The sequence below is a fragment of the Prinia subflava genome, chromosome 3 (genome assembly GCF_021018805.1).
Source record: "Prinia subflava isolate CZ2003 ecotype Zambia chromosome 3, Cam_Psub_1.2, whole genome shotgun sequence".
NCBI classification, from domain to species: domain Eukaryota; kingdom Metazoa; phylum Chordata; class Aves; order Passeriformes; family Cisticolidae; genus Prinia; species Prinia subflava.
Window position 1 is genome coordinate 20612287 of NC_086249.1, and position 104938 is coordinate 20717224.

The window sequence follows — 104938 nt, forward strand, 5'->3', positions numbered from 1 at the left end:
ATGTGCGGACTTAAAATGTCATGCTTTGTTTGGAAAGGCCTAAGAGTGGAACTATGAGAGGAGTTGGCATAGGTAGCAGGAACTGCCCTGGAAAAGATTCTGTACCCAGGAGGATCAGATGTGGCTGGGATGGACAGGTGGACAGGAGGCAGTGATACACAGAATGGAGGTGATTTAAAAGGTTTTTACTCCAAGCTTGGAGTAATGACTGGATGAGAGGAAGATCACTAATGTTGTTTTTTAAAGGCTGAAGATGCTTTTTACAAGCTGAGGACAGTAGCTGATGTGCAGACTTGCCTCTCATCAGATACTGCAGCCAGGATCCAGACCAACCACAGATGAGATGAGACTCTCCTAAGTCCCCTTCAGCCTAGTCAGTATTTCCACATATCCTTTCTCAGTGCCCTGTCACCCACAGCCTGGAATACCACCTGAATGTAAATGTGGATGGAGAGCTGTGCCGTGTGACCTTCACTCTGCTGTTGGTGGGAGAAAGTAAATATTAGCTAGTGTCATTAGCCTAGAGAAGATATTATCTCCATATATTACCTCTCCTACTCTTTGAACCTACGAGTATCTGAGGGGGTATTTCGGATTGCTCCAACCCATCAGTACGTGCAGTTCTCTCCTCCAGTGTGGATCCTTTCAGCTGTCTATCCCAGCCCAAGCAATGGGAGCACCACTGCTCCTCGTAGCCCTGACCCTATTCCCAGTTGCAGCTGCAGCAAGCCTGGAACCGTGAGACTCTCTCCTTTTGATTTTGGGGGACTTGGTGGAAGGGCCTGTGGTTGAAGGGTGGTGCTGAGGGGCTGCACTCTTTGGCATCACAGAACTGGAAGGTGGGGCCTGGCAGAAGCAGCTCCTGCAGAGTCCCAGCATCGAGCAGTGCTGCAGGGCAGCCCCCGGTGCTGGCTTGTGCAGGAACTGCACTGCACACACCACAAAGCTGCAGAGGCCACAGAGGTTTTGCCTCTGATCATGCTGTGCTGGTGGGGGTGAAGTTCAGGTGTGAGGACACAAGCTTTATGCCTTAGCCACTGAGGTTTGGCTTCTTTGGCTTTCTTGCTCTGTATACTCACAACTGGGAGCATCGTGGACTGGGCAGCCTTGTCCTGGCTGGTGGCAGGGTGGTGACACAGAGAAACTGGGATTTCTCTGTACTCGGCATATGCCTCCTTTCTCATTTGGAAAGGAGCTTAAAATCGCTAAACTTCCTTCAATGCAGTCCTCCAGACATTTGTCACCCTTGGTCTACCTCTTCATGAAAGCAGCAGAGATGGATTCTGGCTTGTCCACCCCAGCCTCTGACTTGTTTTTGAACATGTGCTGCTCTCTTCTAGTCACTATATGGTGGTGTTCCCTGCTGTCATTCAGCAGTCCCACGAGGAGAAGCTCTACATTCACTTCAGCTCCCTAACTGAGGCTGTCCACCTGGCTGTCACCTTGCAGACAAAAACCCAGAATCACACCCTGGTGGAGCAGGATGTGGAGAAGCCAGGCACTTTTCAGAGCATCACCTTCCAGGTGAGTGTACATGTGGCTACTGATTTGACAGTGGGTGCTTTCACGTTCACACAAGAGCATGGCACTTCTTGAGGTACACTGTCCTTTGCCATAACTTCCAAGCAGGTTAAGTATATTTCCCTACCAGTACTAGGCAAAATACAACAATGTTCTGGAGTCTAAGATAGTAGGGAATCTTTCCCATGTAGAAAAACATCTGCTCTTTTGATTCTATATCAGCATATTTCAACCTACTTAAAGCATGGTGCTAAACATTTATTTTCATTTTACTCAGTGTTTTATTCCTAAAATTGCTTGTATGTCACAGCAAAAGTCAATGCATTGGGAATGCATTCTTTTCATCCTTGTTCTCTCAGGAGCCTGCCCCTTCAGCTCCAGGAGGACCATTCTGCTCTAAAGCTGCATCTACATTGCCAGATGTAGCTGCAGCCTGCATAGACATTGAGCTTGCTTTGATTCAGCTGTGGTGGCCCTGGAGCCACCACATGAACTGAATTTCACCAAGGCAATCTGGATATTTCTGGAGTGGCTTGAATTTCCTGTCATTGCTCACTGCTGTAGTTAGCTTATCTGGACACACTGACTACAGAACCTTCAGCTGTGTTTCTGGAGAGCCATGGAGATGTGTGTGGTGCTGAGGGTCTACAAACTGCCCCCGTCTTCCTCAGCACTGCACAAAGTCACTGTGCCTATGCCGTGATTGCCCTGCAGACTCAGCAGAATTCAAGGAGGGGCTGTAGTCACTTTTGGTTTTTACATCAACAAGACAATGATTAACTAGGAGTTTGGTGCCAGCCCTTAGGAGAGAGCAAGTCCTGGTTCTGGAAAACCAAGGAAGTCTGCTGTTAGCAAGAAATAAAAACCACCACCAAAAACAAACAAACAAACAAAACCAACAACAAACAAACAACAAAAAAAAACGCAACAAAAAACCAAACCAAACCAAAAAAACCAAAAAAACCTTTCTCCTGCTGAGCTTGGTCTTCCTGATGCTGATATGTCCTGTGTTTGCCTCATCAGTATCCCATCCCATCACTGACCTTGTAACTTTGCTATGGTTTTACTTAGTTCCATAATACTCTCACATTTATGTGAAGTGGGAGAATGACATGTTGGTCAGTTCACTATTAAGTTCATGAAAAAGGCAGTGACTGCTTCTCCCTAGAATCACAAGTGGGTTACAGAGTGATACAGAAGAATCTGGACTCTGAGGTTCAGGGAGTTTTTAACAGTGAGATGATGTCTTATATCTGTGATAAGATGCAAAGTTTCTGATGATTTTTTTCCTTGTGTCAATCAACCTAGGTGCCAGACCTCATGTTAATTCCCAAGAAAACAGATGATCCCGAGACACAGGTAGGATATGTCTCTTTTCTGCCTCTCCTCTTACAAACTCAAGGGCTTCAGCTTCCCCTGTGCCTGAGCCATGTTAATGTTGGAGATGAAGGGTGGGAAAGGTAGTAAAGAGGAAAAATAAATGTGCAAAGAGGCAAACATGACAAGCAGAAAGGCAAAGAAAAGAGAATGAAGAAGCTGGACAACAAAAAGAAGACTATGACTAGGGAAAGGAGAGACTTAAATCATAGGAGACAAAAGGAGAAAGGGGACATTGGACATTGTGGAAGGACAAGTGCCTCTGGTTCTCTTTCAAGCTCTTTGTAGTCTGAAGTAATTTTTTTTTTAACCTGACAGTCAGAGGAGGTGGCTTTTCTGCATGTCCTGATCCACAGTGGAGACAATGTGCTCCTTGAGGGCCACAAGAAAATTCTGGTCAAGCCCCAGAAGAATATAATTCTGATACAGACAGACAAGGGCTTATACAAACCTGGAGAAACAGGTAAGGCAAGAAGGTGGCATATGGCAATGGGGAAGGAAGATTTCATCAGGTGCAGCAAGATAAGGTTGTTGGAGATGGAAGGAAGTAGATCTCTATTATCCAGTGTTTCTAGGAACAGTCTGAGTCAGGACTAGGTGTGCTACACCCAATTCCCAGCCTGCTGCTCCTGGGTGTTGTTTTGGTGTCATATCTCTAGTGGGACCTAAAGGGAAGGACAGGACTCTCCAGACACTGGACAGTCTTGAAGACTGTTGTTCATGTTTGAGTAAAACTTAGAGTGTCAGTTCTATACTGTAGAATTACAGAGTCCCCACAGTCTTCACAATATGAATGGACTGCAGACAGACCCCACTATAGACAAACCCACTGTTTACCCCAACTTTGTAATCTTTCCAGGTAAAGGCAGTGGGTTTCTGCAGCACACAGCTGTGTATAAGGCTCCCAGACAAAGCCCTCTGGGCTGGGAGATGCTGGGGAGGGCTCTTTGGGAAAAGACCTGAGTATCTCTGAGGTAAACAGAGAGACATGAATACTGGAGCATAGAAAAAGAGAAGCAGGTTTGTGCAAGGATATGTTGCAGCCAGAATGCTTTACTATGTTTATCTTTATATCTACAGTGAAATTTCGAATTGTGAACCTTGATGAGAACCTTAAGGTCATTAATAATGAGGTGAGTATCACCTTGTGCCTTTCTAGAAGCAGGAGCTTTGGCGTGAGGCACATTGAGAGGCTCATGAAAGAGATATCTCCCTTCATGCCTGTTACACCATAAGAATGAATTATCTTAGGGGGAAACCACTCATGCACTGGTCCCTTGGAGAATGACCAGTGTAAGCTGGCACAGTGGGAGGAGGAGATGTACTGTGGGGTCTGGATGGGGCAGAAATTTCTGCTCAGGGACCCATGTCAGGCAGAGTTCTTTATTCTGGTTCACATGGATGCAGTTTTACAAAACAGATTGTGTTTCTCTTGTTTTTACAGTATTCCCAGATATGGCTGCAGGTAAGTGGCAAAGAAGTGACCAGAGGATTTATTTCTCTCTCTTCTGCTGTGATCTTTCGCTCCCAGAGTTGTGCCACAAATGGAACTTCAAGAAGTTATGGTTATAGTTCAGGTTCAGCTGAAGGTTTGTCTGTGTGGTCAGCCTGGGTTCTTCTCAGATCAGTACCTCTGTGGTGCACACAGCTCAGCAAAAGACAGGGCAGTACCAAACCTTTGCCCAACACCCTGGCTGCACAGAGCACAGGGACAGGTGCTCAGAAGATGCAGCACAGCTGCTTCTCCTTCCCATGGTGTTATGATGTTGCCACTTCCCAATAGCTTTACTGCCCTTGGCAGCCTCTGTAATTCCAAAGTTTACTAAGACAATACTGGAGGGAAGCAAAGGTATCTCTCCTTGGGATCTGGAGCCCTCCCACTGGGTGAAGTTTAAGCCTTGTAGTGCCTTCTTGTGCCTGAGTGTGGCTGGGCCTCCCAGGTACATGTGCTCCTAATGTGACTGGTGGCTCTGCGTGTCCTTTCCCAAATAGGATCCTGAATACAACCGTATTGCTGAGTGGCTGAATGTAAAGTCAAATCATGGCATTGTGGATCTGTCCTTCCCCCTGGCATCTGAAGCATCCCTTGGGGGATATACCATCTCAGTGCAGCAGGATATGGCTCAAAAAACCTTCAGAGTTGAGGAATATGGTGAGACTCCAACATCTGAGAGGAGGGGAAGGCAGTGTGGGTAGCTGGAGGAGAGAGCAGGGTGATACAACTGTGTTCATCCCACCTTCTGCCTTGGGAGAACAACAGAATGGGGACAAGGATGGATGGGTCTGTGTGCACACCCCACATGGGGCTGGAGGTTCTGCAGCTGCATAGGGTACAAAGCAGAGGCCATGGGCTGACAGCTCACTCTATCTGCATCTGGGCCCACGTTTTGCTGCTCATTGTCACCCTTTTCTGGGCTAGGTTTGTCATTCACTCCAGTCAGCTGCTGTAATGGGAAGTGGAATCATGCCTTGGTCCCATTAATTGGCATTGGTAAAGACAAAACCCTGTGCCATGCAAGTGCATTTAAGCTTGACTGAGATGGAATAGAAAGCAGTCCCACGTGCAATTGCAGCAGCAAATACAGGGTGGTGTGGCTGGAGGGAGTACCTCCATTGCAGCAGGGTGATGAAGAACTGGGGACATCACTGGGGACATCTTTCCCTCATCTGGGCTGCAGCTACAACACAGCTTCTGTCACTGTGTGTACTCATCCATACCATCCATTGTTTTTTTTTCCTCCATCGTTATCTTACTCTCTTCCATACAGTTCTAGAAAAATTTGAGATAAAAATTGAGCACCCTCCACATATCACAACAGCAGATGAGGAATTTCAGCTGAGTGTCTGTGGCAAGTGAGTACATGCTACCATTGTGATCTCTGCCCTTTGGCTCCCCTGTCATATTTCTCATAAAAAAGAAGTGGTCTTCCACTTGTCAGTATGAAATTTTTGCATTACCCTGTGTCTTGGGGAGACAGATCACTCTCTGGAATGGGCTCCTTCTCACACCTGGTCACTTACTGTGAAGCTGAAGGCCACTGAAGATGCTGGGTTTAGTGGGTGGAGAGGGATGCAAAGTGATTTAAAAGTTCCCGAGCGAACAAGGTACAAAGCAAAGCTCTCCGGGCTCCACTTCTCCTGATGAGGCTGGGAGATGTCCTGTATCAGTCAGCAGGCTGTCTTTTGGTGAATGTTTCTCTCTTTTGACATAGGTATACCTATGGGAAGCCTGTTCAAGGGAAAGTGGAAATTACTGTTGGGCCATTCTCCCAGGCCATGGAAGACAATATTACAAGTTTGTTGAGTCAGAAGCAAAGCAGCTGGGTAGGTGAACAAATAGGAGATCAAAAAGTATCACGTGCTGGAAATGTGTTTCTGCCCCCTTAACCTGCCTCAATGCACCTCAGATGGGCACCAGCCTGTTCAGTGTGGTGTCTTCCCAGTTGCTGGACATGATCAGACCATTGATTCCTCTTCCCATAACCCTGTTACTTGAATTACTGCTCTAGCTGTGCATGTCTGAACCCATGCTTCGGGAGAAGATGTAAGCTATGGGGAGCAGTGGTGCCTCAGACCTTTCCCAAGGGTCTGTACCTTATTGTGTGCAATCAGATCACCCCATCAGTTGGGGCTATTCAGATCACCAGCCTGTTCAGCCCTGGGACCACTCCCACCAATCAGCAGCTATCAGAGCACCACATAGATGGTGGATCCATTCCCTGTTTCTTGCTCTATCCCTGCACAATGGGTCATCTTAAGCTTGCTAGTGTCTGATCTGAAATTATGTCCACTGCTCGTTACACTTCCTTCTTATCTGTGCCCATTATTTTTTGTGGTTATGCTTCACATTTGTTTTTTTCCCACGGGTTTCAGATGCAACTCTTTTGGCCTGAGAGCCACAGGAAAATATTTCTAAATGTCAGACCAGCCAGCAATGAGCCAGAATACAAAAATCTAGCTGGATCTCTGCATCTTGTAAATGCACTCCAGCTGGAATGCTGTGCAGTCTTAGCTGTGCAAAACATCAGCTGAATGCCAGCTCCACATGGCATGTAAGAGACCCTGAAAGGTTCTGAGGAACCTTTCACAGGCATGGCTAGAAACACTGGCTATACCCAGGCTGTGCCTCAATGATTGGCAAAGCTCTTGCCATCTGTACCTGGCAGGGTGCCTGTGTTTTATATGGCCATGTCACAGGAATGGTCATGTCTGGAAAGCCACACTGTCAGGCTTTATTCATCAGGGCCATAGCATTGCAGGGAGACCTTTAACTCATGAAGTTCACGCTCTCTCAGCTACAGAATTTGGGCTGAATCCAGTATCCTGAGTTTCTGAGTTTCTCTGTGACATAATTAACTATTATGTGATTTGCCTACTTTTTTTTTTTTTTTTTTTTTTTTTTTTTTTTTTTTTTTTTTTTTTTTTGGTGACTGTTTAATCCAAGCATATTGCTTTTCTTTTCTGCCTAAAGTATCCATCATGGGTTTCTGCATTTAGGATTCGGGAGCTTTCCTCTGTTCCAAAAATATCTAGAAATACTTCTTTAGGATTGCCTGGCATCTGTGGAACAGTTTGTCTTCCTCCATACCACGCTCTTTCTTTCTGCTCTCCTCTCTCTCTGCAGACAAATAAGGATGGCTGTGCTACTTTCACAATAAAGATAGAAGCTCTGGAAATAAGTGAAGCTGTCCACCATTTTGCTTTAATTGCAGAAGGAAAAATTGTGGAAAATGGAACAGGTACTGGATAACACATGGAGCATTCTCTTCTTCACAGGCAACATTTTTGCTTTTGGTCTTTCTGTGGCAGTGGAATTTCTTTTGAAACAGTAATCTGAAGGTTCCCAAATCTTCTGTCATGGTAATAGTCTCTATTCTAGTACCCCTTCCATCTGTTTTCACCAGATTTCCTAATCCTCTCCACCGTTCACCTCCCTTTGCATGTGTATAACTTTTTAGTGATTGCCTGGACACCAAGTGTTCCTCAGCCAGCTGCAAAGTGCTGGACTGTTTATAACTAAACAGTCATCTAGTTTCCCTTTATCTTCAAAAAAACCATAAACAAATAAACATATATAAATACTTATCAGCTATGATGCATCATGTCATGAAGCAGGAAAGCCAGAAAGCTTGAGAGAATCATATCCTAGAAGAATGTATTTTCTCTAAATTTAGAGCTTGTAGATTTTGTAGGTAGTACCGAAGTGAATTTTTTCTTCTGCTTCCCTAAGAGCACTGCTTCAGATTCAATGGATTTTTCATCTCCCCATCCAGGAGCCCATTCTGTGGAAGAGGCTTTTATTCCTGTTGCAACGATAATTAAATTTGTAGAGTTTATCAACCTCCATCCGTTCTACAAACGTGGCATACCGTACACAGGGAAGGTAACATCCATGGATCCCTTCTCTGCTGAGAGTGCATCACAGATATAACCTTTTGTAGGAAGACAGGAACAGTCTCCAGGAAAGTAAATGCTGCTCTGCTGGCACCCAGAAACTCAGAGAGAAACCTCCTGTAGAATAAATTTTTTTCTCTCCATCCTAACATAGTATATTTCCTGGACTGGATTTCTGGGGCCAGCTGCAGTTTCTGGAGGCTTCCCCAGGAGCCCCTCCTGAAACTAATGTGTGCATATGGGATGGGGGTGGCATCAGCAGGCACATGACATTCCCTTTGGACGAAAGCTGATGGTAACTTGGCAGAAATATCTAAAGCCTTGCATATCAGTTTACTGGCACTCATTTCTGACTCAGGTTCCCTGGGTGATGCTGTCCTTGGGGCTAGAAACACTTTCACCAGGGCCAGTACTGACCCCAGCATAGAGGGCAAGGAACAGCAAAAGTTAAGTTGTTGGGGACAAATCTCTTTCTGATCCTCAAAGATCCTGCAGCATTGTCCAAGAAACATCTCAGGATCTGAACAATTCACCTTTTCCCCCAATAAAGGTGCCTCATTTGCCTGTATTACCATTTTGTTACAGTCCTGAACAGCTTCAAACTGTTGGTTTTGTGTATTTATTGGACTTCTATTTGTATCCTTCCAGCTGGTCTGAAAGCTAGAAGGGCTGAGGGAATCCAGTGATAGAAGCAATTAATATAAGCACTGGCAGTGCCTCAGAGTCTGGCATAACAGGGAATTAACTTCCTCCCCTTCCCTACAGATGTTCTGCCACAGTGTACAGTCTCCCCTCAGAAATGAAACAGTCTATCTAATAGTTGATGTCAATGATGAGGAGATACAGCTGCCACTCCTCACAGATGAGAAGGGGGAAGCTCACTTCACCCTGGATACCACCAGCTGGAACAGCACGATGGTTTCTCTGAGGGTGAGTATCAGCCACTGAAAATATTTTGTCTGGTGTGGGGTGTGTCCCATGAAAAGATAAAAGAGGAAAAATGAGATTGTGGTCAAATCTACTTGGCTTAGATTTTTGCTAAAACATTGGAAGAGGAAATCTTGTAAGAGACTTTAAAATGACATTTCAACAAATTATTTTAAGCATACAGATGTGCAGTCTGCCACCAGGTGATAACAGAGTTTCAGCAGGTGTACAAGTTCCCTTGCATCACTTGATATTAATTGTATTGCCACCCTGTGTTTATGTGCTCTGAAGGGAACCTACAAACCTCCAAGTGACGACAGTCCATCTCCTGGTGAAAGTGAACAAGAGGACAGCTTCCACTGGCTGAAACCCTTCTACTCTGAGAGCAACAGCTTCCTTGAGATCAAGGCTAAGAATGATGTGATGGCCTGTGACCAAGAGCAGGAAGTGCAGGTGGATTATATCCTTTCCCAGAATAAACTCAGCTCTGAAGAAGACCACATTGATTTCTACTACTTGGTGAGCAGAAGACAGTTGATTCTCAGAGCAAGGTTATGCTTACTGGCATTTTACCCTTTTCTCACAGCACAGAGATACTCAAAGGGAAGGTAAAGCTACCCCTAGACAATCAGTTTGTGACTTCTGTTCTGCCCAAACCTGAGCCTGCTTTCCAGTTCCTGGACCTGCTCCAAGCCCCCAGCTGTGTTGCTTTGTTATCCATGTCTCAACCTAAGCTTGGGTGATAGATGCCTGCCATTTGCCCTACTTTCTCTTATGTCCACATGGATGGCAGTGGAGGGCTAGCCTGAGCTCTGCCCAGAAGGTGTGCCCCAGATGTCTGTCTGTGTCTGGGGCAATCTCTCTGAGAACTAAGAGGCAATCTCTAGGGCAGCTGACATTCCCTCGCCTGTATCTTTGCAGGGAAAAGCTTGAAAGGCCCTTGCACAGGGCCTTGATGCACACCAGAGGTATGTAATAGTGTTTTGATTAAATCTACTTTTAAGAAAGTGAGTCAAAGCAAGGATGTGACTAAAGCCTAGCCCAGAGATTGTGACTGTCTTGTTACTGAACTGGACTCACTCGTACAATCAAAAAGTACTGTATCTTAGTAACACAAAGATCAGAGTTCACTGGATCTTAAGAGCAGCAGCCCATAGCTTCAGAAGTACCTCTGGCTTTGCAAGCAGCCCACCTTCTCATGGCCTAACTAACACATCTCAAGTCCTACCCAGCTATACCATCAGCATCTCTGCTGCAGAACCCTGGAAATCATGTCCTGCCAGAGGATCTTCTGGGGTAACATTTGTCAGATGTCATTCTCTCTTCTTGTGTTCTTTTCATACACTCCTCATGCTCTCAGACCCTTGACTGGCACTTCTCTTTGTTCTTCAGGTGATAGCAAAAGGCAAGATCCTTTTCAGCAGAGAGAAGAAGGTGCCAATTACCCAGCATGAGAGTGAGTAAAAACATGAGAAGTTAAGTGTCTCATAACACACCCCAGAAAATTGACCACTCTCCAGTGGCTCTGTCTGCAGGTGTTATTCTTATCCAGAGGTGGAAGATATTGAACTGAGTTCTTAGTGGTGATCCTTCTCCTAAGACCTTCACAATCTCCTCTCAATTCAGTGTCTTTCTAGGCCACTGTGCTCCTTTCGTCTTGTCTAATTGATCTAATATCCAATCTTATGACTTTGTACCTTTGGAGAAGACATGAGTCAAAGAAATGGCTGGTATGCTTGTTAATGGCTGGTTTATTGTTAATTTGTGACATTGCCTCCGTGGAATGTTCTTATCTGCAAGGTAGAAATTATTAGGTCCCTCTTTTGATTCTTAATGTGTCCCCCACTCAAATGAGTTGATTTGTTTCTGTGTTGTCCCCCTCTTCCTTGCTGCTGTCTTGTGCAGATCTCCAGGGCTCCTTCTCATTGACTCTGCCTGTTGGCAATGACTTCCTGCCTGACATCAAGCTTCTGGTGTACACGGTCTTCTCGGACGGAGAGGTGGTGGCTGATGTGGAGCAGTTTGAAGTAGAAAAGTGCTTTAGACATAAGGTGAGCAGAAATCACACAAGGAGTGTGAGAGCATCGTTGATGTGCTCTGGTCTGCTGTGGGTCCTGGTCCTGATTTATCCTCATCTGAACGGTGTAAGCTGGATATATGCAAAACAAGATGCCCAGTATTTTTGCCTGGGAAACAAGACAGGTAACCTCCTTCACCCTGAATTCCTAGTCCTGCTCTCCACAACACTAACTGGCAAGCTTTGCTCAAGGAGTCAACCAGGTTGCCTTGAACTCTGTTTTCTCCTCCTGCTCCCCTTTACAGACTTGGGAACACACTGTCCCTCATACGCTCCCTATTGCAGAAGAGAAGCCTGTCTGCTCAGCTCCCTGTGGTAGTTCTGGATCTGAGGGTTGTGGATATGTGGTGGTAGAGGAATTTTGGCTAAGGCTGTGTGCATTGCACCATCTTCAACCTTCCCAAAGGGTTTCTAGGATGGTCTGATTCAGCACCTTATCCCCTTTCTCTACCTCTTTCAAAGGCTTTCACTCTGCTACCCAGACATAGAAGAGTCACAGGGTCCCACTCTCCAAGGCTAAGCCTCCAGACCTTGTCTTCTTTTGCAGGTGGCACTGGAATTCTCACACAAGGAGGAGGTCCCAGGATCAAAAGTCAGGCTGAACCTCAAGGCTGCTCCAGGGTCCTTGTGCTCTGTGCGAGCTGTTGACAAGAGCGTCCTCCTGAAGAAGAACCAAACGCTAACAGCAGACAGTGTGAGTGCCGTGTCCAATCCCCTAACCTCTGCCTGCCTTCTGCCCCCATGCATGGGTGGCAGGAAGCCCACAGTAAATCCCAGGACAGTGCAGTGTTAGGTGGCTGCCCTGCCCTTCCCCTTCCTCAGCCTCTTCTGAGCAGTTACGGCGTGATTGTGCTCCTCATGCTCATCTCTGTGCTGTCAGCCTCTGCCTGAAGGGTGGGGGAATGGCCCTGCAGGGAGAGCTGCTTCAAGGAGATGCTGGTGCTTGCCGCTTGGAGGGAGGGTGCTTAGCAGCCTCCCTCACACCCACATCTCTGCTCTACCATCTTCCAGCAACCAGTGAGGTCAAGCCTTTAAAATGGAACTTTGCCCTGGCAGGGTTCTCCTGTCCCTCTGCCCCAGCCACTGCTGAGCTATAACCATGTGACAGATCAGTGGCTTGGAGCAGTTCTTTAGAAAACAGTAGCTAGATGAGAACACCCAGAGCACACACTGGCTGGTGAAAAGTGGTCAGTATTTTGTCAGAACCCAGGTGGATTCTGAGAATCAGAAGGTTTGGAGGCACCTACCTTAAAGCAGCTGTGTGTCTCAGAGGAATGGATTTAAAACTTGGAGCAAAAATACTGCAAAAATTGAAAATCCTAACATAAATCCACTATGTGTGCCAGAGATAAAACAGGTGTATACCTCATGCAAAGCTGTAAGTTAAACTATAGCAGCACTGTGTGTTGCAAAGAAGCCTCACTGAATCCAGGGGGATGCACTACAACTAAACTACTAGCTGTAGACTACAGCTACACTGTTGACAGGGCCCACAGTGTGATCTGGTGGTCCATTTCATAAGGATACTGTCCTCGTGCAGAGCACTTGCATCATCTACTAACAGGTATTTAAAGTAACAATCTTTAAATGTGTCGGTCAGATGTGCCAATGCCTCGTGTTTCAACTGAGGCATTTTTATCCTCATTTTGCACCCTAGTGTTGAAAACCTTGAACTGTCTTGCAGCCTAAAAGCTGCTTGTCTACACCCACTGCTAGGATTTCTGTCCCTCAGTATATATTATCCTATATATGTCCTTTATATTACGTCCTTTAGTGTAAGCTGGGTCAGCGCCAACTTTCTCAACCGCAAAGCTCTTCAATACATAATAGAGGGCTACATCCCCAAAGTCTGACCCATACATGTGCTTCTTGGCCAGCTCTGGTTGAAGGCCTGTGTTTTTCCACTGCAGCTGTCTGAGGAAATCTTTGAGGACAGCTTCATGGTTGGAAGTCGAGGCTTGCCCTATCGCTTGGAAGACTTTGAGGCGTACCCTTGCCTGCCCCAGCAGCCCAGCCCCCACAAAAAGGCTCGGATGGGTGCACCGTGGTACCAAAGCGAGGGTGATGTCTATAACCTGTTTAAGGTGAGCGCCTACACCTCCTCTAAACTCATCCTGAGCTACTGAGTTCCAGTATGCCATCCTGAATGCCTACAAGGAGTCATCTGTTCCTTGTTGTTCAGTGTAGCCACACTCATTTGGGGTCTATGGGGAAAGCTGATAAGCATAGCACAAACCACCTGATAAGAAAAAGATACTGTAAAAATGAACAAATTTACTTCAGGCTCCCGTAACTATGAATGGGGAGTGGCAAGAATACTGCAGTAATATCTGAGCACCTCACCATATTCTGACCAATCACCACTTGGCTATTATTGTATTTATAATCTACTTCACTCTGTGTTTCATTGAGTGTCTCCTTACTTATCCTCAAATCAGTTTTAATAAAAGGAAGTCTTTCACAGTTTGGCTTTATAGCTAACTGTTGAGACAAACAACGAAACAAACAAATGTGCTAACAAGCATGATAGCCAGAAAAGTGTTAACATGACTGCTAACTGAAATGCAAGAAGTGCTGCTTCTGGCAGGATGCTCTTTAATAAAATATATGCAAGTTGAAGCACCTCAAAATAGGAGAAGAGGGTAACAACACACTGGAAACAACCCAAAATGTTGTCTGAATTGCATGGGTTTCTTAGGTTGACAGAACTCTACCATACAAATACAGATGCTCATTCCCTTCAAAAGGCATGTTACTGTGCTGTCTCCTAGATACTAATCCCTTAAACTATGTGTCATTTCCAGATTGGGCATATGAAGTACACATCTAGTTGAAATCTGCTTGTGTGAGAAGTAATAGTTGGTCCCAGTATTCCTCAGAAACTGGTTTCCATTCCTCATGCACTGTCAGAGACTGAGCCTGTAAGGTTATGCATATAGTTATAAACAAGCAGCATTTAAAAGTGTTTTGTCACTGGTCACCAGCTCCCATTTGATACCCGAGATAGTTTCAACATTCCTTGTTCCCTTTTATTTATAAATTATTTACTGTCTGTACTATTTTCCCAGAAACTGCGCATGAAAATACTTACCAACACTAGAACCAAGAAACCTGTTTCCTGTGCGCTTCCAGACTTTGAAAAAAGGATATATCTAACAAAAGAGTCTCTTATTGGTAAGGAACACACATGTCCAGTTCCTGAGTGCAGAGTCTTTCCTCTCCCAGTTCTGGCCAGCATGCAGCTGAGACAACTGACCCCCATCCTGCCGTGTTTCTTGTTTGTGTATGAGAGCAACAAAGCTTGTGCCCATTTCACTGGACCTGATTTACAAATCACAGTCAGAAGCTCAAATCTCCATGCTTTCTTGGTGTCCCTGTGTTCAGTGTTTCTCATATAAAATGCAGTGTGCTTTCTGCCAGCACTTTCACAGATTATTTAAAGGAGTGTGACTCCATTTTAGCATGCTGTCTCCCCCAGATCCAGACAAAATTTGGATCCATCAGACTGAGCCTTGGGCTAAACTCTGTCCAGCTCTTTCTCCCTAAAGCTCTGTTCCCCAAAGACACCCACACTGTGTCAGATTCTCATTGAAACACCAGCCCTGTCCACTCTTGTTCTGTGTCACAAAACATTTGGGGTTTGTGTTAGATTGCCTGTGAATGAAGAGCTAGTTTCACCTGTAGCTGCATATGCTGTTTTCTGAGGTATTACTTGCTTTCTACCAGATATCCAAGCTCCCCAGGATGATTCTAAACCTCACTCTGATGACAAGGAGAAGCCAAAACCACGGACGCTTTTCCCAGAAACCTGGATTTGGGATTTGGTCTCTGTTGGGTTGGTAACAGCCTCTGCCTTCCTTTCCCAGGGACACTCCTGGAGTATTCTGACTGCTTCTAAGCAAGTCCTCCTCTTGTGCTTCCTGCTGCAGGGGCGATGGACAAGCGTCTCTCCAAGTCTCTGTACCTGACACTATCACAGAATGGAATGCCAACACCTTCTGTGTTGCCGATACTGGCTTCGGTTTCTCACCTCTGACCTCCCTCAGGGTCTTCCAGCCTTTCTTTGTGGATGTTTCATTGCCATACTCTGTGATCCAAGGAGAGACTTTCAAGCTAAAAGCCACTGTCTTCAACTACCTCAAGGACTGTATCCAGGTGAGTTCCCCCAAGCAGGTTTCCCCAATTACATGGCCTCTATCAGAACAAAACCTTGAGCCCAAAGGCAAGCTCAATGCTGGTATCTGGGCCATAAAGCACAACCTTGCAATTTACGACTCAGGGTATTTGCTGTTTGGTGCAGTGCCTGTTGCTAACACTAACCCAATGTGTGCTTGGACATCCAACCATGCTCAGGTCCACACCACCCTCACGGAGACCCCAGAACTGAAGGTGGATGCCTGCCCAAGCTGCCAGTTCACCAGCTGCCTCTGTGCCAACGAAGCAAAAACCTTTGTGTGGAACGTGACAGCCACCAGGCTGGGTGAGGCTGGGCAGAGGGATGTGTGGCAGCTGGTGGGAGAAAGGGTGGGATTTGCCCACATCTGCGTGTCTGCACCTAATGCCTGTACACACAGCTGTCTGCTGCAAGTGCTCAGCAGCCTGTCCCTGTGCTCCCTTGCAGGCAGAGTGAACGTCACCGTGAGCAGCGTGGCGGAAGAGTCACACAGTCTGTGTGGGAACAGGATTGCTGTGACACCTTTGCAGGGAGGGAGAGACACAGTGATAAAATCTCTGCTTGTGAAGGTTGGTCACATCTCGGAGTGGAGAACTCCTGGGGGTTTGTCCCCTGAGGCAGTCAGTAATATGCTAAGAGGAAGTTTAGCCCCTGCTTGGACATCAGACAAACTTGCTAAGGCAGGGTGACTTCCTTTCCTGTCTTCTCTATCTGAACTACTCTTTCTCCATCTGCAGCCAGGAGGTGTCCTGCAAGAGAAGACCCAAAATGCCTTTCTCTGTCCTGCAGGTAGGGGACAAAAATTCCTGACTACCATTGATCATGAGACCAGGATGGAAGAGACAGGGTTACTGCAAATACCCAGAGGCGGGGGGGAATTAATCAGAGAGCAGGCACTGGTGGCACCATCCTGCCTGGGAGATCAGCCACTATGGTTTGTCCATGTCAATCTTTTACCTGGCAAAATTTCCTGTATTGAGACATTTGTTTGCAAGTTCTGGCTCGATGTCACATTAGGCTTCACCTGGGTCTCCTTGGATGTTACACTTGTATGAATGACTTCTCCAGGGGATAAACGTCTGGGTTCTGCCTTCCTCAGATAACACCATCTCTGAAGAGTTCTCCCTGACTGTGCCTGCAGAAGTGCTGGAGGGATCTGCCCGGGTCACGTTCTCTGTGATTGGTGAGAAAGGCTTTCCCTGCTCTTGGGTCTGTAGTGAAAATAATTTGTACAAAGCTTTGGCCTTACTGATGCAGCTCCTCATGAGATCATCTGTAAGGGGTGTGATGTTGGCTTCAGAAATGTGGATGAAGTAATCTTCTCCAATATTTATTCCTCTCATAAGGAATGATTCTAGATGATCCCTAAGTGTCTGGAGGAAAAGGCACAAACCAGCATTATCCTCTCTGACTTCTGTCACTGCCATCCACCTAAGTGAACCAAACCATCCCCATGTTTTTGTATTGTATTTGTATTTCCACCAGCTTTGTCTCTGTAATTCCTTTCCCACCTTGGTACCCGCTCAGGAAAGAGAGCCCTCTTTACCTTCCTTCAGACCCCCTCAAGCTTTCTTTCCTCCTCCCGGAACCATTCTGTTTTCCCTTTCTGTGCTGACCTAATGTAGGAGGGGTCACCAGTAATCTCAATGATGTCTGTTCAATTATGGCTCTTTTCTAGGAGCCCAGCTGGTTCTAGGGAAGGCAGTAGTCCTTTTGTTTCACTGTCTCTGCTTTTCCTCTTTTCTGTCTCTCCTCTCAAATGTAAGGTGACATCATGGGTCCAGCACTTCAAAACTTAGACCAGCTGCTAAGCATGCCCTTTGGCTGTGGTGAACAGAACATGGTCCAGTTTGCACCAAACATCTTCATACTCCAGTACCTGAACAAGACTAAACAACTGAACCCAGAAATTAAGGATAAAGCACTGAGGTTTCTGACAACAGGTAAGCATTGTCCTCCTTTCTGCTGCAAAATGAAGCTGCAATAAATCAAAGAGTGTGGGGCATGGGTCTGGTGGGGAGCTGAAGGGCAGGAGTGGGAGCACTGCCAAAGCTGTGACAAAAGAACATATCACAAAAAAGGGAAATATCTCATGGAAAGAAAAGTTTCTGAAAAAAGCACTGTCTCTGCTGATAATTGAGATACTAAGTCTGCTTTTTTGAGAAAGGTGTAGGTTAGTGATTTCCATCATTAAGTGATGCCTGTTTGTTCTCTTCTCAGTCCAAGGCTGACAGAAGCACCTTGTGAAAAGAGGGCATCGGCTGCTGTTACATGGAATAAAGAATGGCCTTTGCACATAGATAGAAGTTCAGTAGCTTAGTGTTTCTCTATGTTTTAGAAAACATATTTTGGGGTCATGTCAATTCTCTTCAGTATAATCTGAATTTAATATAGTGGCAGTGTCTGTTTCATGTTGTAAAGTGCCTCATATTTCAGCCTGCCAGTCTCTTTGTCTGGATAGGATTTGAGTCCTTTTCTTTCCTCCTTTTTCTCTGGTACTGCAAGCATGATTGAGAACATGTACATGTATCTGGGAGAGGGGGGCCTACCCAAGAGCATGGTGGTGACAGAGAGGAAAGACAAAGGGTAAACAATAAGGCCATGAGGAGAGTGGAGGGAGAGCAAATAGATGCAGACAGCATTCTGCCCTCAGAGCTCAAAGGCATGGCCTTGTTGCTTTGTGTACATCCCATAAAAAAGTGCTTTGTTGAGTCCCAACAGGGCTAGGAGAAGTGCTGAAAAGAATTAGGATTTCATTTGTGTCCCCTCTAGGAAAAGCCTTCTTCCTCCCTCCTACTGCTCTTTTTATTCTCAGCTCCCTGGCACGTGAGGAGCCGTGAGGTGGCTGAGCATGTCACCCTTCTGCAAAACAGCAAGGCAGGAGCCCACAGCTCTTGCTCCCAACAGCTCCAGTAATGCCGAGCAGCTGCATGGCCACTGCAGCAGTGCTGTGGAGCTGCCTTGTGTCACACTGATGCCATGGGATGCAGGGGGGACTGGGCGCGGTGTGCTTGTCTCAGCAGCTCTGACTGTAGGGCCTGGTGAAGCCTCTGGCTGTGAAGCCATCTTCCCACAGCAAGGATGCAGCTTGAGGTGCTCCAGGTGCTCACAGTGAGTCATGTCCTGCTGTCACAGGTTACCAGCGTCAGCTGCTCTACAAACACGATGATGGCTCCTACAGTGCCTTTGGGAAAGGGGACGAGCAGGGCAACACATGGTGAGTGGCCAGAATTCCTATTGTCATCCTGAACCTATCATCCCTGCTGGTTCATCTCCTGGCTGTGACATGGGACTCCCCGTGCTCTGCTCACAGGCTGACAGCTTTTGTAGCCAGGTCCTTCGGCCAGGCCAGCTCTCACATTTACATCGAGAAGGATCACGTGCGCAGCGCTCTGCGCTGGCTGCAGAAGCACCAGCTGCCCACTGGCTGCTTCCAGAGTGTGGGGAAGCTCTTCAATAATGACCTGAAGGTATGGCTGCCAGACACGGGGGTGGGAGCAGGAGGAACCCCATGTGAGGCACAGGCTTGCTTCCTCAGGCTTTTCCACTGTGAACAGTAGCACAAAGCAATGTCCCCACACCCTAGCACAGCTAAGGCATCTGCCCAGAGCAGGATGAAAAAAATGGCCTAAACCAGCAGTCATTTCCTCTGTGTGAGGCTTTAGACTCTGCTAGGCTTTCTTAATTTTCACTCTAGCCAAAAGACAACACAGCTAATTGTGCCAAGGCATTACAAAGGCACAGAAAAATAAGAAATATTTTTATATTGTAGTTCTTGTGTAGAATACCCTGGCTGGATTCTGCCTCTTCTCGTACATTACAGTGCACAGTATTCTATGTGCTCTCATACAGGATTGTCTGAAGACACAGTTGTCCCTCCACTGCCCCAAAAATATGACTAATTCTGGAGCTTGGCATCCCCCAAATGATCTCTGCAGTGTAGCTGGAAATGCTCCAAACTCTTGGTAAACATGCCCTAGAGCTTAGGTACTGAACAGTGCATGTGCATTATGGCAGTACTTGGGTTCATCGCCTTTAGAAAAGTACAAATAATCCACACTGGTCAGATTGAAAAATTGCCCACATTAAATACACGATACATTTATGAAAGAAAATAGGCTGCTACATTATTAAAGCAAAGGATTACTCATTTTTTTCATAAAATTTGGATGCAGTACAAAATAAAAGCAGAGTGTACATGTAGACTGTTCATCCTTGTCTGACTGTCGTTAATTTCCTCCCTTGAGCTTTCTATCAGAACAGAAGTATTTGGAATAAGTTTTACACCTCCACCTGCCTCACAAAATTTCTTCTAGTCAGTGTGAATGATGCTTCTTAGCATCTTAGCCCAATTTCCCCCTCTCATTTTAGATGTATCCTTGTCTCATATCTGAGGACGTAAGCAGAACCTTGCCAAGAATGAATGTCCTCTGAGATGAAAAGCAGCTCCTGAAAGCCTGTTTAACACATATTAACCTATGGTTTCTCCAAGTCAGATGACTTATATGTAAACTTGCATAACTTCTTGTATGCAAATCTTGCATCATAAAAACTTTATTCGAGTGTACAGTGGTAACATATTTAATAAAATAAATTGCTTTAGTTTGCTTCATGCCTTTCCAGGAGAAGGGATGTCTAAGCTGTGTGAACAACATGGCTGAGACTGCCCTCAGCAGCAAACGTTCAGGTTATTCAGCAAGTGAGCCTGGAGGGCTTTCCTGTCCCAGAATGCCTAGAAGCAGATTGCTGTACTCTCTCAGATGCAGATTTTGGGGCCATACAATGACAGGCAAGCAGAGGTTGGTTTTGTCCTTTTCTGATGGCTGTCTGTGTGCCTGCAGGGCGGTGTGGATGACACGATCTCTTTAACAGCCTATATTGCTGCTGCATTGGTGGAACTCCATCTGGAGAGGAATGTAAGTCACACTGAACTCCAGGAGGGCTTGGGAGTGTGTCCATTCAGTCCTCCCCTGGCTGGGGGCTTCAGGGAGTACCCAGCTTGAGCTGGTGAAAGGTTCTGTCATTCCCACCTTGCTACACAATGAGCTGAACAGGAAAATTTTAATTTGGTGAGGAGTTCTTAATAAAAATAGCTTGGTTTGCAGCAAAGCAGAGCACTTGCTTTTCCTAGCTCATCTCAAGTGAAACAATTATGTCTGAAAATAGCAAAGGGTTTGCAGGGAGAGGCATTGGTTTTCATTAAACTGATCAACTGAGCTAAAGGGGAAAAAAAAGACTTTTCAGGTATGCACTGTCCTCCTTACCCCCAAATATAAGCAGTGATCTTCAAGACAAGTGTAGACCATTCTAGAAAAATGGAACTGATACTCCAGGCTTAATGGGTAGCATCCTACCCTTCAGGATCAGACACCCACAGCGTGTGTGTCTGACAATTCTGAGCCAGCATGGCACCAGACACTTCCTACAGCTGGGTTCTCTAGTGTATTAGCAATCCCCTACCCCAATGTTAAGTCCAGCACACCTTGGCTTTCAACCCACAGTCAGTGATGCTTTGAGCACTCTACCTCTACATGCTTCACAGTCCTGGGAGAGATGCTAGCACTAAAATACATCAAGGATGTGTCTGGGCTAGATGTTCACAACAACATGTTGTTTGGTCAGAGGAAACTCACATGGTTTGGATTCCTTTTTCAGGACACCATGTTGGATAATGCCTTGCATTGCCTCAAGAAGGTAACACTTGATGAGACAAGCCTTTATGTCAAGGCTTTGATGGCTTATGTCTTCACGCTGAGTAAGGACATGGAGATGAGAAAGCAGCTCCTGGATATGGTAGAGAAAGAAACTGGTAGGTTGTTGCTTGGGGATCCTAGAGGTCATGACTGTGTTCAAGGTCTGTTATCTGTAGCATTTAATTGCATTATTCTGGGAAATTTAGCCATTCACAAGCACACTTTTGTGTCAGAAAATCATAATTTATTCAAGCTATGAGAATCTCTAGTTTTCTCAGACCAAGGAAACAATTTCTAATCAAAAGCAGCAGAGGTGATCCATGCTTAATTTGTGCAGCTAAAATGCTTATTTGTGTCATGGTGCTCCCGCCATTCTTCAGCAATTCATACATAGTACAAGAGATCTTGCAGAGCAAACTTGTTTCACCATGTCTGTTCAGCTGCTGGTCAGGACATTTACTTGGAAAATTCAAACCTTTTGACTGCTTTCCCATTGCTGCTCTACCCAGCTGAGGGCCCTTGGGTAGGTGGAGCTTTACTGTTGTGCTGCTGAGCTTGGTTCTTCCTTTTGTCTCATTAGCTTGGGGAGAAAAATAGACTTCTGTCCTGAGTGAAGATGCTGGGGTGGGTGTTCAAAGCACCTAAGCCTGTGGTTAAACAGCTGTTAATATTACCTAAGTTGTTTTAAGTAAGTTCTTCCCCACATTTGCTTGTCTGGCAGTGTGGTGAACTACATTGAGGGCTGTAAAGTAACACAAAAAAACCCCAAAAAACAAAGGGAGAGAGGATTTTTCAGCCTAAGCAGCTACCAGTGCTGAGTGTTGCTCACTGCATAGCTGCTCCAGCTGCCAGCTGGAAAAGGCAGGAGTAGAATTGCACACATTCAGTGCAGTATTTGTTCAGAGCTGCCTAGGTGATAGCACAGATGGAAGAAGGAAAATACCTTCCATTGTGATAAACATAATGAAGGTAGAGGACCTTAGCTAAATTCTGAAATCTTGAGGCTGATATTATGCAAACAAGTGATTTGACGATAGTTCTTTCAAATGTGAAGGTTTGTTTTGAGAACTGACTTTGAACTTAAAAGCATATCAGATTTTCACACTTGCACCATTGCAGAAGATTAGTACACAATTAAGCCTGGCACAATTAGGCTAAATTCTTAGCTGAATTTGAGTAGTCCCCTACTACCACTGCAGCAAAATATTCAGCAGGACTCAGATGTATTCAGTGCTGGTGAGCTTGGACCTGCAGTGGGAGCCCAACTCTTGCTTAAATTGCCTTTCACTATGCACTGCATTGTGAGGATGCCAGCAGAGTAAGGTGGGTAGTTTTTCTCCTCCAGCAGCCTGACAGCAATTCACCCTCAAAGACTGAGCAGTTCTTGTACAATAGGTACAAGTGACTGGAAATGAGTCTGAGAGCTTTTCAGCACAGGGGGTCCCATTACACTGAGCTAGGCAAATGCAGAAACAGCAAAACTGCTGAAGCTTGGAGACGTAACTTTGAATATATAGGGATCTACAGTTCTTCTCTTCCACATATTTCTTCTCCCATCAGCACAGCTACTGACATCACAATCTGCTGATGAAAAGTCTTCTTCCACGATTGAGACAGTAGCCTACATCGTCCTGGCTCATGTCTCCAAGCCAGACTTGTCACTCAATGAAGCGTCAGTGAGCAAGCTTGTGCGCTGGCTCAGTGCACAGAGAAATGCCTTTGGAGGATTTGCTTCCACACAGGTAACAAAACATAAATCATCAGGGAAAGAGTGTTGTGCCTGGAGTGATGTGCACATCTCTCATGTGTATCTCACTCTAGACCCATCCTTTGCAGACAAAGGTGTATGAGCCCTGTTTGCTCAGGGAAAGGGAGTGCCATGGGGAAACTCTTCCCTGTGTAGTGTAATTGGGATTACTCAGGGTCTCTGGCACTGCTAAGCCCAGAGCTCACAAGCTGCCTGTTCCAGGTAACAGAAATCATCCTGCTGCCTGTGGCATAGACCTACCTACACTTAGTGGGAAAGAGCCTGCCTGTGTCAGAGTGTGAATCAGGGCCATGAGGACTGTAGTTCTCTCTGCAGTCCGTGAACTGGGTTGCTGGGTCTTTTCCCACAGCAAAGTGACTCTGACTCTCCCTCCAGGACACGGTTGTCAGCCTGCAGGCCCTCGCTCAGTATGCAGCCTTGATTCCTCAGGAGATCAGAGATGTCAAGGTGGCAGTGAAAGGCACGGGGGCTTCTCCACTGGAGTTCCATGTGCACAGGAACAACAAGTTGGTCCTGCATCAGGCATCTGTCCTCGCAGACACAGGGACCTACACAGTGCAAGCCACGGGCAGTGGCTGTGTTTATGTCCAGGTGTGTATGCATAAGGAACAGAACTCTCAGGTTTTGCCTCTGACTGCTGAAGTGAGGTTTGGCTTTAAGCTGGAACTATAGCCTCAAGTTCTGAGCAGATTTTTCCTTCTAGGCAGAATCACGTCAAACTTGAAGGTACTCAGATGTACTTTGTTGACAGAGTTTCATGTAACCATCTCTGGTATCTTCTGAGAAATGTCTCAGCTTTGCTCTCCTTCCTACAGAGGCATGCCATTATTAAGAGACCAGCAGATCTGAAGTCAGGAGTAATGAGACACAGAAGCATACATGCTTCTATTCCGAATGTGTGTTGTTGATGTCACTGCTTCAGGAGCTAGATGCTTTGTATCTTCTGACACAAAATTCTTTGGGTTGTTGTGCAGAGATGAGAAGGAATGTGGTACCAGTCTTCTTATTCCAGTACACCAACACAACTGGTCCATCAGGAGGATACATCTTGTTTTCTGGCAGTTTTGATAGTCATTCACTTGTGAGCCATTCTTGCAGCAAAGAATTCAAGTCATTCCCTGTGAAAACCTTTTTTGCTGGGTCACTTCTGTTCAGATGACGCCCACTGAGAATCTTATGACGCTCACATAGAATCTGCAAGCCGTGTCTAGTCAAGGGGACACAACAATTATTATTTGTAATGCATATAGGAAGTAACTAGAACCATGCTGCTTGGCTACACTTGCATACAGTCAAAGAGCATGACATCTGATGAGCACATGCTGGGGAGGCAGGCAGTCACCAGGCAGGTGGAGGAAGATTGGCCTATGCTGTTGTTTGGATGAGTGTGATCATCCCGCCTGCTGAGTCGTCTTCTTCCAATTTTTTATTCTTCTTTCTTTAGGGATTTGTAATTGTCTTACCAGTATTTTCCCCTTGAGACCTAGAACTACTGACTACTAGCATGTGAAGAGTTAACAGTTACACTTCTTTCTCCTTGTGGGGCAGTGTTTTAGCTAATGTGCTGCCTTGAACCTTAACAACAACGTTTTTTTTTTTGTTTTTGTTTATGAGACTGAATGAGGCCTTGAATCACAGCTAGCTGAGTCTCCAGGTTTGGGGTGGCATTTGGCAGGTGTATTGATGCAATGTGCTAAACAGCACACCTCTGAACAAAAAGTGCATCTAGGTCCCACTGTGTTAGCCATTGGCTGGCAGTCCTCTAAAAGCTGGAGGCACAGGTAGTGTTTTACTCAGGGAAACTCTGGGACATTTCACAGAGATGTTTTCTCCCCCACCAGACTACTTTGTACTATAACATCCCACCGCCAAAAACAGAAGAGGTCTTTGTCCTGGATGTGGAAACAGTACCAAGAGAATGTGATGGCGTCAGGAAGGAGTTTGACATCCATGTGTCTGTCAGGTATGAGATCCCTTGAGGCTTTGTCTTCAGTGGAAAAAAAGTACAAATCCAGTTGTATGACTACAACCTCATGAAAGCCTCCCGCCTGTAGAATCAGAGACACAGGGATGACCCTCTTCTTCTCCGTACATCCCAAAGAGATAGTTGAGTAAGAATTGAGACCTGGAGAAGCATGACAGTGTACTGGCAGTGTCTTGCAGAACCACAGCAACCATCTGAGGCAGCACAGAGCAGCTCAGCCGTCCCCAGAGCACCAGTGGCTGAGCTCCCGTGTTGGGGGACACTTGGCATCCTGGGCTGAACCAGTCCTGAGGTGCATCCCAGGCTGAAACAGCCCTGAGGTGCATCCCCCTACAGTGTGAACCTCTGCTGGAACTAGACAGTAGAAACTCCAGTCCCTATCCACATTTCACTTGCCTGCATCTGTCTAGGATGAGAGACTTGATCCGCATTTTCCATGCCTTACTGTCCCTACTAAAAGAGAACAAAAACAACGTTTCCACTCTCAGTATTTAACAGCAAAGGTATTTCCACCTGTTAGAGAGGGCAACAGAAGCCATATTATTTCCACATTAACATTAACACATTTACTTCACAATCTGTGTCCACATTGAGTGAGTGCATGGAGATCATTTTTTGTTCCTTTTTCCTACCAGTTACACATTCTGCTGAGCTTTCACATCACTGTAGGGCAGAGCAAAATTTGGAAGTGTCCATTAATATCTCCTAGAAATGCTGTGCTGCCTTCCACATCTAATATGCTTCTCTCCTGACCCCCTTCAGTTATGTAGGGGACCGTGGGACGAGTAACATGGCCCTGGTGGAGGTGGAGATGCTGTCAGGGTTCATTCCTGTTCAGAGCTCTGTGAAAGAGGTAAAGTGTTTTCCTTTGGCTTTCCGTGAGGGTACCAAAATCTATTTTCTAGCTGTACCTCAGTCAGAAATATCCAAACATTTAAGAAGTGTCAGAGAACAGTAATTACAATTGCAGATATAACAGGCTATTTCACAGGGCAACTTTCTGCTTGTGTGAAATAAATCCTCCTTTTTAACCCCTCCGAAGTTCCAAGCTAGCTCAGGTCTTTTGAGGCTTTGGAGGAATATTTTAGTTTTTCATGTTCATAGTGAGGATTGCATACACAGGAAGAGGTCAGAGAGAAGATGAAAAAGCACCTAGCTATAATCATCTGGTGTGCATTGGACCCCTTTGCAGTCACCAGTGCTGTTTTTAGGGATATTCCATAAAGTGGTGTTGAATCCCATAGAGCTGCTCAATGACATGCTCCAGTGTTCCACACCATAGCTAGGAAGATCCAATATAGCCTCATGCTAAGCAGTTTTCCCTTTGCTACAAGTGATGAAAGTAGGAACATGGCCCAAGGAGACTTGTAGCCAAAACTGAAAAATATTTTCTAAGGCTTGATGTTCTCCCAACAATCTCAATACTGAGGAAGGCAAACCTGACTAGTTCTCAGGCTAGGCTAAGTGCTCTTGTCAACAGTGGTTCACTGACAAATACCAAACCTGCTGTGAAACAGGGAAGGTCAGTAAGCTGATGTTAACCCAGTTCATCTCTTGTCTTCCTATACAGCTGGAGAAGGTACCCCTTGTGAAAAAGACAGAGATAAAACCAGACAAAATCACAATCTACTTGGAGGAGGTAAGTGGAAGACCACAGGGAACTGCCCATTCAAGTAGTAGCAACTGAAGTACTTTGCATGGGGACTTTTGCAGATTAGAAATACAAATGTCTAGGCTGGTCAAGCAGGCTAAACTTTTCACAGAAGAGGAAGAGGGTGGAAGAACCTGGAAAGATAGAAAAAAACCCCAAACCCATCTGATGCAGAGGGAGTAATGTTAGTATGTAGGTGATTTTGAGATGATCAGTGCATTTCTGCTCACTTCGATTCTTCTCTCCAGCTTGGTGAGAGTTCTCTGAAGCTTAACATCTCAGTGGAACAAGATGTTGAAGTGCAGAATCTGAAAGCTGCCACAGTGCATGTCTATGACTACTATAAGCCAGGTGAGTTTTGGTGTAAAGTAACTTTTGTACTCCCTGCTCAGACACAATTATGTCTGTGACCCTAATTCCCTTTAACTCCCTTATTCCAGTGCATATTCTCCTGCAGCTTCAAACTTGGGTTTCCTCTGCACAAAACTTTAATATTCAAGTAGCCACTTGCTTAGAAAAGTTCTCGAGACAAGGCTGCCTGGCACTATGATTATGTTTTGGGGTGTTATGTGTTCCACGACTGTGCTTGTTTTCTTCCTCTAGCTTCAAGCTAGAAGACTTCTCTGACAATTAGGCATGATTTCTCCAGCTTTTTAGCTCTCTTGAGAATAGTTAGGCATTTATTTAAAATCAGTCTTATACAGTGCTACCCTGATCCACTAGAAGGCAGAATTTAGTTGTATGGATTTCATGTATAGTGTAATAATCCTATCATCCATTGTGTCCTGCCATGTCTTAGAGGATAATAGGAAAATAATTTGTTACCCTTTACAGCTCTAAATTAATTATTAGCACAGAGAAGAGAGATCTTGATGATATTTTGAGTCTCTCTGATTGTTCTGTGCTCAGTATGAGACAAAACAGCAGATGGAACATTAAGATTCTTTTTTTAAAAATTTTGAGAACAAAATGGAAAAACTGCCACTGGAGATTTAGAAAGCAGCACTACATGTCTACATGTCTACATGACTACATATACTAAATTCCATTCTTGCTCCCCCTTCCACACCATGGCAAGAGGACACTTTTTAATCCAGCTATTACAGAACTAAATACTGTCACCTAATATGCTCTCTCTCTGCTCTTGCATCCTGTACAAGAATTTTTGTGCTTAGTACATACAATTTAAAGAGTGTTATCTGACATGAAAATACTAATTATCACTAAATAAGCACAGCTATCAGGCCATGCTGTGGAAAGGTTTTTTATTTACAAAAAATGTCCTTGCATTAGAAGGTATCACAGTGTACAAGGTGATCTTTTACAGCTGTATGGTATACATGTTGTGGGGACAGATTGCCAGCCTGACCCACTACAGACATTTCTTTGTTCCTTCATTCACAGTCTGAGGAGTGCAAAATGAAGGTAGTGGGATGGTTGTGCTAGTGGGAAAGAAGTTTGGCATTACCCTACCATGCAGTCCTGCAGCTCACCACCCTTTCCCTCTTGTTTCCACAGATGACCGCACAGCAAGAGAATATGCTTTGCCTTGCAGCTCCGGTTAGCGTCAACAGGCTTCCCGCTGGAACAGAGCACAGCACTGGTGGTAAGCAGGCAAAGCACCCTACCTCTGCTCTGCATTTAACCCTGTCATGTGATGTAGAGCTTTCTTGGACTGCAGGCTGAACTGAGATCTACTTACTAGTTGTGGGCAGTTTCTAGGCTTCAGCATACCATGGAAGGTTAAAATGATCTCTTTTTATTTCATTTCCATACAGTCCTCACAGCATCCTAAATCTAAGTACAACTGGGAAATGCCTATGTCAATGATAAAAAAGGTGTTGCAGCTCATCCCATAAGATCTCTCAGTCCACAGACACCTTCCTAAAAATTCATCTGACACGTTGCCTTTTGTTTCCTCTTTCTTTCTACAGATGCCTCAAAGCAAGTTTCCTCTGACTCTGCAACCTGAGTTTTCTGCCTCCACAGGGAAAACTTCGATACTCCAGCTCTCCTCTTCCCTGCTGTGTTGGAAACACCCTATTTCCTTTCCCCTATGTTTCTATGTGAAAACTAGCTTAATACACATTAGTTTGGGAGCAAGTGAAATAAAGTATGTGGAACCTGGAAAGAAGGCAGTGACTTGACTGTTGATGAAGATTCCAGTGCATGAAAATCAGGGAAACACTGTGCATGTTATGGTTACGTACTTTGCATTTGATCACCATAGTGGTTTAAATCTCTCTCCTCCCCATCTCTGAGCTCCCTTTTCAATTCAATTAACACAATAGTTGATCTGCAACCAAACTCCAGGCAAAAAAACCCTCTCATTTTTAACCCTGATCTGGTTTACTACCCGACCCTGTGAGTTATTTTTCTGTCACAACTGAAGAGGAAGAACAAGCAAGGGAATGCTAAGGAAGAAATAATTTACCAGCTTATTCAGAGAGAAAAGGACTGTACAGCAAAGCCTTATGAAGGGAGAGCATGAAACCAAAATAACACTCACTCCAAATTCACTACATGTTTAGACACTGACAACTCCTAGTCCCATCCTGTCGAGACATTAACCTAAATGACTAATCCTTACCTCTGGCACTACTTTAAAAAGACAACAATCTGTGGAATTTCAGGATGCAGCACAGCAACAAGAAAACAGAGTTTTCATGCAGATGGCTCAGCAGGATATGCAGTGCCATTAGGAAGACAGCACTCATAAAAAGGAGATACTAGATAAGAAAAAATGGGTACTAGTTTTACAGAGCTGATTGCCAAAAGAGAAATTACCAGGACAGTCATGCCAAAAGGATTGAAGTAAGGTATGAAGTCAACAAGCCCAGAGGCAATGGAAAAGAAGTGAACAAGACAAACTGAGAATTTGGGAAGTGATGATGCTTCTAAACAGGTAGTACTTGGGGAGAAAAAAACGGGGGAAAAGGAACATAAAGTGAAGCAAGTCATGTAACAAGGATTGCTTGGGTTACCCCTGTGTAGTAGTCCTTTGCCTGATCAACACAGCTTGCAAAAGGACAGCAAATATATATTTTTCTCTGACCATTCAGAACAATGGGTCCATAAAGTGGGCAGAACCAGCCCTTCCACACAGGGACAAAAGGAAAAGAAAAGTCTCACAGCAGCGCTTAACAAGCTTTTAGGGGAGGTAGAAAACCTGAGGAAGCAAGTGATACATTCTGTGGACAGCTGATACAAAAGCAGACAGGGTTGAGTTCAAGAAAGCAAAAATATGAAGGGACTGAGCAGGCCTCCAAGGATTGTTCCCCTAGTATTGTCCCTTCCGAGGACATTGTAGGAGTCAACAGAGACTATCCATTGGTGCTCTACAAAGGGGGCAAAAGTGAGACCTGGTGCCTGTCCTGGTTGCCTTCCTGGCAAGTCTCTTCCTCTGGATATTTGGGCTGGACTGGAAGAGCTTTGGGGTCAAAGCCCTCTGATCTGTTGAACATCACAGAGGGAGGTTGTAAATAAAACCTGAAGCCTGTAACCCAGCGTGCTCTTTGTGCCCAAAAGCCAGGCTCTCCCATCTCCAAATGGACATGTGCCAAGGTTCTCTACAGTTCATGGCATCAGATTGCCATGAAATTAGATCTCGATAGACACAGGCCCACCAAGATTCCACTGCTTCCGATGATAGGATGTCTTGGCACCTTGTACCTGTGTGGGGTAGATAAGTGAGAAAAACAAGTGTGTGAAATATGAATACAAGCAGATATTTCCAGGCTCAGCTGCAAATGAGGGCTGAGCAAGCTGGCAAAGCAGAGAGCTGAGAAAAAGATGCTGTGTGGCAAGCTCCCATAAGATAGGAAGTCAATGGGGTCTTTGCCTCTTGAATTAAATATTAGGGAATGCAATAAGTGGCTAGTCTGTGTTGGATGGGCAAGCTGATGCTTGCTCAGTTCTGTGGCTGTTGAAAAGTGCTCCCTGTCCTTGGTGACATTCATAGGAAACACCTTCCAGAGCAAGAAAGGAACCTTTGTAATGTGTAAGCAAAGGTAGGGTTGGTGGCCAGGGGATTTCCTTCCTCACTATAAGCATCTGTGTGGGTCTTGGTTGCTCAAATGCTCTGGAGGCGACTGGGAAATTTCCTGCAAAGTTTTGTTGCTTTAATCTGTAAAAAAAAAAAAAAAAAAAAGATCCAGAAGAGCATAGTACAGGCGGCAGCTAACAGGCAACCTGGTCATCAGCCTCTCAGACAGCAAGGGATTTTTCTGCTAAGAGAAGATCTTGAAAGAAGTGTGAAGTAGGCCCTTTAAAAGGAGGATGACTGTAGGCACACAAGATGGCCCCAAGTGGATTCTGATCTTGTAAGGGCATTATTATAAGAAATAAATGGCATATTTAAAATCTGTACATGAAAAAGGTAGTCTGTACAGTGAACAGTCCACCACAAGAGACAGGGTTTTCCTTCTGGGGGACTTGAAGGTGATGATCTCACTTCCAGGTTGAGGTGAGTAAATGGGTGTGGGAAAGAAGACAAGTGCAGTCACATAGAGTACATGTCTGTTTATATGCCTGTACTATAAGAATCTGCACAGCACAGCATGCAGGCTCATGCTTTTGCTACACGCTGTTTATTCACCTGTGTAAGGTTCATTTACTACCACTGCCTTCCTGACAAAATGGAAAAAAACCCGTGAGTTCGGAAGGTGCACTTTTCGTGCAGGGCCACTGAGTGTCACCATCGCTCCGTGGCTTGCTCTGCGAGATGCCGTTTCTCCGGGGAATAAACCTCCTTTTCTAAAACGGGCTGGAATGGGGGAAAAAAAATCACTGGTATGAAAATGGACTGCTTCTTGCTTCTTCCCGGAGCTGGGAAGAGCTGCACCTAATACGTGAGCTATCTATGAAATGAATTCTGCCTTATATGTAGGCAAAGTGCTGGACAGGTTTCCAGGCAGACCTCTAAGCCAGTCTTACAATTCACAGCATGATCCTCAGTGACAACAATTATGGGACTGAACAAGGGCTTTATCGGGAGATATCAGAAAGTCTGGGATCTCATAATTTGGTGAGCAGAATGAGCAGAATTTGTTGAGGAGATGAAGTATTGATATTTATAAAAATAAAGGAGGTGATGGATAAAGGGAATGGAAAACTGCTCTTCAGCAAATCTTTCCATGGCAGACTGGGCACATGTGATAAACTAGTTGGTAATCAATTTAAAACAAATAAAAAAGGTACCTTACACTCTAAGAACCTACTGCTACAGGAGTCATGGCAGCAGAAAATATCACCAGGTTCAAAAAGCTCATAGACAAACTAACAGAAAGCCAGCCTATACCAAAGGCATCAGGTTGTGGGGTATTCTTCACCATTTCTGTTACCATGCTTGGGTGTGGGAGTGGAACAAGGGGGATGGACTGTAAATATTGGCCAGGTGCTTTCTCTGAAAAATATTAGGGGTGGCTGAACCTGGTGGACTGAAAGGTCCAGTGGCTTTCTTTTTTCCTGGGTCAGTGAAGGTGAGAGTTTACTTGTTTCACACCCCAGCAGTAGCAGAGTGGTGTGCAAGTCCACAAAAGACATGCACACCCAGCTTAATGCTGACAGGAGATAATACTTCAGAGACACCCATATCAGCACAGTGTCAGTGGCCCGATTCTGTTCCTAAGGATCAGTACTCAGAGAAATACTCAGAAAAACGTCTAAGGTTTTTAGCCCTATAAACCTTTCATCCTGCTTGCTGACTAGACAGACCACATGCACACAACAAAGAGCATAATAACACGGGAAACAATTCAAATAATTTATTAAAAATGTAATACAGGCTCTGGTGATCAGATACAAAACTTGTGCAGACAAAGATACTGATTGCATTTGACTGGCTTGGTTTATCCCTACTTTCTCTCCACTTGATCCATCCTGATCGCTCCATTTCCTTGCCTGTGATTTTTATCCCAAGCACATCAGTGCACTTTTGAAAACCCTAAAATTCTCTTTACGGGTTCCAACATTCTCCCACAACTGCTAAGTACTCCTCCCGACAGTCCTAAAGCCTCTTTATTGCAGCTTTTGCCCCTAGTCCTATTGCAGTCACTGCCCTTCGTTTGCATACATTCCAGAGAGTTTCCTCCTTTGAATCCACTTCAGTGGGTTTTGCAATTGGGACAAATGGCTTAGTCGTTCACCCAGTTGTTGGGGCTTTTAGGCGTGGTTGATTCACAGGGATTACTGTTTGCTGGGTTTCCTGCCTTGTCATTGTTTCTTTGTTCACTGTCTGACCTTTTGTTTTGAATAACCTTAAATATCTCCTTGAGAATCAGCCAGACAGTTTTCCATCTGAATTGAAAAAGAACCCTCAGCATTTAGAGCAAGTATGTTTGGTAACAGCCCAAATGCCCTCCTGTGCAGTGTGTTTTGCTGCTTTCAGGCAGCAGCAAATATTATTCTGTGATTCGAAGTCAATGGGAATTGACTGCAATTCATAATAGGAATTTTTTCCTGTGAACTATCATAGCCCAGCACTGTCATTACAGTGTCAGATGCGACTTTCTAGCAACACGAAGCTCAAAGATGCCATTTGCAGGAGTATTTATGCTGCTTATAGCCTCAGTAGCGCTTGAGCTTCTGCACCTTGTACATGTAGACGGAGCGTGACTCATTCCTGTTTGTCTTTTGCTGCATCCCCCTTGTCCTTGATGCACGTGATGGCATTCTGAAGGGAAACTCGCCAGCTCTCATCAAGGTGAGCCACTGGTCTGACCCGATGGGCATTTATTTTCTTAGAAACAAATATGTTGATGATAAAATCATAGAATGCCTTGGGTCGGAAGGGACATTAAAGATCATCTAGTTCCAAAACAGTAGGACATGAGCAAGGACACCTTCCACTAGACCATGCTGATCAAAGTCCCATCCAACCTGGACTTGAACACCTACATGTGTTGTGTGGATGGGGCATGCACGGTTTCTCTGGGCAACTGGAGCCAGGGCCTCACCACTCTCACAGGAAAGAATTTCTTCCTAATACCTAATCTAAATCTGCCCTTCTTCATTTTGGAGCCATTGCCCCTTGTCCTGTCACTACCTGCACACAGACTTCCTCTCCACTTACCATCTAAAGATGACAACATTAAAAATGCTTAAGTTTACCTTCATCAACCACTCATACCCTAAGCCAGGCAATTGACAGGCAAGGTCCAAGTGCCTGCAAAGAGCACCTTCTCAAAAGCTGTCAGCAAGCTCTGGCACTGTGGTGTTTTTATCCCGTTCATGCGGGTTTCCACTGTGCACCTCCACATGTGCTCTAAATACGTAAAAGGCAGCAAACTCCTGCTACGTCCTGTTTGTTCATCAAAGCTTGTTGAAGGTACCAACACAGTTTACAACCTACATTCTTCTCCCAGGCAATTAGCAACAGGATGGGAGGACACAGTGTTTAGCTGCGCCGGGAGAGGGGTAGGCTGTACAGCAGGAGGAATTAATTCATACAAAGGGTGATTAGACACTGGTATGGGCTGCTCAGGGAGGTGGTAGAGTCACTGCTCCTGGAGATGTTTAAGGAAAGACTGGATGTGGCACTCAGTGCCATCGTCTATTGCCATGGTGGTGTTCGGTCACCAGGTTGGGCTCGATGATCTTACAGGGCTTTTCTAACCAAATCGATTCTGTGATACATAAAACGACTCGCGTTTAACAAGGCCGATCAGTCTCCAGAAGGGCGGACGGTAAAGCGAGCCCCAGCACAGGGGACACCCGCTCAGGCTGGCGCAGAGCGCCGTGCGCCCGCCGACCGCCCGGGGCTGTGCCTCTCCCCATCACCGCACCGCCTCGGTGCCCGCGCCGCAGGCACCGCGGGCACAGCGAGGAGCGGGGCCGGCTCGGGGCGGGGCAGAGCCCGGCGCCGCTGCCGCCGCTCCCGGAGCGCGTCCCGCCGGGCTCCCGCTCCCGTCACCCGGGCAACGGGCAAGCGGCGCCCAGGGAAGGCACCACGTGCCCGGAAGCGCCTCCAGGGAGGAAGTGACGGAGCGCCGGGGGAGCCCCAGAGGCCGAGATTTAAAAAAAAAAAAAAAAAAAAAAAAAAAAAAGGAAAAAAGAATAAACCTAACAAAAAGACCCACACAAAAAAAGGAAAAAAAGGATTTAAAAAGGGACGCGGGGAGAGGGGCGGGCGGAGCGGGTGCGGGTCCCGCCCCCCCGGGGCGGCCCCCCCAGACCGCGGCCCCGCCGGAGCCGCCGCCGGGTGCCGCCCCCGGCCCCGCCCGCCCCGACACCGGAGCTGCCGCCCCGCCCCGCCCGCTCGGCCGGGCCCGGCTGCCCGCGCGCGGGGGGCGTGGCGGGCGCGGCGGCGGCGGCGGCGCGGGGGCTCCGGTGCAGCGGCGGCGGCGGCGGCGCGGGTCCCGCGGGCGGGTGGGGGGCGTCGGAGCGGGGCAGAGCAGAGCAGAGCCGAGCAGAGCCGCGGCGGCTGCAGGTGAGGCGGGGCCCGGGGCGCGGGTGGCCGCGGCGGGGAGAGTTCCCCGGGGCCGGCGCGGGATGGAAGTTGACAGCGGCGGCGGAGCAGCCATTGTCTGCCCGGCCCGGCCCCGGGCTGCTCCCCCGCGCAGCCCCGCTCCCGCCCCCGGGCAGCCGCGCCCGGCTTCGGGCATCCTGCGGCGCATCCCGCCTCCCGCCGCGGCGGGGCTGCGGACACGGCATGGGCGGGCAGCGCGCCCGCTCGCCGTGCCGGATGAACTTTGCTGCCGGAGTTGCCGGCGGCCTGGGTGGCTGCCGCCGCGCTGTCCCCTTCCATCCTCCCCTGCCTCCATCCTTCCTTGGCTCCCTCTCTCCCGCCGCCGGCCGGGCGAAGCGCTTGGCGGGGAAAGGCGGGCTGGGTACCGAGGGGTGGGGACCGGGTGCTGGAGCGTCGCACCCGCGGCTGCTTCCAGAGCATCCCGAGCAGAGTCAGCGTGTCCCGGCAGTTCCACACCTGTGCTTGCGTGGATGGAAACTATTGTAGAAACACAGTAACAGCGGCGAGTGTGCTGTAGTCCTGGGTGCTGATTTTTCTTCCCCCAAACCTGTGGTGTAAACCCGTCAAATCGTATGTGTTTCCTAACTTAGTTTCTCAGGGATGAACTGACAAAACCACTTAGAAAATGTTCTGCAGGCAGCAGTCATGTCCCGGTGGGAATGGATTGGGTGCGCAAGTAAAACTTTTCTACCTCCTACCTTGTGCTCAGTGATTAGAGTATTGTTTGCCTTGACTTTTGTCTGCCCTTGTGCTTCAGAAAGGTCAGGAACTTGCAGATGGGCCACCTGTGGTGTTCTCGGTGTGTGCTGAGATCAGCGAGTGTGGGTTAGGCTCTGGAGTGGCCCACGTTCTCACGCTTGTACTGCTGCCCGAGCCAGTTTTCTCCCTTCTCCTTCCCATCTTTCTGCTGTGTGGTCATTCCTCCCATGGTGCTAAAGATTTAGCTTTTGTATCCTTCTGTGTCTGCCTTTTAAGGCTGCAGTTCTAGCTGTTGTTCAAAGGTTAATTTCCAATAATGGCACATTGTAACTGTGGGTTGGATTTTTTGTTTGTTTGTTTGTTTGGAAAATCCATGGTTTAATAATTTTTAGTAGGTTATCCATCTCATGGAGCAGCTAGCTGAGTCAAGTGATGTGACAGCCCAGTGATCACCAGCTTTTGTAAGAGGAATGTGCTTGGAGATGCAGTTGGAGGAGGAGGGGTGAGGGTGTAATTCTCCTATTTTGTGTGGAAATGGCCTGTGTTTGGATCGGATTACACTAACATGGAGCTGCATCCTTGGATGAACTTGCTTGGGGAAATGCTGTGCCTTTTCACTTTTGTGTTTGGAAAGGGTTTTGCTGGATAACTCCTTGCTGTGAGTGACTTTAAATTCTTACTTCCCTTCTGCAAAGGGAGCATATGCTTCTCTATTCACGTCTCCAAAAGGCCTTCTCTCTACACAGAGATCAAAATTTTTCTATGTCTTATACCGGAGATGTTCCAGCAAGATTCTGTTTATGCTAGGACCTGATTTTAATAAGATCTAGATCGATATGGAGCTCTCAAAAATGCTGGAAATCTTAGGAATCGGTGGTGCTGCCTACTGAGGAAACACAGATTGATTGGTGGAGCAGAGCACCAAGGCAGAAGTCTGGTTTCTCCTGGTGAAACTGTTGAGGGCAAGGGTATTTGCTGTAGCTAAGGTGAACATTAGTTTACATCCTTTTCTCTCTCGGGCAACGTCACAAGTAAGGTGATTCAACTCAGCGATCTGGCAGAAAACAGAGTTTTAGGGCACCTTTTCTGCAGTCAGCAAGTTGATCTAATGAGCACCAGAAGTGAAGGTGAATGAGGAGGATCTGCATGGGGAAATTGAGGGTGTGCAAGGGAACATAAATTATCTCCTAATGGCATCTGAGCTACTAGAGAGCTTGGTGTAATGTGTGTAGCTTCATGTGCATTTTAACCCCACTCAAAGTACTTTATTTATCCACCACACTCTCATTCTTGCAAAAAGTCTGTATTCTCTCCCTTTGCAGTGTTTATTTTCAGGCTTCATTTAATTTTTCCCCTCTGGGGAAGATCTTTAAGGCAGTTGCTTCTCCAGGAGCTTTTATATTCTGGGAAGGTTTATTGACCAGGTGTTTCTAGCTGAAATAAGGTTGTGCCTCAACATGACAGTGGCCAGTTAGGAGGAGGTGTGTCTCAGTTGTGGAGAAGGTGGCCACTGCTGAAGCAGTGCAGGAAGCCAGTTTTGGATCAGTAGGGAGATGCCTGGGCAGGGTTTGAGGGCAGAGGTGGAGATGTATTTGGAAGACCAGACTGGAGCAGCAGCACTCTACTTGCCAGTTAAAGAATTTTCCTGGTTTTGAGGAGCAGGTTTGAAGCAGCAGTTCCCTGATTTAGACACCCATCCTCTGCAGTGTTAATGCTGTTGCCCTACTTTAAAGTCATCTGCTGCCCTTAACACCATTTCAGAATTTAAAAAGTTGTCTGGCTGAGACTATTGTTGCACCTCCTTTTCTGCTGCACTGGTCTGTTTGCTTATACACTAGGAGAATGCTTCGTGAAAGCTGTAAAGCTCAGAATCTCTGAATTTAAAAAGGGCTAGATAAAGGGGCTGTGCTGGTGCTCTGACTCTTGGAAGCTAGTTTACAGAGGTCTCAGATACACTACAGAGGAACCAGCTGATACTTTGGAAACAAATAGGCTATCGGTGGTAATAAGACCAGAAATATTTTTTTTTAAATTCTTGCATGGACTTTTAACCTTCTAAAAAGTTAGACTGGTTTTATTTTTTCCTGTGGAGTTCTGTTGAATAATCACTTTTGCTCTCTTTTCTCACTGTAGCCCCTCCTGCTGCTACTCCCTGTGTAGCTCATGTTTCTTGCTGCAGGAAACTCCCTGATCATCTCAATGTGCTACTCTTGTACTAAGCACTCTCTTCGGTTTCACTTCTCTCGCTCTTGGCTGATGAAAGTCTTCTGTCCTTTCTCAGTCCTGCAATTCACTGCAACCCATCTTCCTGCGGCTGGAAGATCTCCCTGGTTCTGCAGGACCTCTTCGGCAGCTTTTGCCTCAGAAGTGTTGCCAGTGAACACTTCATCCACTCTGCTTCTGCCTCTGTTCCTCCTGAAAGGGACTTACCACCACAGATACCAGCTTCTAATCTATATTCAAGTTAAGATCTGTTGGGAGCAACAAGTAGCTGGAAAGTTCGTGTGATCAGAGGAAGAAAGACTCGAGGGCTGGGGGCTAAACTGTGAGGAAGAGGGACTGAGTTGGTATCAGTAGGGCATTGGAGCTGAGGGACTGGAAGAGGAGAGGATCAGAAATTGCCAAAGTGCATTGGAAGACTGGAAGCACAGTGCAGTTTGCCTCAGTTCATTCGCTAGTCTCTCTTGAGAGGAGAGGTGGTCAGGTCTGTAACCAGAATTGTTTCAATGAGCTGCAGCTGCTCCTTCACTCCACTACCTTTTATAGAGCTCAGGATACTGTAGCTTGCAACTATAGCATGGCAATGAAAATATGAGAATATGCACATTATGTTTCTGATAGTGGTAATAAAAGATTTAAACTGTGAGTATGATTTCTGGGTGATTTTAGAGTCCCGGCATCCCTGGTCTCTGCGGTGTATTAGAGCTGTGCAGGGAGCCTGGTATTGAGATATTCTAGTACAAAAGCTGTGTAATGTAGTGAAATACAGTTCGGTTCTTTCTGTAGCCTGACTTAGTTTCCAATTCTTTCAATGTAGATCTGGAGTCCATCTCAGCCTGAGCTCCTGGGATCCTGTCGCCATGGAGACCGAAAGTGAGCAGAACTCCAACTCCACCAGCGGGAGCTCCAGTTCTGGAGGAAGCACCCGTCCTCAGATCTCGCAGATGTCTCTCTATGAGCGACAGGCAGTGCAGGTGAGGCACGGGGATGCTCTGGGATGGCATCACTGGAAGGTGGTGGTGAGCCCTTTTGTGTTCCTCTGCGTTGTTGAGTGTCAAAGTGGAACTGTGCTCAGAGGACTCTCATCTTTTCAGATTTAGAAATTCTTATGTTAGGCCTAATGTTTAGTTCTTGTAGCCTGAGGCTTCATGTTTTATAGGTTACTCCTTTGGTGTCCACCTCCTAGATTTAATCTGTACTGTGATCCAGTAGATTGGTTTTAGCCTGCTGTTCTAGAGCAAATCAGTTTGCCATCCCAGTTCCTCTATGCCCTTCATACACAAAACTACACAGGAACACTTGGCTGCCTGTGTGAGCATGCACACCCCCAGATTCGTGAAGTCTGTTAAAGTCTTGCAAGTGTGATTCCCACTGTCCTGGAATACACTTGTGATTCAGTGTGTTACCAAATTTGTAACTGTACTACGGATTTGCATGTGCTAATCTGGTGCCTGCTTTTTCATGTGGTCTGGGGATGTTCTCATGGCTTCTACTAACTTCTTCATTGCTCTCTTCAATCACGTTTCAACGGCATGCAATTTTTGACAATAGGTTTTCTTCTTTATCTAGGCCCTGCAGGCACTCCAGAGACAGCCCAATGCAGCCCAGTACTTCCATCAGTTTATGCTCCAGCAGCAGTTTAACAGTGCCCAACTTCACAGCCTGGCTGCTGTCCAGCAGGTGAGTTACCAAGAGGCAGAAGGAGAGGAGTTGGATCATTCTCTGGGGAAGATCCAGAGGTTCTGTTTTTGGACAGTGCCTTGTGCACCAAGTTGTCCTGATCCCTTATGAGACAATGAGTCCCTAAACACATTGTTTAGAGTTAATACAAACAGCCAGCCAACTGAAAGCCCGAGGCAAAGATTAATTTGTTTTTTGGGTACAGAGCAGGGGAAGATAAAATTTGGCATCCCCATCAAGGAACTTGCACTTCAGAGGCCTATGACTACCTCTCGCACCTTCTTTAAATAAAAGATGGGTGGTTAAATCAGCAGTGGATGCAATAGTATTTAAAAATTGTGTTAAAGGAAACAGTGGGTTGTTAATTCTCTGAGAGTAAATGTTTGTGTTTGCATGAAATTTCAAGCAGCATCCTCTGAAATTTTGGTCTTGGAACTTAGTAGCCATGTTTTCTTTACCAGCAGGAGGGTAAACCTGTCCAACCAGGAGGCTGTCTCTAATTGAGACATGTACAGATCAGTATAAATCTATATATTTTATTATGTATAATTGTTGGGTGATTTTTTTTTCTTTATCAACTTAGCTCACCTACTAAACTTAATCATCTGTTCGGAATAGATCATGTGTGACATGAACACATTCTGTTTGTGTAACAATATCTCAGTAGCTGTACTCCTTGGCAGTTAGTCCAGGTGTCATTACTCTCAAAATCCCTCACTGTAGTCTTACAGTATAGAAGAAATAGAATCTTCTCATCAGTTTTGCACAAATCTTAGTTACAAAACTAACTAACTCATCTAGGGGAATTCCCATGGCAGCAGAGAGGGGGAAATAAATCTATCAATATTTATGTTCTTCCACAAACCATATGCTCTCTAATCTGAATTTTGTTACTTGGAATGCTATCATTGCCGTAATACTAAACTGCCTGATTAGGCCAACAAATTGCTAATATTGCAGGGAACATCTGGGTATTAACAGTGGATTTCAGCATCAAGGTGAGAGTTGCAGTGTGTAGTATGATAAGCTGGGCAAGGATAGTGCATGCACCCATGGGTGGAGAGCATACACTCGTGGGTAAGGGACTAGGTGTTCTGACAGAGCCAAATAATTGGGCTGGATTGAAAAGTTTCCTGGGGCACTCATTTCTCTGCCAATCTCTCTTGCAGGCTACAATTGCAGCCAGTAGACAGGCCAGCTCCCCCAACACTAGCACCTCGCAACAGACCACCACCACCCAGGCTTCTGTAAGTAAAACTGCTCCCTCACACACATTTCAAAGCCTCCCTCCCACTCCCAGCCTTGGGAGTCTCCTCCTTGTCTTTTAGGATGCACACAGCTTCTAGAGATGCTGGGAATCAACAAGATGCAGACAACTTTGAGGATTTGGGGTGCTGTCATTATTGATGGGGCTTGAGGAAACCAGATAAGGATTTTGGGTGGGAGAGGCCTCAGATGGAAAGCTAGACATGGATTTCTGTTTGCTGAGGCTTTGGGGGTACATTGTCATGGATTAGAAAAGGATCAGGACTTGTAAGAAGGAGTCATGAGCAGCTTTTGTTTTAGGCAGAGCAGTAGTTTGTTGCATGAGGGGATGTCTGGTTTTGTAGTGAGTGTTGAGGAGCTTGGATTTGCTCAGAGAGTGGATGAGTTGGTAGAGAAGGTTTTGTGGGTTTTTTACCTTTACTTGGGAGGCTGGAGAAAATGATGTATTTTTTTGGATCTCTTATTGCAGTTGCATGCTAACAGTGATTCTCAAGCTCAGCATACAAATGAGGTCAGTATCCAGGGCTTTGGCTAATTTAGATTGTGTAGCCTGTAGGACAAGCCCTCTAAGACAAGAACTTTCTTCTTGGTCCCCTGTGGGATACAGGAAAAAACTGTAAAATGTCTGTTCTGACTGTACCCCACTAAGCATATTTGTCCATATATCTTGGCCTCCATCTTTTCCTATGTGATTTGAAGCTTTTCTTCTCTTCTAAGATCAACCTTGCCACCACCTCGGCCGCTCAGCTGATCAGTCGGTCGCAGAGCGTGAGCTCCCCAAGCGCCACCACGCTGACGCAGTCTGTGCTCCTCGGGAACACCACCTCACCGCCTCTCAACCAGTCACAGGCACAGATGTACCTCCGGGTAAGAGATGTGCACCAAAATGTGGCCTGAGCATGAGCCCCGCTTACCAGCCAGTGCAGAGCTTCAGTGCTCGGGGTTACCAACGCTTCTGGACTAACCTAGCTTTAAGGATGTTGCAGTAGATTTTAAAATTGCATAGGGAAGCTCTCATCCCTGAAACCACAAGTTTGATTCTGGGCTCAGCCTTTGAGATAGATCAGCTTTGTATTTTGTGGCTCAGGTGAGAATGTTAACAACTGTGTGTGTCTCTGCTCTGCATAGATGTTAAAGGTTCCATAGCACTTCTCACTGGAGTGTAAATGTGAAATATATGTCCTAGACTTGAATGTGCTCACAGAAATAAAGCTGCTCTTCTGGTTCAGTGCTGGAACAGATACATGGTAAATTACTCTTCTGCTGCTTGCTGAGCTCAGGGATATAACTCAGAATTCAAGTAAGCCCAGACAAATAAATCAATGTGAACAAATGTCATCCTTTTAATTGCTTTGAAGTGCAGCTAAGTAGAAAGCATTAGGTTTGACTGTAGAGTTAGTCTGGGGTTTGGTTACTTGCAAAATACTTTCTGTTTTTCAGTTGACTTCAGATACAGGTTTTAATCCCCTTCATTTCAAGCAGTACTAATCTTGGATGTATGTTTTTTATCACTGTTGTTCAACCAGTCCTAGATACACAGCCTTGGGCATTCTGTGGGAGTTAGCCCAGGCCTGTGTTTGACAGAAGAGTGCTTGTTTCCATAAGGAAACTGTTCCCAGTTTCCTGCTTTGGAGGGTTATGTTCAGTGTTATGGTGGAGGGAGGGTTGGTGGTTTTGTACGTGTGACATTGCAGCCTAGTGTTCCTTTATAATCTCTTTACCTGTGGGCTTTTTTTGTCTTCTTTTCTCTCTTCTGCCTCCATTCCTTCCATTCCATGTCCCCTCATCCTCAACAGCCGCAGCTGGGGAACCTGTTGCAGGTGAACCGCACCTTGGGCCGCAACGTGCCCCTGGCCTCCCAGCTCATCCTGATGCCCAACGGGGCCGTGGCTGCTGTCCAGCAGGAGGTACCGCCCACTCAATCCCCTGGGGTCCACGCAGACACGGACCAGGTCAGTGACCTCCCTCCCAGAGTCCTCCTTTCCCCTGCTTCTGCCACACCACACTCTGGGCTTTGCCTCAAGCTGTCCCTGTATAGCAGATCAGAGCTATTTTATCCCCAGCCCGTGTCCTTGTGCAGGCAGGAGATTTTGCCACCATGTTTCCATGTTTGGTTTTTTTGCCTCCAGAGATGAGATTAATTTCTGCTTAAAATTTCTGAGATGAGGAAAGGCTGGATCAATCCTACCTTCACAGTTTCTTGGTTGTGATTGTGCGAAATGAACTCTTGAATTCTATGTACAATTTTCAGTCACTCTGCAATTAAGAGTCTTTGCCAGAGGTAGTATTTCTTCATCCAGGTGGTTCGTTGTTGTAAAGATGCCGAAGACTTGTCTGAAGCAATTTTTTTGAAGAAAAGTCAGCTGTGATCAGACTTTAGGTATAACATGGCATTTGGAGGAGGAATAAATAGAGAGGATGGCAGCACCAAAATGCAGAGGAACTGGAGAAATCAGAAGGGGTGTGGGCCATGAGTAGATCTGTGGGCCTGGGGGAGGCAGGAGGCATAAAAGTTCAAAATGAATGACTGGTCTTTCAAGGGGTATCTCAGTGCTTCTAGAGCTGTGCTGAACTGGGTCCTACCAATGCCAGGGTATGGCAGGCAGGTCTGAAGTCTGTCCCATGCCCTGGAGAAAGACTGTCCCCAGATCCTGTTCACAAAGTACCATGAAATCTTTCATTTCCACCAGAGACTGGGCAGGAGAAAGTTCAGGGTAATGTGCTTCCTGGAGAGGGCCGTGCTGAGCTTTGCCCTGCAGTGTGAGCAGCTCCTCACACGAGACCTGAGGCATCGGCTCAGCCTGCATCCCAGCAGAGCGCGTTGCTTACGCATCTCTGTCCCTCTCCCGGCAAGTACCACGCACAAAGCGAGTGGACCGTGTTTGGTGTGTGTGTCTCCAGGTGCAGAACCTGGCCGTGAGGAGCCAGCAGACCTCTGCCGCCAACACCCAGCTCCAAGGCTCTGCTCAGAAGACGGCGCTGCCGGGAAGCTCCCCGGTGTCGGGCTTGCCGCAGGCCGGCGGCGCGGGCCCGGGCATGGCGGCGGCGCAGGCCTCCTCCGGCGGGGCCACGCAGTCCCTCAACCTGAGCCAGGCAGCAGCGGGCAGCAATGGCGTCTCCGGGGCTGTGGTGGCCGGTGGTGGGAGCCAGCCCCCGATGGGACTGAGCCAGAGCTCCTCGGCAGGCGCCGCCGGCAGCTGCCAGAGGAAAGGCACCGGGGTGGTGCAGCCGCTGCCGGTGGCGGCCGCCCAGGCCGTGACCGTCAGCCAGGGGAGCCAGACAGAGACGGAGAACGCGGCCGCAAAGAAGGGTGACGCGGACAGCAGCGGGCAAACGGTGGGCATGAACCTCACCAGGACTGCCACACCAGCACCCAGCCAGACACTGATCAGCTCAGGTGAGCACTCATCTGGTTTTTTCTCTTGAAAATCATTGGGCCTTCACAAGAATGACATTTGGAAGCCTGATGATAAAAGGTTTTCCAACACATCTCCCGGCTTCTGTCCTCCCAGAGACTTGTCTCAACGGGTTATCCCTTTCTATTAGCACACAAAGTTGATTTAATCCCTCATGTCCTCTGCAAGAAAGCTGTCAGTCATTTTGGAATTTAATTTCTCAAACCAGTGCAGTGGCTGCCTTATTTTGTTGTTGTCAGCTGCACTGTTGTTAACTTTTGTGCTCTGTTTTTTTTTACTCTGCTTTTGTGTAGCAACATATACGCAGATCCAACCACACTCCCTGATCCAACAGCAGCAGCAGATCCATCTGCAGAAGCAGGTGGTGATCCAGCAGCAGATAGCCATTCATCACCAGCAGCAGTTCCAGCACCGCCAGTCCCAGCTCCTCCACACAGCCACCCATCTCCAGCTGGCTCAACAGCAGCAACAGCAGCAGGCAGCGTCTCTGACCCAGCAGCAGCAGCAGCAGCAAGCTCAGCCTCCGCAGCAGCAGGCTCCCCCCCAAAACCAGCAGCAGGCACAGACCCTTGTGGTGCAACCTATGCTGCAGTCCCAGCCACAGCATTTACAGCTGCAGCAGGACAGTCCGTGCCAGCCAGCCACCAAGTCACCCGTTCCTATTCAGTCAAAATCTCTGGTCACCCCCATCAAACCTCCTCAGCTTGGGCCAGCCAAAATGTCAGCAGCGCAGCAGCCCCCGCCACACATCCCGGTGCAGGTGGTGGGCACTCGGCAGCAGGGCTCCGGCCAAGCCCAGGCGCTGGGCCTGGCTCAGATTGCCGCAGCAGTGCCGACGTCCCGGGGGATGCCAGCTGTAGTCCAGCCTGTCTCCCAAACCCATGCTGCTTCCCCATCATCATCTTCAGCTCCAGCATCCTCACAGGAAGCTCCCCCTCTCAGCACAGGGGTGAATTTGGCACAAGTTCAAGGCACAGCCCACATGGTGAAGAGCCCAGCTTCCTCTCCAGTTGTGGCTCAGATGCCAGCAGCATTCTACATGCAGTCTGTCCAGTTGCCAGTAAGTGATACCATTGAGAAGGAGAATAGCATATGGATTCTCTTTGTTCATTCCTAGGACACCAATCGCAGTCCAGGCCCAGGTCAGTGGGATGGGATGGGTAAGGGGTTTGGGGAAAGGGATGTGGAGACTTTTTTACTCTCAAAAACACTTAATTCCAATCCAACCCCTGGGGTTACTGATTACAGGCATTTCTCTTCCACACTATCATTCAAGGGCTTGCATGAAGTTAATAGGTGAGACTCAGAGCCTCCCTAGATGGGGCGGGTGTCCACATCACATACTGAGTATCCCATTTAACAGTGGGGTTTGGTTGACCTTGGCTGGCTGCTGGATGACCACCAATTTGCTGCTCTATCACTTCTCCTTCACAACACAACTGGAGGAGAAAAATACAGTGAAAAGCCTGTGGGTTGAGATAGGATGTGGAGATCACTTGCCAATTACCATCATGGGCAAAACAAATTGGAAATAAGAACAAATGCAAAAAACACCTCCTCCTTCTTCACAGGCTCAACTTCACTCCTGACTCTTCTACCTCTTCCCCCTGAATGATTCAGGAGGACAAGAAATGGGATTTGTGGTCAGCTCATAACGTTTTGTCTCTCCCTCATGGTTTCCCTTGCTTTAGCATGGGGGAATCCCTCCCATGGGATACAGTTCTTCACAAAGGATACAGTCTTTCATACAGTCCTTCTCCAGTGTGGGTCTTTCCCACAGGCTAGTTTTTCATTACCTACTCCAGTGTGGATATTTCTGGGTTACAGATCCCTAGGTGTGTGGTACCAGCCACTGACTCTAGGCCTCAGAGGGTACCCTAGCAACAGGCTATGCAGAGGAAAACTCAAATTCCATAGGCCTTGTCCATGCTGTTCTGAATTGTCCAGCTTGGGCCTACCTAAATCCCTGAGACAACAGCACTTTGCCAGCTCAGATCATGAAATCATCAATAATTGGAGTTAAAGAACCCTAAAGATCATATTATTCCACCACCCCTGCCATGGGCAGGAGCACCTTTCAGTAGACTAAGTTGCTCCATCCAGCCTTGTCTAGAACACCTCCTTAGACAGTTGCTGAGACTTTTTAAACTCTATGTGCTTCTTCAGAAGGTATCACAAGATTTATCTTGATTTTTAGAGCAGGGGGACAGTTCTGCTCCTGGTGAACGTGTGTCCCCTACTCTTTCGACTCTCCATTGAAGCTGATCTGGTTTATCAAAAACACACATTTAGAAACTGCTGGGTGAAAGCCATTCCATTTCTTCCTGCAATAATCCTTTGAGGTTCACACAGTGTCTTGGTCTTATACCAGTGTATCAACATGACTTGGGACACCAGATCCTAGTCTGTGGCATGGCAGTGAGTCTTCTCAAGCTTTGTTCCTTGTTAAGCAAATGCTCCCATATAGAGGTATGTACCGAGGGAGCTGGAGGCATCTCCAGAAGAAACCAGGCTGGAAATCAAGTATGGTGGAGCAGCATGCTTTTTTGTTTTGTTTTGGTTTGTTTTGTTTTGGTTTGTTTTGTTTTGTTTTGATCTGGCATGTTCTTTGCTTTGCAGCTTTTCTATCTGCTTACATGTTCCTCTTTATTCATGCAGGGCAAATCTCAGACCTTGGCAGTAAAGCGCAAGGCAGAGTCAGAGGAGGAGAAGGAGGAGCCGCCCAGTGTCACCGCACTCCTGCCTGCCAGGTCCTCTCCTGTAACAGACAGCCCCAAAAACATGGAGGAGAAGAGTGGCCTTGGAGGTGAGGTACAAAGGAGAGTTCTGCCTGTGTGTGCTAATGACCTGAAGTAGCTGGAGCAAAAGTATCTGACTCCTGTGCTGTTCACTTTCCAGATAATTCTGATACTGCTGCCACTGCAATCCCAAATGCCACCTCAAGTGAAGGAGCCTCAGCCACCCCCACCTCTGCTTCCACCCCAAACCTGGCACTGGTGTCACGTCAGATGGGAGACTCCAAACCTCCTCAGGCCATCGTCAAGCCTCAGATCCTCACACACATCATTGAAGGCTTTGTCATCCAGGAGGGAGCAGAGCCCTTTCCAGTAGGGATTTTTTTTTTTTGTTGTGGGGGAAGGAGGTGTAGCACTTGGGAGGGTGGTGGGCTCCCATCTTTGCATAGGAGTATCTTTCCCCATATTCCAATTCAGCATTTTTAACCTGAGATATAGACAATAAAGAGGAAGGGAAGGGAGGGACAGGTCATGAGTGAAGCAAGGCATTAAGAGGTGTCATTAAAGAGAAGGGGTTTGAAGGAGTAAAACAAGTGTTGCAGCAACTGCTTACTCCAGTAATCACCAAAGCAATAATTAATGCAGGAACTGTAAGGAGGCTCTCCTCTCTGTGAGGGAAAGGTGCATTTTGAACAGGCAGCAAGTGAAGTTGAAGTAAATAAGGGGAAATGGAGTTACATGGAGTTGGACATTGTTCAAGGCAGATAGTGCTTGGGGATCTTTAAATGAACAACCAAGCCTGTGAGTCAGGAAGCAATAATGACTTTTTTCAGCATCTCTCCTTCCCTATAAGGCAGAGAGATTCTTCTGAGTTGAATTTTGAGCTGCATGTACCTTGGCAGAGAGTGGTGGATACAGGGAATCATTTCCTGGTGGGTCCAGCTCATTCTCTCCCTATCCAGGTGGGTTGTTCTCAGCTGCTGAAAGAATCTGAGAAACCACTGCAGGGAGAGGCTCCTTCTGGCCAGAATGAAAACCTATCCAGCAATTCTCTGGGAGAGGATAGTGCTTCCATGGGTGAGTTTCAGGACCAGGAGGACTAGCTAGTGTTACTGAACGTTTCTGCTCCGTATTACTAACTTAATGCATTATGGACTTGTATCTCTTCCTGCCAGCTTCTTAGAGAGCTGGAGCTATGGAACTAGGATCTCACTTTTTTTGAGTACCAGAAGACTGAAAATGCTTTTTTTGTTGTTGTTGTAAATATAATCTAACACATCATGTGTCAGTAGAAAGCAGGAGATTCTGAACTGTACCTGTCTTTAATGACTGTAGGCTGTGAAGCATATATGGCCAGAGCAGAGAGTGCAGTGATGCACTTTCACAGCCTTGTAGGATGTGATGAATATGCTATTTTTTGCTTGTTTCATGAAGTGGTACTGACCAGGAGAAAAAAACCTGCTCTGTTTGGTATCCTGGGATCCTAATTAGTGGAGCTTGTGCTTCTCTTTTCCCACAGGCTTCCCCAAGCTAACAACTTACTACATTCAGTAGAAAATAGTGCTTGGAATTGGTCTGCTCAGAAGAAGAGCAGTGGAATGGGGAATCACTGAGTGTGTGATGTGCTTCAGTTCAGATCACCAACTGGTGTGTGTCTCTGTTTCTCACTAGAGCTTGACAAGAAGGCAAACTTGCTGAAGTGTGAATATTGTGGGAAGTATGCCCCAGCAACCCAGTTCCGTGGCTCCAAGAGGTTTTGTTCCATGACCTGTGCTAAAAGGTAATAACAGCAAGATGTAATATTCCTTATCTCTGACTACATGTTTGCTGGAACTGGACATGTGCCCATTCTCCAAGTAGTGTACCACCTTTCAGTGCATCTGATCCTCCCTCTGTGGTGTGTACTGGCCACAGCAATCCTTTAGACCTCTAAATGATTTGTAACTGCTTCTAGGTCTGCAGAGGTGGATGTGATGCTGAGTATAAATGCAATTTCTGGCTTGCTCAGAAAATGAAGTGGGAAGGGGGAAATTCTGGGGCTATAAACAACCTCTCTTCAGACAAATGTGCATTTAGCTGACTAAATAAATGCATACTGGTAGCTGCCTGCATTGGTACTAGACAAAGACACAAGGGAGCATTGGGGAAAAATCCGGGGAGAAGTTAGACTAGCCATTGCTGCCTCCTGTTGATAGCAGAGTGCTTGTTATGGGTCTTTTTTCCCTTAGGGGAATGACTTAATAGACCCTTCAGATGTTAGATCAAGACCCTGGTGTCCAAATATTGCTTGTGTCAGAAGTCTGGAATGGTTTCTTCCAAGGGGAAGTCTTAGAAGGAAGGAGGAACAGAAGTTGATGGTAAAGAGGAGTGTTATCCCCATCTAGAGCAAGGAGTAGTAGTTTTGGATAGTTGCTGCTTTCTAACTGCTGCTCTGCTTCTGTTTACTTGAGGTACAATGTCAGCTGCAGCCATCAGTTTCGGCTGCAGAGAAAGAAGATGAAGGAATTCCAGGAAGCCAACTACGCCCGTGTGCGCCGACGGGGCCCGCGGCGCAGCAGCTCCGAAATCGCTCGAACAAAGATCCAGGGCAAGCGCCACAGGGTAAGGACACACGCCTGTCAGGGCAGGTCTGTGTAGAATTTGTCCCTGCTGCCTGTACCACATTGTCACAGTGGATGCAGTCGTGCAGGATGTGCCGAGGGCACGCTGACACACTGGTTACACAAGGCACAGGGAGCTGTTCTAATCCCTCGTGGACTGCAGGAAGTGTATTCACGTTTGTACTTGTTACGTGCACTCTGTGCATCTTGAAGGTCTCAGTGAGTGAGATCAACTGACAGACTTGGCAGAAAACAATCTACTTTTCCTGTTTGATTCACAGTCTTTCACATGAATGACTTGAATTGGGCCATAGAAGAATCGAATGAGCCTCAGTTCTCATATGAAGAAGAGAGGATGCTCTTGTGTCACTGCCTCTGGACCAACAGCCTGAGACAGTTGTTCCAGACTGTTGGGACAACTTTGCTGCTCCCAATGTCTTGTTTTGCAGCTTGTAATTGTGAATTGCTTAAAAAAACCCTTTTCTTTTTTTTTCTTTCCTCTGGGCTTGTAGGGCCAGGAAGACTCCAGTCGAGGCTCTGATAACTCCAGCTATGATGAAGCTTTGTCCCCGACATCTCCAGGACCCCTGTCAGTAAGGGCCAGTCACGGAGAGAGGGACCTGGCAAACTCTAATATGGCCCCCCCTACCCCAGATCTACACGGCATCAACCCAGTCTTCCTGTCCAGCAATGCTAGTCGTTGGAGTGTGGAGGAAGTGTACGAGTTCATTGCATCATTGCAAGGTGAAGTTAAGATCCACTCCTGTGATCCAGTAGCATGGGGAGATTGGGCTCTCCTTCTGGAAAGAAAATTGTATCAGTGGTGCCCGCTGCTTTTGAACATGTATCTGAATTGGAGTAGATCATAGAGATAGATTGTCAAGATTTATTTTTCAAGTAGCCTGTGTGCTCAAGGAGACTGTGGACCAGGGGAAAGGAGTTAGTTAGATTTCTAGCTTGTTTTTCTGTACCTGCCAGGATGCAAAGAGTAGGAATGAGGGGAGTGCCCAATGTGGAGGTGTTTCTCACTGTGTTTTTTTGTTTGCGTCACAGGGTGTCAGGAAATTGCTGAGGAGTTTCGATCACAGGAAATTGATGGTCAGGCCCTGTTGCTTCTGAAGGAGGAACATCTCATGAGTGCCATGAACATGAAGCTGGGACCAGCTCTCAAGATCTGTGCCAAGATCAATGTCCTCAAGGAGACCTAAGAACTCTGAAGCTAGAGGTCTCACTTTTGCTCTGACCCCAGGGCAGCTGCCAGTTTTGGAGCATCCTGCTGGGGTGGGGAAGAATGGGACAGTCCCCTGTGGTCTTGCATTCAAGAATGAGAAGGAATTTAACTGACAGAAACTGCCATGCACAAGCCCATCTCTTGGTCTCTTAATGGTGCTACAAGGTTGAGGATAACTGCCACCTGGGGCCTTTAAACAACTTTCCTTCTTCCTGATTTTGAATATGCCTCCCCTTTATACACCACATAAAGATGTTAACAGGATCTCTTTCTGTCTTAAAAGACTTCTGAAAGGGAACTGCCCTAACCCTTTTTGCCACAGCAGGTCTGCTAGGACTTAGCTTTGAATATCATTGCCAGAATTCAAGGCATAGGAAGAGCTGGCCCCACATGGACATTGAGAGCACCTGTGCTTGGGGCTTTTATGAAGTGGAACTAGCAAATTGCAAGTGGCAGAGGTGACAAACAAGAATTTGAGCAAAAGGGGCTGCTGCTTTTCCACGTTTAAAAATACCTAGGCTGCTCATGAACTGAGTTCAATAGCCATTCCAGCATGCATACCAAACTTGAAGGCCTGTGGCAATAGGAGCTGTCTTGTCTTCACTCTGCATGTCTACAGGAGACAGTAAAGCTAAAGTGTTGTGGCAGCTATTCACTCCAGGTGCTCCTCTCAGAACCAGTCAGAGGATATTTCCTGAGTACTTATGACAAAGTGATGGGAAACTCAAAGGGGAGGGGATTGTTTTACATTAGGGAACCTTGCAGCACTAGGTTTGTCTTCCCATTGTGCTAGAGCATAATTTACAGATCCAAAGCAGTCTCCAAAAGCACCAAGGCTCTTCATGAAATGGGCTGGAGGGTTTTTTTGTGTGTTTTCTTACCAGTTTGTATCTTGGTTTTGTGTGTCTGTCTTCATTATCCTCAGGAGAGCTTACGGGACAAAATTTAGGCTGGCAGAATTGTACTGCTTGCCTCAGGCTTTTTTTTTCTTTTTTCTTTTTATCCTTTTTTTTTTCTTTCTTTTTTTTTTTTTTTGTGTGTGTGCGTGTGTGTTGTAAAACAAGTATTTCTCAGTTACAAGAAACCAAACACACACCCTACAAGAACTGAATAGTAATCTTTTTATCGGACTTCTCATTTCTAAAGGGTAGAATTTATGTTGTAGGCTGATTTTCTCCTCAGCCCCTCCTGGTTTGGTTAGGGGTTCCTTGGTTGGGTTTTTTTTAAAGGACCAAATGTGGTGTTTTGTAGCCAAATTGCCAAAGGTGAAAACCTGGGCAGAGTTATTCTCTTCCACAAGCACCTCTGCTTCAAACAGGTAAAATACCTGAAGGAGTTGCACAAACTGTGAAGAGGTAAGTGCCCTCTAGAGCCAAATACCTGAAAGCAAGGTGGTGTTATAAACCATGTATCTCAGCTTTTCTGTTTTCAGAAGTTTCACATGAATATTTGATTGAAACCTAAGACTGTTCTCCGTGTTAAGCACCTACTGTTGCAGGAAAGCTGTAGTGGCATGGGAGAAAGCCTAATAGCATAGGTAGGAAAACATTAGAGATCTTTGAAATGGGCTGTTTATTGACCCATGTTAGAAAAGGAGGAAGGAAAGTGCTTAGTAGATGGATAACATGTGGCAGCAGCTTCCTAGTTTAAACTGTGCTGCTTAATCTCACTTTTGTGGCATCCTTGTTCATATGAGAAGACTTCTGAGGCTTTGTGAATGCAGGCAGGCTTAAAGGAAGCTGCCCATGCTTGCTTGCACCCTGGTACCACAGTTTGGTCTGATGTCATCTGGGGACAGGGGAGGGGGAGGTTAGAATCAGCAGTGAGCAGAGGAAGGCTGCCCTTAAACCATTTTATTCTTAGCGGGCTGGGTGTGATAAAACTGTTTAGTTTGACCCTTGGGAGGGTAGGCAGGCAGGTAGCCTGCCACTGTTACCAGCTACTCCTGAGGACTGGATTTTATTTCAGTCAAATGGGAAGGCTTCATTCTTCATTTCATGTTCAATGTTCTTAATAAAAAAATGCTTGATCAGGCTTTGCAGGTCTAGCTGCTTTTTAACTCCCAAGTGTTTGGAAAACACAAGCTTCATAATTAAGTTATTTTTGACTGTCAATTCTGCAGAAAAATACAGAGCATAATCCATCCATCCATCCATAACTACCTGAGCCTCTAAAGTTTCAGTTTTGAAAGATGTCCATAGCCTTCTGTCACAGGCCTGAGAGGACCTGGAGTGAAACAAGGTGGCAGCAAAAGCCATGAACAAGAACATGGTCATTACTGGCAATAGTTAAGGCACAAGGTACCACACACTAAGGATGCTTTACTTTTGGGTGAGAAAGATGTTCTGGCACCAAAGCAAGCTCTTGCTACATCAGCATAACACTTTCACCAGTTTTTTTGGTCACTTTATTTTTGAAAGTTGTGTTTTGTACAAAAAAAATTACCTTAGACACCACCATGAAAACAGTAACAGACTTACTGACTTCCTATTTTTCCCATGTTATGAGAAAGATTGAGACTGTAACAAAAGTCAAAGAAAGCAGAATTGCTTGCCCATTCCAAACCCAGAAAGAAAGCAGGGCCCCCCCCTTTTCTCTCAGTGTGTTAAAAATACATGAACCTTGTCTGTACTCTGCTGTTAACACAGTAGTGGCTTGCTTATTCACAGTCTCTACCCCCCAGACTGAGGGCAGTTCTCTGCCAGTCCACAGTAGGGTAGAGTGGGATTGCTCAGAGTCTAGCCTCAAATAAAAAGCAATTTGGAATCAAGGTGTGAAGTTCCTGAAGGTTCCCATTAAGTCTAGAACTCAACTGTACCTGCTTTTCAGCAGGGCCCAAAGAGAAGGTCTTTATCACTCCCAGCCAGTGGCAGAATGTTTAGTACCGTCTGCACAGGGCAAGTGTCTCAAGACTGGCCTGCACCATGCTTAAGGGCACAGTGATTTATGAAAGGTGACCATGTAAGAGTCCCTTATGCAGTTCTCAATGTGTTAGCACTCTTAGCCTGGGCTTCCATGGTTCCTTTGATATAAAAATAAATTCTGACAGCTTCGTAGGAAAACCCTCTGCAAAACAAGGAACTTCAGGGGAGCATGAAATCAATGCTGACAATGACTGAGGTGTGTGGGCAGTCACCTCAGGAAGCTTGTGTCAGAACTCAAGTGGCAGCTACCTGTCTCATTTTGTCTTGATGTCACTTTCAGTTTCAGCAAATATTCCTTTTACTTAGCAGCACATCTTTTCCTTTTGCTTCTCACTCATTGAGAAGACTGAGTCAATATTTTGACTGAAGTCATGAGACTTCATTTAGCTCCTATGGTTTTTTAGCATTGCCCCTCTCCAGTCTGAGAGGATGGCATGCATCCCTTTACAGCTGTTGAAGGAAACTGTTGAGAAGTACACACCGCTCTAGCATTAGGGAAACAAAAAATTGCAGAGGTGCTACTGCCTCTTCACCCCCAGAGCCTGGCATAGAGCACTCTGTGCCAGTTATGCTGGCAGAAATTGTATAACAGCGCAGAAGCTAGAAAAGCTGAAAATGCATTCAGAGAAAAGTAATTCCAGTGTCTTACTGATCCTGTGAACCCCAGGGAAAAAAAAAAAAACCACAAAATATCCCTTTTACAGTGTCAGCTGTTTTAACCCATAGCCTTTTTCCCTTTCTGCACCCATCCATGCCCCTTTTTTCCTCTTAGTGATTCATCTCCCGTTCCTGCTCAGTGCTGAACACTCGTATTGCTGTTCTCTGCTCAACTGTCAACACTTCTCCCCTGAGCTCTGCTGCACTTTTAAAAACCCAAGCCAGCATTATAAATATAAGACATGCCATTAGGAACCAGTGCTGTTCACATCCAAAGGTATCCATGGGACTTGACACACCGGAGACAGCGGAAGCAAACGGCAGAAAGAAAATCAGAAGTGAGAGAAGGAGAACTGGCTGGGAGGCACCTGGCTAAACAAGCACTGGGGAGATGGGGAGAAAAGATCTTGGTGTGGAAAGCCTATCACATGGGCAGCAAGTGGTCGTCCCGTTCTTCTGACTCCTCTCCCAGCTGGTCATCCCCCACACCGCGGTAGGCGGCCGGCGCATTCCGGGGCTTGGATCGGCACACAAAGTCACAGCCGTCCTACAGGCACAGGACACAGCACCAGCATCAGATCACTGGCACCTGACTCAGCATCCAAACCAAAGCAGCTCCTGCCAGTTCTCTTTTGCTAAGGGATTATGCCTATCCCTGTGCTACCTGAAACATCTCCCTGAAACTTGACATAAAACCATCCTACTCAGTCTTAAAAGCTCTGCACACTTATGCAGCAACATCAGGCCAAGGCAAGTATGAAGGATAAATAGCACTGCCGACAATGACCAAGGAAGGATTTCACTGAGTCAGAAGTAAGCATTTCACAGTCCCCAGGGGAATATTTCTACGTGGAAAGTGTTAACTCCTGAGGAGCATGTGTTCTAGTTTGTTGTGTAGAAGTTGCAGGACACAGGCACGGAATTGGTCGCAGCAAGGATTAAAAAATGGCATACTCAAGAAAAAGGAAACAGATACCCTCTTCTTCTGCTTCAAGGTAGTCCACCCTGGTGGTAGGTCTACCCAAAACATGGAGTCAATTCCATTTTCTCCTAACATGGGCCAGGCTGAGAATACGTAAGAATTTTTACTCACTGCCACCAGATTGCCCAGGTCTTGCCAGAAGGCAAAGTGAGGAATCTGCTCCATGCCCTTTGCTCCCACAATGAGGCGCTGGTAGAGGAACCCACCAATGATGTAGACTGCAATCAGTGACACAAACCTAAAAGGCAGAATTTTGAAAAAAAATAAAAGGAAAATCAAAGCAGAGGAAATCCTATAGAAAAATCTCTTCCGAGGCAGCTACCTGCCTCACATTAGCATTAGGAGCAATGCTACCACTGCTCAAGAACAGAGCTGTAAACAGAAACCAGACCATAAAAGTTATCAATCTGCTTGTATAAATCTTTTAGCAGCATCATGTGAAGTAGTGCCTCTAAACACAAACACAGAAAATGAGTCAAGACTCCTGGTCTGACTTTCCAGCTCTGGCAAAGAGCCATCATACAATTTTAGGAAGTAAGATCTCCCATGTTTCAGTGCACTTGTCTGTAAGCTATGAAGGAAAATGTTTACTGGGAACAGACCAGCCCTGCATCATGCCTTGAGCAAGAGCTTTTGTCCAAAAAGCTCAGAGGCACAGTAACATCTAATGGTGGCTGTGGGAAAGTATACTGCATTAATTTAGTCTTACTATAGCATTTGGTACGTTTCTAAATAGCACTGGAGATTATGACTCAGACACAAACAGCTCTTCAAATGACTCACGTGATCAGCAGAATGGAGCCAACACTGAGGTGGGAATTCTCAGCTGGACAAGCCACACTGCTGTCCATTTCAAAGAGGTAGAAACACTCCTGCTCCTTTTCCCGCTCTTCAGAAATAATGCTGAATGAACTCTGCAATTTGGGAAAAGGGAAGTCATGTGAAAACATGCCCACGCACACTGAACTTCACCAGGAGACAGTTTTATCACTGTTGGTGGAGCTGGGCACCAGAAACTGGAGGCCAGCTCACTGTCCCTCTGCTCACAATCAACCATTGGTCTGGCAGCCTCCTGATGCTCCCTCACCCCAGGTGTCACTCACCGCTGTAACTCCCCGCTTGCAAGAGATCATTATGACAGCTCGCCTCTTCTCCCCACTGCAGTGCCTGCCATATGAATCACCTCCTTTATAAATCAGCATGATCCAGTCACCTGCCAGGAGAGAAACAATACAGGCTACAAATCCAGATCAGGAGGCGAAAGGCAGCTACTGAGTAAGTGAAGTATTGAGTGGAGTCGTACTTCCATTGAAGACCTGGGTTTCATTGATTCTTCCTATCACCGTGGTCTTTCCATTCTGTCTGTCTGTTTGCACCAGGCCACCAAAGTCGTGAGAGGTGCTGTTGACCTCCCTGCACACCCTAAAATGGTAGATGTAGTTTTCTGTTTTGCCTTTCTCCACAGTCACGTTAAACCTGTAGCAGGGAGAGGACACAAGAGAAGACAGCCCATTGGATTATCCAGAACACTCGGAGCAGTGGGCACTTCAGACCTGGAATCCAATCAGAGACCATACTAACAGGGGAGTCCATTCAGCACTATGACTCACATCCCCCCTTCCCCTGGGCCCACTGTGCAGCCCCGAGGCCTGCAGGGTGTTGTGCTGTACCTCATGTGGCTCAGGGGCTCCAGTTTCTTCAGCAGGGCTCTCTCCATCTGCGACTCGCTGCTCTCATCACCAATCACATCACAGCTCCTCTCTTCTGACTGCTCGGCCCCTGCTACAGCCAGGGCCATAAAGACCAGCAGCAAGGCAGAGGTATGGCAAGGTGGTGACATCCTGGACACATGCCACAGAGAACACAGAGGATTAACTTCGCAAAGGATCAGTTTCAGCCCCTGCAAACTAACTTCAGGGTCATGGAGTCAATGATTAGCCACTTCCTCAGTCCTGAATGCAAAAAGGAGAAGCTGAAATCTAGAAACAACTCACAAGAGACGCTAAATCTGAATCTCTTCTGCAGCCACCAAAGACAATTCGCTAGGCTGATCTGGGGCTCTTTTCTGAATTTGCTTTAAGACCATAAAAAGTTTTGCTGCTGAGCACATTAATTAGCTGCCAGAGTCCAGCAGGCTAAACGCTGGAGTAAATTTCAGGCATAAGCCACTGTTTGTTATGGCGTTGCACTGAAAAGCCAGTCAGCAGAAAATTATTTATGAGGCCTCTAATCAATCATCTTCACAGCTCTCGTGTAAAGAGCTCGCAGGGAAGAGCCACTGTGATTACTCAGGCTCTCTTTGTTCAAGTGCCTTAATCTTTATAATGATCTTTCCAGTACTCCTTTAGCTGAGAATCTGGAATACATTAATAATGTTAAACTGCAACTTCACAGAACAGTTTCTTCCTTTCCCTTCCTTCCCAGTTTACACCAGGGAAGGAGGAAAGCAAGGCATCTGATGTAAGAGCCAACCAACCAGGCAGTAATGAAGATGGTAATAACAGTAATAATAGGAACAACAACAACATCAACAGCAACAATAACCTATAAGATTGGGCTTTCAGGTTCATGCTTAAATCACACACGGAATAGTCAATGATGGCACCAGCCAAACAGAGCAGTGCAACACATCCCCCTCTGCTTCTGGTGCCGCAGATTTTGGTGAAGCTCCAGTCGCTGGGGGAAGGCAGACCCTCCACTAAACGAGCTCGTGGCTGCAGGCGGACACAGAGCCTGTCTGACTGAACCTAATGATTTCCCCACAGCCCCACGGAGTCCACCGCGACAGCTCACAGCTGCCGGGCGTGGGGTCTGCTCAGCATGGGGCACCAAAAGAAGGTTAGGAACGCAGAAATCACAGAATGGGTAGGGCTGGAAGGGACCACAGCGGGTCACTTGGTCCAACTTCCCTGCTCGAGCAGGATCATCCTACAGCACATGGCACAGGACTGTGTCCAGCGGTTCCGGAGTATCTCCAGTGAGGGAGACTCCACACCCTCCACGGGCAATCTGTGCCAGTGCGCGGTCACTGAAATGAGGAAGCCCGTGACACGAGGGCTCGTGACCGCTCTCTCCCGCGGCCAGAGGCGGGACCTGCCCTCAGCCCTAGGCACGGCTTCTCCCGGGAACTTGCTGCGCGGCGCTCGGCCCGGCCCAGCCCGGCCCGGCCGCTCCAGCCGGGGGCCGCTGCCCCAGACGCGCCCGGGACGGAGCGCGGCTTCGCCCCGCGGCCTCGCCGTGCCCCGCTCGCCGCCTCCCCAGCCCCGCGCACCCACCTGCGGCCGCCCCGGGACCAGGCGCCGCCGCCCACAGGGAAGAGAGACCCGCGGCTCATGCGCATCCCATGCTGGGCGGTCCGGGGACCACAGGCACGGGCGGCACCGGCCTCCTCCGCGTCCCGACCGGCTCCCTCGCCCGCCCCGCGAGCCGGAAGCCGGGAAGAGCGTGGCGGAACTGGCGCCCGGCGCCAATGGGAGCGCGGGAGCGGCCGGGATCGCCCGCCCAGGAGCGCTTCGGAGCGAATGATGCGCGGCGGGGGAAGGGCGGGCAGGGCGGGGGGCGCCCCGGGCCGCGCCCACTTCCTCTCCGACAGCCAATGGGCGATGAGATTCGGCGCGAAGGCCACGCCCCCTCCCGGCTTTCTGCCAATGAACGACGAGGGCGGGCAGAGAGGAGGAGCCCTCAGAGCGGAGCGCGCTGCCAGAGGGGCCGCGCTTCCAATGCCGAGGCGGCAGGAACAGCGGGGAACAGCCCCGCGGGATGGGGATCGCCGGGCTCCCGGCTGCAAGTCAGCTCACCCGGGTGCTCTATGACTGTCCCTCGCTGAAGTCGCGCTCTCCCCTCCCCTGTGCCCCGCACAGGTTCGGAGCAGCGGCAGGCAGGTGGCCGCATGACTGAAAGGCTTCTCGGCACCACCCTGCCCTCACTGCCGCTGCCGGAGGCGCTAGCGGTGCCTGTGTCCTTGGGCTTTGCCATCCCCACCAGGTGCCTCCAGAGTGACTTGTGTTGCACGAGCAGGGGGTCTCGGCCACTTCACAAAGCTGCTTTGTGGCCTCCATCCTTCTGAGTTTGTCCCCACTTGGTGTCTCTGGTGGATTCTTTCCGTGTTCTGTTGTACTTTGGAATAAACGTGCTTCCCCTAGCTCCTGCAGGTTTTGCCACTGTAGAGGAATTCCAGGTTCAGCACGCAAGGTTAGTGTGCTTGAGCATCTTGGATGTCATTAATAAAGCTATAAATGAGATGTGAGACTGGCCTGTTCATCTCTCTCCTTATGGCGTGCTCCCAGAGCACATACACTTTCCAGGAGTATGTTACTGGAAGGGACAGATCTTCTTTGCCCGAGTTCCCTAGCTTTTGTATCCTCTAGTTAAGAAAGAAATACTGCATTTAGTGAATGTACGAACATGCTGGAAAAGGTAGTTGTTGGAGAGAAATTTGGGAGGTTTCCCCATGGTACACTGCTTCAGTAGTGAGAACTCGGGAAGAAGTGCTGCTGGCTCCTGAAAAACTGATTTGGTTAGTCCTGCTGGGACTCCATACTGACAGTATGGCACAGCTGCAGAAGTCAGACTTATTTATTCACACTTACATAATAACTGAGAGTTGCCCTAACACCTTCTACAGTGTGATCCCTCCCTCTCGTCTTCCTGTGCAAAGAATACAACTTAGCACTGATATCAGGAAAAAAAAAATAAACCACATTAAAACAGAGATCTTAATGCTTTCCCATCAGCTTTCACCTCTCCAGTTCTTCGCAAATAGTTGTCTTGTGGGCACTCTGGGCCAGCAGGCAGCCTAGGCACTTAAAAAGTGAAAAAACTGGCAGGAGCTGGGAGAGACACCTTTATTCCAAACTATGACAGAACACGGACATATTGGAGAGAATCTGCCAAAGAAACACAAAGCTGGGACAAAATCAGATCTGGACAGTTAAGCTCTGTTTGAATCCTGTTAGTTTATAGACAGATTGTATTCCCAACTAAACTCTCCCTTGTGAGTATAGCAAATTCTCTCTCTCTGAGCTTGAGAGCTCTCCTGAGGTTTCTCTGTAATGCATTTGAAGCATTTAGGAGAGACTTTCTGCCTCTTGTCTTGCTCTGCTGTCTTATGCCTTTCCCTTCCTTTCAAGCACACACTCTCTATCTTGCTGTCCACAGGCTCTACGCAGGACTGGAAGGAATCTTGTGGGTGCAATATGCCACCATTATAGGCAAGTGGAGAAATTTGCAGAAATATACAATCCCTTCCCTGACACGTCCATTGTAACAAATTGGCCACTCTGTGTCAGGTAAGCATCCCTCCATGCAATAATTTCTTGAATTTAGAACATGTCACCAGAAGGGGGAACAATCATCCCTGCTGGAGGTAGTGATCATCTCAACTCCTTTGTTGAGCATGCCCAAACAATTGATGGAAATTTACTGTAGTGTAGTGTGCTGAAGAAGTGCAGCCTGAGCCTGACCAATATCCCCATTGTGAGCACGAAAAGGAAGGGATCAGAATGTGGATTAGAACAAAAACCAGCCAACCATGCAGCTAAGAGATTTCTCAGGGTGCTGGAAGCATCAGTATTCCCCACCATAGAGTCACAGAATCTTTTAGGTTGGAAAAGACCCAGAAGATCATTGAGTTCAACCATTAACCCGACACTGGAAAGCCAAGCACTAAACCATGTCCCTAAGCTCCACATCTGCATCTTTTTAAAATACTTTCAGGAATAGTGACTCAACCACTTCCCTGTGCAGCCTGTCCCAGTGCTTGATAACCCTTTTGGTGAAGACATTTTTGCCAATATCCAATCTAAACCTCTCCTGACACAACTTGAACTCTTCAATAGTGGTCAATACTTCAAAAGAAAAGTAGCCTTTTCTGTTGTAGCTGACCACAGAATCACTAAATGGTTGAGTTGGGAAGGGACCTTTCAAGGTCATCTGGTCCAATCCCCTGCTCAAGCCATGCTACCTACGACCTGGTCCACCTACAGCCCAGACTGTGTCCAGGCCACTCTCCACTGAGGGACACACCACAACCTCTCTGGCCAACCTCTGTCAGTTTTCAGTCACCTTCACAGTAAAAAAGTGTTTCCTGATGTTCAGAGGCAACACCTTCTATCTTTCAGTTTGTGCCCATGGCCTTCTGTCACATCACTGGTCACCACTGAAGAGTTTGACTCTTCTTGTACCCTCCCTTCAGGTATTTATATACATTAATTGAATCTTAACCAAGAAGTCTTTTCTTCAGGCCAGACAGTCCCAGACCTTTCAGTCTTTCCTGCCAGGATAGAAGGTCTGGTCCCTTTATCCTGTTTGTGCCCCTGTGGTAGATTCTCCTCGGTATGTCCCTGTCTCCCTTGTACTGGTGCTGTTGAGATGTTGACTTGGAGGGACTTGAGGAATGCCAGCTCTCAGTGCCTGCCTTGTGTCTCAAGCACAGTCACACCAGTATTGGGTGTAGACAGAGTTCCCAGTCCAAAGTGGAATTGTCCAAAGCTCACAAGCCTTCCTTTTCAAACCTGTGCTGCTGTCCACCTCTACTTCCTGTTTGACAGCAGTTGGGCTGCCAGTTAACTGTAGCCATTGCTAAGTTCACTTTTCACCTTGTACTCCCACTATTCACCTTTTTTACCTTGTACTGTCACCATCCCGCTGCTTCTGCCCTAAAGGGAGCTCTTCAGAGCAGCACGAATCCTCCCAGTTGCTGCATTGGTGTAACCACACCCTGTTGCATTGGCAACAATTAGAATACGCCTGAACTTTGTGATTAATAGCCTTTTCCATTAACAGCTGTTCTTGAGACATCCGCCATCAGGTTAGAAAATGAAAGCTGCTGCAGTTCCACTGCTCTCCATTCCGTTGTAAATTTGGTTAGCTTTAGCAGCTGGAGATTGAGGTAGCAGCTTCACATTTCTTGTCTTCTGAATATAGCCTCAGATTTCCTGTTTCATAGGCGTTGAGCCCTGTTGTTCAACAGCCTGATCGAAAGATCTTTTTGTGCACACTCCTTGCCTTGGCATGGAGGCAAGCAGATCAGAAATTTCTGCAGCTGATGAGAGCGAGGAAGTAACGTATGTTTCTGTCAAATTCTCTCAGACTCCTCCACCAAGGGCCAAAGCTCCACAGGATAAAAGAGGTGAGGAAAGATGGATCAGGTAGGTAAACCAAAAATTTTACTTTGAGTGAGAGCAAGATTGAACAGAAACACTCTGAACTGGCCACTGACTCTGAATGACAGCTTAGAGAGCTGCCGCTTTGGTTCTAAAATTACCGTGGATATTTTAATGCGAGAAAAGCTGACGAGTTAGAGACCCAGCGTTTTTCCCCTTCCTCTCACCAACCTCCTTCAGTGTCTACCCCTGGGCATTCAGTCCAGGGGTAGACACTGCTCCTCCTTTTCTTCAAAACTGGTTTAAAGTTGTCTTCGTGTCAGCAGCAAGAGGTTGTGAGTAATAGTTCTTTGAAGGGCACGAAAGATGTTAATACAGATAAATCAGAGGCGCATGCTAATCAGAGATCAGAGACAGAGAAAGCATATGAGATCAGCCAGACTCTCTCCTGTGGGGCTATGCAGGATTCTTTTGTGATTTTTTCCCCTGTTTTCTGTATTCTAGTGTTACATACCCCCCAGTGAGCAAATTTTCAGCTTTTGCCATGAAACAGTTCTTCAGAGCACTTTACTATCGGGAAGATTTTCTTAGTGCTTTCTTTAAATTTTTCTTTAAATTTTTTCTTTAAATTATTTCCTCTCAATTACCCCTGATTAGACCTGCAAATGTCACACTGAACAATTCCTCTGGCAGCTTGGTTGAGAAATACCACCTTCAAAGAGTCAAACTTTGCATTGGTGATCATTCTTTGTAAATATTTCCTTCATGCAAAATGGTGGAGGAGGTGGAACTAGATGAGCTTAGGGTCCTTTCCAACCCAAATCATTCTACTGTTCTATGAAGTGTCAGTGTGCTTTAGATGAGTTCTGTTGCATTGGCTGCAACACTAACGGTCGACCTTAAATTTTCAGAGGTGTTACAGTAAGGGAGACTCACTGTGGGATACAAGATTTCTATACCCTGATCAGAATAATTTTGTATACCTGTGGTGTTTACTGCTGCCTGGTCACTTGCTTCACTATGGAAACAAGCCAGCACAGAAACTCCCCAGTTCCTATCTGCTTCTCACACTCCCTCTGTTTGGAAGGCAGTCTTATTTTTGCATATTTTTTCACCAGAAATTATGTTTTCTGGCACATCAGAAAACACAGTAACATCCTTTAATTCCCTGCCATTCCTGTTCACCTCCACCCTGTTGAAAGGGGATTACCTGATGCCCTCTTGAGATCATCTGCGTTTTTCTTTTTAGCATCTCTCCACATTCTTTTATGGAACCTCACCTTTTTGAGCTATGGTCAGACAGCCGAAAATAAGGAAGCTGATACTTGAACACACTTTTTGTGCATATTATTTGATTTTTGCTCAGGTCTCTTCAGCATGAAAGAGATCCCTATCAGAGTCATTTCTCCAGAGCACTGAGAGACCTATCGTGGTGTTTTGTACACAGAAAGTGATAACACTGGACATTTACATTAAATGTCCAGCTGTCCACTTTCCCTCCTTGGACAGACTCTTCCACAGTTTGTCAGACAACTACATGGAAATATTTCTGGATGCTCCATTCAGATTTTCCTCCTGTTTCAAACTCATCTTAGGTACTTCTCCCATCTACTCCTACAAGAACTTCACATGTAGTTCAGGGTCTGAGGATCAAACAGAAACTCTTGAACCTGTTTTAAAAAGTGTGAACTGCAGGGGCTCCTTTTTTTGCAGCAGATAAAAATCCTGATTTGTGAAATACTTTATTCCACTTCTCTGGATTGATTTCTGTAGTTCAAGTGCATCTTAAGTTCACCTCAAACACTTCCTGTTTTCCCACTTCACTTTTTATTTTCTCCTTCTAAAATTATCTAATGCCATATTTTTTTCGTTTATATGAACTTTAATGACTCTCCCACTGCTGGGGTTGTGGAGGTGCCCTGGGATTTTGTTTTGATGATGAATCATTCCCTTTTTTCTGCAGTTGGTTTGAAACAATAGTGAGTGAACTGCTCTATTCATTGCCAGGAGGCACCGGCTCCATACCCGGTGCTGACATTTAAGTATTAACCCTTTTGCAGACTGCCATCCTGGTTGCCGTGTCCTGGCAGTTTTCCTTAAAACTTAACAGTGATCTGAAGGATGCAGGAGACAGCTTCTTTGGAGAGGCAAGAGAGGAAGGAAAACAAAAGTACAAATGTGATCTCAGAACCCGGAGTTATGTTTTATCAGATGTTTATCCCCTTTTGCCAAGTTTTCAGTTGTAATCTGCAGAGAAAAACCTCCACCCTTCGCCTTAACCTCAGGCTGATTTAATTCTCTTGAGGCTTAATCTGATGATAAAACCCAAGCTGCCAGGGATACAAACAAGAGGAACAGAGAGCAGAGTCAAGTTTAAGTTCCAGACCCAGTCCAAGTCCTTCAGTTCTCCTGCTGTCCCTTTGTGTGAAGCTGAGGAGTAGGTTGTAACTGAAGGGTCTTTCTGCATTTTGTCTCTGAAAAGAGATGGGATTTTGTTATGGAATAATGATTTTAAAAAATAAGAAATGTTAATATTTTTAAACTATGTTTGGGACAGCTAGAAGGTTCTACAAGCTCCAGGACACGTGGGAAAACCTCTATCTTAGAAAAGAACTTTCTACCAGAAGAATGATGCTTACAACAGTGCTCCCCCACGATCTCCCTTGTTACCTTAGAAACTTCTTCTAGGTAAAACCACAGGCCTAAGTGTGTTGCTATAGATGAGAAACTGGCCTTAACATAAGTGAGCCTGCAAACTGCTCAAGGTCAAAATAAATTATTTTTTATTAATTTACTGATCTGATCTACTTTCTGCATTTGGACAAAGCTTTCAACGTTTAAAGGATGCATTTTTGTTTTTAAGTAGAGTCCCTTCACCTTCTGTTTTAGCACTGGCTTTTTTTTGTCTTTCTCATAATATTCTTCGTATGTGATCTGCATTTGTTTTCAACCTCCACCAAGAGATCAAATGTGTTTCTTTAAGTCTCGTGACACGACCAAGAGGAAAGCATCTCAAATTTCATGAGATCCATAGATTTGGGTAGAAGGCTCTGGAACATCACAAGAGCAGGATGTGGTACATAAGGTAGCTGCACATTTACTGCTTCTTAGAAAGTGCTGTTGTCTGTGCAGCTATTGTACTGAGATTAATAAAACAAGCAAACCAAACTCCCCTGGTGCTCATCCGTGCCACTAAGTGTCATCCTCTCTTCTGTCTGAGCAAGAAGAGATTTTAGTGCTGAGATTTCAAATATTTTATGCAAAGCAAATGCCTCTCAGGTCAAACACAGCTCCAGGAGATGGCAATGGAAAAGCAACATATATCCTGGAGGTTAATATGCAGTGCTTTACATAAGCAGACAGGCCAGTCCTGACCGGTCCTTTGAAAATAAGCTGTGTTGGGCTACAGTGGAAGTTGCCCCAAGGACTCACCCTCTGCCACTGGCAGCCAGTGAACAACAAAAAGTGGTGGTGAAAGTGTAAAGGGGAAGGTCCCAAGGTCTTCAAGGCTGGTTTTCCCAACCTGCCACCTCACCATGGAAGATGAAAATGTAGAGCTGCCTTGGGAGTATCCTGGGAAGATGTAGCATGACCATGTGTCTAAGCCTGTGAACAGGATGCTGAGATTAAACCTGTTGTTGTTGCTGCTGGGAGAGCTGGGGGAAAAGCTTTGGATTTCTTTTTACATGTAAGCTGGAACATGGTGGCTGTAGCAATGCAGCTCTCTGGTTTTCACCCCAAGCTTCAATGCTGAGGCAGAAGTGGATTTGTTGGGAGGCTCCTGCGGTGTCACAAGGTGCCTAGGTGGCTCCAGCTCACTTGTGGTAGGTGCTTTCTCTGCTGGGGTCAGCCACCACAGAGGCTGGACCAGCAGGCTCTGTGGCCAGGCAGGGGCATAGCTGTGGCTGATGTGGAGAAAGATACCCCCTGGGAAGTTCAGACAGGAACTGGTGGCCCCAAACCCAGCTGAAATGGGGCCCTGGGCTGATGGACAGGGGCATGGGGAGGCCCCAGTTTGCCTGGGCAGGGACAATGATGTCTGCCATGTGCAAAGTATATATAGACACAATGCTCTAAATAGTGCAGTTCCTTGTGGAAATGCCCAGGACACAAGCAAACTATGTAAAACCACAGTCAGTTTTCATGTGGCTTCTGCTCACTACGGTTTCTTTTCTCTTTTACAGTTCCCCATCTGCAGTCTGCAGTTCTGAAGGGCTTGGCCATAGGCTTTGGGATGCTGAGCATCTCCCTAGCAATTGCTTTGATTTGGAAGATGAGTAAGTGTACAAAGGGCTGCTCAGCATGAGCGACCACCAGCAAAGGGCTAGCGACACATCTAACCACAGGAACTCCATTATATGGACTTAAAACCGGAAGCTGTTCTAGGTTTCTACCAGCCTTCTGTACCCACTGCCTATCCAGAATATTTTGAAGAGTATATTCCTCATGCAGACTCCAGGAAACTGATTTCAGATCCTGTGGCAAAGAACAGTTAAACATATTGAAAAGTCTTTGTAGACTTGCCTGGTAGTGGTGAACTGTAGAACAAATAGGTCTGTGATATATCTGCACACATGCAGATGGTGCTGGACCATGTAGAGGAGCTTACTGTTAGATACTTAAAATACATCCACCTGAGGTGTGACGTGATCACACCATACCCACAGAGTGTGATCTGTTTTCAGACATACAGTTAGGTTTTATTTGGTGTCTGAGTGGTTCAGTGGAAACCTGGGGGCGGGATGAGTGTGTGAATTCTTGCCACCAGCATCAAAGTGCATGTGACTATTGTAAGATTTTGAACTTACACTGTTCTTTTCAGAATCTTGTCCTGATTTAAGTTTTCTGCATTTCAGCTGTCTAAATGAGTTGTTTCTCAGTAGGTCCTTCTTGACAAGTGTTTCTGTTGGTTAATGGTAGAGAAGAGTATGAGTATTTTGACTTCTTTACAGGCGACTGCCACCCACACTGCCCTCAAGAGTGGGTGGCCTACAGAGGGAGCTGCTACTCCATCTCCACGGAGAAGAAGGACTGGAATTCCAGCCAGGAATCCTGCAGGGCACAGGGAGCTCACCTCCTGGTGATCAGTGATACCTGGGAGATGGTAATGGTTTTCTTTGGCTTTGAAGATCTCCCATTTCCTCGCAGATACCTAAGTGACTGACATACAAGCAGTGCTGTCACTTCAGCAATATTTTGGTTTTAAAGGAGAGGAAGGATTTACAACTGCAATGTTACACATCACAAAGTTTGCAGGAAGCAGAGAAGCAAAGGGGAGAAGGGAGAGATGAGGGTCACTGTCAGGTATTCAGAATCAACCTATGAAGGATGGTAGGAGACAGCCTTCTCCGCTGCTCCTCTCCACCTCCTCTCCTATTCCCAATAAGGCTGATATGAATGATTACAGGAAATGACCATGGGACTGAGCAGTCATTGTATTCATTGCCTGCAAACTGATACATCCCCACTCTCAAGAAATGGTTCCTTTTCAAAAGCAATACTTCTCCTCCCTGTGACTGCTCCAGCTTCTCCTGCTCAGTGACCCATGCCATTCCCTGTGTTCATGCTTAGACATTTCTTTTTCAGTTTCTTTTCAATGCTTACTTCCTCCCTCTCTGCCAAAGTACCTCAATTGTGCTGGTGAAATAAGGAACCACGTGTTCCACTGCAGGTGCTCTCTGGGGGCAGGGGCATGTGTGGTCACTAGAGAAATGGGTAGTGCTGATTACTGGGGCGCTGAGGCACATCTGCTTAAGTAGAGCAGAAATCTTGATCTGGTTTTGCTCAAGCCAGGGCTTATTAGCTCAGGTCCAATGAATGTGGACAGTTTCCAGTCCCTGGACAGAAGTTGCATTGTGTGATGTTCTGTGGAGGATTACAAAGCCAGGTCTCTGTTTGATTGGGAGTATGCACCAGGCTCTCTCATTTGCTTGGACAAATCCTGACTGCTTCAGAAATAGGCATCTTCCCCAGATTACCCATTTCTCAGCATGAAGAAAGCCTTCCTGTTCCTGCTGCTTTCTTACTAACATCTCTGCTACTGGAGTGTCACCCATTATCTCTGCTCAGGCTTAGCCATCTAAACAAGACTTTCCTGGCCATCATTGCCTTGTACTGCAAAGGCTGTGATTGCTCAACCTCTAAGTGCTAGAGATCGGTCATCTCCAAACCACCACCAACACTCCAGTGATTCCTCAAGCTGCTCCTATTCCCACAGCTTTACCAAGCCAGCTTTGTTTATGCTTCTCGCTGAAGATGTCTTCTCTGAAGCTTTGTTTAGCAGGAGAAAAGGATGGAGCCCAGCCATAACCCTGTAAGGTTGCTGTTCCTTGGTTGCAAAGGTGGAGAAGACAAACTTACCTCTTCTTGCTTTGTCTTTTTTGTGGGGAGGAGGTTTGGGGATGGGGAATTTACTTCAGGGCTGAATTTCTGTTGCAGGTTTCACCTTTTAACAATAATCAGAGGTTAAAAGATAGCTAAAAGGAAATGAACATTGAAAACACATAGGAGGAAAATGTGTATGAAATTTAAAGACCTTTCACACTGGGTTTATTACACATATCTGTCTGTGCCTGCACTTCCTACCCTACCCTGCCCTGATTTTACCTTTAATTGTTCATACATCATATTAGCTTGCTAGTTAGTTGTATAGTAGGGTGTTAATATTAATAATAATAGCATACCTTCCTACATAAAGCTCTGTGCAGGAAGCTCCAGGAGACTGGGGTGCAGTTCATAGAATCATAGAATCACAGAATATGTAGAGTAGGAAGGGACCCATGAGGATCATTGAGTCTGACTCCTGGCCCTGTCATTAGAAGTTGTGGGGAAGCAGTATTGTCAGTCATTTAAGGAACAGTGAGTGAGGGGATGTATCTTGCTCTCTGTTCTCTTTACTTATCTCCATTTTCAGGCTGGCTTTCATTAGTCACTTTGTAATTTCATCATTTCTAGGATTTGTTCAAGAGCATTCAAGCAGAAAGTTTCTGGATTGGACTGAGGAACAGTACAAGCTCTGGATGGATTTGGGAGGATGGCTCTGTATTAAGTGATGCCAAGTGAGTTTCATTCTGTTTTAAAAACAATAGTGTTTATTCAGATTGCCTGGTGTTCCAGAACACCCAGAGTTCCTCTTCCAGATGTCAGGAGCTTTATTCCTGGGCAGATTTTCTTCTTCCTATCACTGCACTGTTACTGCACTAAGCTCAACAGGGTTGACTTTTCACTGTCCTGCTACTTTTAAGGACATGTACCTGTGAAAAGCAGGTTGTTAGTATCTCACTCTCTGTCTACTTTTCTCCAGCTGCTCAGACCAAGGACTTTTCTACGTGCACTGGCACACAGGTGCTTGGTCAGAAAGGCATATGGCTTTACTGGGTTTAGCCACCTTGCACCCACTGTGTTGAATGCTGGCGTCACTGGGTGCAAGGACCCAGCCCTTTCCTGCTCTACTGGTGCCAACCTTAATTTTATCTCAGTCTTTACTTGGACAAAATTCAGTGCTTTCCATGTGAGAAAACATGTTTTTATCCAGTGACTTTGCTTGGCCCTTTTCTTTTGATGGCAGTTAAGGCAATGAGTTTGTTTCTAAAGCCTCTCCAGCAAGGAAAACTTGCCCAAGATCTCACTGTCAACAGGTCAGTACTGTGAGCACTTGGCTTAGTTCCCTGAATAAATCCAGCTTTCTGTTCCTACAAACAGCTTGAAGGCAGTGGTCATTCCATGAGATTTTCACCACTGTCACTAACATGCTGGTGGACATCACTGTCACTGCAGGGAGTTGTGTCTATGTTTGGTTCTGAATTGGGTTCTATGATGGCAAAATTACTTAACTGTGGCAGATAGGGTGTTTGGGGTACATTTTATTTTCTAACAGCTGCGTTTTGGAGGTCAGGTTGTTTCTCTTCCTCTGGGCTACACCCTTCAAAATCAGATGTTTTTAATTTCTTGTCTCCAGGATACAATCTCAGTATTTTCTTTCATTCTCACTTCTGTTCCATGTCTCTTGCAGGGTCCACTCTAACAGCCCTGTGCAAAATTGTGCTGTCCTGATGAAAGATCAGTATCATGCCTCCAGCTGTGAAGTTTTTGCTCGATGGATCTGTGAGAAAATTCTTAGATAAATCCCATGTGCTTTTTAATCTCACAACGGCCTCATCAGTGGTATGAGTTGATCACTGTCCTGCAAACTGAAGCTTCACACAAGAGCAGGGACTTGCCTTTTCCATACCCTCACTCCAGTGTTTTACAAAGACAGGTTTGTTGTCCATAAGGGTGAGTTACTCTCAGCAGCAGATCTATTCTCAGTCTGTAGGTGCTGGATTACTGCTGTTTGTGACCTGGTGAGACATGGGGCATATTCCCTGGCCTACTCTTCCCCTTATTTATCCTATAAGGGCAAATAAATCTTTGTCACAACAGGTGTCTTCAGATCTCTGAGGGGGACCTAGTCATTTCCCCTCACTTTTCAGATTTCATTTCCATTCCCTGCATCTCCATTGTCTGATATTAGAAGGATCAGGAAAATGCTGTTCATTGACAGAAACATATAAACAGATTTCTCCCAGTGGCAGCTTCTCCTTTTGCATCCCAGTAGTATGAGTGGGAGAGAAGAGGGTGAAATGAAACTACAGCTTCTGTAAATCCAGCAATGAAAATAAATCTCCAGGATTGCACTGGACCAAAAGTGTGTACCTGTGCCATTTCTTCTGTCTGTTGGAAGGAATTAGGCAGGTTTAACCAAGCTAGTCAAGAGACTGGACTTCTGAAGTCAAAGGAATACAGCTAATTCTGTGTAATTATTTAATCCACCAAGAACCTGTTTTCTTCCCTCCTCTTCCTTTTCATACTGCAGATAAAGGAAGCAGTTGACAAACCCTTAATGCAATGATCTTTCAGTTCAAATAGAGCAGACAGGCTCAGAGTTTGATGCCATAAAAACACAATGAATATTTGGGAGCACTGTCTTCAGTTCTGGCCTGCTCAGTACAAGAGAGACATGGATATGGACTGTCTGGAGGGTACAACACAGGGCCACAAATATGATGAAAGGACTGGACCATCTCCCCTATGCGGAGAGGCTGAGACAGCTGGGATGGTTTATTCTAAAGAAGAGAAGACTGAGGAGAGATCTTATTCCTATAATCATAGAAGCACAATAAGCAACTTCAGCATTTCACTTCAGACTACATATATTTGCTTCATATTTTTATTATAATTGCAGGAAATCCTTACCAGCTACCAGTGGTATTATCTTCCATATGCTTAACAGGATTCTACACATGAAGGTGCCAAGGCAGATAAAGACAAATTTACAGATCTTAGCATACTTAGCTAACTGGATGTCTACTGAGCCTCATATAAAGTTCACTGAGATGAGGGTCTCAGGTGAGAATATTTTACAGCAAGGGCAGGTCTACTTTTCAATAACTATGACTGCAACAGGCAGACCTGGGGAAACTGCAGTGCAGTAGGAAGTCAAAACTTTAAAGTTTTCACCTGAGGTTGTCTGGGTTACTTTAGATGAGTCATTTTATCAGTGCCAGAGTCCATTCAACTATCAAAAGATAGTTGTTCCTGACTCCTAGAAAGTTGCAGATGCTATGAAATAATGCTGAACACTTTGCTTGCTTTGTCAAGACGGTGGTAGAATCTGTAGAAGGGAACCTACCAGTTACCTTACCAGAGGATACCACTGAAGAAACAGCTACGCACATTACCGTGATATGCAGGTGAGAAGAGCGTGTCTCTGAGCTTGCCCAGTTTACCTTGCCTTAATGGATAGAAAATATTTCTCTTCAGTTTTTGGCTACAGAGCACATTTTTGACCAAGGTCCTAATGATCAGGAGCTGGCTTGGGACCCATGTGAGCTGTTTGGCTATTTGACAAAAAGGGTAGATCCAGCTCTCTCTGCCATGTGCAGTTCTGCATCTCATCCTGTCAGGTTTGTGTTCCATCAGTCCAGCTCCTGACCATCACCACTGTAAATTGTCATCTTCGAAAAGGCTTTGACCAGCTCATATGTATAAATCCTCTTCTCTGTGGATGAGGCAGACTTTCCTGGGTTACATTTCTTTCGGGCAAGCAAAGCCATCTTTAGGTATCAGTTGCAGAAGGAAAAGCACAAATCTGGGCTGTCTTTCGTGCAGTCCCCAAGGGAATTGCACTTGCACTACTATCCTCATTTTTCCTATGCAGATCACTGCAGTGCAGAATGAGGTCTGTAATGAAGGCTTGTTATTGCACTGCACTTGAATTTTTTAACTCCAGAGTTCCTGAATTTACCAAAGTTTTGACTATTATATTAGGAGAAGGGTAGGACAGACAGAAAGTCATTTTATCCTGCATACTTTTTAATCTGAAAATTATGCTTTGTATCCTCTAACATAGGATACTCCATTCTTTGGAGTTTGCATTAGAACTATAAGTAAGATATATTCTACTGCCACTTGCAAGGGTAATAATTACCAGAGCTATTGATCCTCCTCCTGCAGACCAAGTAAAGACAGTGGTCTACAAACCCCATTTCCCTCTATGGAACAGCATTGCCCATAACAGTGCATTACATGGATTGGCACTTAATTAAACCAGGATGACTCCATCAAACAGCAATAATTTGATCTAGCTGTACCAATAACTTGACCTGGAACAAGAACCAGTAGAAGGAAAGTAAGACCCAGGCCACATATGTTGTGCTGTGTGAGGGTAGCTGCTGCTCTGGGCAGCTGGTTAATGTGTGACATGCTGTTAAAGGGTTGAACTTTTGGCAGCTTCCCATCATGTCACTGTCCCTGTTTGTGAGGGTGAAGGCCAGATCATTTTAGTTGACTTGATTTTCCAGGCAATTTCTGGTCTTTTTTCCTGGCATTAGCTTTGATGGGCCCAGGAATGGAGAGCAAAAGGGAACAGCGTGGGTGGAGAGGGAAGGTTTTTTCAGTTTCTATTCCCTGTTTTCACAACCTGTTAATGGGAATTAGACACACCCACGCTTGTTTCCCAAATCCTAGCTCAATCTCCTGCTCCCAGTTTGAAGGAAATCAAACAGGTCCTGCCCTTCCAGCAACCTCCATGACCAGTGCCATGTCCAGCTCCATACAGAGAGCCCTGCCAGAAATGGAGGCCTTCCCATGCTCTGCTGTTAGCCCTTCTTTCCTTAGCTACAACCTTTCCTCTCCCATTGCTTTTGTCGTGCCCCAAAAGAGACACGGCTCCGGCCTGCCAGGAACCCTCCCCTCCCTCTCTCCCCCAGCACTGGCCTTCTGCCCAGACTTGGAGCTGCTAGTTCCAGCTCCTCCTTGCTGCCTCTCCCTGTTTCCGGATGGGCCCTGGCCCCCAGCCCTTATCTTCTCCAGCCCCCGGGCTGTTTGCAGAGGAGAGTATAAAGGGGTTGACTGGGAGATCAGAGAGGGAGTAAAAGCAGCACTGGACCACACTGAGTATCTGCTTGGCTCACCACGTCCTGCTGTGTACCATGGGGAAGAACGGGCTGCTTATCAAATCAAGCATCTTCCTCCTCCTCCTCTTCTTCCTTCAGGGGGATACCTCACCCATCACAGAACCGTAAGCTATGCTGGGGGGGGTCTCTGGGCAGTCAGGCTGTATTCCTGTGTCTATTTCTTTGTCCCTTGTTTTCTAGCTAACTTCTTTTATCCAGGAATAAAGACACCAGGGCTGGGTAAAGTGCCTTCTACAAATAGGTACTCTAGTACTTGAGAGAGATGCAAAACAAGATGTGAAACTGAGATATCAGTAAAACTTCAGGGGATTGACAGGATTTCAACAAAATTTTATGCATGAAATTAGTTCTTTTGAATGACAACTTTTCATAAATGTTTGTGCAATGAGGTCTTCTTAAGAGACAACCTGTTTTGAAAGGACAATAAAAGGTTTAATTTTGGGTTGACTGTCCTACTCCCAAGTTGAAATGCCCAGGAGTTGGGAGTGGCTTTTTTAGATGGTAACGAGAAGGAAAGGAACAAATAGCTGATCTGGCATGCTCGGAAATGGCATTATTTTTTAATTCACAATTTTCAGCTCAGCCAATGAATGAAAATTCTCTTCTCACCCAGGGTAATGTGACACTGTAAGACTGACTGTCCAGATCTGTGAGGGTATATTGTCCTGCCTTCCTTCTTCATCCCCTTTTGCCCCTTTCATGTGTGAAGGGTATTTGTGTTGTGTACATGTGTAGTAGGAGCAGCACATGGAGGTCCTGACATCCCAAGGACTTTCTCCTTTGGCGTTTTGGCAGTGTCTCTTCCTCCCCTGCAAAGCACAGGGCACCTCACCCATCACAGAGCCACAAGGGGTACAGGGGAATTTCTGAGCAAGGCTGTGCTGTAGTGCTTTCATCAAATGCAGGGGAAACAGTGGGATCTGAGGGGTCAGAGCTTGATCCCTGCAGACCTGCAACTGATGAACAAAAAGGTGCCAGAGCCTCTGCTACTGCTGAAGGGAATGCCTTGCCTTACTGCTGAGGTATTGAGGGCTCTCCTCCCATCTGCTTGCTGCTGAGTATGCCCACTGGAGGCCAGTCCTCATCCACCAAAATGGGAGCACGGTTAGCATTAGGTGGATCGGGCTTGATTCCCAGATGCAGTGCTGGGCACCGGGACAGCACCAGGGCACCACCAACAAGTTGCCACGCTGGGAGGGAAGGAGGCTGTGCAGGGCTGAGCAGCGATCCCCTGTTGAGCTGAGACAGAGGGACTTGCTTCTCTGAAAACCTGAAACTTGTTTGTGTTTTTGCTTAAGATCTGGCACCACACTGTGGCAGTTTTGAATCTCTGTGAGGAATGCGAGTAATGCTACAGACGCTTCGCAGTGCGTAGTCAATGGAATTTATTCACTGTGTACTGACGTTCGTGTGGCTCCTGAATGCTACCAACAGTGTCTAGCAAAGCTGACAATTGAATTCCTCCCCGCCTTTATTCAGGATCCCAGGAAGAAGTGCTGCTGTTGTGCCAGAAGATAGAAAAACATATCCTTTCCAGATGTTTGTGTGGAGGCTTTCCTCTCGTATTTTATATTTGAGACCAGACTCTCTGCTTTCCCTTGCTGCTACAGAAATGCTGGAAATCTTGTTACCCTCTTAGAAAATGCACCCGTCTCCCTGTGTGGCGAGAGCTGTAGTCATCAGATTGGTTTGTTTGTTCTTTACACAGCTCCTCTTACCTGTTCCTGCTCCCCTGACCTATCATTCTCCCTTGTTCCTAGGCAGTACATGGTGCTGGTGCCCTTTCTGCTACACACAGATTCTCAAGAGAAAGTCTGCATTCAGCTGACCCACCTGAACGAGTCTGTGACTCTGAGTGCCACACTCGAGTACCAAGGGGAGAACAGGAGCTTGATTGATGATGTGGTGTCAGAGAAAGATGTGTTCACCTGCATCCCTTTCTCTGTGAGTATCTCATCCTCATGGGATGATCCTTTATGCCAGGCATAAAATGTAAAGGCACTGAGAAGTAATAACCAGAGTAACACTATGGTCACTTACCTCTTGGCTAAAGGTGTGTTCATGTCCATCCTCAACATCCTCTTACTGCTGAGATCGCCTTAGTATGCTAAATGAGATGCTGAATACTAGAAAGCCACTCCCTTTCCAGGACAGGAGAAGAAAGTGGGTTTAGTATATTGACACTCCTGATGGTTGTTTGGTGAAATGGCTTTCCACACCATCCTTCAACATCCTCAATTTGTCACTTGAGAGCCTTGAAATTGTGGTAGGGCTTTTGGACCTCAGGTACTTTCCACCTGGTGTATACTGAATTAATGTAAGAACATAGAGCTGTGATTGCCTGTATCTGGAAAAAAAAAAACCCAGCAAAGCAGGAAATTTATAATTTAATGTAATTGAAAGCGCCGGGGACTATAACGAGTTGTAGGCATCTAGGAAACCTGGTCATTTAGCTCAGAGCCTAGATTACATCTTTGGCCTGAAGAGTGAAGAATTGATCTTCAGGACACTGAAAAGGTATGTATTTTTGTCTTGGTTTGTCAGATGTAGGCTGAAGACTGACTTGGTCACTTGTGAGAGGTTATAGATGTCTGGCGCGTCTGGTTTGGAAAAGGAAATGTTCTGCAAGGACTAGGGACATAACCTGAAAGAGAAGACAGACTATTTCATTCTGCTTGTGAATGTCAAAAGGAAAAGGATGGAAAGGTTTGGTTTGGGCAGTAAGAATTTTAAAAATTAGGTGCTAGAGCTAGGAGTTCCTTTGCTGCTCAATACTTGCGCAATCACTGCACAGCAGGAGGAATGGGTAGGAATATGGGACAAATAAAAATCAGTCTCTTGTTCCTGATTATGGTTCCTCTCACCTCTGTGTTGGGCCCATCAGGATTATATTAGATCTCTTATTTCATGAAGACTAGTTCGGTTCAGGAAGTCTTTAAAGGTGATCTGTTACATAGTTTCCTTCTTACTTCCCAGCTTCCAAAATCAAGATTCCCCTTAGCATCCATGCATCTCACTGTGATGGTGAAGGGGGCCACGCTGCAGTTCAGCAGCCAAAAGTCAGTGGCAGTCCAGAACTTCGACAGCCTGGTCTTCATGCAGACAGACAAACCCATCTACAAGCCCGGACAGACAGGTACCAGGAAAGGGGTGGAGATTTGCATTTGAAACAAACATTTGTACTAAAACTGGATGTTGGATCATGTTGGCCACATATCAGTTGCTTTCAGCGAGGGTCAGAACTGCAACCTCATGGCTGAGACTTATGTTTTATTACTCCATATAGGGAAAATTTGGGGAATCTTAAGGTGCATGCACATATTTGGGACACCTGCACACTCTCTCACTGTGGGCTCTGTTGTTGTGGTCCATACAGTTAAGAGGTCTGGATTAAAATCAGAGAATGACTGGATATTTATCTTATAGAGAACAGGGCCAAAACTCAGACTAAGTCATGAAATAGCTTCCAAAGCAGCAGCTGATTTTGCTCAATGAAGACAGAAAGAATTATGTAAGCTATTTATTTCTTCTGGGCCAGTGATCTCCTAAATTTGGCTTGGATGAAAACAGATGTCCTAAAAGAGGTACTGAATCCTCTCTCCGTCCAGAGCTGACACAAACTTGCAGCCAAGTTCTGAAGTAATTTGCTTGCATTCATCCTTCCTAGGAAGTCAGTCTTGCTATAACAAAATTAGAAGACCCATGAGAATTCTGGCTTTAAAATGCCTCATTGCAAAGTAGAGAAAGGCAACTTAAATTTAACTTTGGTCCCATTTAATGAGATTCTGATGCCTGTGATCAGTAGGATGTTCACTCTGCCATGGATTTGCTCTTAACATCCTCTTATTCATGTACCCATAGTAGATGGGTAACTTTCTAGCATGACCTAGCATTCTAGTAAATGGAATTTCCTTAGAAGAGAACAGCCCTGTTGTCTGTTATACCATTTGTTTTTGCAACTGATTTTTCTGGTTATGATTGCACTGTGGAACCTCACTGTTTTTCTCCATCAGTCCTGTTCAGAATTGTTTCTCTGGATGAAGAATTCCGACCTGTGAATGAAATGGTAAGCACGATACTTGTTTTTCAACTTATTTGGCCTTAAGTCAAATGTGGGTAAAGGGAGGAAAAATAGTCTCTGTTGGGGGGAGCTCTCAGTACTCTGAGGTAACTGAAAATTCTAGGTAACCTCAGATCATTTTAACAGGATCTGTTGTCAAATTTCTGCACAAGGCTGCCTTTTGCGTTCTTGGAAAGGTTAGACAAACTGCAAATGGACAGTGCTGGTGTAAACAGTGGCATTACCACAGTGTGCACCTGTTCTTACTAGCACTGCAGATCATCCAGAGTTAGTAGTTAGTAATTTTGGCTGTCTTTTGAGCCTGAGACAAAGGATTGTCCCCCTCTTCTCACACCCAAAATGCTCTGATGATCCATACCAGGAACTTTTTTCCTTACCCACTGGATGATTAGCTTTTACTATCAAATGTGGTCATAGCCCTAGTCATTTCACTGTGTTGCTTGCACTCTGTCTAAACATGCTGCTTCCTTTCTTCTTTTTCTAGATTCCACTGGTGTATATCAAGGTATGTACAAACATTTAATTCACATTCACATCTACTGCACCTCAACCTGGGCAGAGTAAACAGTTACCTCAAGATGATTCTTGTTTATTTTCTGTATTAAACTGGTCCATCACATTAATTCAACTATACAGAGTTTTAACTCATATGGTGGCTACCATGTACCTGGGCCTAGGTTAGAGCTCCTCTGTCATCCTGGTGTGTACTTTCCCCAAAACTCTGCTAGTGCCCTCCATTCCTGGCCTGCAGCCTCCTGAAACACAGGGGCTGTCCCTCCCTTCACTGTTTTTGTTAAGCCTCATTGCAGACTCCCATTGTTCTCACAATCTCCTTGTGATCACATTATCTGTAGGACCCAAAGAAAAATCGTCTGTACCAGTGGACAAACGTAGAGTTAGAGATGGGATTTACACAGTTGTTCTTCAACCTCACCTCTGAACCTATCCAAGGGACCTACACAGTGGTGGCACAGAAGGCTGCTGGGACAATAGTTCAACATTCTTTCTCGGTTGAGGAGTATGGTAACTGTCACTGCAATTTCAAGTTCCTAACAGCTAGTCCCATGGGACATGAAATCCTAATTGAACAGCGTAGCAGCTCTGACCAGGATGTCCAGCATCACTGGAAATTTGTTTCTGTGTCCTTTCCCTCCCAAGAATCATCTCTTTAGGAGGAGAAGACTGAGGGACTTGAGTGACCTATCTCCACTCCTCCCTAAGCCCCAGACCATGGAGTGCAGCTCTTCAGAATGCCCACCTCAGCAAGGCTCCTATGAGGAGGAGCACAGTGCTTGCATCAGTCTGTGCTGACAGCCACAAGCCTTACCTCCTTTTGGAGGTGCTTTTTGGCCACAGCCTTATCTCTAGTTGGCTACATATCTGTCCAATGTCACGCCACAAGTCTGGGTCTAGGCTGGCACTGTCTATGCTGTAAATTAAGATCCTGCCTTTTCTGCCCTACAAGCTAAGCCCATAGCTTGTGTGATGCCATAGTGCCTTAACCTCCCTTTGGTGTCTCACCTCTATGCCAGTTCCATCTGTTTAGCTAGAAAAATGGTATCCCAGTACACACTGGCATGTGATCACAACCAGCCTATCTTCCCACCCCAGCAAGCCAGCTGCAGCCCTTGTTACATGGTCTGACAAGACCTGGCTCATGCAGCAGAGACGTGTCCTGGCAGATGAGTCTCAAAGTGGTTTGATCTTTTCCAGCTGCAAGACTGTGCTCTGTCCTTTGCTCTGAATCCCCTCCTGGTTCTCCCAAGGTGGTCACCATCCTCTTCCCCTCCTGCAGCTGGGTGTGGATGCGATGTCACCCTGTGCTGTGTCACTGGAGAAGCCAGGGTGTCTGCCTGTTTTGAACATTGATAAGATCTACATGCTTTGAAAATGCAGAGACCAGGCTTCAGTCTGTATATTTTTGGGAAACCTCTGATTTATCTCTCTGTTTTACTGTATTCTACTGCTGTGGGACTGATAACCCATGTGTTACCTATGGAGCTGCTGTGTTTTAACAGCTGGTGTAATAATCTTGTCTTCCTACCTGGCACAATGCTTGGCTGAGGGGTTTTCAATGACTCTAGTGGGATGTGCAGGTGACAGAAGCCTCTAAAATCTGACTGTTTAGATATAAAACATTTTTAGGTAATTTGTAAGAACAGCCTCTTCATGTGTCATTCTGATGTTGTTCCCTACCACATTGACTGTTTTCCTTTGGTTCTGCTACAGTGCTGCCAAAATTTGAAGTGATAGTGAAAATGCCCAAGGTGATCAGCATTCTTGATGAGGAGCTGAAGGTGACAGTTTGTGGAGTGTGAGTGTCATTCTTTCAAGTTCTGCTTGGTTTCAGTGTTTTCTTGAGTTGCTGATGAAAGTTCAGTTGGGAGGCTGAGACATGAAACTTTATTATATTTCTCAATTCTTTTGGGGTCCCAGGACCAAGCAGACTATATCTACTATGAGACAAAAGGCAGCAGTTACTGTTTGATGCACTTTGTATGTAACATATAGAAATATCTTTTGATCTGGTGTTTTGTTTGTGGTGGTTTTTTTTGTTTGTGTTGGGTTTTGTTTTGTTTTGTTTTTGTGAGCATATTTCTTGCCTGTTTTTTGAGTCATTGAGGATTTCACACCACCCTCAGTGCCGGGGATGAGGTATTTAGTTCACTTTATCCAAGAATGATATTTTAACTGTATTTTCTGCTTGTTATTGAGGAGAGGACACCCCAAGGGATGCAGCTGTCCTCTTTCCTTTGGGCCACCTCACTGGATTCCACCTTGCAGTGTTCCATACACCCTGTGGGGAGAGCCATGGCTTGGGCTGAAGAGTGAGAGTAAAGACCCAGTGCTCATACATGTATAAACAAGTTCTATCACAACTGGGAGGTTGGGTAGATGCTTGCAACGTGTTCTCCAGGATGAGGGGGACTCTCAACAAAATCAGCATTAGCATAGGGTACCAGATTCCTTTCTGCTTTTTATTTCCTATGATGACCCTGTGTATCCTGGAGGCAGCTGTAGGGAAGAAAGCTGGCGTCAATAGGGATGAGCCTGTAATTTTTCTACACCCTTCTTACATTCCTAATGTCTCTCTTTCCCTTTCAACCCTCCCTGCTTGTAGATACACGTTTGGGAAGCCTGTTCCCGGCCTCGTGAACTTCCGTGTGTGCCGGAAGTACGAACATGCAGCCGTGTCCTGCTATGGTGAGGAGGCTAGAGCAGTCTGTGAGGAGTTCTCTGGACAGGTGAGTCAGGATTACTCTGGTGGGTAGAGGGACTGGAGAAAGGGTTCTTGAGCACACCTTGTAGGCACAGGCTTCCTCTGAGTATGTACGAACAGTGTTAGCGTGTGGTGGGGCACTGGCACAGGTTGCCCAGGGAAGCTGTGGATGCCCCACCCCTGGAAGTGTTCAAGGCCAGGCTGGATGGGGTTTTGAGCAACATGGTCTATTGGGAGATGGCCCTTCCTATGGCAGGGGAATTGGAATTTAGATGGCCTTTAAGCCCCATTCCCACCAAAACCATTCTGTGAAAATCCATGTATGTTAAGGAAGGCTGAAAGATGAGAAAAGATTGGGTGCAAGATGAAATGTGAAAGGTAAAAATAAGGAGGAAGGTCTGAGCAGTAAGAACTGTGTGCAATGTGTGCAAAGGCCAGAATCTGATGGAGAATGAAGAGATGAGAGAAATAACAGAAAGGTCATAATGGAGTGTAGAGATTATAAGAGCAAAGGGAGATAGAAAAGCCATGAGCAATGAGAACAGAGTTGGAGTTGGCTGACACTGGACATAGTGTATGGGGAAAGAAGCTGGAGTTAGGGGAGGGAAAGGAGCAGAAACCAAGAGAGATGCAGATGCATTTTGAGCAAGAAGGAAAGAAATATGGGTTTAACAGCAGGGGCTAAGAGACTGAAAAAACCTCAACTTTTTTCACCTTTTAACTGGCAAGAGTGAAACTGAAAGGTGTTTGGAGCACCAACAGGTGCAATAATACTGGGTTATTGATAGAAGTTGGAGTAATAACAATTGTGGAAATATGCCAGGAGAAGAAAGCATATAGAAGATGTTCTTGTGGTCCCTGGACTCTGCGACAGCATGAGCCACGTGAGTCCACAGCTACCTCTGCCACTACTGTTCTTACCCATGACAAAAGAAAATATAAATACTCTGGTGCAAATCTCTGTTGCAGGCATCTCTTCTATGGAGACTTGCCTTGTACATGAATTTGCTGAAGAGAGGTGGCAAGTTTTGGAAATACTTTTCCAGCTGTCATCTGCTTTCTACAAATACACAGACTTTGGTTTATGTATCACTCATATGGCTTACACATTTTAAGTAAGCAGCTTTATTTTGTAGTGAGCCTGATGCCTGACAAACATTTCTTATGTGGCATAACATACACAAAAATTGTCTAGTTTGCAAGCATTTTGCACTAATGTTGCTGTAAGTACCTCAATATGCTTTTTGCTAAGTTATTTATGTCTTTTTCCAGTTTTGACAAAATTAACAGAGGTAGATCATCTGTGAGGTTATGGGCTTTTCTTTCAGTTCAGAGCAACACACAGTGATGGATTCATTAAGTTGAATAAGCACTGTATAAATGAGACTATAATGGTCTTGCTTGTTTTTCTCCAACAGACAGACATCTATGGCTGCATTTCTGAAGTGGTAAAGACCAAGTTATTTCAGCTCAAGAGAAGTGGCTATGAGAATAAGCTCCATGTGGAGGCTAAGATTAAAGAGGAGGATACAGGTATGGATCTTCTGGATGAGAGAGCTATGTAGTGGGCCCAGGAGAGACCAGCAGAGGGCCCTGCCCAGTAGGAATGAGGGATAAAAGCAGACTCTTGCTTCTCTGGAATCTCAGAGTTTTCCTGTAGTTCAGCACTGTCAAGAAAAGAGTTTGTCCAGCAGAGGTTGGTTGACTCAGAGTGAAAGGAATTCTGGTCAGGCAGAGACAAATTAGTTCTTCATGCTTCTTTCTGCAGGAGTGGAGCTGACTGGAACAAGCTTCTCTGAGATCACAAACACCATTAGCAGAGTCACGTTTGCACTTTCAGATACTTACTACAAGCGAGGAGTCCCATTCTTTGGGCAGGTAGGGAAACCATGAGCATGGAAGGCCATGAGTGCCAATGATGCTACTGAACCTTCTGATCAGATGTATGCCCCAGCTCTGCAAGGATGCTGGACCTCAGTGTTGCTGATTGCTGTGGGTCTCCTTTCCTCTGAAGGCTCTCAAACTGGGGAACAGCAGCTGAGAGCACAGCCCTCATTCTGTCTTGTGTTTTGCCTCTCCAGTCCACTGAAATTCTCCTTCTACAGCCACCTGTTTAATTTGAGGGGTGTGAGTACATGTCATTCTCCACATCCACTCCTGAGGGACCCAGAGGCAGAGATAAGAAAGTGGCAGAGAAAAGGTATTCAGAAAGTTTGCAGCTGTCTCTGGAAGAGATAAGTGTAAAATGCTGTTGAGGCTTCCTTGTCTGACATAGGCTCAGTGTCTTTACCTTGGTGTTCTACCAGTCTTATTCAGGTGGCAGCCATCCCTCTCCTTCTAAACTGTACTGGTTTTGCTCTTCCAGGTGAAACTAGTGGATGGGTCTAACACTCCAATCGCCAATGAAACTGTGAGAATTTCTCTTCAAGGAGGACAGGAACAAAACTATACAACAAATGAAGAGGGCATGGCAGAGTTTGCCCTGAACACTTCCTCACTGACCTTTGAAAATGTTGGAATTAAGGTAAATACTTTGGGCAGAGAAGGCAATGAAGCCCCCCACAGGGCTGGAGAGGAAGCTCTAAAGTTTCTGCTATAGATGCAAAAGTAGTTAGATTATTGTTCCTTGTTGTTTGTGTCAACCTTGACACCAGTTTGGTGGAAATAGTCATACAGCAGACTGAGGTTCCAGGTCACAATTGCAGTTAATCTTGTAAATATTTGATTTTTGCTTGGCAATCGCAATACAGGGTTAGAAGGAACATCAAGAGAACATAAGAGTCCATTCTGCTCCGAGATCACCAGCCCTACCTAGTCAAGAATGGATCAATCTCCCATCTGCACATCTCCGGGTTTAATTTAGCATTTCTAGTTTCTAAGTACAGCTTCTGAGTTTTTTTGGGGAGGTCGGGTTTTTTGTTTATTTGTTTGTTTTTGCTTTTTTTGGTTTGTTGTGGAATTTCTTTGTCTGGGACTAACAGGTGCTGCTGAGCATCTTTTGTTAGTGGGAAATGTTATTTGTTGTGCAATATGCATGTTTTGTAATATCACATCCTGGAGGAGGGGAGAATATTTGTGTCTAGAATTGTATTTGCTCTTCTCCCTACAATTCCCTTGTCACAGACTAAAACCATTAAAAATTTTCCAGAGGTTACTACTGGATGCTTGAAGTTTTCAGCTTTTTGCAGGATAAAGAAAAGGCAAGAATTCCAAAGTATAACGAAAAAGATAAAGAAAAAAGGGCATGTGAGGGGGTACATCAAATGCTGAAATAGTGGCCTTCTAAATGTGAAATATCTTCCCCTTGCTCTAAATTTTAAGAGGACCTGGACTCTCTCAGATCCTCAACTTTATTTGGTTTTAACCTATTTCATAGGTTTTGAATTATTAGTTGGAGATTGTCCTCCTTTTCTATAGCATCTGTAGCTTGATCTTGGCCCTGGTCATATCTTAACTGAGCAGCACTATCCCTTCTTCAGTGTCAATGATAAGGAAAGAAATGAAAATTGACTTTTCCCTGTTAGACAGGGCAAGGCATTGATGTAAAAGGCCCTTAGAGTGACACTAATACTAAAAAAAAATCTGATGATTCAGCTTGTTTGAGACAAACTCCAGCTTCTCTGGCAGTGAGATAATTCCCAGTGATTTGTCCTGTCTTGCACTTTCCAAAGTAGTGTGTTGGGGATTTTATTGGTGGTTGTTTTTTGAGGTTTTTTTGTTGTTGTTTTTGTTTTTGCTTTTTTTTTACTTTTATTTTTTTATTTTGTAAATTTCTTTGTTACTTCAGTGCCAAAAAATACTAAAGCTTTACTATTAGGCCATGAATTTTTGTCTCCAGTTTGGCCACCTGTGTTTGAGGATCTATGTATTTTCTCCTTTTCCAGGCAGTTCACAAAACAAACGTCTTCTGCTTTGAACGTTCCTGGGTTGTTCCATATTATGGAGAAAGTTATCTTCAGCTAAAGCGCTTTCACTCTCCCAGCAATAGCTTCCTCAAAATTGAGCCCAAGTCCAAACCCCTAAGCTGTGGCTCCTTCACAGAGATCCGGGTGCATTATATCCTTACTCCAGAGGCTGTAGGAGAGCAGAAGACAGTCACCTTTTACTACCTGGTAAGTTTGCACCTGCCATACAGTGAGGTTGTCACTGGCAATTATAGGAGGATTAGAAATAAAGGCTGTGGTTTGTGGCAGCAGTCTTTAAACACTTTCTTGTCATCCTTCATATGTTCTTTAGAAACAAAAAGGAGGGTCTATGTTGGGAGTAAAAAAGTAAGGATGTCCCTGTGCCCTCTGGGTGAGCACAGCGATTCTGCTACAGGGACATAGCTGGGTGTGAGCAGCAGACACACAGCTCAGCTGCTCTCCTTGCAGGGTCCCTCACTTTCAGGTTTGGCTAATACAAAACCACAATCACAACAAAATTTCTCCTTCCATTCAGGTGATGGCCAAGGGAAACATTAAGCGAGGAGGCACTCACATTCTGGATTTGGACCAGGAAAGTGGTGAGTTCCTCTCCCCCACCAAATTGTCACTCTTATGAGGGGCTATGCAACTGTGGCAGACATATATTCTGCTTCCGTGTAAATGCAAGGATCCACATCTGCATGTCCTCTAAGATCTGGGAAGAGTTTGACCTTAATTTTCTCTGCCTTTAGGCTTTTCACAGATTTGCTCTAATCCCCTGTGCTATTATCTTTCTCCTAACACTGCGTTTTCTGGGGCTCCAGTGCTCCTTGGAGATACATCTGATAGTCTGTTTTTAGAAGCTGAAGCAAAATTCAGCATACTTATTCACTGGAAAACAGGTCTTTTCAGTCAGACAGGGCGACTTACACATCTCTGTGAGCACAAATTCATTCCACTTGGATGCCTGGAATTTCATAATGGCTAGGATAAAGTTCAGCATAAAGTCAAACCTAGAATTTCGGCTGCTTCAAGAGAAAGTTTTTTGCACCTTAACTTTTTGCCATTGTTTTGTTTGCTAGACAATGGTGTCTTCTCACTACAGCTGTCTGTACAAGCTGATATTGCTCCAGTGGCCCAAGTGCTTGTGTACGCCACAGTCGCCAGCAAGGAGGTGATTGCTGATTCAGCCAAGTTCTCCACAGAATTATGTTTCAACAATAAGGTAAGTGTCCACTTCCTGAGGGAGCAGCCACCAGACTGCAGTGTGTTCAAGCTCACTTATTTAGCTTTAGCCTGGTTAAGGTAATTTCTTTAGATACACTAACACTGGAGAAGCAACATATCAATTGTTTTAAGTAGCTTCACTGCTTAGTGGTTTGTGCTAACCTGGCAGAGATCAGCTGCTGGGAAAAACATGCTAGCAGGGTCTACAATGATAAAACCCCCTTTAGCAGCTGGTCAAAGCTGCTAATCCTGGAGATGGTCCTGGCTAAGAAAAAGAGAACGAGAGCAAGGTCTTTGCAAGCTGGTTTTCTCTCCACATACAGTTTCTGGGTGCAATACAGTGACTGGTCCTAGTTCAAGGACATGTTCCAATGTCTGATCACATCTAGTCCTTATGTGGGATTGCCTCATCACATTCACAATGACCACAAAACCCAAAACCACCTTAAAAATTTTATGAGTAGTTGTGCTTCTTGGAGTTGCTCAGATCTCTTGGTGCTGATTCCCCTGGCACTGCTGGAAGGGAACAGTAGCATAGAGGAAGTATAGACGGAAGTGTGCAGGTGTATGGGGGCCTTGCAAAGTTGGAACTAAATGCACTCAACTGGAAGGAAATGTCCTGTGAGAGTAGGGCATCTGTGACATAGCTTTTCTTGTGGTTACAGGTGGACTTAAGCTTCTCCCCTTCGGAAGGCCTGCCTTCCTCAGATGCTCACTTGCACTTCCGAGCCTCCCCGAACTCCCTCTGTGCTGTGCGTGCTGTGGACAAGAGTGTTCTCCTCATGAAGCCAGAAGCTGAGCTGTCACCCACCTCTGTACGTTCTTGGTCTGTGGAACAAGCTGGAGCCTGGTCAGAGCAAGAGCAGCCAGTGCTGGAGTAGAAACAGGGAACAGTCCCTCTTGTCAGAGCTGGCACAGGGAAGCTCCCTTGTGCTGCTTCTCATCTTCCTCCAGTGGGCAAAAAGAAGAGAACTGGGCAGTAGTTGTTTCTTAGGGGTTTTGTGTGATTTTAGGGATGGCAATTAGAAAGGGGCCTGCTTGTCTTAGCCAGAGCCAAAAATGCTGCTGTGTGTTTGATGATGATTTTTCAGTTATTATCCTTATTCATGCATTAATTTTCTTGGGATAGCATCTAGAAGTGTCAAAGAGTTTATTTGCCTTTTGCCAAGCAGAAAATGACAATGCCTGAGTAGGGGCAAAGTATTACAGATGGTTTGGCTGATGTAATTTTTCACATATTTAAGCCATAATAACCAGAGTAATGTGCAGAGCATAAAAAAGAGGCAGTATCTCCAAATTTTGATCCTTTTTTTGATTCCCAAACTCTCCTTGATCTCAGCACAGAGAGGACTATGGCAATGTGGTTGTATGGGCTGATGATGTGACTGTTAAGGTGCTTGCATCCAACTCCTTCAGTTGTGTTTCATAACAATGGACACTAAAATGCCAAATGCTCTCTCTCCTTCTGCCAAGCTGTATGACCTACTTCCAGTGAAGGAATTCCATGGCTATGTCCATGGTCCAAACGCTGCCTTGGAGGAGCCCCTGTGGAATTGCATTACTGTGGAGCCAATAGTTCGAGATGGGATCACCTACCTTCCAGTAATGGGGGTGGATGAAAAGGACACTTACAGCATCCTAAAGGTATAGCCCCCTGGCCTGGTTAGGGAGTGGAGTGGGAGAATGATTGAGAATGCTTAAGCCTTCTGAGGCATCATGAAACTTAACAAGGGAAGGGTTTGTGCATCTGAATGATCTGACACTTCTTCTTATCCAGAGGCATGTTCAGTGAGGGTCATAGGCTTTATTTGTCTTGCCTGATATCTTTCACATTTGGTGGAAAAGGTCTCAAAGGTTTCTTACAGGAAAAGGTTTGAGGTTGACTTGAAGTGGGGTTCTAATTGGAGGTTAATGATCCCATGCCATTATGGTTACCTCAAATAAATCAGTATAAATCAGTATGTCCTTTAGCTGCATTGTAGCCACAGACATTTCATTCCAGAGAGATCTACTTCCTGGCTAATCCTGACCCCTAGGCTGAAACTGGACTGGAACCAGTGTCCTAGAAAAAAAGGGGATATATCCTTTGGTCTCTCTGAGCCACCCAGGCACTCAGACCCAAGGATCAGGGGGTCATCTCAAGGTCCAATCCACACACAAGCAACAACTTCTCCATTTTGAGGCAGTGAAATGCCAATGTTAAGTCTGCTGTGTAAACCTCAACAGGATTCAGTAATAAAAAACATTTGTTTTTTCTCCCATAGGAAATGGGTTTAAAGGTTTTCACAAACATCAACGTGAGGAAACCTCAGCTTTGTGGCCCCAGTAATCCCATCTATCCATCAGTTGGTATGGGAGCACCCGCAGCCATGGCTGCACCGCCCATGTACGCAATGAGGACAAGCGGTAAAGGAACTCGGTTTTGTTATCGCTTCTGCTCTGAACAGAGATCCCCTATTTTGTATTTTGGGGTGAATACTTAAACAAGAGCTGGGGTTGTGAATTGAAACCTTGGGAGCAGTACTGAGCTGATGGGTTTGCAGATTTCAGCTTCTGAATAGGTTGTGTAGGTCTACAGAGGAGCTTTGGTAACTCTACATTAGAAATCATTAGAACCAGACAGAGTTCAAAGAGTGGCAGAGCAGAGGATATTATCCGGATGATAAATTCTCTGTTCATTAGACTTTTACAGTAGACTTCTATTACTAGATTATTGTTTACAGAATCTCCAATACCATTCTCAGGCTGTTCTCATTGACTCAGACAGTCTTATGTATGGTCAAAACCATGAAGTGGGTGACAAATTTTTCAATGATGAGTTGGTAGACTTTGGGAGCTTAACATGGTAAGACATATGGTAGAAGTCCAGTCTGAAATTGACCCATCCTATTATCCTATTTCTAAGGGCTATCTCAGCTCTTCCACTGTAACAGTTTGGGCAACAGAATTGGCCCTATTGTCCATCAGTCTTATATTAAGAAAAAAATCTTAGAAATTATAAATTATTTTAGCAGCATAGTTGATTCAGAGAGCTTTCCTTTGGCACTAGAACCTGTGCTTTTGTATGTGTCCAGTTTGCAAACAATTTCAGCTTCTTACAGAAGTTGCTAAGATGCAGGATAGATGCCTTTTAATTATTTTAAACTGAAATAAGCAGCAGTAAGAAGACTGAAACACCACAATAGGAAAACACAAGCAAGCCGCCTACCACTTTTGCCAGGAGCAATGTGATATAGCTGTGATAGCATCTTTCACCTGTCTGTGAGGCCTTCTCAGGCTCAGTTGCACAGTTAGTATGAATACTTGTTAGCTACTCAGTTGTCATCCAAATGCAGAAATTCAATTAGCCAAAGACGGGATGACAAAAATTAGAATTTCCTTAAGAACTTTTCTTCTTTTTCTGCTTGGATGCATTTCTCTTTCTGTTTGTGAAAGCCAAGCAAACCAAGTCCCACCTACCCCATCTTCGTTTTCCAGTTATTGAAAAGTAAAGTAAAACAAAATGTTTAAGCAAATTTCATCCTAAACACAGAATAATTTATTGGGAATAAATTTTTACGTGAAAACTTTATTTTAGCCAAAATGGCTCTTTTTACCCTTCCCGTATTCCAGGTGCACGTTTTTATTTTGAGCATTTTCAGCCTAGTTCTTGAGGAGGCCATAGCTTTGACAGGAAGCTGGTACTCTGAGTCACAATGACCCTACAAAAACCTCTTCAATAGAGGGATGTTCTGTTGCTGGCTGGTCTGATTAGGATGGAGAACATCACATCAAGGGTGCACCTGAAAGAAAAAAGGCTTCTTGCATAGAAGGTCCTAAATAAGTTTTTTCTCTAAATCCCTTTTTTTTAAAGTTTATAAAGTGCTGGCTTCCAAACCTTGAGGTCTGCTGGAGACCAGCAGAAAATAATGGAAGACTGGCTCTTCTTGCCAATGAGCCCTGGCCCTAAAACTCCACTGCTGTTGGTACCATAGCTCACTTCAGTCACAAGCATCTGCTTCTGATTGACACTTTCTCAGACTGAAGCATGATACTGATATAGGTCCTGCTTGTTTGGAATTATCAATACTTGATTTCTTTTCATCTCACCACATTCAGGCATTATGGGACAGAGATCTCCTGGGCAGTTAATCGTTCCTGAAGTGGTGACAGAGATGGGGACAGAGACAGTCCGGAAGTATTTCCCAGAAACCTGGATTTGGAGCTTAGTACCTATAAGGTGAGTACCTTGGCCTAGGTCATTCCTTTTTAATAAAACTGGGTTTATAAGGTAAAAACAAGAATCCCAAAGTGTTCGTCCTTCATTGTTTGCAGAGACCATTTGGCAGTCCTCGGAGATGAATTTACTTTCAGCCATACTTAGGTTTGTCCAGAGAGTGGGCTGGAAGAAGATTTAGTGGTCCTACAGTAGCAAATGTACTGTGCCCCCCATTCACACAGCACATACTATTCAGTAGGCCAAAACAGGTACAGGTAGTCACCAAAATGCTGTAAAATTGATCCCTCTGTCCTTGCTGTCTGTGCCTCACCAGCTCTGAGGGAAAAGCTGATCTGGGAGTGACCATCCCTGACACCATCACAGAGTGGAAAGCCAATGCATTCTGCACTTCAGCAGCCACTGGCTTTGGCCTGTCCCCAACAGTGTCCCTCAGAGCCTTCCAGCCCTTCTTTGTCGAGCTCACCATGCCCTACTCTGTGGTGCGTGGGGAGTCCTTCACGCTGAAAGCCACCGTTTTCAACTACCTGCCTGCCTGCATCAGGGTAAGAGAGGTTTAAATTATTCTCTGTAGCTGTGTACCTTCTTGGCACCCCTTGCCTTCACCTAGCCTTCTTAACTTATCTCTCAGTAGCCCTAGACCCTTTGCCCCTGACATTTTATGTTATTTCTCCTATATACTCCAAATGCAGAAACCCAAAACTCCAGTTCCCTGCTCCTTTGCTACTGAAGAAATAGCTGTTGCTATGGCTTCCTAGCTCCCTGTCTCTCATGATCACCCTTTCATAATTGCACCTCTCTCTACAACTGGCAGGTCAGTGTGACTCTGGCTCAGTCTACTCATTTCCTGGCTACTCTGGTGGAAAAGGAGACAGAATCTCATTGCCTCTGCGAGAATGTGAGGAAAACTGTGGCTTGGCTGGTGACTCCCAAATCTCTAGGTAAAGGTCTCAGGGTGCTGAAAACTGCAGGAGGGGTTTCTTTGTGCTGTTCTCCCTGTTTGGGATTGGATATTAGAACAACATAATTTCCTCAGAAGCACTTGAGTTGAGTGCATCTGATCTGGCAGGCAAAGACTGATATTTGGGAGGCAAAGACTGGAGGATTCATAGTGTCCAACTGTGTGTCTGGCATCACATGCAGTACCACTGAGCCTTATAGCCCTTGGGCAGCATCTCCTGAGGCCAGAGACATTGCTGGCCAGCAGAGGTGTTCTGTCAGCTCCGTTCCTCCCAGAGATTAGATGTCTTCCCCATGGGATCTTCACACATTGTTTTCACTGTTGGTGTGGTAGCAGTTGTGGTGTGCATGCAGGGCAGCAACATGCTGAACAGCAGTGGGGCTGGTCACACTCAGCATTGTGGTGTCCTAGGTTCTGTAAAAGAGTCCCCAAAACAGAGTCACCTTTCAATGACAGCACAGCTCCTGTAGAGAGCTTGGTTTTTGTGGGAAAGAAGCAGGGCCCAGCTGTGACAGAAATCTCCATCCACGAGCCTGCATGTTGAAACTCCTGTTTCAGCGGTGAATCCCATTGCCTGGCTCTGCCTGGCAGGGCTGACTGACCCCTGTTTCCTCCAGGGCAGGTGGAGTTCTCAGTGACCACTGAGGCCCTACAGAACCAGCAGCCCTGCGGGAACTACATTGTGGAGACCCCTGAGAAAGGGCGGAGGGACACGGTCATCAGACAGCTGCTGGTGGAGGTACATGGGCTGTGGGAAGGGAGGGCTGAGCTTTCCTGTGGGATTTAGCTTACACAGTGATACAACTGGATGGGGTGCTAGATAATCTCATCTAGTTCCCTTTCTTGTTAAAGCTGGACCAGATGATCTTTTGAGATCTCTTCTAACCTGGTCTGGTCTATGATTTTATGGGATCACTATGCAGCATGGGAATATGATGGTTTTACATCATCTTTGTACTTTGACAGCATAAAGACTTCAGCTTAATGATGTGCCTTGTGTCTCCTGGTACAATAAACTTTCCCTGTCTTTACTGTAAAAGGACTCCTACTGCAAGCCATCCTTCCCTTTAGCTCCCATCTGTCACCTGCTATTTCAATACACTGTCTTTACAGCCTCTCTCCTCCTTTTGACATAACCCCAATAAATGTGCCAGTCAGCACATGCTGCCTCTCAGCTAATTGATGGCCAAGCAAACTGCCTCTTAAGCTGAGTGTTTTGCAATTATGGTTTGGTAACATAGACTAGCACCAGGATGAAGGTGAGGGATTCACAAGCACCTATGGAAGTTTGATGACTGTAAAGAAATCCCCTTAAAACTGCATGTGAAAACATGTTGAAATTTTACAGCTTACCCATTTCCTGTGGCAGGAAGAGTTGCTGATGTGATGTGGAACACAAGGAAATACTATGTGGCAGTATTGGATACCTTTGTAGGAAATTTTTAGTTTATTATATACTGAAGGTGGTAAACAGGCAGTCAGGTTCTATGTTCTGAGCTTTCCTCTGTATCATAAAAACCCCTAATATTTGCCCACCATGACATATGCTATCAGCAGTGTCACCAGAGACTACATTGTGCTACATCCTCCCTTTCTATTGTTAACATACACTATTTTTCCCCTAAAGCATCTGCAGCATTACAATAAACAGCACTGCAGACTTCTCTTCAGCACAGCTCTCTGTAATGCAGCAGTCCCTTTGTCACAGGATGTTAAGTGTCTCTCACTGTGTGCAGTAGTTGCAGGTCATCCATTTGATGGTCCTGCAGTGTTCTCCCCTCCTTTTCCTGTCCTTCCTCCACATACACCACCAGTCACTTAGGGTCACATTTCTTTTATTTGCTTAAATTATTTCAGAGTTCTGCATTTCAGGGAATGTTGTGACTGCTTCTCCTTCTTCAGTTCCCTCACTTTTCTTTTTACATATCACTCTGTCCTTGTGAAGATTCCTGTCTATATTTCCTGTCTCACTAATTTCTCACCTCTCTTGTTTTCCCTCATCCCATCCAAGCCTGAAGGAATTGAGAAGGAAACAACCCAGAATTCTGTGCTCTGTGCAAAAGGTAAAGCCCACTCTTTGCACATTCTCTATTTCTTCCTGTGTGGTTTGATGGGTGGGATGTTAGGGGCCTGCCTCTATCATATTCCATGTAGGCTGACATTTTTGGGTAGTCAAAACATGGCCCATTGGTAGGGAACTTGAGACATAAGACAGAAGAAAGTCCTAAATAATTGACCATCCTCCCTAAGCATCAGGGTATGAGCTAGCACAGATTGAGCATGGATGTTTGCATCCCTGCTCTCTTTAGTTCTAGCACTGGAGTTACAAGAGCTCTTGTTTTCTTGCACACTCAGGAGGAAGCTGTAGACATGTGATCTGCAGTGCCTAGGAGTGGCTGGGGATGGTTTCATGCAGAGATTGTGTTACAGCTAGGGAAATATGAAGTAACTGAAATCAGGGCGTTTCTAATTGCAAGAGTTCCTGTTATTTCACTGAGGCCCCCTCCCCTTCCATTAGCCATTTCTTGGAACAGCAATGAAGCTATTTGGGTCTTGTTTCTTTCTCAGGAGTGCCTGTGAAAGAGGAATTTTCCCTGTTGCTACCTGAAAATGTGGTACAAGAATCAGGCAGAGCATATTTCTCAGTGCTGGGTGAGTTAACAGCCTGACAGAAGAACCATGTGCTATTTCTGACTCCTTACGTTGACCTCCTACCTCACAGTTTTTTCTTTTGGTTTCTAGCACAGCTCATTCTTGTCTTTATTCTCTTCTCTCTTTCATGAGCACTTTTCCTTCTGTTCCTGGTAATCGTTTTCCCTTTCTGCCAGCCTTTTTTCTCAGTCTTCTTACAATGCCCTAATACACCTTTCTCTCATTTCCCTTTTTTCTTTTTCTCTGCTGTTCTGTGTTTTCCAGGATCTTTATCAATCCAGATTATCTTTTGTTCTTCTCTGATATTTCCTGCATCTGTCATTCAGTAGCTTCTTCCGATTCTGATAGCCAGCGCTAAATATTAACATCCCTCTGGTACCTCCTGCTCCTCAGGTGACATCATGGGCACTGCCATGCAGAACCTGCACCAGCTCCTCCAGATGCCCTTTGGCTGTGGGGAGCAGAACATGGTCCTCTTTGCACCCAACATCTACGTCCTGGACTATCTGAACAAGACAGGGCAGCTGAGTGAGGAGATCAAATCCAAGGCCACTGGATACTTAGTGAGCGGTGAGCTGGGACATGGCTTTTTCTCCTGCTTTGGCTTTCTTCTAGATCCTGCCTGGGGTGGGTCTGTCAGATGCTGAGCAGATGTTGAAAGAAGCCTTCTCTCCTACACAGGTGATCTCTGCTGTATGCCTGACCGAGCCCTTTGCTGCTTTTCTCTTTATTATTTTCTGTTGCTTAAGCATTATTGCACCTGATAATTGAAAACAGTTTTCTCATGGGGTGGCAATGCAGTGCAGAGTTGTCACTGCTACAGTGACTCATTCATTGTCATTTATAAGTCCTGCCATCCTCCTGAAGAAAGGCAGGTGTTGCTTTTCCTCATGCATGACAAGCAATGCATGGAGGTGGAGGTGGATATACCAGCACTTCATATTAGTTAGGACAGGACTGACCTATGCCTCTCTCATTTGCTTTTGCTGATGGAGCTATTTTTCTATTTCCCCATCCCTCAGGTGACTCTTTCTTGCATCTGAATCTTGCCCTATCTTTCCATTGCAGGTTATCAAAGGCAGCTGAACTACAAGCACCAAGATGGCTCTTACAGTACCTTTGGACAACGTTACGGCCAACCAGGGAATACCTGGTGAGATTTCAATGCCACCTATGCCTCTCCAATATGCTTCTCTTTCTCACCCACACATTTACAATAAATACTGCCTGAGAGTAAATAGGAAATGCTGTTGTAGACGAGCCGATTTCCCAGAACTGGTGTAGTCCCTGTGCTGCCTCCTTCTTAATAAATAGGCTACATCAGCCAGCTACAGGGCTGAACTATTTCCTCCCACCAGTGGCTCTGAGGACCATTACAGACAAAAAGGAAATAGAGATAAACTGGGGAGGGAGGGAGCAAAGATTTAACACCTTGACTGAAGAAGGCTGAAGAGTTGCAGTGGCAGCTCTTCTAGACTAGCATCTGCTAAGAAGTCTGCTGGAAAAGGTGTTTCCATATGGAGACACATGAGGAAACACAAGCGGAACAGCTGATAATCCAAGAGCAGTGCTGAATGGTTTCTTTCCAAGTGTTTGTACGCTACTAAGCAAAGACAGTCTGGAGGAACATGTATGTTGCCATTTTGAATTATTGAAAAGTTTTGACTTGCTCCTGTATATCATTATCATGTGTTTTCAATTTTAAGTACAGATAATAATGGAAGAACTCATCACCTTCTGTTTGCTTTTAGTTTCTGAAATGGTAATTGGCTTTTGATGGCATATTGGCTTCTTACCACATGCCTGCTTCTTTTCCATAACTGCTTGCAACAACTCTTAACAAAAACTCTTTCAACATGTTCTGCTTTACTTTAAAATTCTAGGGGAGTTCTGGGAAACACATGAAGCATGGATTTACAGTTTAAGAGTTCTACCAGCAGACCATGAGCTTGCAGGAATTTAATTATTCCTCCTTGTAATTTTGAGTGTTTCTGTTACGCATATTTAGTTAATTGGCATGCAATTTCCTCTATTTTTCAAAGTTTTTTTCAAAGACAGATCAACCATCATTGTCCTTCAAACTGTAGCCTCAACACAAAGGGATCACAGGGTTTTTTGAGCCAAATGAGAGACAAAAATGATAGATAAAAATCAAAGTGGAAAGCAGTTTTTTGACAGAATTTTTGGAGGTGAGGATATAATATACATAAAGTCTGATTAATTGGCCCACAGTTCCCCAGGCCTTCTTGCTGGTTTCCAGATAGATGAAGTGCACACAGGCCCTGTCAACTGAAATGGGCAACAGGCCTGCTCACGCCCTTTCTTTTTCTCCCTCTCAGGCTCACAGCCTTTGTCCTCAAGTCCTTTGCCCAGGCCCGGAATCACATCTTCATAGAGGAGAAGCACATCCAGGATGCTTTGAACTGGCTGTCCTACAAACAGAAGGAGAACGGCTGTTTCCAGAGTTCTGGGACTCTCCTGAACAATGCTATGAAGGTAACAAATCTGCCTGGTTGTTTCTTTGGGAGGCTAGAACTTGGCCATAGGTCAGATGGGGCCAGCCGAGCTTCTTGCACACATAGGGAAATGGGATGTATCCACACCAGTGGCAAACACTGGGGAGGGAACCATGCACCATTCTGTACTTATTGGTGATACCTTCACATCATCTGCAAGAGGAAGCATGCAAGCTAAAGGCCTGCAATGCAGAATGGTGCATTGCTCCCACGGGAGTGGGAGAAAAGACGGAAGATATGAAGCTGGGTGGGTTCAGCATCTACCCTTGTGTTTCCCTGCAGGGTGGAGTGGACAACGAGGTCACGCTGACAGCCTACATCACTATTGCCTTGCTGGAGATTCCGCTGCCCGTGACTGTAGGTGTCTGCATCCCAGCTTGAGCCACCTGTGCTGCGTCAGTCCATGGCAACACAGTATTGGCCAGAATTTGCTACGGATTCGGCAAATCACTTGGTTGTTGAGCCCTGTAATATAAGAAATGCCATTTTTGCTAAATCTGGGGGACATTTTACCCTACTTGCTTCTAGCCCTCCTTCCGGCAGTACACTCCTGAAAGTTCAGTAGGATGATGTGCTTTTAGTATGGCAAAAGCCTCATTTCTCCCCACCCTTCTGATCACTGGCTTTCTGTCCCCTTCCAGCACTCGGTGGTGCGGAATGCTCTGTTCTGCCTGGAAACAGCAGCAAATCAGAAAGAAAACCACGTGTACACCAAGGCACTGCTGGCATACGCCTTTGCCCTGGCAGGGAACAGGGAGAAGCGGAAGGCACTGCTGGACTCCCTCGAAAAGGAGGCTGTGAGAAAGGGTGAGTGCTCCCAGTGGGACGTGGCTTTCACCAGCCTTACACTTGCCCTTGGTAAAATGGCTTTTGTTGGTAGGGCAGGGGCTGCAGGCACTGGCCTCTGTGCATAGGGAAAGGTGGAGGGAGAGGAAAGACTTGTGCAAAGGGATTGCTTTTTTGGGAAGTGCTTCTCAGGGCCTGGTCCTGCTTCTCTGCTCCAGGGGAGCTCACCAGGAAGCACCAGGCACCATCCCCTCGGTGCTGAGCCCTTGGGTGGCTCTGCTCCCACCTCTCCTCAGCCTTCTCCTCTCCCCACACCAGGCACTGCTTAGCAAAGGCTTAGCAATGCTCAGGAACATTCCTTCCTTCCAGGGCATGGGCTCACCAAAGAACAAAGGTGGCCTTGCACAGCACAAGGCATTGTCAGCCAGAGAAGGGATGGGTGTGCTGAGAGAGAAAATGAGCATACAGGGCACTTTGGAGGCTGCAGCACAAGTTCTGAGTGCTCAGGGAGAATCCTGTAATCATGTGGAATTAATCTGGCTAAGTCAGGCTGGACAGAGGGTTTGGCCAAGCAGTGGGTAATGGACTGTGGAGGTTGTATCCCCCCCACCTTTTGCCTTCTCCACCTGCAGGTGACTGATAAGCCCTGGTCACATCCTTTGGGCCACTGGGCCTCAGAGAGTTTGTCCCTGCCTGACCCTGGCACTTCTACTCACAGAGGGAAGGAGTAGCATCCTCCTGAGGTCTCTGGTTCCCTGCAGTGCCCAATTCCATAAATGTCCACGTGAATGTGGAGTCTAGGACAAAGGGATGTCTAGGCTTGAGGCTCAGCAGTCTCCTACTCCCTGAAAACCTGCAAGCTGTGTAAACATGACCCTTCCCACTTCAGCCTGCATGGCAGACATATCCTGGAGGCTCCGTCCTCCCAGCTGGAGCACCAGCCGGTCCAGAAGTGCCCTGCACTGTTTAACAGTAACAATTTCTGGTTGTCTCTCTCTGCCTGCTGTGAAGATGGCTCTGTTCACTGGCAGCGGCCTGGGAAGGAGCCCGAGGCGCATCTCCCGCACTATCGCTCGCGAGCTCCCTCCGCGGAAGTGGAGATGACGGCCTACGTGCTCCTGGCTCACCTCACCCAGCAGCCAGCCCCTGCCCAGGAGGAGCTGTCCTTTGCATCCCTGATTGCAAAGTGGGTCACCAGTCAGCAGAATCCCAACGGAGGCTTCTCCTCCACCCAGGTGAGCTGCTGCCCTCCGGCCACCCCACACATCAGGCTCAGAAGATGGGACATGTCAGAGAGCCAGGTGGGAGCACAGGCAGTTTTGTCAGGAAGGTGGGAACTGTAGCCCTGCAATAGATCCATGCAGTACCTCCCATGGTGGCCAGGTTCTCCAGAGGCTACAGGCAAGGATGTCAGGTAGTGCCACTGGGAAGGGAAATGTGCTGAAGCTGCTCTTTCCCTCTGTCTTTTCTTCTTAACACAGGAGAAAGTGAGGATGGAGGGGAGGGTGCCAGCTGCCAGAAAGGGCAGCTGTAGGAGGACAGGCTGTGGAGAGGCTAATTGCATCCCCTGGTGCTGGGACTCATCTCTTTCAGGACACAGTGGTGGCTCTCCAGGCCTTGTCCCTGTACGGAGCTGTCACCTATGCCAAGAGTGGGGCAGCTTCCAAAGTGGCCCTGCGCTCTGGAGGGGACTTCCAGCAAGACTTCCAAGTGGATCCCAGCAACCGGCTGCTGCTCCAGCGCGTGCCCCTTCCCCAGGTGCCAGGGGAGTACAGCGTGGAGGTGTCTGGTGAAGGTTGCGTCTACCTGCAGGTGAGGGTGATGGGGACAGCTGGCATCCTGGGAGGGAACCCCTGGCCAGGCTGGACAGGACAGAACCATAGGATCATCCAGGCTGGAAAAGACCCTGAGATCATTGAGGCCTTCCATTGAGGTAGAGAAGAGGAAAAAACAGGAGAGAGGGAGAAGTGGAAGGCTGTGGGGACGGGAAAGAGGATAGAAAGAGTAGAGGAGTGTGGAAGAGAGAGCGGGAGAGAAGGAGGGATGCCTCAGCAGTGTGGAGGAGCTGTGAGAAGTGGGGCGGCTGGGGGCAGAGGGTTCCCTCTCTCCCGTGCTGGGCACACACACACTCACCCAGAGCTGCTGCTGTCCCCCAGACAAGCCTGAGGTACAACGTGCAGCCCACGCAGGAGGAGGCGCCCTTCACCCTTCATGTGCACACAATGCCAGAGGCGTGTGTGGACTCCAAGGCTCACAAGGTCTTTGACATCGGCATAAATGTCAGGTGAGTCTGCATTTTGGTCTGAGCTTTCCTGTCGGGCCGTGGGAGCTGGGGGAGGTCTGGTTGTCCCCAGGGTGAGCCAGTCTGGAAGCCCTGGGAGTGCAGCACATTCCTGGGAAGGTGGGCAGGAGGCAGCTGCTTTGTGAGGAGAGGCTGTGGAGGAAGGACTTGTCCTGCGTGCATCAGCCCAGGGCTGGGCTAGTGGGAGGCTGCATAGGTGACTAGGAGAAGCTGGGACAGTTGGAGAAGAAGGTGCTGGACTGCCAGGACCTAGGAGGGTGCCCTCCAAGTGTTATGGAAATGCTGGAAGTGTGTCCAGCTCTGAGTTGATGGGCACTGAATCTTTGTTACTTGGTTCCTCAGTTACACAGGGGAGCGCAATGTCTCCAACATGGTGATTGTTGATGTGAAGATGCTGTCAGGATTTGTCCCCTTGAAGTCCTCAGTGAGGAAGGTAGGAGTCTGTTTGTTATACAAGCAACATTGAATCATAGAGTTGTTATGTTTGGAAAATATCTCCATGTCTGACCTTCCACGGAATGCCACCATACCTACTTATTACCATATCACAAAGTACCCTGTCTATTCTTTTTTTTAACTTTTCCTGGTATAATGGCTTCACCACTTTCCCACAAAGCCTGTTCCAATGCTTAATCCCTCTTTCAGTGAAGCAGTTTCTAATATTCAAGATGAATCTCCCCTGCCACAACTTGAGGACATTTCCTCTTGTTCTATTACTATTTGCCTGGGAGGAGAGACTGTCCCTCACCTCGCTGCAACCTCTTTTCACGCAGTTGTAGAGAGCAGTAAGGTTCCCCTGAGCCTCCTTTTCTTCAGACTAAACAATATCAATACCCTCAGCTGCTCCTCCTAAGACTTACATTCCAGTCCCTTTTCCAGGATCATGGCCTTTCTTAGGAGTTACTCCAAGGTCTGAAGTGAGGAGTCCAAAACTGAGTGCAGAATTCAATGTGCAGCATCACAAGTGCTGAATATGAAGAGTAAACATCCACTTTTAAGACACCTTTCAAATGTCTGTAGAAAATGACAAAGCTTCAGCTTAACTTTGTCACTGTCATTTGCCCATGTGATATGTACAGTGTTCTCTTTTCATACGTGGCTTAAGGCGAACACAAGGGGAGACAATGTGATCAAGTCTAGGAAAAATAGAATAAGTAATTTTTTCTTTAGACTGATGACAGGTACTTTTATTTTCACTGTGTCCCAACAATTCCCGATAAACACTGTCTGTACATAGTACATTCAAAAATAGTGCTATTTCCTTTTTTCCTTTGCTGATCTAAAAAATTCTTATAACATTGTGACTCTTGAGGTGTTGGGTAACTATTTGAGATGCTGAGGAGGTGCATGAACTGGAAAATAGAGACTATAATAATATGGTGCACAACTAGCAAGCCAGAGGGAATGTATTTTCATTTAATAGTTCCATCACTGTGCTTGATCCAGTGCTAAGGCTCTTCTGGAGCCCAGTTGCCATGCTTCTCTGAAGTTGGTGAAGGGGAGGGCTGGAGACCATGACACTTGTGTGGCACACCCAGGAGGCAGTTCTGTGCTGCTGACTTAGTTCTCTGAGTACTCCAGGACTTCCTCCAGAGTATATCCCACTCACAGGGCTGTGCAAAGGGCACAGAGAGGACACCATCAATGCAGTAACATTTTGATCTTGTTTCTGCAGCTGAAAGACCACCCTGTTATTGAGCGCACAGAGCTGAACACCAATCATGTTCTACTATACCTGGAAAAGGTGAGGATGGGGCAGAAACACAGGCAGTGGGACTTCTGGCTGCATAGAGCAAAAAATCTGGAACATAAAACTACCATGGCTCTGCTAAGAATGGGACTGAATATTTTACTATCTTTTTCTGACTACAAACGCTAAGTTTTTAGATTAATGCTACTTTTCTCCGAGGCCTCAGCAGGCATTCCCTCCAGCCCATGCACAGACCAGGCCCTGATTTCCACACCAGCAGAGCCTCCCTGAGGGTGGGGAAGGGTCCCAGGGTTTGCCCCGGCCCCTCAGCCAGTCCTACAGCCCTGTGTCCCCCTGAGCATGGGTGGCCATGGGGGGAGTGCTGGGCCCTGGGGTCAGTGCAGAGGCCCAGGGGAGCTCCTGCAGTGCAGAGCCCCCCTGAGCCTCTCCCGCTTCCCTCCCCCAGCTGGGCAGGGAGACCCTGAGCTTCTCCTTCTCGGTGGAGCGGGACATCCCCGTGCGGGGCCTGCAGCCAGCCCAGGTGAAGGTCTACGACTACTACGAGACAGGTGAGTGGGGGCAGCGCCCATGGGAGCCAGGAGGGGCTGGGAGCTGTGGGGACCCGCAGCTGCCCCAGCCCTGCCCCGCCAGCCCAGCCCTGCCTGAGCTGGGGAGAGCAGAGGGGCTGGGGCAGAGCCGTGCGTGCCGGGGCTCCCGTGCTCATTCCTGGCCCTGCAGCGGGGCCGTGCCTGTGCTTCCAGGCAGGCCTGCTGCTCCTTGTGCCCCTGCTGTCCTGGCTGCTGTGCCAGGGTGCCAGTGACAGAGCTGTTTGTCCCCACCTCAGCCCAGTGTGCCGGGAGGAGGTGTGTGAGCAGCCCTTGGGTGCACTGGGGTGGAAACTGCAGGGGCTGCCTGTGCACGATGGCTCTGTCTTGCTGCCACTGCCCCCAGACAGGGCTGGGACTGGGGCTGGGGCTGCTCCACCCCAACTGGGATCTCTGGGGGAAACTGGGAATGGTGGCACCAGCCTGCTCTGGGGGCCTGGGAAAAGCATCTCTCTGGCACCCATCCCTCTACCAGCAGTGCCAGGGGTCATGACAGCTCACTCTCTCCCTTCCCTTCTGTTTCCCAGATGAGTTTGCCACACAGGAATACAGTGCTCCCTGCACCACAGGTAGGTGCACACGAACATCTCAGATGCTCCAGCAAGGACTGTTGCAAGTTGTCTTGAACTAGAGTCTTTGTAGACCTTGTGTTTCCTTGGTCTGTGTCTACTTTCAGCATTTTCTTCACTGTGCCTACTGCAGTCCCCATCTCAGTTACAGAGACCAAAACCAATGCTGCCACCCAACTTCCTCTGCAAGATCAGATAAAGCTTTCATTTTCCTTCCCTGAGTATAGCAATCTCTCTTACTGCCATTGTTTGTACAGTGGCAATTCTCTTTTTCTCTGTGTCAGTGTCACTTTATACAAATAAGATTCAAGTCTCCCTTGGGATGGACATCACACTCAGCCTTTTTTGTCTCTGCCCTTTTTGGGCCACATCCGCTATGCTGCAGATACTGAATGGTACTGAGGAATCATCTCCCAAATACCTTGGTGAAATGTTGATGTTATTTACATCTCTTTAACGAGGTCCTTTCAGACTCTTCCCTGGGATAATTTTGCTTTCCCATGGGAAATGCAGTTGCTGAGAGAGAATGTGTGCTTGGATGGTTTGTGTATCTCCAGGATAAATCTGCCTCCCCTGTCTGTGGCATAGATATTCTGAATATGTCCAGACATTTCTATTCTGTTATCTGTCTGCAACTGGACATTTTTAGATGAAGCAGTTTCTCATAGTTTAACAGGGCCTGAACTCACACAGCCACCAGAACACAGAGATATCTAGGGCTCTGGATACCACTCACCAGAATATTTATCTCACTTTGTCCTTTTCTCACCTCCAGTCGAGGCTGAACAAGGAAATTCCTGAAGAATGCATCTTGTTGGATCCTTGCAGCCTCCTTACTGGAACCTGAGCCTCAGCTCATGTGTCTCTGCCTCCAGAAGATCTTGTTAAGGGAGGGGTATTGAAATGTTAGAGGAGGACATCTCAAAAGCAAAAACGAAGCAACACTATAAATAAATTAATTCTTGAGTCTCATCAGATGTCTCTGGCCTTGTTTTCTGTTACTGTTATGCTTGTCTCTTTTCCTATCCCTTTTGTGGCATGAGATTTCAATCCATAGCCATCCATGGCAAGTTAGTGTTTGGGAACTCCTCAGGAATACCAGAAGGTAGACAGCTTTTAGAAGTTGAGAGATTTTTCTCCATACTTGTTGTCTACAGCTTGTATGTTCTCTCATACAGTTCTCTAAGGAGAGAGGACATCGTATCTCATCCACTATGCACTGTAAGTTTGTCTTCCTGCATCTACAAAGGGTATTTTATGCAAGGTGCTCCTTGGACATAAACCTCTGATCACATACTGCCTTTGATTGCACTGTGAAATCACTGCTATGAGGTGGAAGGACACTGTGAACCTGTCCAATCTGATCTTCTGCAGCAGCCCAGACAGAAGTGAAAGGAAGACCTGTGGAATTTCCCATTCTAGCAGTGTCTGCTTGTTCCTAAACAGCTGAAGTGAAATCAGAGAGGGACTGAGACCTTATCAGTGTCATTCATAGAATTTTTTAGGTTGGAAAAGGCTTTAAGGTCAAGTCCTACCATTAACCCAGCATTGCTCAGTCCACTGCTAAACCACATGGGGTTGCAAGGGGTTGTTGTGACCCAAGTGTAGGACCCAGCACTTGGCTTCACACCACTGGCCTTGACCCATGGATCCAGCCTGTCCAGATCCCTCTGCAGAGCCCTCCTGCCCTCCCACCCAGCTTAGTGTCTGACTGCAAACTGCAAACTGACTGAAGGTGTCCTTGATCCCCTTGTCCAGACCACAGATAAAGATATTAAACAGGATGGGCCCCAACACTGAGCCCTGGGGGACCCCACTGGTGGCCAGGTGGACGTAACTCCATTCACCACCTCTCCCTGGGCCTGGCTACCCTGACAGTTTTTTATGCAGCAAACAGTGCACCTGTCCAAGCCATGAGCAGCCAGATTCTCTGGGAGAATGCGGTGGAAAATTGTGTCAAAGGTTTTACTGAAGTCTGGGAAAACTACATCTATGGTCCTTCCCTTATCCACTGAGTGGGTCACCTTGTCACAGAAGGAGATCAGGCTGGTCAAGCTGGATCTGCCTTTCCTAAACTTGTGCTAGCTGTGACTGATCACCTGGTTCTCTTGCATGTGACATGATGGCACTCAAGATAATCTTAGGCAAAATTTCAACCAAGAACCACTGTATGAGTGAAAACCCCTGACATTTTTCATAAGAACAT

At 46.3% G+C, this 104938-nt stretch overlaps 5 protein-coding genes across 6 annotated transcripts; 4 read left to right on the top strand and 1 right to left on the bottom strand.

Moving 5' to 3' along the window:
- Window positions 1-670: 670 nt before the first annotated feature.
- LOC134549007 (alpha-2-macroglobulin-like protein 1) lies at window positions 671-28674 on the top strand. The gene is made up of 37 exons (XM_063394331.1): window positions 671-738; window positions 1341-1524; window positions 2830-2880; window positions 3217-3361; window positions 3979-4031; window positions 4343-4363; window positions 4891-5050; window positions 5667-5751; window positions 6111-6222; window positions 7523-7637; window positions 8172-8281; window positions 9058-9222; window positions 9511-9738; window positions 10612-10675; window positions 11125-11270; window positions 11844-11990; window positions 13207-13380; window positions 14365-14470; window positions 15023-15131; window positions 15226-15451; window positions 15650-15776; window positions 15918-16039; window positions 16208-16259; window positions 16570-16653; window positions 17237-17413; window positions 18606-18687; window positions 18784-18940; window positions 20312-20386; window positions 21126-21279; window positions 22724-22905; window positions 23307-23522; window positions 24773-24894; window positions 25678-25768; window positions 26486-26554; window positions 26815-26917; window positions 28085-28126; window positions 28501-28674. Exons 1-37 carry the CDS (start codon window positions 671-673, stop codon window positions 28536-28538), a joined length of 4362 nt encoding a protein of 1453 aa, XP_063250401.1. The 3' UTR covers window positions 28539-28674.
- A 6207-nt stretch (window positions 28675-34881) lies between these two features.
- PHC1 (polyhomeotic homolog 1) lies at window positions 34882-52914 on the top strand. Of its 2 annotated transcripts, XM_063394332.1 has the most exons (16): window positions 34882-34994; window positions 38770-38926; window positions 39522-39632; window positions 40802-40879; window positions 41368-41409; window positions 41616-41765; window positions 42695-42850; window positions 43800-44295; window positions 44608-45374; window positions 46973-47120; window positions 47213-47421; window positions 48012-48126; window positions 48721-48829; window positions 49500-49650; window positions 50162-50393; window positions 50703-52914. In XM_063394332.1, the coding sequence occupies exons 2-16, from the start codon at window positions 38813-38815 to the stop codon at window positions 50855-50857; spliced, it is 3033 nt and encodes a 1010-aa protein (XP_063250402.1). In that variant the 5' UTR covers window positions 34882-34994; window positions 38770-38812; the 3' UTR covers window positions 50858-52914. The 2 variants fall into 2 exon arrangements, with proteins under 2 accessions (XP_063250402.1, XP_063250403.1); XM_063394333.1 differs by lacking the exons at window positions 34882-34994; window positions 41368-41409 and having other exon boundaries at window positions 38739-38926.
- A 347-nt stretch (window positions 52915-53261) lies between these two features.
- M6PR (mannose-6-phosphate receptor, cation dependent) lies at window positions 53262-59217 on the bottom strand. Its single transcript, XM_063394334.1, has 7 exons — window positions 58719-59217; window positions 57114-57284; window positions 56747-56919; window positions 56547-56656; window positions 56227-56357; window positions 55555-55681; window positions 53262-55008 (listed from the first exon to the last, which is right to left on the bottom strand). Exons 1-7 carry the CDS (start codon window positions 58781-58783, stop codon window positions 54886-54888), a joined length of 900 nt encoding a protein of 299 aa, XP_063250404.1. The 5' UTR covers window positions 58784-59217; the 3' UTR covers window positions 53262-54885.
- A 3030-nt stretch (window positions 59218-62247) lies between these two features.
- On the top strand, window positions 62248-71216 carry KLRG1 (killer cell lectin like receptor G1). The gene is made up of 5 exons (XM_063394335.1): window positions 62248-62572; window positions 66731-66823; window positions 67499-67650; window positions 69501-69604; window positions 70558-71216. The coding sequence occupies exons 1-5, from the start codon at window positions 62455-62457 to the stop codon at window positions 70667-70669; spliced, it is 579 nt and encodes a 192-aa protein (XP_063250405.1). The 5' UTR covers window positions 62248-62454; the 3' UTR covers window positions 70670-71216.
- A 2664-nt stretch (window positions 71217-73880) lies between these two features.
- On the top strand, window positions 73881-103704 carry A2M (alpha-2-macroglobulin). Its single transcript, XM_063394318.1, has 36 exons — window positions 73881-74106; window positions 75763-75946; window positions 76979-77138; window positions 78016-78068; window positions 78568-78588; window positions 78938-79106; window positions 80313-80397; window positions 81205-81328; window positions 82722-82836; window positions 83072-83181; window positions 83669-83827; window positions 85188-85415; window positions 85744-85807; window positions 86291-86433; window positions 87101-87250; window positions 87909-88079; window positions 88700-88841; window positions 90534-90654; window positions 90968-91196; window positions 91466-91592; window positions 92230-92351; window positions 93624-93675; window positions 94181-94264; window positions 94658-94834; window positions 95333-95417; window positions 96604-96760; window positions 97063-97137; window positions 97422-97587; window positions 98578-98801; window positions 99160-99378; window positions 99723-99850; window positions 100211-100301; window positions 101544-101612; window positions 102025-102127; window positions 102691-102732; window positions 103508-103704. Exons 1-36 carry the CDS (start codon window positions 74018-74020, stop codon window positions 103531-103533), a joined length of 4464 nt encoding a protein of 1487 aa, XP_063250388.1. The 5' UTR covers window positions 73881-74017; the 3' UTR covers window positions 103534-103704.
- The last annotated feature ends 1234 nt before the right edge of the window (window positions 103705-104938 follow it).

Coding starts and splice junctions, on each gene's coding strand:
- LOC134549007 (XM_063394331.1), top strand. CDS start 671: ATGGGAGCACCACTGCTCCTCGTAGCCCTGACCCTATTCCCAGTTGCA. Junction 5,051..5,666: donor CTTCAGAGTTGAGGAATATG/GTGAGACTCCAA, acceptor TCTTCCATACAG/TTCTAGAAAAATTTGAGATA. Junction 18,688..18,783: donor GACGAGCAGGGCAACACATG/GTGAGTGGCCAG, acceptor CTCTGCTCACAG/GCTGACAGCTTTTGTAGCCA.
- A2M (XM_063394318.1), top strand. CDS start 74,018: ATGGGGAAGAACGGGCTGCTTATCAAATCAAGCATCTTCCTCCTCCTC. Junction 83,182..83,668: donor GAGTCCCATTCTTTGGGCAG/GTAGGGAAACCA, acceptor TTGCTCTTCCAG/GTGAAACTAGTGGATGGGTC. Junction 93,676..94,180: donor TTCTGTGCTCTGTGCAAAAG/GTAAAGCCCACT, acceptor TTTCTTTCTCAG/GAGTGCCTGTGAAAGAGGAA.
- PHC1 (XM_063394332.1), top strand. CDS start 38,813: ATGGAGACCGAAAGTGAGCAGAACTCCAACTCCACCAGCGGGAGCTCC. Junction 41,766..42,694: donor AGGCACAGATGTACCTCCGG/GTAAGAGATGTG, acceptor CATCCTCAACAG/CCGCAGCTGGGGAACCTGTT. Junction 45,375..46,972: donor TGCAGTCTGTCCAGTTGCCA/GTAAGTGATACC, acceptor TTATTCATGCAG/GGCAAATCTCAGACCTTGGC.
- KLRG1 (XM_063394335.1), top strand. CDS start 62,455: ATGGAGGCAAGCAGATCAGAAATTTCTGCAGCTGATGAGAGCGAGGAA. Junction 62,573..66,730: donor AGCTCCACAGGATAAAAGAG/GTGAGGAAAGAT, acceptor TCTCTTTTACAG/TTCCCCATCTGCAGTCTGCA. Junction 69,605..70,557: donor TCTGTATTAAGTGATGCCAA/GTGAGTTTCATT, acceptor TGTCTCTTGCAG/GGTCCACTCTAACAGCCCTG.
- M6PR (XM_063394334.1), bottom strand. CDS start 58,783: ATGCGCATGAGCCGCGGGTCTCTCTTCCCTGTGGGCGGCGGCGCCTGG. Junction 56,920..57,113: donor GAGCCCCTGAGCCACATGAG/GTACAGCACAAC, acceptor TCCCTGCTACAG/GTTTAACGTGACTGTGGAGA. Junction 55,682..56,226: donor GGCTCCATTCTGCTGATCAC/GTGAGTCATTTG, acceptor TCTGCCTTTTAG/GTTTGTGTCACTGATTGCAG.